Source organism: Podarcis liolepis (assembly GCF_965112155.1).
Source record: "Podarcis liolepis genome assembly, chromosome: 17".
Classification (NCBI taxonomy): domain Eukaryota; kingdom Metazoa; phylum Chordata; class Lepidosauria; order Squamata; family Lacertidae; genus Podarcis; species Podarcis liolepis.
The window spans coordinates 6,283,941-6,424,188 of NC_139571.1; the positions used below are offsets into that span (position 1 = coordinate 6,283,941).

The following is a 140,248-nucleotide window of genomic DNA, read 5'->3' on the forward strand; positions in this document are numbered from 1 at the left end:
CAGAGGAGATATTCTTTGGGATCAGTGAAGGGGAGTAAATCATTGCAGGGGAATAAATCACTGCAGGCCCGATGCTGACTAGGCCTCCCTATGCCAGATAGTTTGAGTGAAAAAGAGGAATCTGTGGAAGTTGCAGCAATGCGTTTGTTGTCATGTGCAGTGTGGTGATGTAGGAGGAACAATGTGGGGAGGCAGTGCGGAAAGGAAGAGACAGGAGGTGGAGGGGATGAATACCACAACAATGTCGTCTGAAGAACTGGGCTGAAATTTATCAGCATTTCAAGCCCTCGCAAACGGTTGGAGAGTCTGAAAGCGCGCGCGCGTGTGCACACACACACACAAAATATTGGATGAAATGCCCTGTCCCCAACTTCTCCCCAATTTAGCGTACAGATTTGGGGACTTGGGACACGCCGTACAATTTAAAGCACACCTCCCTGGAAAGAGTCCTGGGGACTGCGCTTTGTTAAGGGTGCTGAGAATTGTAGCTCTGTGAGAGGTGAACTACAATTCCAACCATTTTTTGGAGAGTGGGAAATGTGTGCTGAATGTGCTTTAAATGTACAATGTGTAGGCAGACTAAATCTGTGGATTACAGATGCCACTCAATATATTTTAATATCGTAGAACAGGAACTGGGGTCCACATATATCCCACCCCTCCCCTGGGCCTCTGTTTGACTCTTGGGACTTCCCCTAAGAGACACACCCTCCCGAGATAAACTCTTCACACCTGCCCTGCTTTGCACCTTCTCCCTTGAGAGGCTAGACAGGGATATGTATACAAAGGTAAAATTTACATTTGTTGCCCAGCTCACTTTTCCCTGTAGCCTCTCCCATCATCAGCATGCGGTCCCTGTGAGGTTCCCCAGAAAGGAAAGTGGCCTTGGGCCAAGAAGGGTTTCATCATAGAAGGAAGGTTTTGGCACTTACTCCTTCCTGTCTTCCTCTTCTTGCCCTTTGCTCTTTTTATCCACCTGTATTAACCCACAAGCTAGTTCTATCCAGTATTAACGGGGCTGAGGAAAAATCAGAAGAAGAGAATTTCCCCATAATTTTATTTTTGGGGGAACGACTCTTCTCTGAATTGTTGGAGAACCCACCCACACCAAAAACAATTCAGCAAAATGGCTCCTCCAATGTCAGCGCTCACAAATAAGGTGGATAATTTTGGGAGGCCATCTTTTGCTCAGCTCTTTCAGTTGGTGAAGGGCAGTCTTGGGTTAAGGGTCTTTCCAAAGGCAGAAGCTGAGGGGGGATTTCAAGTGGGCATTCCCAGACTGTGGTTGGCTGACCACTAGTGGACCATGAGCTTCATTCAGGTGGTCCTTGGTGTGTCTGTGGCTTTGTAGGTAAAGACAGGAGTCAGTACACCCATCACCCATTCATACTGATTTTTATTTGTATTTTTATAGCTTCTTTTCTTTCTTATATTGTATTTTATTGCATTACAGTTTGAATTCTGATGAACTCACAGAGCACGCTTGGCAGCATGAATTACAATTGCCACAACAAGCGGAAAAATCATTAAGTGGTATGTCAAGACCCTAAACAACAGTGGTTTATTGGGGGGAATTTGGGAACTGCATTTAAAGGACGAGGCTCCACAGATGTCCTGTGAAGGAGTCCAATAAATAATGGGCAGGAAGAATTATAGCAGATCTGAGGGTAGCTGTCAGCACAATCCTGTACATCAGGGTGTCTTCCTCCAGATGTTGATGGACTCCAACTCCCATCAGCCTCTGAGCCAGCATAGCCAATGGCCAGGGATGCTGGGAGTTGTAGTCCTGGAGGGCACCAGGTTCTGCACTTCTGCTGCTTTTGCTGCATGTTTACTTGGATGCGTGTGGCGCTGTGGGTTAACCCACAGAGCCTAGGACTTGCCGATCAGAAGGTCGGCGGTTCGAATCCCCGCAATAGGGTGAGCTCTCATTGCTTGGTCCCTGCTCCTGCCAACCTAGCAGTTCGAAAGCATGCCAGTGCAAGCAGATAAATAGGTACCACTCTGGCGGGAAGGTAAACGGCATTTCCGTGCGCTGCTCTGGCTTGACCAGAAGCGGCTTAGTCATGCTGGCCACATGACCCGGAAGTTGTATGCCGGCTCCCTTGGCCAATAAAGCGAGATGAGCGCCGCAACCCCAGAGTCGGCCATGACTGGACCTAATGGACCTACCTTTACCTTTTTAAGCCCCACTGTGGCACGGGATCGCAGGCCATGGGTGGAAAGGCCAGGGGTCATGCAGGGCAGGGATCTAATGGGGAGGAAAGGAAGGAAGGAAGGGCAGGGAGAGCCTGAAAGGGAAGCACAAGGAGGCTGTACTGGGGCACCAGCAGGCGGATTGTGGGAAGGATCAGGTTCAACCTTAATAAAACCACAGAGACATGATCTAGATGAGCGGCGGTGGCTCTTCTTTTTCAGAGCTTGGTACAGCATTTCTCCATGCTGCTGGATGAGGTTTTACTGCCCCAGCTCAGCTGCTCTCCTCTCGCAATTTATGAATTACTCGGCACAAATGCCAACTGTTCCTGATGCCATTCCACTCATAGAGGGAGGGATGAGGGAGAAGCAATTGCATTAATTCATCACTAAAAACAGGGTCTGAAAGAGATCTGTTCCAGAGCTGGAATCTGCCTGGCACACACACACACACACACACACACACACACACACACACACACTATTCATCCATTTATATCTCCTTCCTTGCCTATTATTTTTGTATGATGTACATGCAGACCACTCCTCTCAAAATTTACCCGGACGCAAGATCCTACTGCTTTCAATGGGTCTTGCTCTCAAGGGTGCAGGACTGCAGACAGGTGGGACCTGCAGCAAAATGTACTGCAGAGCAGGGCTCCAGCCAGCCTCTTCCGGGATACACCATTCCATCCTCAGCCAGCCTGCTCTAGGATGCTCCATTCCATTCCATTCCATCTCCCCCTCCTGCAACAACCAGTCAGCAATCTGGGTTCGCTGAGCGTGTTCAGTCCCCACTGAGCTGCTTGCATGGGGTGGGGGGTTGTCCCCTCTTAGGATTTTCCTTCCCTCTAATGCTTTTTGGACTTCTGCAAATCTCGGAGTTTCCCCTGAGCCTGCTGCTTTCTCCCTCTTGCAGGTGGATTGTACAGTTTCAGATGCATATTGAACGCACACGGTATGGATAGAAATGATTATAATCCAAAGTGTCACATTGCTCCATTGCCGTTATGGACCACTTCCATTAAATCCCCCTAGATACCCAACGGATCACTGTGCCCTTCAGGAGAGGGCCTCCTGCAGCCACCATCTTATCAGGAGATCTGCTCCTCACAATATGGGAATCGGGTCCCCTGGAATTCCTTCTCATTAGACAGGCACCAACTCTGTGCTCTTACCAGTGCCTGCTGAAGACCTTTCTCTTTCAAGCGGAGATCTTATGCAGTCTGCATCTGCAATGGAATTGTTTTTAAGATTTTTTAATTACAGCGGTACCTCAGGTTACATACGCTTCAGGTTACAGACTCCGCTAACCCAGAAATAGTACCTCAGGTTAAGAACTTTGCTTCAGGATGAGAACAGAAATCGTGCTCTGGTGGCGTGGCGGCAGCTGGAGAACCCATTAGCTAAAGTGGTGCTTCAGGTTAAGAACAGTTTCAGGTTAAGAACGGACCTCCGGAACGAATTAAGTACTTAACCCGAGGTACCACTGTATTATTATTTTGCTTGTTTGCTGCCTGGCCAGGATATAAAAACCACCTCCTCCTCCTCCTCCTCCTCCTCCTCCTCCTCCTCCTCTGCCAGGAGAAGACCTCAAAGGTGTCATTGTGCCAAGGATGCCAATCCCAACTGCTGCAAAGCTTTCTAGGCCAGTTCAGTCTTCTTTTCTTTTTATCAAGTAGGGCCCGTCTGACATCAGAGGGGGTATTTACCAATCAGGGAACCATCAGTGCTTGGGAGGCAGAGCACCAGCTGTGCAAGCAGAAATGCTCAAATTCAGTCCCTGGCATTTGTGGTTAAAAGAATCCTGGGTAGCAGGTGATATAAAAGGCCACATCAGGAGATCATGGACTGCTGCTGCCAGTCCGAGCAGACAGTACTGGACTAGATAGTCCAGGCTTTCCCTTTTTCAAGAAGTAAAAATCCGGACACAAACAAATTGTTGACCTTTTTCGGGGTGGGGGGGTTGTTTTTGGAAAAAGTGCAACACCCCCATGATTTTAGGAATGTCACTTCCACCATTTAGGACGTCACTTCTGCCATTGAAATCCCGGTACCCGGTAATGTCCGGGAAAATCTGCATGTATGGCAACCTGAACATAGACCATGAGACTGACTCTTCATGAGGCAGCTTTGAACATTCAGCACTTTCTCTGCTAAGCTAAATCTCCATGTCCGTAATTCTTTTGGATGAGCGCAGTACACAACACTGTGAATGCCAACAAGGAAGGAGTGGCTAGAATCCCCTGTGTGACAGAGATGCTACCCCCTCAGAAAAAAGGGTTTCTGAACATTTTCCTTCAGCTACTGTGTCTAAAGAAGCTCTTATAATATTAAAGGTAGACAGAGGTATGTTGAACTGCCTTGTGGTCGATTCCAGAATAAGAACATCAGGATAAATGGATGTGTGGAGGATTGAATGCATTCTTAAGCAAATGAATGAAGATAGATAAAAACAGGCAAATACTTCTAGACTGAGCAGAGAGTGAGGAAAGCAAACCAAATGAAGTGTGGAAAGTCGTGGCAACCCTCTGCTAACAGCCAATATTTTTTTCTTGGGTCAATGGACCTGCTTTTTTAAACTGTAAACCTGGACAGATTTCATAGGGCTGTATTGATTTTGATATCCCACCACCCACCTTTGTACTGATGGCAAGGCCCTCGGGAGACCTTGGGTCACCCTCGCCTGTCCGAACCTTCTTCTCTTCCCTCCTTTCACCTTTTTTCCCAATTAAATCATCCCGCTTAATTACAATAAAAGGCCAACTGTTTACCCAGCTCGACATAATTAATATTTGCTGCGACCAGGGTTGCGAGCTTGGCTTTGCCAGCAGCCGTGCAGTTTGGGAAGGGATTTGGCTGTATTAGCAGGGGAAGAGACAGCTGTCTCGCTTACTGATACAAGGGCTGGGGGGGCGGACGGGCTGGATTAAAAAGAGAGAGCCTGGAATTAGACTTGATGGGGTTGTGCTGGAGAGGAGGGGACATTATCCACACAGACACATCCCAATCACAGGCCTAATTGCAGCATCCATTATTCCTTATTAAAAACCAAAAAACCAAATATTCAGCTAAAAGCTGCAAAAATATCTGTTTTACCTTCCGTTCTCTGTGAACGGACTTCATCTCTTTGCTCTATTGGGACAGATGTATTAACTGAGGCACAAAGTGCTTGGAAGGGCCTGCCAGGCTGATGTGAGGAGACACAAGTGACAAAGGCCAGCTTAGGCAGCCATTTTGGCTTGAATCGATCGTGATGGTGAGGACAGCCTCTCTCAGTAGGCTGCTCTGTTAGTCTTGCTCAAGGAGATACAGGTTTATTTGTGGATTGCAATTTATCCCGCTTTTTCTCCAGTGAGCTGTGTGCCTGAGTAGGGAATTGAACCCTGGTCTCCTGGTCGGATACTCTAACCATTGTACCACACTGGCTCTCACTGGGCAAACAAGCCTATTGTTCAACAAGGCCTACTGCTTTAACAAGGTCTGTGGTTCAGTGCCACAAGGCTGTTAGGACTTGAATTAAGAAGAGTCCTACTGGATCAGGCCAGATCTCTTCCCTGATCTTGTTCTCCCAGCTGGCCTTCCAGAAACCTCCGTGGAGCCTGCTAGCAGGACCTGAGTGCAACATCACCCTCTCTTCTGCAGCTCCCAGCAACAGGTGATTTGCAGCAGGTCCTGAACCTAGAAAGGGTAGCACTGTGGTTTAAACCACTGAGCCTCTTGGGCTTGCCAATCAGAAGGTCAGTGGTTCAAATCCCAGTGATGGAGTGAGCTCCCATTGCTCTGTCACAGCTCCTGCCAACCTAGCATTTTGAAAGCACACCAGTGCAAGTAGATAAATAGGTACCACTGCAGCGGGAAGATAAATGGCATTTCCATGCACTTTGTTTTCCATCACGGTGTCTCGTTGCACCAGAAGCATTTTTGTCCTGCTGACCATATGACCCGGAAAGCTGTCTGTGGACAAAAGGTGACTCCTTCAGCCTGAAACCAAGATGAGCGCCGCAACCCCACAGTCACCTTTGACTGGACTTAACCGTCTGGGGTCCTTTACCTTTACCTTTTACCTGAACCTAGGACTGGGGATGCAGCTTGTGTGTTACCCTTCACCGAAGATGAAACTACATGGAGAGCAGGTCACCAGTCAAGCGAACGCAGCAGCTTGATGACACACCCTGGCCTTTAGAAAAGATTCTGGGTCAGGATTCCTCCTCTTTCTTTGAGCAACGGCAGTCCTCTGCTGCTACTCCTTTCCTTCCAACCTGATAAGAGCCAAAGGTGATGGAGGGTGTATAGCTAGGATTAGAGAATAATGAGCCAGACCAAACAGACTATCCAGCCATTCATCCCAGGATGAGCTACCTCCCCTTAGTGTAAGCTAGTGTGATGGCCTGGGACTTGGGCTCGGACTTGGAACCAGAGGAGTCTCAGTCCGCACCAGATCCTCTGCCTCAGGTGGCATCGGAACCAAGTCTGGGGCCTGATTCTGAAGAGCCCCAGTCTGCACAAGTTCCCCTGCAACAAGCTCCAGCTGGGCTGAGTCGGGGGCCTGAGCCTGCCCTGGCTCCAGATGTGGGGATGACCTCGTTGCCTCCAGCTGGGCCATCACTTACAGCTGCTCCACTACCAGTTGGGTCAGAAGAGGCTGGCGTGGCCTCTGGGTCTAGTAACCCACCGACATCTCCCGAGCTGCAGAGACTAAGGTCTGAGAGAAGGAGAGACATGAGTACTCGCAGGAGTGCTCGCCTTCGGGCAAGACAGGGAGGTAAGTCACCAGGGGATCAGGACCGGCCATTACCCGACAGAGATAAAAGGCTGTTGACTCCGTGCCAGGTTGCAGAAGCAACATTGCTGTTTGCTAGAACCTGCCTGTGACCCTGTGCCTGACCTTGCCTGGTTTCCTGCCTTGACCCTGTCAGACTGACTCTTCGCGGAACCCTTGGATTTGGGACTGGACCTGGACCGCATTGCTTGGGCTTACCCCCGGGCCCAGCACAGCTAGGTAGCCGCTATCATCCTGCTGTAGAGGATTTTACCAGTCCATACCTCAGTTGTGGTGAAATGTGCGATAAAGCCTGTCATCTGTGTGAGCTCAGTGTCATAAATGGAATGAGGGGATATGAGTCTGACTGGCTAGGAGGACCACCGTGGTGTGTGTGCTTCATACAGAGTGCTGCTTGGGGTGCGGGGACCACGTACTCGACAAGCCGCGCTGTATACAAATCAGCATAGATTCCATGTTTGTGGCAATCGCTTCCCACACTTCCCCTTCTCAGAGGTTTGTTTCTGTCACTAAGACGATTTCCCCTGACACGCCATCTCCTCCCAGTGCTGGCTTCCTTTGTGGGTTCACCAGACATAATCCTGCGTCCCATCACAGCCATTTCCCGCCATAACCCACCGGGATGTCACACAGGATTATGACTGTGCAGAGAGCCAGGAGGGAGAATTCCACTATAAGACTAATCCTCCAGCTTCTTCCATGGAACGATGTTAAGGTGATTCCCACCAGCATTAATGAGGCTGGGAAATATGATTATCTCCCCATTAAAGTGGAAGGAAACTGAGGCAGCGCGAGACTGATGGATGTATTATCCACATGCTCTCCGGATGTAAATGGTAAGTCTGGAAGTAGCATTGTGATATTTGTGTGACCCCAACATTACAATTAATATTTGATCCTAAGTTCCTGCCTTCCCTAGAGGAGTGATTCCCAAACATACAGATTTCAGCAAACACTGTAGGTTCAATTCTGTGCTTAGTGGGGCTATGTGTGCAAGGAACAAAGTCTGCTTGCACAATGAAACTCTTCCCCCCTGCTAACCCATATGCCTGCCAAACCTATTACAATCACCTCATCATCCAAACCCTCCAGAGCAAAATTTGGAGGGGGTGGAGGAAGAAGTCCTGCTGTGTGTTGGGACCTCGTTCTATGCACAAAACAACTTAGTTAAATATCACCCTTTGTTCACATTCTCTTGCCTGATGAGGAATGCCGAACAATACCTGCACATTGCAGAGGGTTCCGGACCATGTGCAGTGGTAGCCAACCTGGTGCTTTCCAGAGATTTTGGACTGCAACTCCCAGTAGCCCAAGCCAGCAACATGTTGACCAGCCCTGTTCTAGAATGCACACAGTTCATGTGAGCACTTGGCTAAGCTGGTTAGGCCACACAAACACTCAGGCTGGTGCCCGATTTGGCAAGATCCAGTTTGGCAAGAGTCTCTTAATCTCAAGGTTGTGGGTTCAATCCCCACATTGGGCAAAAGGTTCTTGCATTGTAAAGAGTTGGACTAGATTGCCCTCGTGATCCCTTCCGACTCCACGATTCCATGGGCTCCTCTTGGCTTGTGTCTTCCCAGACAGTGGCAATGACTCTGCTCTCCTTCCTGGACAGTGGAAGCAAGAAACCCCCTTTCCTGGCAAGCACTAGCTCTGCACACCATGAATCCCATTACCATGAAGCTAGTTTGCCCTGGCAGCAGCAGCAACAGAAGGTCTCCTTAGCCAGCAAGGAGCTGCCATTTGAATTCCCTGCATTGCCTCTGAGGCCTCAAATGCACTGTGTTCTGATGTGTCCACAGTGAGTCTTTTGGTGGCGGCTGGTGCACTCCTGCTTCCTGATAACAGAAAAGGAGACCCTGTGGAGAAGATGGGATTGTGGGCCCTCTCGTAGGCTTGGGCAACCAGCCCAGTGGTGCTGACCTCTGACACCAGGGCTGCCATCACTGCATATGTATTGGGGGTACACCTGAAACTGCAGGCACACATTGCCATGGAGATTGGTAGCAGTGGGCACACAGCTAGCCATTAGTGGTTCTCTCATCTAGGTACCCTGATAAGCTTCCGAGGAACTCCAGGGTTCTCTAGCAGGTTAGTGGAGATTTGAAGATGACTTACCTGCCAGCAAACTGACCGGTAGCACCTGCACTAGAAAGACCCAGGAATCACCATGAGTGCCATCGGATGTTGTGTTAGGTAAAGGTAAAGGTACCACTGACCGTTAGGTCCAGTCGCGAATGACTCTGGGGTTGCAGCACTCATCTCGCTTTATAGGCCGAGGGAGCTGGTGTTTGTCCGCAGGCAGCTTCTGGGTCATGTGGCCAGCAGGAATAAGCCGCTTCTGGCGAACCAGAGCAGCGCACGGAAACGCTGTTTACCTTCCCGCCAGAGTGGTACCTATTTATCTACTTGCACTTTGACATGCTTTTGAACTGCTAGATGGGCAGGAGCAGGGACCAAACAACGGGAGCTCACCCCATTGTGGGGATTTGAACCGCCAACTTTCCAATCGGCAAGCCCTAGGCTCTGTGGTTACATTGCTTTAAAATGCACCACTTTGAAGAGGTTCGGTTTTCTCTTCTAAACAAGAGACTGAGATGATCTGTCCTCCTTTTTCTGATCTTCTTGCCTTTGCCCCTTCTGGTCAGTACAAAACGTTATCATGTCCTCAAGTAAAGCTACTTTCTCCACTTAGTTAATGGATTTTGTTTTGATTTGTTTGTTGCCTGGTTCAGCAGCAGAGGATTTTGCAACACAGGGAGTGTCCCAGTGTGCTTTTTTTGAGCACTTTAAAGAATGATTTTATACGGTGGCTGGGAAGGAAACCTGTCACCCAAATGGGGAAGAAAATGGCAGGTTTTTATTTTAACCCACCGAATTCCATTCTCGGCCCTTAGAAAAGGCAAAAAGGTTGACATCTCAGGTGGTTATTTGGGATGCTGTTGTTTCATTATTACACTTTTCAGCCATGAGGTGTGCACCATTTGGATCATGGTTGGCCCCAGATATTTTCATAGAATCATAGAATTGGAAGAACCCCAAGAGTCATCTAGCTAAACCATCTGTAACACAGGAATCTTTTGCCCAGCATGGGGTTCGAACCCACAAACCTGAGAGTCAGAGTCTCATGCTCCACCAGCTGAATCTATCCCATGCCTGAGGTAAAGAACAAGATGATTCCCCTTCATTCCATCCAGAATTTGACTGGACTCTCAGGTCAATCTTACTTCAGCACTGGGGATGGGGCAGCATCCTGCCCTCTACCTGAGGGCAAGTAACCAAACAAATTAACCCCTGTGTTGCAAACAATAGTCAGTAATATCCAAGGCAACACGATGACCAAATACAATGATACAATATCAATATACACTCTTTATATAATATAATATATAATATAACATAAACAGAAAATTTATGAATCTCTGAAAGTCACAAAATATGCACTCTTAATGGATTATCTTGAAAACATAAAACCAAATGAACATAAGTCTTATAAGTCTCTGAAAGTCTTTGAAGACTATGCAAGTCTCTGAAAGAAGCAATGAATCAGATTCTTATCTGGTGAAAACAGGCTGTAAAGCTTTGTTTATGACGTCCAACGCTGCCGAAGTAGTTCGCAAATAGACGTTGTGAACAGTGATTCCGGATATACCCACTGTTTCGTGGAATTCTTCTTCAGCACAGCAGAAGGATACAGAAATACTTCATAAACCCATCCATATGGTGAATGGAAAAGTATAATAACAATTTCTATGGAGCAGTGATGTATGTAAGAGAGTGTTGGACCATAAAGAAGGCTGATCGCCGAAGAATTGATGCTTTTGAATTATGGTGCTGGAGGAGACTCTTGAGAGGCCCATGGACTGCAAGAAGATTAAACCTATCCATTCTGAAGGAAATCAGCCCTGAGTGCTCACTGGAAGGACAGATCGTGAAGCTGAGGCTCCAATACTTTGGCCACCTCATGAGAAGAGAAGACTCCCTGGAAAAGACCCTGATGTTGGGAAAGATGGAGGGCACAAGAAGAAGGGGACGACAGAAGGCGAGATGGTGGGACAGTGTTCTCGAAGCTACAAACATGAGTCTGACCAAACTGCGGGAGGCAGTGGAAGACAGGAGTGCCTGGCGTGCTCTGGTCCAGGGGGTCACGAAGAGTCGGACACGACTAAACGACTAAACAACAATGGAGCAGTGGTCACAAAGTTATGTAGTCACACTCTACTCATTTGGATGAGGCACGCCAGGCACCCAAATCTCTTGGACTGCTCCTGCCATATTATTTGAACTGCCTTCCAGAGAAAGAGAGAAAGCCCTGGCTTCCATGCCTCACTTTTAGCTGTGAAACCCCTTTCTAAGGTCTCTAGCCCATGCCTCCTTGAAAACACATTCCCAAAGCAGTGCCCTGGTATCATTACCCTGAACCTTTCTTTGATGTTTTGAAAGCTGGAGGATGGACTAGCATCCTTTAGCTTCTTTCTTCTCCCTTTGCTTAACCTCCTTGTGTTTCTGTCCGATTGATTTACGTTTATAGGCCAGTGTGGCCTGGCTGCATTTTAACTGCACACAAATGACAAATGTCCATTAGACACTGTCCCTATTTGGTACTCAGGATATCAGCGGCTACACTCATATATTCACAGGCTTGTGTAACCTATCAGAGGTAGCAGCTGTTAAGTTGCGCAGTCCTTGGTTCTTGGGGTGCTTGTTTTGCCTCCACCTGTTGCCATACCTTGCTGGCTCTTTCTGCCTGTTCACAGGAAATATCAGCAGGACTCTGGGACTTAACGGTTCTTGAGAGAGCATTTCACACAGGGAGGTATGCTCCTCTCTCTTGAGCGACAGGTTTGAGTTTCTTGCGCGCACACAAGCAAACATAGACACACACACACTTTCTCCAGAAAGTCTCTGGCTCACTCTGAATCAGCAGCTGACAGTTCAGAATGTTGTCTGCTCTTATAGAGCGAAAGACTTTGTCCCTGTATTTGAGAGGGGATGCCAGGTCAAGACTGTGGGGTGTGAAACACAGAGCAGTCAAATTACAACATTCCTAGAGTGGACATAAAAAGGGGGTGTCTGGACCAGACAGTCGGAACTTCCTGTTTCCTCCTGGGCTGGGACAGACTTCCTCTGCATGTAACCAGAGGTGGGCGTGGCCTCACCTGTGCAGGTAACAATATAGCACAGAGGAGGCAGTCATATCTCTCTTTGACTCCATTCCTCAAAGAAGCAACATCTGCTTAGTCTGAGATGCTCTCGCCAAGAGAGGACAAAGGAACTATCCCCTTATGGGATGGATTCCAGGTGTATATACTTTGTAACTTAAGTCTGCCTTCTGGGATCCATTTGTGAACTGAATGTGAGTAAACTATTTTACAGTATATACTTTTATACAACACTGTGTCATGTCTAACTTTTTATGAGGGACTAAAGGGGAAATTACCAGGAGACTTATTTTAGAAGTTTAAACAAGTCTGGCAAACCTATCTGCTGTACAAGTTTGAAAAGGGGAATGTTACTCTGCTAAATTGTAGAACTTGTTAACACAAGTTGGGAAGGATAGAATTAAACAATATATCCTCTCCTGCCTCCCTGAACATTCCCTCAAAGACCAGCCCACACCTACAGAAGGAAGAAGCCACCGCCAAAGAAGATAAAGAAAATTGGCAAAACAAATTAGCGAACTATGCAGGACAAATTAGATAATCGATTAACCCAAGAAAGAAAGAGGACTTTGATATTTTATTTTTTTAAAAAGGGAAATGTTTAATGCATTTTTTAAAAAGCTTTGTGTATAGATTTTGACATTAGTAGAACTTTTAAAAGTCACTTGTAGTAAGATGAAGAAGGTCTTAAAATTGAACTGTTAAGAATATACGGTTTTATGGACGTGCATGAACAAGCACAAATGGAACCAAGAGGGGGAGTGGAAGGAAGTCAAGCAAAAAATTATGGTTTGAAATTTTGTTTATGATGTTTTTTCTTTTCTTTTTTGTTGTTGTTATAAAATTAATAAATTGCTTACCAAAAAAACAAAACCCCAGAATGTTGCCTGCTCCGTTCTAAAACTGCTTCAGCAAACCTCGCAAGATCAGGATTTTTCGTATAAATGCAGCAAAAAAAGCTGGCACAAACATAATCAAACATCAGTTTCCCTCCGTCACAGACTTGTAGCCCTTGGACTTCCAGCCTTTCACTTGCTCTTGTTTGGGCCCTCTCTAAAGGAGCAGAAAACACTTACAACATGAGAGAGACCATCACTGCTAATGGATAGTGAAAGCATGCAGAGCGTTTTCATTCTTTTTGGTTCCCTGCTAATTGTCCTTGCCTAGGAGAGTCCCTGCCTGAGCTTGGAAGTAGTATGTGGTGCTTTTAATATGCAGCTCAGTGGGGACGTCTTGCCTATTTTAGCATCTAGAAATGTTTTGCAGACAATGGGGTTGGAAAGCTGATGGACCAGCTCCACCTAGTGAGGAGGAAATGAATAGGAGATCCTGACTGTGGGAATTATTCCATAATATATTATGGCTTAGTAAATTTTAACAATTCTGCACTTTATGGATACCACTAAGCACAATATTCCGTAGATGCAAGTAGGAGTGATTATACTTTGCATGAATTCTTCTTACTGTTGCCTCTGACATTCCTGTTCATTGCCATTTGCCATGGATTTTCCCACCCCGCCCAAACTTTCTCCTTTTTCCAGCTTCACTGTCTCCAGGACTGGACCAAGGGGATAATTTTTATAACCTCAGAAGCGAATGAACCGGTTGTGACTCTCCTCCGTGACTCATTTGTATGCAAGTTTAGTCACTTGTTACACTTTGCTTATCACCAGGAACCTGGGAGATCTCGACGGCATTATCGTTTTGACTGGTACGATTTCATTAAAATGCAAATTTAATTGCCCTGCACACAGAGAAATACCACAGAGATTATCCTAAGGCCAATTAATTGCCCAAAGCTGCTGCAAAATCTTTTTGTGTGTGCTGGTCCAATTTTTGCTTCAGATACCCGAGTAATTCCCACCCCCGAAACTGTTTCCACATTACCACTTGACTGGTGCTATTTATAGGCTTGCCTTTTCTAAGAGCATCACACCAGGGCTGCATTTAATGAGGACCTCTGTTAAGTTGCATGACACTGCTTCAAAGATGCTCTTTCATGCTCCATATACTCACTTTTTTTAATTAAAGAAGAAGAAAGTTGTCGTAGATCTCTAAGCACTTCGTAGATCTCTAAGCATCTATGAGCAAGGTTTTCTGATCTTGCATCTGGGTCTCCATTTATTTCTCAATCATTTGTATTGCTTACCCTTTTTTAACTCACTGGATCTTATGTGCCAGCCCATTCTATTTAATGATTACACAGAGGGATATGTTACTCAAAGCAGATTATTCTGGGGGTCCTGATGTTGAGCATTTTGTGGGCTCATAAAAGCCTGCAGTGGCAGATCAAAATTCCTGAAACGTAGGGCTTATCCACACTTGGTTTGCCCTGCCGCTTTCCCCTGGGGAAACCTAGAGTTTGGTGCTAAATTGGAACTAACACCAACTGGGTCTCTGTGAATTGCTGTTTGTTCCGATTAGCGCTAAAGAGCAGATTTTCTGGGGAAATGCAGCAGGGGAAGGGCAAAACTGTTCGGATCCGTAGCTACAAAACATGGGGCAAGCGAAAGTGTGGACAAACCCATTACAAAGCTGGAGGGTGCTGAATTAGTGTAGATGTGAGCTTTCTCTTACATTGAGGTGGGAATCTGCTTGCCCCCCCCCCCCCCGTTTGGGAGCTGTAGAGGTTTTCATATATTGCTGTAGGTCTGTGGATGCAAAATGCTTGGGTTCAATCAATATTAGGATTTAATTAGAACTGGTATGTTAGGAGCAGGGAAAGGCAGACCTAAGTGTGTATTGGGGGTCATAAGTGGTGTGGTGGTCCCAATGATAAGCCTCTGTAATTATCACATGTTTTTTTTTTAAATGATATTTATTAAGGGTTTTAGAATTACAGAAAAAAACAAAAAAGAAAAGAAAATAAAGAAAATAAAATAAAAACAAACCACAATCAAACAATACAAATTGATAAAAATCAAAATCAAAAAATAACACAACACAATCAAAAGACAAAACTAAGCCACAAACATTTAAAAACAAATCCAATATTCTCAAATCCTTAACTGTCATTACCTTCTTTCTTTGACTTCCTCACTCCTCCCTTTTTTTGTATCCTAGTTGTTAATTGTCACAGCAAATCCTTTCCATTTTTCATAATATTCTGTCATTACATTACCTTAGTCTATTTTAACCTTATCTTACTATAAAAGACGCTAAAACTTGAAACTTAGATCTTATTTGTACCAATTTCTCATAACCATAATATTCTTACATAATTCTTTTAACATTTTTGCTGAAGCCTAATAATTTCGTTCGAACATTTTTCTAACATTCATCAATTTTATAAAACAATCCTAATAAAAAAAAAAATTCTTCCAATCTTCTCCAGTGTCTCTTCCTCCTGGTCCCAGGTTTTGTCAGTCCTTTCTATCCCATCAATCTAGCGCATTAACCTGGTAATCTTATATCCGAGGCCCTTAAGTCTCTTCCATGTCCCTTCCGCGGCTCTTCTTCATATTTATACCTGTACTTTACTTTATCTCCTGCTCCTTTCATTCGTGGGAACTCCAACTTGACAATGTTTTTGACCCTTCTCGACAAGTCAGTCCCTTTTCCATATTCCACACTAAACTCCATGTGGTATTTAAAAACATGTTTCAGAGTCCCTCCAGAATTAAGTGTAATTATCACATGTAAAAGCTACTGAAGAAGGCACACTTCCTGGGTTGTGTATGAGGACAGTAATCTTCACCAAACGACAAGTGTTAATTGAAAAGACCACTTTCCTTGTGAGGTGACCACCTGGGGGGATTTGAGGTTCAAAGCATTGAAAGGGAAAAGTAGGAATGGGTGTGAAAAGCTAATCCCCTTTAAGATAATGAGCTTTAGCCCATTGAAGAAGGGACCTTCCCCTGGGTTATAAAAAAGACCAGAATTTATGCCAGGGGAGAAGCAACGGGCTTGGAGTTTAGCTGGGATGCACCGCGCAGTGTAAGATAAGCGATACTGATGCTCTTACTATGACATGAACTGGCGCTTTTGGGGCTGCTGCTGCTGTGACCGTGAGCCCCTCTGCAAGCAGCCTCAGGTTGTACAGTTGTGTAAATAAACTATATATCATAAACACCAGGGGTCAGCAAACTTTTTCAGCAGGGGGCCGGTCCACTGTCCCTCAGACCTTGTGGGGGGCTGGACTATATATATATATTTTAAAAAATTGAACAAATTCCTATGCCCCACAAATAACCCAGAGATGCATTTTAAATAAAAGGACACATTCTACTCCATCTGGTATGCAGGCTGAGACCCTATCTGCCTGCGGACTGTCTCGCCAGAGTGGTGCATGCTCTAGTTATCTCTCGCTTGCAATGCGCTCTACGTGGGGCTACTCCAGAATGCGGCAAATAGACTGGTGACTGGGACCGGCCACCAAGACCATATAACACCGGTCTTGAAAGATCTTCATTGGCTCCCAGTAAGTTTCCGAACACAATTCAAAGTGTTGGTGCTGACCTTTAAAGCCCTAAAAGGCCTCGGTCCAGTATATCTGAAGGAGCGTCTCCACCTCCATCGTTCTGCCCGGACACTGAGGTCCAGCACTGAGGGCCTTCTGGCGGTTCCCTCACTGTGAGAAGCCAAGTTACAGGGAACCAGGCAGAGGGCCTTCTCGGTAGTGGCGCCTTCCCTGTGGAACGCCCTCCCACCAGATGTCAAAGAGAACAACAACTACCAGACTTTTAGAAGACATCTGAAGGGCAGCCCTGTTTAGGGAAGCTTTTAATGTTTGACAGACTATTGTACAGTGGTACCTCGGGTTACAGACGCTTCAAGTTACAGATGCTTCAGGTTACAGACTCCGCTAACCAAGAGATAGTACCTCAGGTTAAGAACTTTGCTTCAGGATGAGAACAGAAATTATGCAGCAGCGGCAGCAGGAGACCCTATTAGATAAAGTGGTACCTCAGGTTAAGAACAATTTCAGGTTAAGAACGGACTTCCAGAATGAATTAAGTTCTTAACCCGAGGTACCACTGTATTTTAATATTTTGTTGGAAGCTGCCCAGAGTGGCTGGGGAAACCCAGCCAGATGGGTGGGGTATAAATAAATTATTATTATTATTATTATTATTGCATGACACCTACAGCCCTGGCCCCTCCACAGTCGCGGGGCCAAGCTGGCACTCCTGGCCCTCACCCGTACCTTGTGACCTCAAAGCTCGCTTTTAATTTATTTATTTTTTATAAAAAAGCCTATTAATTTTGCACATAGTTTAGGAAAAAAATAAAACGCAACAGGAGAGAAATGGTGAACCGCATTTTGGTGGGCAGCGGATGGGAACAATGTAGGTGACAGGGCTGTTGTAGGCAGTGGCGTAGCATGGGTTGTCAGCACCCGGGGCAAGGCAAGTAAGTTGTGCCCCCTAACCCGTGGATTTGCGCCCCCTAACCCTAACCCCCAGATGTTGCGCCCGGTGCGGCCGGCCCCCCCTGCACCCCCCACGCTACGCCACTGGTTGTAGGCTTCGCAGGATGCATTAAAAAAATATCAGAGCAATTCTGCAAAAATCATGCCTTTGCCCCGTTTGCCATATGTTCGCCGAGGATGCCGCCCAGGGCAGTTGCTCCCTGCTCCTGTCGATAGCGGGAAAAGGGGCTGCACTGGATTCCTCGACCCTGAAAATCAGAGAATCGGGCGCTCTGGCAGGGATTGCGGCAGCTTGCATCACCGCTCGGAGGTGTTTGTTTTTAAAGCAGTTTTTAAGCTGTTTTGTGCAAATAAAAGAAAAATAAATAAGTAAATACATCAATAAAGATTCAATAATTCCTTTTTCTTTTTCTTTAAAAAGTATAAAGGTAGAGGTAATCAACATTAGAAACAACAATTTAGAAAGAGTAAATTTTTTGATGTCTTAGAACAAAGGAAGAAAGGCAATATGTGTACATGTATGTAATGACTAGATTAGAATGAAGATATGGTTTTATTTGTAGATATGTGTGTGGTTTTTTTTTCCTTTTTCTTTTGTGTGTTTTGTTTTTCTTTCTTTGTTTGTATAGTTTTATTTTGGATTCAATGTTTGTAATTTTTGTTGTAATTTTGCATTGAAAAAAAAATATATGTACAATAATTATCTCTTCAGACGGGCCTAAAAATTCTTCTGGCTGACTCGTGCCATTCGAGAGGCGGCTTCTCCTTTTGAATGGAGTCTGAGTAGCTGCGCATGCGTGTCACTCTTCCCTTTTCCTATCTCTATGGGGTGGGAAGGCGGGGCTTGGACTTCCTTTTACCGCCTTCCTTTTGCGACAGCTGCCGGAAGTGAGCGCCGGAAGTTCTCCGCGCAGATTCCAGGTGGGCGCCGAGCGTGAGAGTTCCTCGTGGGTACGGAAGGGAGCGAGTGGCGAGGACGGGACACGGGCGAGGCAGGGGAGGGGAGCGGAGGGGCATGGAGGTTTAAGGCTTTGACCTGCTTGGCACGGACACGTGTGCGCGCACGTGTGAAGGCGTGCACGCAACATCATGCAGGGCAGCAGCACGGGTAATCGCCCTTGATTGTTCCTGCTACCCCCTTTGAGAACCACTGCTTTATGCTGTATTGTTAGCATTGTGTTCGGTCTACCAGGCCACAGTATAGTGCCCGAGAAGCAGACAGGACTGTGCAACACAGACTTCCATCATCCTGCCCAGGAGTGGCTGCTGCCAGCCAGTGTTCAGCAAACTTTTTCAGCAGGGGCCAGTCCACTGTCCCTCAGACCTTGTGGGGGGCCAGACTATATTTTGAAGGCGGGGGAAATGAATGAATTCCTATGCCCCACAAATAACCCAGAGATGCATTTTAAATAAAAGGGCACATTCTACCCACTTAAAAACATGCTGATTCCGGGACAGTCTGCGGGCCGGACTTAAAAGGCCATTGGGCCACAGCTGGCTCCTGGGCCTTAGTTTGCCTACCCATGGCTTATGGGATAAGGAGCAGTATAAATGTCAAGTGACAATAAATGTCATGGACTGAGACACTAAGGGATCGCCATGGGTGGCAGTGAGGGTCTGGGTGTTAACAGGAGGCATTCTCTCCCTTGCAGATTCCTGAGTGTTGTTGTTTTTTGAAATGTCTCTTCTCCTTGCAGGAAGAAAGCAACCTCCCAGCGCAACGTTCCCTTCTTTCCCCGACGCCATCCGGTATAAAAATAATAGTAATAATAATAATAGCAGTAAGATCAACGCTTGGATGGCTGATCAAGGTGTAGAGAAGTGTCAGGAGACACCAAGAGCTGAAGACCTGGTAATGGACATTGAAGAGGAAGAGGCAGCGACTGACCAGAAGGAAGAAGGAAGTGAGGTTCAGTTGGATCTCTCCACTGAAGATGGTGCCAAAAAAGTTGTGCCAGGCATAATTTACCTTGGTCACATCCCTCCTCGCTTCCGGCCACGACATGTCCGTAACTTGCTTAGTGTGCATGGTGAAGTAGGACGTATTTTCCTGCAGCCTGAAGGTGAGCCTTCTTGGTGTGTACTGGGGAGCAGTGGGCAGGGGTGGGTGGGTCTGCCAGTCAGCTGAACAGGGTCAGGCAGAATAAACGCCATGGTGAAAGGCTACGAAGCAAAATACCATGCTGGATACAGGTGCCTTAGAACCGGTGTCAGCATCTGGTATGGGGAGCGTATGAAAGACGTGGAGATTAGTGTAGAGAAGCTGATTTCAGAGTGTTATTTGATTTATGATCCGTATGCCACCTTAATTGAAGCGTTGTGCAATTCTTACATTTTCAAAGGATGTGAAAAAACTACAGTTGAGTGAGAAATCTAGAAGCCAGTGGATGTGTGGACCGAGGTTGCATTTAAAACTAGGCCGTTGTCACATTCTGCACAAACCTGTAACCCTCCTCTCTGTGTCCTGCAGAGCGATTTATACGAAAGAAAAAGAAGAAAGCGGGTAGCAATGCCAAGAACTTCACTGAAGGCTGGGTAGAATTCAGGGATAAACGTGTGGCAAAGGTGGTAGCTGCCAGTTTGCACAATACGCCCATGGGTGTCCGCAAGAGGAGCCGATTCCATTATGACCTCTGGAATATGAAGGTAAGTGGGTGCTGAGGGCTGCGCCAGTAAATAAGGATTACTCCCTTCGCATCTAGTTGATCTTGTGACTTAAACTCTCCGTTGAAGGAATGAGGTGTAAAGTGGCCAATAATAATAATAATAATTTTTATTTATACCCCACCCTCCCCAGCCAAGACTGGGCTCAGGGCGGCTAACAACCAATAATAAAAACAAGTTGATTAAAATACAACTTAAAAAACAAGATTAAGATACAACATTAAAACATTAAAATGCAGCGTCATCACAGGAGGAGAAAGGAAAAAAGAAGGAGGGGGAGGGAATCAAATTGATTCTAAGCCAAAGGCCAGGCGGAACAACTCTGTCTTACAGGCCCTGCAGAAAGAAATCAGATCCCGCAGGGCCCTGGTCTCATGAGGCAGAGCGTTCCACCAGGCCGGAGCCAGTGTTGAAAAGGCCCTGGCTCTGGTTGAGGCTAATCTGACTTCCTTAGGGCTTGGGACCTCTAGGGTGTTGCTATTTATGGGCCTTAAGGTCCTCCGTGGAGCATACCGAGAGAGGCGGTCCCATAGGTACAAGGGTTCTAGGCCGTGAAGGGCTTTAAAGGTCAAAACCAGCACCTTAAATCTGACACTGTACTCCACCTTTCTGAAGGTACCGGACTGAATGAAGGAAGTCATGAATTTGCAAAAGTCTCTCTCACATCCATCTATTCATTAATGTGGTGCAAAACAGCTTTACAAAACTATGCTTGGATGTTCTTGTTCCCAAAGCCCAGGGAGCTGGGGTGGGGGGAACAGGGATGGTCAAGTCCAGAGTTGACCCTCAAAGTAATATTTCACTTCCAAGGAGAAGAAACAATGAATCCATATGGGTATCTTTTCATATGTGAACGGCGTCGCATTGGCAAATCAGCTACATTCTGGAATAGCAGTGGGCTGCTGCGAAATGTGGGTCATGAGGGGATACTTTTTGGGGAGTACAGTCATTTCTCTGCTCCCATTCCAGCTCCTTTTGATGATGTCAGATCATCCAAATACGAGTTCTCCATATCACTAAAATGTTAAACACTGCATGATTATGGAGATTAACCCACTGAGCAGGGGTCCCCGGACTAATGTCTGGAGAACAGAGGTGCTTCTTGATCATTCAGACGTTGGCCATTCCTGGTTGCACGATTGTCAAATCTTTTAAGCCTACGTTTTTAATACAGTGGTATCTCGGGTTACATACGCTTCAGGTTACAGACTCTGCTACCAAGAAATATTACCTCGGGTTAAGAACTTTGCTTCAGGATGAGAACAGAAATTGTGCAGCGGCAGCAGGAGGCCCCATTAGCTAAAGTGGTGCTTCAGGTTAAGAACAGACCTCCAGAACAAATTATGTTCTTAACCCGAGGTACCACTGTAATGGGAAGGAAAAGAGACCCCAGGACTCTATGCACTGTATAAAGAATCACTCTTAGAAAGTGTTAAGAAGATGTTGTACCTCTGCTGTTGGAAGCCGCACGCCTTTAAATGCCCATTGCTTGGAGTGGCCTGTGGAGGACGTCCCTCTTGCAGGCTTCCCATAGGGGCATCTGGTTGGCCACAGTTAGAAGCAGAGTGCTGGACTCGGGCCTTTGGCCTAATCCTGCAGGGCTTAAGTTTCCTTGTCTTTTGTCCCCAGTATCTGCACCGCTTCAAGTGGACTCACCTGAGCGAGCGACTGGCCTACGAGCGTCAGGTGCGGCAGCAGCGCATGCGGGCCGAAGTTTCACTGGCCAAGCGCGAGACTAATTTCTACCTGCAGAATGTAGAGAAGAGCAAGCGCTTTTCAGAAAAGGGCAATCGGGGAGGACAGGAGGAGAAGAGCTGGGGCTTTGTCCAGCGCCAGACTGAGGAGGAAATCCAGACCAGCAAAGGGAACAAGCGCCTGAAGAAGCAGTTGGCCCGGGCTGCTGAGATCCAGCAGAAATCCCAGTCAAACAGCTCTCTCCTATCCAAGATCTTCAATATCCAACAGTAGCGCTTGTCCTCTGGAATGTCAGATTTGCTGCTGACCCTGGTTTAGCTGCTGCCTGCTGGGTTTTTATAAGCCAAGCAGACTCAGTCTATTCTTGAACCTGCCAAAGCAGGCAGGGGAAGTTCATTCTTTGTTGCACAGCACAATTTATACATGCGCTGTAGTTGTAAAACTTGTTGATCTTTCTGCTGTGCGGAGCCTCTTTTTAGAGAGCTGTCTAGCTTTGCCTGAGCAGCATTAAAGCTTTCCCCTGTGGGGATTTGGCAAAGGCATGCTCTTTTGGTTGTTCTCTTGGTGGCTGAGATTGGCGCTGGCCGTCCCACCTTGCCCAGTCCTGAATCAAATTCAGAAGTTGATCCAGCGGAAGAGTGCGCTGTTCTAGATCGGATGCTGCTGCGGGGGAGGGGAGCTGAAACTAGCTGGAATCCAGTTGCTAATAGGAACCTTGATCTTCATTTAGAAATTGGGGGGGGGGGAGGAACAGGAATGCCTTTGTGGACATTTCAGTTCTCTGCCGCTGATCATCCAAGGTACTTTGGAATGAGATGTGCCAAATGGGGATTCTAAGTGTTTTGGTGACATTAAGGTGATAATACTGTTAAGTCAACATGCAGCTGATATTTGAAACAAACATCAGGGGCTAGAACAGCAATAATCACACAGACCCCATGAAAATGTTATTTTTCCAAAAAGTGTTGAATGGGTTTGGGATTGATCATTTTCATATATTGTCCAAAAAATGTGGGCTGTTACTACTGGAATTATTTCAATTTTTTTATTGTTTTTATTTTGCATTTCACAATGTTTCAACAATAGAAATTAAGCCTAAGCAGACTCCACCTACATTAGGAATTATTTCCATTTTTAATGTGTGTGTGTGTGTGAGAGAGAGAGAAGGCAGGTAACAACTGGTAAATAAAAAAATCATTTTGAAGCACTGGTTATGTCTGTTCTTCAACCACAGTGTGTGGACATCAAATGGGAAGTGTTCTAAAGTAGTATCTGATTCCCAGTTTAGGTAAAAGAACAGTAGGATTATTGTAGCTCTGGTTTGAAATGCTCAGCATTTATTTGGTAAGCCATATGCTATATGTTACATACAGCTTCATTATGCAGGAAAGGCTTGAAACAGAATAGAGTTTTGTGGGTCCACAATCTCAGTTGTGGAGTTGGAATTGTGTCTGGTACTTGGAGCCCAGAAATCCTGATGAAAGCTTCTACGTTTCCATCCAAATGTCTTTTCTCTGCTGGGATATGATTGATGTGTTTTAGTTCTGCAATGTGGCTTCTGAATCTTACCTCCAGAGGAGGAAGACATGGAAAGGCATAGAAACAAGCTGGTATAACGATTAACATTGAGTTTACATATGAAGTGAGATTCATTCTCAGCCTCTTCTGCCTCTAAGTGAAAGATGGAAAGGTTCCTGCTGTATTGATGTGAGAAGGCAGACATAAAAATAAAAGCAATTTGATAAGCTCTGAAAGACTTTGAGAATTCCTCCTCCCCTCGCCCCACCCTTTTCCTTCAAATCTGACCTATTTGTATCCCCTTCACGTTGTCCTAAATTAATGATTTAACCTCTCTTTATCGCCGATCAGGATTCAGACCCCATCACGGGACTGAAACTGCCTTGGTTGCACTGGTTGATGATCTCCGGCAGGCTATGGAAAGAGGTGAAACCTGCCTCCTGGCCCTGCTGGATTTCTCAGTAGCCTTTGATACAGACCATGGTATGCTTCTGGACCATCTAGGAGTTGGGAGCTGGGGACATAGTTATCCAGTGGTTCTTATCCCTCCTAGGCTGTGTCTAGAAAGTGGTGTTGGAGGTGGGACAAGTGTTCAGACTTCTGGGAAGTCACTTGTGGGGTGCCTCAGGGCTCCGTCCTCTCCCCCCCACGCCGTTTTTTTTAACATCTATAGGAAGCCTGTGGGACATCAGGGGCTTTGGGTTAAGTGTTCACCAGTATGTGGATGATACCCAGCTCTACCTCTTCTTAAACTGGAACCAGTAAAGGTGGTGAACGTCCTGTGTGTCTGGAGGTGGTTGGAAGATGGGTGGTGGTTAATGGATTGAGGTTGAGTCCTGACAAGACAGAAGTATTGTTTTTTGGGGGGCAGATGTGAGGAATCCCTGGTCCTGAATGGGGTAACTGTGCCCCAGAAAGGCCAGGTGCGCAGCCTGGGCGTCATTTTGGACTCATAGTTGTCCATGGCGGAACAAGTCAATTCTGTGTCCAGTGTGGCTGTCTCCCAGCTCCATTTTTAGCATGCCAGCTGAGACCCTATTTGGTTTACAAAAAGATAGAAAGAACATAGAGAAGATTTGCTGCATTTCTATTTTGCCCAGACAAATAGAAAGGCTTGTGGTTGGTTTGCATCACAGAATTGTAGTTGGCACTGGGGGTCATCTATTCTAGCCCAACCCCCTACAACAAAGATTTCCAAACTCTGCGCTGCAACACATCAGTGTCGGCTGCAGTTTGTAGGTGTGCCGTGCAAACACTCCCCACTCTCCTCCAAGCGCTGGAAAAGGGTTAGTTTAACCTCTGGTTTGCTAGTAAAGCTAAATTACTGTGTTGCCAAATGATGCATGTCTAAAAAGTGTGTTACCAACATCAAAAGTTTGGAAAGCTGCCCTAAAATGTAGAAATCTCTACACACAGTCGCCCATCCAATTTGAAACTGTACTGGGCCTTGCTTAGCTTTGCAAATGTGTTAGCAGTTTTATAGCTGCACCACTAGGCATCATCATCTTCATATATATTTTTTAATTCTATTTCTTATCTGCCCTTGACCACAAAGCCCCAGGTTGGGTTACAGCAATTTAAAAATACTGTATTAAAACACAATAGTCAAAAGAACAGGGTGAATCCTAAAACATGTCTCGGGGGTCAAATACCATGTAGAGACGCATCTTCAGCAACTCCAAAGAAACTCTTAACAGCCTCTCACTGAGGCTGTTTTGTGGGCCAGAACCTCATTGCAGCACACAGAGGCCAACATGCTGTGGGATGTGTTTCATGAGCATTTCCTTTGCATCCAAAAGGCGGCTTTGGGGACAAAGGTGTGCTTTTGGCTGCATTGCAATGGCAAGGGATTACCACAAGGGGGGGCAGAGTATGCACAACCTCTATACAGTGGTGCATCGCAAGACAAAATTAATTCGTTCCGCAAGTTTTTTCTTGCGAGTTTTTCATCTTGCGAAGCACGGTTTCCCATAGGAATGCATTGAAAATCAATCAATGCGTTCCTATGGAGACCGTCCGGGGACAGAGGGGAAGCGCCGCGCGCCTTCCCCTCTGTCCCCGGACCTGTTTTAAAGCAAGGGGCAGCGGGGAGAATCGCTTCTCCCCGTTGCCGCCCCTTGGTTCAAAAGGGGTCCGGGGAGAGAGGGGAAGGCGCGCGCCTTCCTGTCCCTGGAGATTGCGGGGCTGGCAACGGGGAGAAGCGATCTTCTCCCCACCGCCCCTTGGTTCAAAAGAGGTCCGGGGACAGCGGGGAAGACGCGCTGTGCTTCCCCGCTATCCCCGGAGCTTGCGGGGCAAGCTTCGTTTTGCGAAGCAAGCCCATAGGGAAATGCGTCTTGCGAAGCGGCTAAGAAAACGAAAAACTCCTTCGTCTAGCGAGTTTTTCGTCTTCCGAGGCGTTCGTCTTGCAGGGCACCACTGTACCAGAGGCAGGGACTCTTTTCACTTCGGAGAGCCACATTCTCTCTTGGGCAACCTCCTTGGGGCCAAATGCTGGTGGTGGGCAGATTAACAAAACTGGCTTTTATTTTTGTGTATCAAGCTGCATTCCAGCCAGGTGAATGGGCTCAGGGGAGGCAGAAGCAGGGAACGTGCGCTGCAGACTCCCCAGAGGGCATTGGTAGAGCTTGCGATTTGTTGATCCCCTTGAATGCTCTGGAAGGGGCAGCCTGAGGACTTGCCCTGGCTCCTTAGGCCTTTCAGTTTTAGCAGCAGGTCTTCGAGGCCCCTCTAAATAAAGCTCCTGTTACTGAACTATCAGTTCCTAACCCAGAAACGTTGCTCTCACTCCTGCTGTGCAAAGCAGCAAACCCATTTTTCCGAGTGCAGGTCCTTTCCTTACCCAGACCAAACTGCCCCATCCCAATAGAAGAGGGAAATAGCAAGCCTTACAGGAACCCCAGGGTGTACAAAAAATTATTACGGGAGGGTGGAATCTTGTAAGGGAAAACCCAGAAGCAGCTCAACATGGATTGACTTGAGCAAAGGAAGGGGGGGAATGGAGCACTGCAGAAGCTGCTGGTGGCTGGAACCCTGAAGAGCAGCACTCTGCACAGCGCATTTCACAGGCTTCCTTTGTATAGTCTTACCTTGTAAGTCAAACACCTTGAGAGTCAAACATTTTGGCTTCCGAACAAAGCAAACCCAGGAGTGTTCCGGTTTGCAAATGTTCTTTGGAACCCAAACGTCCAACTCGGCTTCCAATTGGCTGCAGGAAGCTCCCTGCAGCCAATCGGGAGCTGTGCCTTGGTTTCCAAACGTTTTGGAAGTTGAACAGGCTCCATTCGACTTCCGAGGTACGACTGTGAATTTATAAAAGGGGGGAAAACCTTTAGGAATGAGGCAGAGGCTAACACCAGATGAGATGATAGCCACAGGGGTGGCCCCAAGGGGGGAGGGAGGCCATAGCTGTCAATGTTTCCCTTTCTTAAAGGGAAATTCCCTTATTCCAAATAGGATTCCTTGCAAGAAAAGGGAAAAGTTGACAGCTATGGGGGAGGCATGTGCCTGGGAGGGGGCGGGAAGGTAGAGATGAGAAGCCCCATTGTATCCACATCTGAATCTGTCTATGTTCATGCTTTTGTGCGCGGCTCCCAAGCCCTTGTACACAGCCTACATGCATGAAGCTTGTCCATATGTAAAGATTACACAGGTGGTCAGTTTAACCTCTGCAGTTTGGGGCTGGACTGACCACTGCCATCCTTCCCCATCTGTATTCAATCTACACCTTCAACATACAGTGGTGCCTCGCAAGACGAAATTAATTCGTTCCGCAAGTCTCCTCGTCTTGCGAGTTTTTCGTCTTGCGATGCACGGTTTCCCATAGGAATGCATTGAAAATCAATTAATGCGTTCCTAGGGAAACCGCCTTCAGACCAGGTCCGGGGACAGTCTGTCCCCGGACCTCTTCTGAAGGCTGGGGGGGGGGGCAAGGGCTTTTCTTCCCACCCCCAGCATTTAAAAAACCCCCAGGACAGCGGAGGACTTCTCCGCTGTCCGGGGCGATTTAAAAGCCCCTGGGAAGGCAGGCAGGGGGGACAAAGACTTTCGCCCCCCGCCCGCCTTCAGAGGGTGTTCCCGCCCCCGCTTCGGAGCAGCGTTCCGAAGCCGGGCGGTGGGGGCAGGTGTTCCCTCCCCCCTGCCCGGCTTCGGAGCACCGGGAGAAGCGATCTCCCCGCAGCCCCTTGCTTCAAAAGAGGTCCGGGGGCAGCGGGGAGCGCTTCCCGCTGTCCCCGGACCTGGGGCTGCGGGGAGAAGATCGCTTCTCCCCGCTGCCCCTTGCTTCAAAAGAGAAGACCCGCTGTCCCCGGGGCAAGCTTCGTTTTGCGAAGCAAGCCCATAGGGAAATTCGTCTTGCGAGGCAACTCGAAAACGAAAAAATATTTCGTTTTGCGAGTTTTTCGTCTCGCGAGGCGTTCGTCTTGCAGGGTACCACTGTACTATTAGCTCCTATGAACTGGGCCAGGTTCTGAGATCCTTGGGGGAGGGCCCTCTTTTGGTCCCACCACCCTCACAAGCACGGCTGGCAGCGACATGGGACAGGGCCTTCCTGGTGGCTGCTCCCAGACTTTGGAACTTTGTGTCTTTACAGCACAGTTGAATTCCAGAATTTCATTTTTCATTTAAAATGCCTCCCTCCCTTGCCTTTCCTTTTGCGGCTGCTGTAAGAGGGCAATTGTTCTCTTGGTAGAATAGTAGAAAAACAGCCTGTTCTCTTATTTTTTGAAGCAACTCTTCTAACAGTGTGAAATGGCAGGTTGTGCAGCACCTTGCAGTTTAACACCTGTGCTTTTAGTTGCTCATGCATTTAAAAAGTTGCAGCTGCCCCTCTTCTCAAGAGAATGTGTGTTCTTGAAAGAAGCTGAAACCTTAAGAATGTCACCAGCCAACAAAAATTTAATATGACATTCCCCAAAGGCAAAAAAGTGGGGAGCACAGTAATTACCAAGAACAGGTACAGAAAGTAGTACTTTTGACAAGTGAATCTCTGAGCACAAGTCAAATGCAAGTGTGTAGCCACGATACTGAAAAAATGTATTGCTATCAAAGGAACTGCACAATTTGCAAAAGCAGTTAAAATAATGCACAAATACATTTTATTTCTGAGCTCTGCAGATCTTCAGAATTTTTTTTTCTATGAGGAAATATAAGACTATTGACACTGGTTCTCAATAGGAAATGGAGTTGGCATCTTTCAGGCATGTCCTACTTCTAAAAAAAGAAAGAAGAGTTTTTCAAGCTTCTGGTTCCAGAGAATTCATTTTCTTCCTGGTCAAGTTGCCAACTCTAAGCTCCCTTGTGGCACAATCAAATATAGTGTTTTAGATTGCTGTTTGCTTTTCACCACTTTCTTCCTGACAGGAAACATTTAGGTGGCAAAAGTAAACAATACAACCCTTCCACAATTAGTTCTATAATAAATAAATAGATAGAAAAACTGTAAATTGGAGGTGGGCCCCCCAATCCAGATCAGGACCTTGCTAGTGAAGCAGGAGGTAAGTTATCTATTTCAGACCCAATACAGTGGTGCCCCGCAAGACGGAAAACCCGCAAGACGAAAGGGTTTTCCGTTTTGGAGGTGCTTCGCAAAACGAATTTCCTATGGGCTTGCTTCGCAAGACGACAATGCCTTGCGAGTTCCTGCGGTTTTTTTCCCTCCCCCCCTTTTTCTAAGCCGCTCATCAGCTGATCCAATCAGCAGATAAGCCGCTAAAAGCCGCTAATAGCGCTAATCCGTCAATGGGCTTACTTCGCAAGACGAAAAAACCGCTAGACAAAGAGAATTACAGAACGGATTCTTTTTGTCTTGCGAGGTACACCTCGTTTTCCGCCTGTTGGATTTCAATCTGACTCCACGCAGATCAAAGATACCCGAAATAATCAGGTAGAAATAAGGAGTCATTATTTGGTTCCGCAGATCTAATTGTCATTGAATGAGACAGAATGCTGAAACTAGTCTATAATGTATCCTATTTTAACCTGAATTATACTGTTTCTGTAATTTTTAAATTGATTTTCTTGTTTTTTTGTAAACTGCTTAGATGGCTTCCCCTTTTTAAAATGTTTGATATTTTACTATGTTTTTATATATGCTGTAAGCCACCCAAAGTGGCTGGGGAAACCTAGCCAGATGGGTGGGATATAAATAGTAAAATCATCTTCTTCACAATCAGTATGTATAAATTCTAGGAAATACCACTGCTTTTTTTTTTAAAAAAAGTCACAGGATATCCTGATTGCCAATATCCCATTTCACATCTGGATACATCCTCAGCTTCTCATTCTTGGCCTTTGTACATAAAATCAATCAACCCTGCTCTGGGCTACTTTGGGAGGGAGAGATATAAATTGAACCCCTGATTTAAATCAGAATGGAGAAACCTCTGCAGGATCAGACTCACCCTGTAGTAGAAAAGGCAAACTATTTTGCATGCAAATGTATGTATTCAAATGTATGTATAGTGGCAGCTGCTTCTTGTAGAAAAGAGAGCTTTCAGCTAAGCAGCAACAGGGGAAGACTGCTGCCACAAAGCAGTCCCCTCTCCCCAGTCAGGCATTGTGGAAGGATACTATGGTTGATGATATAAATAACCAGACTGAACAGGGATAGACTCGCCCCGCCCCACTAGTCCCCGGTGTAGATTATTATCTCTGAGGGTTGGAAGATGTCTCGGTCCTAGATTTGGGCTAGAAACCAGATTGGAATAGAATTACTCCAGATCGTTCAAAACCCTCTGGAGCTGAGATGTTGCCACAGGCTTCAGCACCTTTATATTGCTTGAGCAATATAAAATAAATTCTTCAAAACCTGATGATTTCTGGAAGATGTTTATTGTAAAAAAAAAAACCCAAAAAACATTTCTGGCAAAATGCTTGAAGGCTGCATCTTACGCTGCTAGTGGCAGGCCAGGATTTTAAGTGGTTTGGCTGAGAATCGTCATCTCCAAGAGGATTAAGAGTAAGTCCCCGCTACTTTGATGGGGCTTCACAACCCTGCTTGCCAAATTGCCCCTGGAAGGAGGGGGGAACAGGGGACAAAAAGGAAAGTTTGGGCATGAAGGTAAAGGACACCTTCCTTCAACGCTCCCCAGTATTTCATCTGATTCTAAGCACTAATACAGCCTGCCTTTTCTCTGAAAAGCAGCATTTGCTAAGGCTGCTTCTTCAGGACTTGTGTGGTAGCGGCAGTCCTTCTCAGGATCTCTCACTGGCTCACTCTGAAAGACAAAGAAAGGAAGCACAATACTTTTGGTCTTCAAACATCTACTCACCTCTGGAACAGATCGCCTCCTTGGGGGGGAAAACCACACAAGCAATTACACCCACCTTGCATTGCCCCGTCCCTTCATAGCAGAACTCAGTCAGGCTCTTTACCTTTCTGCCACCCTACTAATGATCTGAGGACTTTCTTCCAGGCTGCTTTGAGGTGGGGCACCATCAGTGCTTGTAGTAGCGGCATCAGTTTCTGAGTCAGCGGAGATGGGTTCTCAAGTGCCACTGTCCAGTGCAGAGGGATACCAAAGCTACAAAGAGACACCCAGCAGGATTCTGTTCCTCTGAAGAGTAAGGAGCCTTCCATATCTCCCCTTCCCTGAGCTGCAATTCCAATGGCCACTGCACTGTGTGCCCCACTTCAATTAAATGTGTGCACCACATACTGACTTTCAACAGGAAAACCTAAGCTGGTCTGCAACAGTGCATGTGCCTTTTTAAAAGAAAAGAAAGGAAAATAATTTATTTATTGACGCTTTACAACTTTTGGAAGCCTTCTAAGCATGAAGATATTAAAAATTCACAACCTAGTCTCAGGACAAATGCACCTTAGCATCTAACCAGCATGTTTTTATAAACCAGATATTGAATCAGCTGGTGGGATCAGAGAGGGAATGTAACCCTTTTTCTCCTTCGTTTCTACACATCCTGAGGAAAATCCCTTCTCCGAAGATGTTATTTGCTTTTGGGGTGGGGTGGGGGAAGGCTTTCCTCAGCACCAACAGATGGGACTTCCTCTTCAGAAAAGGAATTTTTTTCCCCCAGGACCACAGAAGGGGAGGAAAGGATTAAGTTCCTCTCCATGCCTGCCCTGATCCCATTGCTATCATATATTTATATACTGCTTTTCATCCTAGGGAAGCCTTGAAGTGGTGAACCCTTTAAACACAAAATATACGCTAAAGTACAAGGAAACACCATAAATCAACCAGCAAGCAAAACAGTGCTAGGCCACAAAATAACTTCATGAGGGCCAAAAGCAAGCTCCCACAGTAGAGAATTAAAGGGTGCTCTCAGCAACACTACACCCCACACACTCTTGGGGGAGGGCTAGAAACACCAACAAGAAATTCAAAACTAAACTCAATAAGAACTGAGGGTGTTCTCACGAAAACTTACTATTTCAGTACTCCCAGCCGATACCATCAATTTCCACTTCCTGAAACAGCAGTGTTTAAGGTCCTGTGGTCAGTGGGTTGAATTTTAAATGGAGCGATGGCCACTTATGACAATAGAGGAAACAAATCTCGTTACAGTGGTGCCCCGCAAGGCGAATGCCTCGCAAGACGGAAAACTCGCTAGACGAAAGTGTTTTCCGTTTTGGAGGTGCTTCGCAAAACGAATTTCCTATGGGCTCGCTTCGCAAGACGACAATGTCTTGTGAGTTCCTGCTGGTTTTTTTCCCTCCCCCCCCCCCTTTAAGCCGCTAATCCGATCAGCAGATAAGCCGCTAAAAGCCGCTAATCCTTCAATGGGCTGGCTTCGCAAGACGAAAAAACCGCTAGACGAAGAGAATCACAGAACGCATTCTTTTCGTCTTGCGAGGCACCACTGTACAGCCTACTCTCAGCCAGAGACCCAAAGCTCCAGAACAGGATGGGGATGAGCTAACTATGCCCCATTCATTTTCTGGAGTCACCCAGGTGTATGTGGATCAGGTTCTGCATCTTTCTAACAAACTACAGCTAAGAAATGTGTTCAGCTCTTGGGCTCGGGAAGAAAATGAGCTTCCCATCCTGGCTTTTGGTGAGAGGAATGGAAGAGTAGTGCCATCAAGCAGTAGCAGTGCCCCTGCTTCCAGCTTAGAGCCAAAATGAAGCAGGCTCTAAAAGGTTTGGCAGAAGTTGCACTATTTTGGCTGTAGAATGAAAAGCAGTAGGGAGAGGAAACTTTATACACAAGGAGCAGAGATGGGTAAACTCTGTCCTGCTCTTAAGTAGGCTGCACCCACAAGAAGCCAGCACCCAAGACTGGAGGGGCCACCGAAATAACCTCAACACACAAAAACTGCACGAGTCACAAGACTTTCTAGGCATTCTCAATGAACACACATGGAGCACTTCATGCAGCAATTTACAGAGAATGCTCTCTTTCTCTCATTAGATGGCATCTGTCGATGTGGGGACATGGGAAAACACTGGTTTTTATGAAGGCTACACCAGCTGGAGTAAAGTTTTAATAAAAACCAAGTTTCGATGCCTAGTTTCGATGGGGGGAGAAGCACTTTTCAGATGGTGCATCCATGCCATAGCAGATGCCACTGTTGATGTGTTTGTGTGCGAGTGTACTTGCATTACTTAATTAGTACTTATCCCACCCACCCCCAACCTAACTTCATTTTATTGGAAGGTTTGCCCCTCTATTTTAGAATGACCACATTAATATACGCACAAGACAGGAGCTCCAGAGAGGTACCCAAAGGGAAAGTCTTTTCTCAACTCCAGCCTTGAGGTAAACTCACTTCCGGATCCAGGGGTGCCCCTTCCACCTGCCAAATAAAGCCATGTTACAATTCTGGCTCAATACTCAATACCATGACTATCTTGTCAACGGAGCCTTGCTTGCTGAATTCAGATGCCTTGGGTTTAATCCACATTAAATATTTTACAGGCATTCCATCTTCCTTCCTGAAGACAAGGGTATTTTAATCCTCTGCTCACAAAACGGGATCGGAGCAAAAGGTTGGTATCACCATGGTTTTAAAAGCAACTACAAGAAACCACTGCCTAACTAAGCCAATGGGCCACTGAAACAACCTGGATACACAATGATTGCACAAGTTTGATAATCTACAAGCATTCTCAATCAAAAATCCTACACTTGATGCAGCAATTTATAGAATGTTCTTGACTCTTGTACAATTAGCTCCTCTCACTACAACTGAAATGAGATGTATTTAAATCTGATTTGGTTTCAACAGATGCAGGTAAAGTGGCAGACACCCATCAGCTTTCATCTATCATCAAACAAGTCCAGAGTGATTTCTTAAGATTTTAAAGTCACGACAATGTGTGCTTACCATTCCCATCAAAATACCTACAAGGTGTGTCACACACACACACCAGCCCAGCCCCCCCCCCCCCGGGAATGGTTTTACTGTAATTTCAAAAATACTTACATTGAAACACAACCACCCACCCCACTCAAGACTTTTCACTTTGTGGAGTTTTCTCCCTGCTCCATTTAAACAAAGCAAAGGAAGAAACCGGTTTATTGTGGTCAGAAAGCTCAGCCTCCCACTCATAAGATGCCAAAGTAGCATTGGTGGAGCTTGCCTACTAAAACAACCAGTTCCTATTTTGAAACAACTGGTAATTTTATTTTTCCACTCTGTCATTTAATTACTTGATTTTTAATGTCTTAATTGTGTATTTTTATTGTTGTTAGATGTTAAACTGTACTGAAAATCATACTGGCATATGTGTTTATGAAGGGTGTATATAAATGGCTTAAAAAGCCAACAGTTGAAACTCTCTTGTATCTGTCTCAAAACTGCACCCAACTAAGGAACCTGGCTTTTGGTAGCTCCAGTAAATTATAAAGAAATAAAGAACAGAAAAAGCAGTGAAGCAGGAGGCACTACCTCAGGTACCACCAAGATCAGTAAGTGCTCAGCCAGCAGCAGCAGCAGCAACAACAGCAGTAGCAGCAGCAAACTCTTCCAGCAGGAAAGGACAGGACACCAGAAGCCACAGCAAGAATCCCTTCCAATGAAGTATTGACTCTGTTCTGAAGCCCATGTATTTGTTGCCCCTACCCTTTTCAGGGTCTCATAATAGTTCCCTGAGATTTATCACAAAACAAGCCTTAACGTAAATGTGACAAAACGCAGGTTGGCTACGAAGTACGGCTTATGTAGAGGTCTGTGTGCCCTTGCACAGAGTCTGTGCAAAACACAGCTGCATTCTACATCTAGGACATACAATGCAAATACGCCAAATTTGCATATGCTCTTATTTCAATTGTGCAATGAATGTTTACACTGCATGACTAGTCTAGTTTTGCTAGCCACAAGGAAAGGCAAGAAGGCGTGCAAAGCACTTCAAGTCTTTGGGCCCACGATGGGATAGCAGCTTCTGAGATTTTAGTAGGTAAACTCTCCTCTCACCAAAATATATATTCAGGCATATTGTCGATACCAAAACATGTTTCCCCCTTATTTTTTAAAATCAAAGCCTGGTATTTTCTGTAAGTCAAGGTGTACACCTTACACCATTTGGGAGGTAAAGTGGTGGTGTCTTAATTCCCATGGAATCATGGCATAGAGCCCCACCTACACGTTAGCTCAGTGGTTTTCACACACCGCTTTGGGACCCTTTTCTTAGGTACCTGAGTGGAGACATTGGCAACAGCAGATAACCTGCCTTATTAAGACAGATTGCCCACTGTTACAGATATTCCTCTGTGATGTATATAGTCAAACAAGGAGTGGTATCGAACAAAGTTTACTCAGAGTAAACATACTGAAATTAATGGGCAAACATTGTTATCAATGGGTATGCTTTTTGGTAAGTCAAGCTGAATACCACCCAAGGGATGATAGCCCGTACCCATGGATGCATCTAGTTCAGGCTTCACAGGCCAGGCTGGTATCTTACATGCTTATCCCAGAATACCTCAACAGCAGAGGTTCTGTGGCACAGAAGCCAATATAGAAAGAATCCCAAACACAAGGCACAAAGTTTCAAACTGACAATATACAAAGCACCCAAATACAAATGCTTGTGGGATTTAGCCCACTGAACTAAGTACTGAAATTCCTCGGCATCTCCTCTCCAAGGTATCCGTTTAACAAATACACAGCAGTTTAAAATATGTGCCATGTATTATGGCTTTAGATTGGGCATAGTTGAAGTGTTAAAACGTCAAGAACAAATTTCATTTTCAGAAGGGCATTTAATAGGCTTCGTGAAGCCAAAGAACTGAATACAGGAATTCCTTAACCACTTTTAGTACAATATCGAGTTACATGTGTGTCTTCCAGTTTAAAAAAAAATATAAACAAACGGTTTTTCAAGAACAACTTGCAAGTTCTGCAAGCTTCAGTTCTAGGTACATCATACAGTATAAATTCTGATTTCTGAAGATCAAACACACGTCTCCCTTTATAATCAAGGGGGTTTTGCCTTCCACCATACCCCTTGCTTGCTACACCATAGGACTTTTACAAAACTACAAGGTATTAATGCATTTATAAAAACAAGGAGGATCCTTACACCTTGCTCAGACTCTGGGGAATTATAGGTGAAGAATAGGTCAGAACCCCCATCTTGGTGTGTTAAAAGAAATCCAGGGGGTGGAGGTGGGGGAAAGCAATAAAAGTATGTATTCAAAAATGCTTAAACACACCTGTAAAAAAAAGGCAAATTAAAATGTTTTCCTTCAGAAAGCTCTAACAGGCCATCCTGTAGCAGAAGCTGTTGGGCTGCTTGTGGTAAGACTACAAAAAGGGAAGATACAGGTAGAGAACTAAACAAGATTCAGCGAAGCTCCAAAAATCTTTATAAATACGGCCATTGGAAGGACGATCTTGATTCAGGAAGGATTTATGCTCGGTGCAAGCTGAGGACAAGAAGCAGGTACAAATCATAAAGTACACTGAAGAACATTGGTGCATGATGCTAACCTAGTCTCCCTCCTCCCAGCCCAGGGCAACTGTTTGCAGCCTTGGAGATGATGCAGGGTGGAAATTATCTGCCAGTAAATGAATATTTGCATACACCTTTTTTGCTTTTAAAAGACCCTATTAGGAACGTGGAGGTTTAATTCCCATAAACTTACGGTTCGGAGAAAGTTTCCGTGTATAAAAGGCTGTAGTCATGGTTTTTATAGACTGGTTCAACAGTGTCCCTTAAAAAAAAAAAGTGTGTGGATGGGTTTAACTGTCCCATTTTTATTTTTTGCTTCACTCCAGCAACAGGCCAAATCTCCATACGCAATTATGCTAGACTTGCTGATGAGGAAAGGAGTTCTGCTGACAAAGTTAGTCTGTGACGTGAGAGAACTAAGTCCTATGCTTTAATAGCTATCCTGTTATCAGAAGCAGATGGTGCTTAGACATACACTTACCTAGTTATCGTAGTTGTCTCTGTAGGAGCTCCCAGAGTAACGGTCTCCATAGCCTCCTTGATTCCTTGAGGGGAAAAGCACAAAAGACTGATATGTCACTGCTGAGCTGCTGTTAAATGCTATACATTGAGTGAGATTCAATGTAGTATGAGCAGGCATCCATCCACTCAGGCAGTGGGGATTCTTCTTTGCTTCCTCCCGCCCATGAAAAAAAAAATCTGATCTGGGGACCTGGAAGACCATCCAGAACTTATTTTGGGGCTGATGTCCCATTGTACAGGTGGGCGTATTAAAATATCACTATAATGCCAAAATCACAAAAAGAACCTTTACGTGCAATACAGAATTGCTCATTTATAAACCTCATTCTTATTTAAGTGCTGTATATAAATTGGTCATTAAGAGAAGGACCGATTTAGTAATAAGGTTATAAAAAACTAGGATCCATTTCTAGCTATACTAGTTTTTCAAGATGTCTTTCCAATACTGTACCCAGCAAGCACCTATATGAATGCAAAATGGCAACTACTTCTTTGCTTCTTGCAGTTTTTGTAAAGCACCATGTACACAGATGGCATAGGTGATGGGCATAGATCTGCATCACAAAATGACCAGAATCAAAACACAAACCCAGGACGCGGTGGGAGCTATGGCCCTCTGAATGTTGATGTACTACAACTCCCATCTTCCTTGAAAATTGGCTGTGCTGGCTGAGGCTGATGGGAGTCCAGCAGCATAAAAAAGGCACCACTTTGGCTAAGTTGCCTTAGGGGCAAAGAGAAACCAGTTGGAAAGTAGGATTCCACTGTTGTTCAGATCGTGATATCAGTTTCAGACATTTTAAGCTGACAATGCATTGCATCAGCTCAAATTGCCTGCAGGCGGCAAATGCGCAAGCAGACGGCGCCTGAAGAAGTTCTGGGTGACCACCTTCTCAGGCTCAGTCTGCCTGCACCTTTGAGTAAGTCCCCTGGCCTGCGCGAGCTGCAGCAGTATGTGGGCTCGCTCAGCTGAGGGGCTGGAGGATTCGCACCCCCAGCTGAGCAGTTTAAGGAAATTGTGGTGCCCCTCTGGCTCACATGAGCCAGAGATGTATAGGGGCCTGGACTGGGTGATGTATCTCAGCAATGTTGAAAACCAGGTATCATCCCAGACTAGATTCCAGCCACCACGTCCCACCAAAATGAAATATAAGCCAATCACAATACATGAAGGAACAAGGGCATACAGCAGCACTGTAATTTGATATTCATTTAAGGTTAACAATTTCAATTACAGTAAGTCAAGTCTTACTGGCAGACTCATACCCACCAACTGTGTTGTTATTTAGACGAGAAACACAGGCATGGCAGGACTAGTCTTCCTTTCTACATGATAGCCTGTTGTTACTAAAACAGCAATACCTGCAGCTTCCATGCCATAGCAGCACACAGCTGGCTAAGCCTATTTCCTAGTGCTAAAATAATCAGGAGCACTTCAACAGCTCTCTTTTGCTAACTAAGGAAAAGTTTAATGGTTCAGAAGGAACTCTCAAACTCTTATTCTAATACAGAACACAAAGGATCATGATCTCAACATCATATTTGTAGGTACCACAATCTGCTGCAACCAAGTATCTCTTAGGCGTGCGTGCTGGTCTTACCTGCTGCCATAATAGTCTCTAGATCCACCATAGCCACCGCTTCTGTTATCATAACGGCCACCTCCATATCCTCCACCTCCTGCAGCAAAGACACGAATGTTTATCAAGCCTACTTGCTCCCACACCACTAAGCAGTTAGCACGGAAGGGCACATGCCACAGGAAAGCTCACCTCTGGAGAATCCACGTCCACGCCCTCTGCCTCCAGAAGAGCCACGGGAGGATTTTCCAGCCTGGTCCACTCTGATCTGACGCCCATCCACAGACTTGGGGAGAAGCAAGAGAACAAATCAGAGCCAGAGCTTTTAACAAGATGATGCTACTCTTCCAACCTGCTACCAAGGACACAGGAGTCCAATATAATCAAAGCTTGGATTGAAATTTTGCTTTGAACAGTTTGCACCCTCTGCCACTGGGAAGCAGAACAAATCCCTGCTCTGCTGAATGCTATGCAATACCCACAGAATAGATATTTAATTTAATTAAATATTTAAATAAATATTTTTTTATTAAAAATAAATTTAAAAGCTGAATTCAGGAACACCAGTTTTGTGTATCTCACTGGTGCACCCCAACAGGACCAAACTTTCCACACAACTGACATCAGTTGAGCGTAACTTGGGAGTGAAATGGCCTCATGAGCCAAATGTGGATTCTGGGTTGACAAGCCAGAGGTTCCCCACCCCAGTTTAGAAGAGCACCATAAAGTCGCTTTAACAAAAGGTGAATTAAGCAACCCCGGAGCTGTAATTCAGGACTAAAAACTATTACTGCTCACTGTGCAGCACACCCACCAAGATAATAGTAGGTAGTTACAACATTTTGCAATACAAGCAAGACAGAAGATCACATCTAACAGCCCTCCATATTCTAGGAAGTTAGAAAGAAAGTGGATGCAATAAGAAACTGTGAACAATCTCTGCGGGCGACACTTACCTCTCCATTCATGGCCCTCATGGCATCCTTGGCATCTTCAGGACGGCAATAGGTAATAAAACCAAAACCCCTGGACCGCTGAGTCTCCCTGTCTTTCACCACAACCACTGGAGAGAGAAAAAATTGTAACAGATTATTTTCCTGGCTCTTTTTCTACATGTAGATGACAGCCAGTGTCCCTTGCCAGGTCCATTCTTTAGCCCCACTTCAGACTCAAAGACTGCTTTGAAGGACATTATAGTCACACAGGGGCATCCAGGAAATAAGTTCCAAGAATTGGATGCTGAAGAAGAAGAAAAACCCTGCTGTCTAGCTTACTGGGTAAACAAGATGCTGTTATTCATGAGCTCAGGTAATTTATTAACCAATCTCTCAATCACAAGAGCTTGCTTCCAGGAAACCTCAGACCTATACACCAAGGGTCTGTAGTATCAAAGCACAATCCCTCCTGATACCTTTGTATTTTTTGAATACAATTAATCACTCTGAAAACAAGGAAGATGCAGCCATGTATCATTGGCATTCTTCAAATCTAACCTATACATGCCCCTCATCCCATTTTGACAGCTATAAATAATCAGCAAGCCATAGTATTAATTACAACACAATTTGGAGAAAGCAAAATGCACATTGTTATTAACACTATATATTACCAGGAGTATCACTTCAGTATGCAGATATGTATCAAATGCTCTCCCATGTTAACAAAACTCCATTTGTTCAATATGAACATGGTTGGACAGTCTTCATCACACAAATCAGGGGTAGGCAACCTAAGGCCTGTGGGCCAGATGCGGCCCAATTGCCTTCTCATTCCGGCCCACGGACGGTCCAGGAATCAGCGTGTTTTTACATGAGTAGAATGTGTGCTTTTATTTAAAATGCATCTCTGGGTTATTTGTGGGGCATAAGAATTTGTTCATTCCCCCTCCCCCCCAAAAATATAGACTGGCCCACCACATGGTCTGAGGAATGGTGGGCCAGCACACAGCTGAAAAAGGTTGCTGATCCCCCCCCCATGCTAAATCATTCAAGGTTGCTGACATTAACACAGGGGTGAGGAACCTATGATCTGCAGGCCAAATGTGGTCATTGAGGGCTCTCTATCAGGCCCCAGGCACTTTTCCAGGCCACACCCCTCATCAGCCCCACTCAACAAACTCTTTGTTTTCTGGAATGCATCCTTGAATTACAATGGTGGCTCTTGCTTGCCTAGACAAAGAATGGCGATTTTCTGCCTCAGCCAAAGAGTTATCATGCCTTCAATGCAAAATGTGACAAGTCTTTAACTTATCATAGTATAGTTGCTAGCATTGTGTGAGTGCATGCACTTGCAAACCCCAAAGCCCTACCAATTGGTTTCCTGGTGTGGAAACATTAACAGATTCAGAACTTCTGTAATTACAGAATAAAATCAAGTGTGACACCCTTCCTCACCTTCTGCAATGTCTCCGTAGGGGGAGAACAACTGCTCCAGATTCTGCTCATTGGTGTCAAAACTGAGCCCTCCAATGAAGAGTTTTCCTTCATCCGATGCCATTGTTTAAGTTATCTGTAGGGAAGAAATGTGTTTAGATTTGGGAAACATAGGTGGGAAAAGGACAAAAGATAACAGGCCACACTAGCAATTTACAAGTAGCTGATCACTGAGAACTAACAGCCCATTTTCATTTTCCAGGAAATCAGATTATCATTATTCTTCAATGAATAATCTGGTACAGCCCGGCTTCTTGTTAATCTGCTGTGTAGTCGTCACTGATGTATAAATTGCCCATATTGACCAGGGTCACATCTTCCTTTTGTAGCTTATCTTCATTAGTTGCCTGACTTCCAGTAGCAGTCTCACTTCCACGCCTGGAGCCTCTTGACTTGGTTTTACTATCTGTTTCCCACTGAACTGAGACTCATAATTATCCAACTGAGCATAGTAAACTTAACATGTTTACTTTCCCCTGCATGCCCTGAGGCGGAGACACTGAGAACCTGAAAAATTACTTCTTCTGTTTTTATTTGCAGCTATTTATTTATCTGGAAGAAGCAAACTGAAAAACCAATGTTGCTTATTTCCAGGCAACTATGCATGTTTACTCAGAAGTATTATTTCCAGTAGGTCTTACTCCCAAGCAATTGTGCACAGAATTGCAGTCTTAACTGTAATCCTGTGCAAACTTATCTGGGAATAAGCGTCACTGAAAACAATGTGACTGACTCTCAAATAAGCATGCAATAAAACAGCATATACTGTGGCCAAAAAGTAGATATATGTGTGTGGCCATTTGCAGGAGTAAAGAATTTTCTAAAAGTTTACTCAAAGGTAGGATTGCTAATGTTGCCCACTCGTTCTTTTGATGCTTCCTATCTTAATACCAGACAAGGTGTTTTTGTGCCATTATTTTAATGTTGCGAGTTTTTATATCTTGAGCCTTCTACAGTAAAGGACAGTCTTAAGAGTGCATAAAAGTACATTTTACTGGACACAGAATGAGCTTAGCTGATACAGTTCTTCATTATTCTAGAGGCAATTAGATACAGGTGACTGGGGTTAGCTATAAGCAGGCAGGAGTGAATTAGCTACACATGAGCAGTTAACTTGTTTTCCCAGTGATATAACTGTGTTAATCGCCAAACAGAGATGGAAGATGCTTACTTCCCCTACTCAAAGTGCCTATCTGAATTGCTCTCTACAGAGCATCTGATAAGCTATCAGTCAGACTTTGAGGTTTGGACATACTAAGGTGAAATGCTAATAAGCACTTCTCAATTTTCACCAATGCCTGCTTCAGAAAAATGGAAGGTTAATTGAAGGAAGCATGCAGCCAATCTTTCTCAGATGTGAAAAAGAGGTGGCAGTGTTAAGCCACTTCCCTACTAGGGAGCCACCTTTCATACTATTTATGATTAAAGTGATTAGGGTGAACACACACTTTGAAACAAGGTTTTTTTTTTTGTATTTTTAATATTTTGTTGGAAGCCACCCAGAGTGGCTGGGGAAACCCAGCCAGATATAAATAAAATATTATAATTATTATTATTATGGCAAACTCATTGTAATTAGTATGAGGGCTAATAGTTCAGCACATTTTCTATTTTACAGGAAAATGAGTGTTTATCTGCTTGGATTAAGTCCTTAGCCGTACAGGTGGATCTTACTTTCAAGCTAAAAATATCTTAAGATCAGGCGTTCTCGAACCATCTTATGAAGCCTGGTACTGGCTCCACCCTGTGCAGCAACTACTAGAATGTTGTGGTCAATAATTTTGGTAGCATGAGGCTGACGACCTGAGGCAGATTTCATCCATCAGGTGCGTATGGCAAGATCCTGCAATCTACTCAGTGCATCAATAGCTGGAACAAGTCATCGAAGGAAGGAAGGCAAGCAAGCAGGAACTAGTGAGTGAGCGTTGCAGCGGCTCCCGACGGCTTATCAAGGCAGACGTGCAGAGAGAATGGGCTCCCATTCTTTGCCCCAACCAATCCACCCCTCCCCCCTGGTAAAATGGCCGCGAACACGTGGTCTGAGCAGAATGCGGGAAGGCGAGCTCAGCGCGTCTCACGTTCTACGGACTGGGACCCCAGCAGGCATGCGCAAAGACTACCCCGCTGCTGTCCCGCGCTCCGCGAACAGCCTTCGCGCAGGCGCAGTAAGGAAAGGGCTCCTCCTCTCCCGCCCCCGCGTTAAACCTGCTGCTATAGCGGACTTGACCACGTCTAATGCTCTCCATCCCCCTGGAACAATTTCGTCCCTTCCCGGTGGTCTTCAGCCGCGCACCGCTCCTCACGAAGGAGACTGAGAGAGCGGCGTTTCAAACACAAGAGTGTGCGCAGAGGGGCCCTCTCGTTCTTTATGGGCAGCCGCCGCCATTTTGTGGAGCGTCTCTCCCTTCAGCCTCCCCCGCCTCACACGGCGAAGAGGAGCCTTTCTTCCCCGCTACCCTCCCGGCTCCCCCTCCCAATGCTCGATGCAGCGCCCCTCCTACGGCTTTCCTGCAGCGGCCTGGGCGCTTCCCCGGCGTCAAAGCACTCACCGAAGCCGGTCTCCGAGCAGGATGCGAAGAGAGCCGTTAGCCACTGAGGCAAGAGGGTATCGCGATGGCGCCGAGAGAGAGAGAGAGAGACGCAAGCGAGGAGAATGAAAGCGAGGCTGCGGTTAGGCCACGCCCGACACGCGGCTCCCGAGCCGGGATTGGCTGGGCGCGCGGAGGGCGGGGCCAAATCACAATGGCGACCACGCCCCTCCCCCTCCTTCCCGCTACCCCCAATTCATCGCCGAGGCCTCGTCGCCTCACGTGCGCCTGCGCGCCTGCCCCTCCCCCTCCCCTCCCCCACCTCCTCCCCTCTTTCAAAAGATAACCGACAAAAGCCGCGGCCTACTCGAGCTCGCCTCGCTTTTTCCTCAGGAAGCGCGCCTAAGCAGGCCCGCCTCCGCCAGCAGCTCTTCATTCGGAAGGCGAGAAAAGGCTGCGGCCCAAACGGCGCGGGAAGGATGCCGAACTCTGGTCCTTGGCCCATGAGCTCCGCGCTGCCTGCCCTGGCTGGCAGCGGCTCTCCAGGGTTTCAGGCAGGGAGTGTCGGATGAAGGGGGCGATGCTAATGGAGCCAAGGTTTTACCCGCCGGACGCGTATGATGGCAGTGCCTCGTGAGGCTCCACGGCCCGGAGGTTGCCTGCCTCTGCTCTACACGGACTGGCAGCTGCTCTTTCTCGAGGGTTTCGGGCCGGGTTGCTGTCCCAAGCCCACGTGCAGCTGCTGCTGGGGATGGAGGCTGGAGCCTTCTAGCAAGGCAGACGCCGCGCAGCCGAGCCAGGCCCTTCCCATAATGTGAGAGCGCCAAGAAAACAAAGGAAAAATCCGTGTTCTTCTGGTTGCTAGTTGATGGTGGCCAAGGCTAAATTAAGCCATCGCCCAGATTCCTCTCAAGTTTCCTGCATTTTGACTTTACAATAAAGGGTAGTTTGCTTAAGTTACGATTTTATATGAATCTTGATCACTCAGAAGTAGAAAAATGTCTGTTCCCCTGAAAGGTGGCCCCTACTAAGACTTTCATTGCTCACATACAAGCTCTTTTAAGGAACAATACATGGTTTTGCTTTTTTAAAGCGTGTAAGCTTTGCGAAAACCAGTGTAAAAAAAAAAGGCTCTTAAAAATAACTCAAGTTTATGTACAGAAATGGAAACAGCCCAGATCCCTATTTTATAGGTACCCTTCTTTGTTATGGATACATGCTTGGAAACTAGGCATGTTACAGCACTCTTCGTGTGCAAATGGAATCCAAGACACTAAATCTTCCATGGAAGCATATTACTACACAATATGGAGAACAGGAGAAAAGGAGTGCATCTATCACAATAGGCAAGAACATGAGTGACATTTTGCTAGTTGTCCTAACTTTGCCTTGGGTGGTTTATCAGAGGATGAAGCAACATCCAGCACTCCCAGTGTTATAGATACTAAACTGGGTGCCAAATGGCTCCTTAAACCAAGGTTGCAGTTGCCAAAATGAAATGTCCAGTTGGCATTTTTGAACGAGATGTGAGCTAGGTTAAGAGCTCTGAGAACAGACACTTTATCCAGGGCAATCCACATACATATTGGCCTTAAATGTTGTCTGCTCCTGCTTAAAATGCACAGAAAAAGCATTGTGGTTCCTAAAATTCATTCCGATTGTGCAAAAAAAATATAACAGAATTCCACAAGAATAGCCTATTAGTGTGTGAAAACAGTCCACATCCAAGGATTCCCAGACATGCACCTCCAGATGGTGAAAACATCAGGTACCATCCTTGTGTCTGGACATCTCCACTTGGTCGCAAGTGGTCAAGACAGGTGCAAAACGTGCCTGGTGCCTAGCTAATTTTGCAGAGTACTCCCAGTGTGATTTAGACTTGTTTTTTCCATTCAACAATTACCTTCCCATGTCAGATTTCATCTGTTGCAATAAGACTCTATAGAGATAAAGCAAATCTGAAGGCAGAACTTGTGCAATGCAGCAAAACAATTTACATTCTGGTACAAGGTAAACTCAAGTTCCTAATGGAAGGCAAACATTGCTTCTACTTGCATTATGAAACCTCACACAGGACTTGCCCATTTCAGACCTTTTATTACCTTCAAAATGAACACAACCTATGCTTACCCCTTTACAAGCCCGCTGCAGCACTCCCTGCAGGTTACTTGGACCAGTAATAACAGAACCTAGCTACCACCCAAAGCATAAGTACATAGAAATTATAACTCACTAGAAAAGCGGAGGCAACTATCCTGTATTATCTGAAGCAAAAAACTTGGGAACAGCTATCCCTTTCTTGTATCCATTTTGATTTGAATTTCTAGTGGACAAGAAAGTCTGGGAATAGGATGTAAATAGTTCAGGGGGTTTGAGTTCTAGCCTTAGTAGCTATATGTAGTTTTATGAGGGGAGGTGCTTATTTGCCCAAGTGTACTTTGGTTGACCATTCCCTCAACAGTCCAGTTACCTGTGGATCTTAAATTAGGAGTGACTGATGTTATGTATTCTGATCACTAAATAAATTCAGAAATAGAAAATCATGCACATAGCTAGTTAATCCAAGTCATATGAAGGTTCCTGTCTTTTCCACTGAGGCATGTTCTGCATTTCTTATAAAACGTTTTTTTTAAGGTATGGTAAAATACCTATCAAATTTACTCATTAAGTCCACACTTGTAATCCTTTGCCTACTCTTGTCTGACGTGCAAGGAGTTGGAAGTCAATGCACCCTTCTTTAATGTTAACCAGCTGCTTACCCTAGAAGGTTGTATATGTGTCAAGATGATGACGTGCTGAAGAATACAAGCTGAACACTAAGTCAGTTACTGTTTCATTTTTATTAGAAGCCATGGTTTAACATATTTGGAATTCAAAGCACATGATGAACAGTTGTTTTAAGTAGTATTTAAATTTTACATCACTTGGTGTTAAGGTTTCAGACATTCTTCTAGGTATAGGTCTCATTAAAAGATTTTAGCTCAAGCGCTGCACAAGCCTACCCCAAAACACACTATATATATATAGATAGCATTTACATTTTACAAATCAAATTAAACATTTCAGAAAGTGCTGTATCACAGGATTGAGCACCCACAATTCTTTAAATTCAGTTCTCTTTTGAGCACTTTCCACTTCTTAGCCAGCCAGCCTCCTCATAAGCACCTATATTCCAACAGTATTGAATGCACAGCCCGTAGTAATCTACTTGCTCCACTGCTGCCAGCTGATAGGTTCATTCCAGTAATGACACTTAACCTAATACGGAATGCAAGAAGACAAATTAGCACACAGAACTCACCAATTTAATGTGCCAAGTCAGTTAATACTCTTACAGGAGTTTGTGCCAAGGCCTTTTAACATAAATCCAACCTAAACTCAAACCAATTGAGCTTACTGCTCCTGCTCCCTTCAGATACATCTAATTTAATGGGTTTTAAAAAACAAACAAACAAACAAACAAACAAACAAACAAACCTGTCTGAATAGCTGAACAAGTCTCTGCAAGAGGCATCTTCCTCTTGTCCACTTAATACCCAGTAGCTATAGGGACCCTGCAAGAAAAGAATTGGTCAGTCATTATAGAAGGGCACCCTAGATATGAAACAGTCATATATGAGCATTGAGGCATGACGTTCCTGGTTTTGAAGAAATAAACTGCTTATTAAAATTAGAAAATTTAAATGGTTACTTCTGTGGCATCCAAATCAGTAAGTTTGTCACAGGTTTATCATGCACAAGGTATGGGCCACGCTACTTTCATCAAGTGCTGCAAGAAACAAGTGACCATAGCTATTCGCTGCCATCACTTCTTGCACAAGCAGAACACTAAGCAATATAGTTGTACTGTGTGTGACTAATGAAGTACCAATTCACTAGTAACACGCTTCTGACCCTCTCCAATGGAAGTTTGACCTCCTATTTACTTTTGCATAGCCAAAAACAATTTGTACCATAGCCACAGTTTAATGTCACAGCAACACATAGCCATGCTTAAACTACTGAATATGAAAGCAAAGTTTTTTCTCTAAGAAAAATGTGTATTTACTTTGAAGTGGGAGAACCTGTTTACTTCGTAGCTCAAGTTCAGGATCCAAAGAGTAGTCCCCGTTCCATTCCATCATTTCTTTCAAGATAGTGTGGCCAACATTTTTTCAGGCTAGAATAGCCACCATCATCTCTTCTAACCTGTCAAAAACAAGGCAGTGTCACTTAACACAAGTACATTCAAATTCTCATTCAGATTATACATGTCTAACAGGATATTCCAAGCCTAGGTGATGCTGTTCACCTAGCCCTTGGGAGATTCCCCAAGTTATTAAGTTCAGATTTTTCTCCCACTTTTAGATTCTTGTCCAAAAGCCACCATATGCACTAAGAATTGGATAGTTTTACGTGGAAATTGAAGCCTCCCACACCCAAACAATGTTGCAATCGGAAGTCTTCCCAATTAACAAGTCCAAGGTCAGCACAAGGCACAATTACAAGATATTGGACAAAACAGCAAATGCAGCTGGATGAATCCAAGTACTGTTTGGCCAACTACCTTCCCTCTAAGTTTTTGAAAGCAAATCTCAAGTCGCAACAGCCAGATAGGCCCTCCCACCCCAGATAAAAAAAGGAGCAGATTTCAGTCCAAGTTCTCGTGGGGTCTGAGGAGACCCCAAACTTGCCCAGTACGTTTGTCAAAGAAATAAGAATCAGTGGTTTGCTGTAGCCACAAGAATGGAGCTCTGTGGGAGGGAAGATGCAGACATGAGCAAAAAAGTTACCTCGAAATACAGGACTATTTCCACAAATGAACTAGCCAAGAGCAGCTTTCGTCTCACATGGATCGCACTGAAGGAGGCACAACACACTTCGGGGTCTCCAAGGACACTGGCTTCCACACGCTAGCAGAGAATTCTCACAGTGTAAGAACAGGACAGAGCTAACTACAGGTAGGCCCATCTAGGCCTAATATCAGTTCAGCCTTAACCCTGAACAAAGCCTCAAGGCCCCCCAGTTTCAAAAACTTCCTTCTCCACCAGCTCATCTGACAGCTGAAATTTTCCAGTTGTAGTAGGACATATTATCCTACTTTAGCATTTGTGTAAGGAGGCAGGTCCTTCCCAAGTCTTCCTCTCTAGCAACAGCAATACCGTGTACTACTATTGTAGCAAGGAGAACCAACCCATTCTAGGTTATAACACTGAACTTAAATGTTTAAACATAGGGCACATGTTTCATCACACGTGTTTTGGCTTGGTACCCTGTATTTTGGTCCCTCTGTAGTAGTGACTCCCAAACCAAAAATAATTATTTGCCTTCACTAAAGGCTCAGCTAAATAATTCACTGTTTGAAGACTAAGAAAGAAAGCCCAAGATTTGCAGGTAACACTGTATTGAACTCCACTGGGAGCCTTGTTTGAAACACAAGACTCCACAGGTATTTCACCGCCACCAGCCACTACCCAGATTCATTTCCCCAGGATAGCACTGGCACAGCTATAAACATTCTAGGGAATCATGTGTTGGTTTATGCAATTAGGGTAATATATATCATTTAGATACAAAGTTATTCAGATACAACATGACTAACAAGATGCTACAATTATAGCTTAAAGTCATGCTAAAATATCCTATAGCCAGTTTAAGGAGCAGACAGATGTTTCCACTTCCCCATGTTGAAGATTTCCTGTTTCCACCATTTCACACCAACCGCTTAAGTATTAGTGTATATCAAATTTATTACTTGGGTACCAACCCCGGGATTTACCTAGGTGAGGCCCAACATGCTTTTGCTTCCTTGTCACTAAGCTATCAAAGTTGTGCGGTGCAATGTGATGTCAAACGTCAAGAGCAGAGAATTGTTTCAGATGGGATTTTAATGGGCTTCGTAAAGCCAAAAACTCAGTACAGGAACTTCCTTATCCACTTCAAATACAATGTCAATTGAATTATGCACGTTTCTTCCAGTAAAAAAAGGACAATATAAACAAACATTTTCAAGAACCTCTCAAAGCGTTCAGTTTTGATTTCTGGATTTACTTTTTACAGTAAAATAGCTTTTTACTAAACCAGCGTGAATCATTTAATTCTTTTACTAATACCAAGGTGGTTTGCATTTGTTGCCCTCCCTTACTATGCTAAGAGTTGAACTCAAGTGCATTGCACTATTTCAAAAAAAAAGGTTTGCTCAGTTTCCAGCTGTTTAAAGTTGTAGGGCCCCATGTGTCACGTTAAAAGAAACCTTGGATTGAGAAAGCAAGACAAATAAAACCGATTTCAAAATTGCTTAAAAACCACTCTTGAAAAAACCAACTCTTGAGCAAAGTCTAAACAGGCCATCTTGTAGAGGAAGCTTTCGGGCTGCATGTGACAAAAGCTATATGGGGGAAGATACAAGTAGGTAACTAAACAAGATTCAGCGAAGCTCCAAAAATCTTTATAAATACGGCCATTGGAAGGACGATCTTGATTCAGGAAGGATTTTTACTCGGTGTGAGCTGAGGACAAGAAGCAGGTACAATCATAAAGGCACAAGCATATGGACATGTTGCAGCAATTCACCACTCCTACTTTTTTAGATTAGTGATGCTAGGAATCTCAGGCCCTCCCCCAGTTAGCACTCTGACAACTTTGCAATTTGAATTTAAGAGTTCTTTAAGGTCCAACATGCACTTAAAAGTTATTTACCAGTAATGTGAACTGAGGGATGCAATGTTTCAGATCTGAGCAAATGGCAGATAAACAAAAAAGAAAAGAAACATCTTTGATACTGACAACTCAGTAGGGAGCTGTAGTTACTGTTGTTACTCAGTGTGAAGTCGGAATACTGATAGTTCACAAGCGTTTTGGCAAGACAGCATTTTCACTCCCTTCCCAAAATCCACTTACCTCAGTTGTCATAGTTGTCTCTGTAAGAGCCTCCTGAAGAGTAGCGATCGTTATAACCTCCCTGACTTCTGAAAACAAAGCATTTGTGTTTTATATCTGCTCACCTAAAACTGAACATTAATGATGCTCTTGCACATCAGCACAATTACCTGCCGTAATCCCGGGAACCGCTGTAGCCTCCACTTCTGTTGTCGTATCGCCCACCATAGCTTCTGTCTCCACCACCTCCAAGGAGGGAAAAAAAACACATTTCAGTGACAGCTAAGCCACCAGCAACCCCACCCACTTCATTATCCCAATGCATGCAAATGTTTGTTTCAATCTCCTTATACTCACCCCTGGAATAACCACGGCCTCGCCCCCTGCCTCCAAAGTAGCCACCTCTAGATCCACGGGAAGACTTCCCTGCGTGATCAACTCTTATCTGGCGCCCATCTACAGACTGATAATGAACAAGTACTTTAATTATAACCATTGCTTAACTAGCTGATCAAACGAAGCAACTATTTACATGAATTTTCATATGCACATAACCAATTGTTAATAAAACATGACTTTTCACCAATTACTATTGCTCTTATTAAGATACTGTAGAGCTCAGTGGATTTATTTCTAAATTGAATTCTGAAGTTCTCCACCTGTGGAGGTTTGGGTATCTGCCACTTGCATTACAAAAGATCTACAAGCAAAAGCAGCTATTCTGGAACTTGCACTCCACACAGCAAATTGAACCACTTAAAAAATAATTTCCCAAAGATAAGTCAATATTCTGAAAAACCTCTGGTAGCCTTAAGAAATGGAATCACAGACAGCAGTCCTGAGGCTGAGATTCCTGTTGGGTGCAAACCCTGTAAAGGTGGGTGGTAAATAATCTGAGAGTAGCTTGTCTCAAGAGTGGCTGGGCAACCTCAGCCAGATGGCCTGGGTATAAATAATAAACATTAGTATTATTATTATTTGAAAGTAAGAAGGGTAGTGGAAATGTGAACTAGCAATGCCACTCAATGAGCTTTCAATACATCTGGAAGCATGCAGGATCCAGCTTCCCAAGAAGAGCCGGATCCCAGGCAGCATGGCCAATAGTCAAATGTTGATAGAAGCAAAAGTCCAGCAGCATCTGGAGGGCCACAGGTTCCTCGTCTGTGCCTGTTACCAATGTAGCTGTCTCTCACCAGTTTATGACATAAAAAACTGCTCACTTTGACACTAAATCAGAAGCATCATCCCTGCATGTGCTTTTAGGTAACGTGCATACACTGCAACAGCTCCCTACTATTGGGTTGACACTTGCAAGCAAGAAAAGGCCTTTTTCTAATATAGTTTATTTAATTAAGGGCATTTCACAAAAACTAAAATCAAAGCAGTATGGTTCCTGGGAAACTGTCTCTTTGTATTTTAACCTGTATTCTAAATTGGTTTCCCCATTACATTTTTATTGTAATTTTACTGGTGTTAGTTGCCCTGAGCCTGGCTCTGGTTGGGGAATAAAAACTTATTATTATTTAATTAAAGCAGCCAGGACACAGTGGGACAACAGATCACACCACAACAAAGTACTCACCTCTCCATTCATGGCTCTCATGGCATCTGATGCATGTTCAGGATTGGCAAAGGTGATAAAGCCAAAGCCTCTTGATCTCTGGGTCTCCTTATCCTTGATCACAACAACTAAGAACAGAAAACAAAAGTAGCTAAAATTATCCAATTTTATGTTGATCCCAGGGGAAAACTCCATCCCCAACACCACACTTGCTTACCTTCAGAAATGGGTCCAAAAGAGCTGAAATGCTGCTCCAGGCCTTGCTCATCTGTGTCAAAATTCAGACCCCCAACAAACAGCTTTCCTTCTTCAGAAGACATAATGGTGGTAGGGAGGAGTCTGAAGAGAAACGCGCACAACTGAGGATCAGAGGTCTAATACTGGAATAATTCCATTACGAGAACTTGAAGAACCACCAATGCTTATTGCAGAGCAAGTTAGCAAAATCCAGCTGCAAACAACCTGTCGTAGTCCGTGAAACCCTCCAGGAACACCAGACACCGTTAATTATCAGTCGCAATATTTTCAGTACTCTTGCTCTGTTCACTCAATTCATCAAGTGTGGCTTAATCCCCCCCCCAAAAGTCACCCTGCATGTGGTGCCACAACACTAAGAAAACCTGTTGCAGGTTTTATAACGCATGCTGTCCCCATCTCTTCCACCCACCCTCGCCTAGCCAAGCTCCATGTGGTTGCGCATTACTTCCGATCAGAAAAGGAAAGCTTCTCAGGGCCGTGCTAATACGTCCCCGCCCTAAGCGTCACAGCAGCAGTTGCTAAATCTGACCCACTTCAAGCGCCTAGAAGCTTCGAGTTCAGGGCTGCTGCTAGGCTTTTTAAAATAAATAAATAAAATAAATAAATAAATGAGGAGCAAGCCTTAAGCCACACCCCCGCCTCAGTTTCTATTTCAACTGCATGTTCCCGAAGGGAAACTCCTCAGCGGAAGGCGAGAGGTGGGGGTGGCGCGAGGGCGAAGGAAACGGCGCTTCCCCCTCCCCGCCTCGAGGCCGCCCTCCATTTCCCCGCCTCGAGCGCCATCTTGTTCACCCCCAGCTTAAAGAGGGGCAATCCGGACGACCAAAGATGGCGGCAGGCGACGAAGGCCGCTGCATGGCCTCGCCAGTGCGCCCCGCGCGCCCGCCGGGACCCCCCCCCCGCCATTTCCTTGCTCCGCTTCTTCTCATGCCCGCCCCGCCCCCCCCGTTCCAAAACCAAAGCGCGCACGCGCGCCACCCCAGACCGCTGTTTTCTCTCTCTCGCGGCGCGAGGGGAACCGGACTCCTCCGCCGCATGCGCACATCATCAGCATTCGGAACGCCGCTCCGAACGCGCGTGCGCTTTGGTGCCGCGGCCCCCACTGCCACCCCCTCACGTCGTCGCTACCGAGGAACGGCCACCGTTACCTCGCTACTGACGTACTTGTTTGAACGGAAGCGTCGGAAACAACCCATCCCCACACCGTGCGTGCATTTCATCGACAACAAAGGAAGCCCGCAAGACCGCCCCCCCCCCGCCTTACCGAAGAGAAGCTTCCTGGGCTCAAGCAGCTGAAAATGCGGCCGAGGCACCGCCCGCGCTTCGCTTATATAGCGTCCCGCCCACCGCGACCAATCACGTGACGGACGCCGCGCCTTCCTAGGGTTAAGTGCGCAAACTACGCATGCGCTTACTACGCACGACCGTTACGCCTGTGGTACGAGAGAGGTCGCTCCGACATCCGGGGATCCGTTCAACTTTTTCCCTCCAAAAAGAGATGTGCTACAGCATCCGGGGCCTTTGTTCGCTCGCGCGAGGCTTCCGCCTCCCCCTTCCATTTCACATAATAGAGACCTGCACTTCCGGTTCTGACTGGATTGTGGGGCGGGGGAGCGACTGCTTAATTGAGGCCGTGCTTTGCGAAATGGTCATTCTTGTTCCCTCCATTTCTGAAGGAAGGCTTTTTTTACGGGCAGGGAGGGAGAAGGGCCAGAAGGAAGACGAAGAGCGCCGACCGTTAAGGGCGGGACGTTTGACTCGCGCGTTTTGTTTGAAGCAAGGCGGGTTTTGGGGTGCCTTGAAAGACAAACTGAGGAAATAATGTGGGACCCTAAACAGGTTTCTTGCGGCCGAGGCCTCCGTGGACGATACTATTATTATCGGGAAATGTAATGTTTGACGTTTCACGATGTTTTTGCGTCCTGGAAGCCTCCAGAGTGGCAGGGGAAACCCAGTCAGATGAGCGGGGAATAAATCATTAATAAAATAATAATAATAAATTAATAATAATAATTCCCAAGTTTGCGGGGGCTGCCTCGCAGGGCTGAGGGGAAGCGAAGGGCGAGGCGCACGTTCCGACGTTGGTGAAGCCGATTGACGCGCGTCACGCGCTGGTAGCCCGCCTGGCCCTGCTTCGGGCCTCGGTGCGCGCAGGCAACCCCTTTGCTCTCGCTTCGAGGAGGCTCTTCCCCCGCGGGCTTCTGGATACCTCCGTTCCCGAGGCCAGCAGCGCCCTTTTGCATATGTGGACGTAGGCCAGACGATACCGTCTGTACTCAAAATGAAAAAGCCACGGATAAAGAACGCGATTCCAGAAATTGCAATACTCGGTAGCACCGAAGCAGCCACCGTCAACAGCTTGCTCTCTATTCCGTGGACATGTTAGCTGTTCCTTATAAAGATAATTTCTTCACTATTGCTTTCGGGAGCAAATTCCTACATATTTCTAGCTTTTCCCCACGACATTAAATTGAATGGACCACTTACAAATGGGACCCAGATAGCTCATAACTACTGAAATTCATCACCTCGTGCATCGTAACCTCAAAAAAGCATTACCAACCTTTTCATTACTAACGCACGAAACCTGATACTATGAGATTTATGACATTGCCATTTAAAAGAGGCTGTTGCCATGGTAGTCTTGCAGGGTTCCCGCCACTGCTCCATTTTCTGTCAGTTTGCTTGGAGGACTTTGCATTAGACTGCAGTTTGCTCCCTTGTGCTCAGACTTCAGTCCAAACCTTTATGTATGTTTACCCCGAAACAAGTTCCACTGCATTCAATGTTGCTGTTCCTTTAAAAACTTGCACAAGGAAGAAATACCACTGAACATAGGACTTGCCCCTGAGTAAATTTGCATGAGAAGACTGTTGCAACAGGCACGGCTAGCTTTCTGGAATTTGTAATAAAATAACTGCCCTGCAACATGTCACAAAATGACAATAAGGATACTGTTGTGTGCTGTAAATGTATTCTGCTTGAGCATCTTGGCCCACACTGTTACACATTACTAGAGGGTCTTCTCAAGCTGTAGCATGTTGTATTTATGTGGCAGTAGCCTTTCTTGCCAACCTAGCAGTTCGAAAGCACGTCAAAGTGCAAGTAGATAAATAAGTACTGCTCCGGCCGGAAGGTAAATGGCGTTTCCATGCGCTGCTCTGGTTCACCAGAAGCGGCTTAGTCATGCTGGCCAAATGACCCGGAAGCTGTACGCCTGCTCCCTCGGCCAATAAAGCGAGATGAGCGCCGCAACCCCGAGTCGGTCACGACTGGACCTAATGGTCGGGTCCCTTTACCTAGCCTTTCTTGCATCAATTTGGAAAATGTTTCCCATTTAGAAAAAACTTTAGAAAAAACACAGTTGCCTTATTATAGCTTCTGATTATCAACAGTGGAAAATAAATCTCAACTAATGTATATGAAGTGGCAGTTTGTACACTCATGGATCCACTTGGTTTCCAGAGAGCTCTGGGGAGTTTTCTAGTTGGTGTCGCTGGCTCATATTTTGAAGTCCTAATAAAGCTGTGGAATACAGAGATGGTCTGGGCAATTGGCAGGATTTTTACAACACTACGAACGAGACCAATAGTGAATCCGATGGTGAAGAAGGCAGTTTCTGCACATGCTGTAGAGAGAAATGAGGGGCAGATGGGGTTCATCAACTTGGGAAGGTAGTTCATTGGGGGGGGGGGAGAAAACACTGATTCTAACCCTCCACTGCCTTGCAGGCTATCTTCAGGAAAAGAAGGCTAAAGAGTAAACCCTACACAAATCCGGAGTGGAGTCCCTAAGGTGGTTGGATGGCGTCTTGTATGCCTCTTTCCTGCAGCTCCTGCAGCCAAGCTGGTGCCAGACATATTGCTCTGCTTTCTTCTGGACCACATCAGCGAGGCTGAGGGAGGGGTCCTGTCGTCTGGGCAGCCCAGGACCTCCATGAACACTGCCCAGGCTTGTGCCCTGGGGAGGTCACTTTGGTGCTGTAAATGCAGCAGTTTGACTTCACCCCCACAGCACACTCCATTGTCTCTTGAGACAGACAAATACCAACAACATGGTAACCTTAAGATTGGATTATTGTAATGAGCTTTATGTGAGAATGCCTTTGAAATATAGTGCAGAAGCTTCAATTAGTGCAGCCTAACTTCTCATAGGTTTGAAGCAAGCATACCAGTCATAGGCGCCGACTCCATGGGGCCTGAGGGGGCTCGAGCCCCCTCAAAAAATTTTTTGGGGGGGCTCAACCCCCCAATAATCTCGGGCGCCCTTCCAGCAGAGCGCCGCCGCCGTCCCCCGCCTCCTCCCCACCTGCTCCCTCGCCAGCCAGCCAGCCAGCCGCGCGCCCTAGTCGGAGAGCCCCGGCCGTCCCCTGCGAGATTAGGGAATCCCCGGGGGTGGGGGCTCCTGCCTCGCTGCTTCGCAGCACCACCGCCACTGCCAAGGCACTGCCGGGGGGAATTTCCTTCCTCCTGGCGGTTTCAGCCCCCGCGAGAACAGGGGAATCCCGACCGGCCACACCTCCCAGCCAGCCAGCCAGCCTATTTAGGGCCGGAGCGGAGGGGGCTCGCCCTCTCTTCTCCGGCTAGCCCCACGTTTCCCGCATATCAGCTGTTCCGGAGCTGATTAATAGGCGCAGTACGCTCTCCCCTATTCGCTCACGAGGAGGCGGCGCCACTTTATTTGCATATTCATGAGCTTATTTATTATTCATGAGCTTTCCCGGGCCCCCCCAATATTTTTTATAAGTCCGCGTCCCTGATACCAGTACTCTTCCTATTACACTGGCTGCATATATATTTGCTTGCAAGCCCAATGCAAAGTGCTGTTTTGTACTTTTAAACCTCTTTACGGCTTTTTATGCCTCTCACAGTATAAACCTAGACTGTTATATCTTCACTTGAGGCCCATCTTCTGGTCTCCTCTGAGGGAAACTAGAAGGGTGATGACAAAGGAGAGGACCTTTTCAGCTTTGGCTTCCCAACAGTGGAATGCTTTCTCCAGAGGTCTGCCTGGCACTCTGAAATACTGTATACTCAGAGTCGCAAAGTGATTTCATGCTCTTTATTCAGCTCATAGTGGTGAGGAGGAATGAATGAAAGTCCCCTCAAAGTATCTGCTTTATATACATTATTTACACAATGGGCTGCACATGATTGGCTAATTCTGGAATTCTACTGTAAGCCAATCAGGCTGTGGATTCACTTTTATCTGGAGCATGATTGGGTGGTTCCTGCCAACCAATCATACTGCTGCATTGTTCTAGGACCAATCAGACTGCTGCCTTTTGGATCCTATTGTTCTAGGACCAATCAGACTGCTGCCTTTTGGATCCTATTGTTCTAGGACCAATCAGACTGCTGCAGTTTGGATCCTATTCAACTCAGTACATAACACATTCACTGACATATTTTCAGCACCAGGTAAAAATGTACCTGCCCCCCCCCCCCCATTTGATGGTCTGTGTTATGTTTTATTATTATTGTGATGCAAAAGTTTTCTATTGCAGCTGGGAAGGATTGTTTCGAATTACTGTAAAAAACATAAAAGTTTTATAATAATAATAATAAAATGACTATCTTTTATGGAATAATGTGCTCTTGTTTATGCTTTTAAATATAAGTCTCTTGGAGGCCTTCTTAGATAACAAGTGACTAATAAGTCAAAATAATAATAATAATAATAATAATTTCTTCATGTGTTCCATGTGCAGTTGTTTACATGCATATGCATTTGAGACCAGGTGAGCACATTCCAGCAGTCACTTTGTAAAAGTTACTGGTAGTCCTTATTGTTCTTGTATCATTCTCTTGAAAGGTACCATCCTTGTTATGTCTTTGGGGAACACCTTTGCAAGATTGTATTAATTTGCACACACATGCACTAAAATTCTTCACGGTTCAGCTCCTCTAGATTAATTAAAGCTCCCAATAGGTGGGTAAATGAATCTGGACATGCATCTATTTAAGGCACAGGCATGCAAATTATACAGACATAAAATCCCTTGGTGCCACTTTCCTCCCATCTTTCCCCTCCCCAAACAATGCTGATAATATAGATGTCACTGTGAATTTCCCCCCCTGTTTGAGTTGCAACTGTTCTGCAAAAAAAACCAGCAGATCCATTTTAGCATTTAGCATTTTATTAAACATTAAAGTCTTTTGTAAAAAAAACAACCCTGAACACTCTTAAGTTTACTAATATATCCTGCTTCACTCTTTTAGAAACCAGTGCTAGACTAGACAGGCTATTTCAGAGCAAATGAATGAAATCTGGAGTAGCAGGCCAAAAAGAGCTTTCAGCATTACATAATGTGTGGTGGCGGAGGAGGGACAAAATCATTCTGAGGCAATGATTTGTCGTGTGCCACTCGAGGCACGTCACACATACACAAGAGCACCCCAATTTTCATCTCTGAAATGTGGGAGGGTGTGAAGGTACCTTAAAATACATCCACCACCATCCATCTCAGATCCCTCAAGGTCTAAAATGTAAATACAGTGGTACCTCGGGTTAAGTACTTAATTCGTTCCGGAGGTCTGTTCTTAACCTGAAACTGTTCTTAACCTGAAGCACCACTTTAGCTAATGGGGCCTCCTGCTGCCGCCGCGCCACCGGAGCACGATTTCTGTTTTCATCCTAAAGCAAAGTTCTTACCCTGAGGTATTATTTCTGGGTTAGTGGAGTCTGTAACCGGAAGCATATGTACCACTGTACATAAACACTTTGCAAGGGTGTAATCTGGGTGGATTTGATTTAAATCACGATTTAAATCATGAGTCAGTAAGACTTGATTTAAATCATTTTTTTACAGAAAGACTCATTCTTGTTGGTATAATCTTAATATTTACAACCAGATGAACTGGTTCCATTTTTGGAATAATAAACTTTCAGAGTAGTTTTTACAGTTATATCAAAAATTACTGATTTGGTTATACTATTAGAAATACATTGACAGATAATTATGAAATTATTGTGAGGCTTAATAAGTTAACTGTTCATATTTGGAAAACTTTTCTGCTGTACTTTATTGGATGGAGAAAAATGATCATTTCCTTAACAATTTAAACAATTTATTTAACTAAAACAATATTACAGTATAGCATATGTATCCATGTTTGTTAGCTGATGTGGTTAAAAAAACACCTTGGACTGAGTTTTAGCACACATGAAAAACTGAAAACAAATCCTTATTTCCTGATGGAAATAAGTCTTTGGACTATAATGTAACTTAAGTAAAAAACTATCTTTAGAAAGATTTTCCCTCCAAAAGCATTTTATTTTAAAAATCTGATTTAAATTTTAAAAATCTGATTTAAATAAAAAAACCAGATTTTTAATTTTTTGAAAACTAATAATTGCTTTTTATTCACCCTGTGTGTAGTGAAAGAGAGGCTGAAGCGGAAAAATAGCAGGCCTATTAACTTAAACTGTTTTAAAAGGCATAACAAGTATATGAAAATATATAGGCATTTTGTGTGAGAGCCGAGGTGGACTATCCAAGCTTCATCCAGTAGCTGCTGTGTAAGATCTTCTGATGTGTGAGCTGAAATTTTCAGATGGGATTAATTGTGGCAGTGGTGTGTTAAAATTTCATGTATCTTTTAAAAATGTGTTTTTTTCTGGTTTGAATGGCATCCCTGAAATTACACAAAAACAATGGTGCAAATATTTGATGAACTTGTGAGGAATATAGTGGACCATATCTGTCCTCCAAGAGCATAAAGCCATGGTTTTCAGACTGCATTTTTGGGAACAGGGATTTGCAAAATCTCCAACACTCATCAATTTCCTATTGTCATTCATTTTGTTATTTAAGATCTTCATCTGTTGCAGTTACATTTGTTTAGGTATTCACATTTGTCTTCATAGTTCTGCTGTTTGTTTGTGCTATATCAATACAAGTTCATATCTATCCATTTATTTCAGAACAAATTAAAATAGAACAGTTCAATTTTTCTTTCTGCTCAAATATGCATGTCTCTTTCTAATGGAAACCTCCAGTGTTCTTCAGCAGTTTATCAGGGCTTTCTCAAAGGTAGTTTGCTCACCATTACTGATCTTCCCCTGTAGTTAGGGTAGCCACATGTCCTTTGAAAAGGACAGTCCTTTAATTGAAGCTGTTTGAGGGTTGTCCAATTCAAATCCAGTTTAAAAATAAGGAGCCACAAGGAGAGCTGGAAGGGCCTTGAAGCTGCCCGTCAACATTTAGTATCACCTGCTGCGTGGCGTCTTCTCCACTATGGTGAGTTGTTTTATAGTTTTATTTAAATTATAGTAATGATTTCTAGATTTGTGTCTATACATATAAATTACCATATGCAAATTTTATGCAAACTGGTGCCCTCTTTTTTTGGTGCTGCAAATGCTCTTTTTCGGCAATGTGTATCGGGTCACCCTACTTTCAAATTGCAGATACTGAGAAGTTTGGGGTTCTAGGTTGCTCTCTAAGTTGTTCATGCGAAGGTTTGGCCCAACTGGCCTTGGCAGCACCTTGCATGGACCAAGTCCTCTCTCTCCATTCGAGAAGACTTTGAGAAGCACAGGGGTTTTGCAGCAAAGGGGCAGGGGTTCTTCAGCAGATACGTTGACGTGGCTTAAACAGGGTGTTACACTGAGCTTGTTCTTCAGATACCATGCATATCACTGTTTGGCAGTGGTGTGTGTGTGTTGTTGTTTATCACTGGAACAGTCAAGCTCATGCAGCAAAATTGCTTAATGGAAGCCACTACCAGCAGAATAAACAAGACAACGATGCACATATTTGGGTATCTTTATGATAATTTCCCCTGCCCTGTGTTCCTGCACCTTGTCAATCTGCTGCAGAGAAAGAGCTCTTAGTTCCAGTGGGTGCTGGGGTCGAGACTCAGAGAGAGCACAGGAGGTGGCGGAGCAGCTGTGGAGCGCAGTGGGCTGTACCAGTCTTCGTGAGCATGGGAGGGTTGAGGGTGGTGGGGGGCAGGACAGGAAAACTGGGCAGAAGTAGCAGGGGGAGGTGGGGGTGGCAGAGTGTAGGTGGAGGGAAAGCGAGGCAGGTGAGGATGTGACCCAAGAGTGGGGGGATATTGGTACTGTCGAGATAGGGGTGTAGGCAGGGGACAGAGGACACCGGGGGTGCCTGGTTTGGGCAGCGCTCGTTCCTGCTTTCGCTGCTTGGCTCGCCGGTTCTGGAACCAAACCTGTCAGCACAAGGAGAGAGAAAATGCACATTATGAATTGAATTCCCTGGGCAAGGCATCTTGGCAATGATGTTTAGAATAGAATTATTCCTGAAAATCCATAACTTGTCAGTGCCAGCCTTTTGAGAAAACCAAGAATGTTTTGGGACATCGGCAGAAGGTAAACATCTGCTAGAAGCAGGAAATTATGAGATAAGCTTGTGCAGTGTGTTTGGGATAGACTAATTATACTTACAAAACAATAGGCAAAAGGGGAATGATGCACATTTATACATAGGTATGTGTAGGTAGACAGATTGGAATTGTGGGCCCAAGCAGAGATTCTTAGCAGCTTTCTGGACTTTGCACACCCAGCTGGTTCTCTGGTTAATATTTTTTTTTTTGTTAAAATAAAAAAGTCGTAGATATTGGGAGGGGGATGCCTCAGTTTCTCATATAGAATCTATGTTACAACAACATGTAACCAGTAACATAGGTCTGGCCCTGTGCCTTTTTGTTTAAACTTTTAAACACCAGCTGAAAACTTTTCCATTCTTTCAGGCAATTAAGAATGCATCTTTCCACAATAGATACCTGTTTTCTGATTTTAATTATTTTCTATGGGTTTTGTTGTATGTATTTTTATGTACAATTGTCGTGAAGCACTCTGATTTTTTTTATATGAATTAGTGATCTATAAATATTTTTATAAAGAAATACATGTAACACAACTGTTTAAGTTTACATAAATGGAGAGCTTCAAGTCCATACACCCATTAATGCAGTTAGTAAAATACTGCCTCACTATTAGGAAAACATAGAATGAAAAACACCAAAGGGGGAAAATAGTTCTAAATGTGACTTTAAAAAGCACACTTTCTTTGTCCCATGGCTGCAGAAAGGCACAGCACGTAAGTGCCTTGGAGACCCAGTTTCCAAAAGGCCCCTTGCAGGCTGCTTTTAACACATCCAATATGGCAGTGTCCATATGTTCTTGGGGCCATTAAGTACTGAGCAGGTACCTGGATGCGAGCCTCATTGAGTTTGATAGCCCTGGCCAGCTCCTCTCGGCAGTAAATATCAGGGTAATGGTTTTTTGCAAATGCTGCCTCCAGGTGATCTAGCTGGTCCTGGCTGAAGGTAGTCCGGTGACGTCTCCTGGTAGGGGCGGCAGCTGTGTGAAGGGAGGAAGGTGCAGCCGTAGAGACCCCAGCCGGGTCTGGTACATTGGGGAACTTCTTACAGAGGGGAACTTCCACATCTGGAAGGCAAGAAGAGGATCCACTGGCATTTCTCTGTCTTGACCTACAAGTCACCTTTATCCAGAACTTTGCCAGTGCTCCTCAGGACTGAGCACTTTCTAACCACTACTCCTTTAACCCATCCTCACCCCCACCTTCCCCTCCGCCTACATCTCGAAGCACTCCTCTTAATGTGACATTGCTACAACAAGAACTCTGCAGCTGTGAGGTATGTTTGGTCTTGCTTCTTTGCTCTAGATCATTCCCTCCCAAAGCTGCTTTTCCTTTTCGGAAGGCTCTTGGGAGTTCCATTTATGCATGTTTGCCAGCCCCGTGTAGTTTGGACCTTACATACTCATGCCCAGCTGGTTAGAGTGTGGTGCTGATAACATCAAGGTCACGGGTTTAATCCCCATACGGGCCACCTGCATATTCCTGCATTGCAGGGCGTTGGACTAGATTACCCTCAGGATCCCTTCCAACTCTATGATTCTATGAAAGGAGCTAGAAATGGAACGACCCTTGAAAGAGATCCGTCTTCCTCCTGCATATTGTGTGGGCTCCCCACACTTCCCACCCTGTAAGAATGATTTTTTTAAATTGTTATTTTTGGCTCAGGACAGCAGAATACTGTAGCTTGAGCCAACCCTGGTATGTGATCCTGGTGGGTGGCAGCAAGCAGACCTTATATTTCTTAGAACCACTTGGATATTGCTTTAGCTAGCTGCAAAAAGCTGTGTCGCAACTGTCTCTTCTTCATAAAGGGTCTCCTGCTTTGTAAGTTCTGTGAGCGTTTCAAATAATTTTTCAGAAGCCGCACCTGGCAGCATCAGGTGTTATGAACCTTTACCTCTTGTACTGATAATGAAGTGCCAGAATGGAGAATGGTAACAATATTTCCCCACACCCTTTCCCCAATTCCTTCCTGCAATCCCTAGGATTAACTGTGGGGAACATGATTCTCCAGCCCCCACTCCCTGGGAGAACCTGAGATCGTGAGAGTGAGGGGAGCACAATAGGCTCACCTGAAAAGCTAATTAATTTGGGACCCCAGCATAGAGGAACTTGAGCCCCCAGGGATCTGAGTCCAAACAGCTTTCTCATTAATGTCTTTGCATCCGAGTGTTTCGGGAGAGGCTGCCCCCAAGGGATTACAAGCCCCCCTCCAGCCTATTTCAGTCTCCTGCTACTCAGCAATCTCCTCCAGCTCCTTAGAGGCTGTCATGTGGAAAATGAGTTTGCTCTTTCCTTGGGACAAGTTTCCTGCTTTTGTAGAGACTGTGGCAACTCTTCCCCTCCAAAAGACCTCCTGGCTAAAATCACATTGAATAAGATCTGGAACTAGGACAGATGGTTCCTTGACTATGCATGGAAGGGTTGCCCCTTCCAGGAAACCAAGGGACCGAAACTGCACATGCACCATACATTTAAAGCACATGACTTTCCTCAAAACATCTTGAGAACTGTAGCTTACCTCTCACCGAACTATGATTCCCAGCACCCTTAACAAACTACAGTTCCCAGGATTCCTTTTAAAGGAGTCATGTGCTTTGAAATGTATAGTGTGCATGCACAGTTACATTGCTTTCTGCTTCCATCACAAATTTGGGGTTGCAAAAAGGCCAGGAGGCACCATCTGCTGGTGGTTTCATGGAATTTGGTCTCGGATCAGAATTAAGTTTGTGATTAGTGTTGTGATGAGCACAGAAGATGGTTCTGAAAGCCACAGACAGTATTCAAATATGCTCTCCTGATATTCTGTCCTACCAAACCCCAACCTCAAAGTGTCTCCAGGCTGTCAGTATTCTGTGGAAGGGGTTCAAGTGTATGCTGGGAAATTTAGGTTTACAATTAAAAGTGATTAAAGTGCTCCATTCTAGCACAACAACCACTTTAATAAAGCCAATGTAGTGTACCTGTTGGACTAGGACCCAGAATACCAGGGTTCACATCCGTACTCAGTCACAAGCTCACTGGCTGATTTTAGGCCAGTCACTGTCCCTCAGCCTAACCTACTTTGCAGGGTTGTTGTGAGGAGAAAACTGGGAGTAGGAGAACTCTGAAAACCACATTGAGCTCCTTGGAGGAATAGGGGGCATATAAATATAATAAAGAAAGAGATGGACTTTCTGTGATTAGGAAAGAGACAGGGAGATGCACTGATAAGGGTGGAATGTACAAATGATGAATGGGAAGATATATAAAAACTTTGCAAGCAAATCAGGATGAATGCTCATTGCTGTGTAACCTGCTTACAAATAATGAATTCTCAATAGAGACTGGATATAATCTAACACATAAGCTTTGTGCTAGCAAATAAGGATAGATGCTCAATAAATAGGTCATCAGGAGAAGAGCTAGAGACACACCGCCCTGGAATATTCCCATCTCATTGTCCGTCTCTCCTCCAAAGCTCAACAATGGTGTAAGAAGAAATACCACAAAAATATCATTTCCCATTTAATACAGAAACAACGTACAGAAACAAAGATCACCCCAGACCTGCTTGACCCTGGTTTTTGGTTCTAATAAAAAGCTCTAAAAAGGAAGCCTTGCAAATGTTTCCTGAAGGCTTTTGTAGACTTCTTCCCACACAGTTTTCAAGTCCTGCTCAGAGATGGAAGCACATCACTGATGTACTGGCTCCCAAGTCCCCCTCTGCACAACCCCTCACATGCAGCTTTTCCTCCGCCCAAATGTTCAGTAGCATCTGGACCCTCTTTGGTCTAGATGGCCTCCCTGTGCCCCTCCTCATGTCTGTAGACCAAAGCTTCCCCAAACTCACCAGCTGTGGAGCTGACAGTCTCAGGGTATACGTCAGTGAACCCTCCGCTTTTCCTTTTCCCTGTTCGTCCATCCTCCATCTCCTTTGATCCTTGCTGTGTCCCCCCCCAACCAAACTTTTAAGCCAGTTCTGACGTCACCCCCTCCTTGGTTGTCTGTCTTACGTGTGGAGGGTGCGGCTTTGCCATGTCGCCTCCCACCCCTTGGCCTGGAGCACCCCCTCCCAGGATGGAGATGGCCAGGAGCAGGAGGGGTGGCGTGGGGTAGGGAAGGGAAGGGATGTTCACATCAAGGGAACGGGGCCAGGCAAGGCATGTGGAGTGGAAGGATACTGGAACTCTGGGTATGTGTGCAGTCCGGAATGTGAATTTGTGCAGCAGAGTTACTTTAAAAGTTATTTATGCAGGTTATAGATGTGCCTAGATGCTCTGTGAAAATGCTGCTGAATGGATGCATATGTCTGCATGTGGAGAGTTGTTGCATTGCTTTGTCACAGTTCCCTGTGATGCACTTGTAAGTATGTGTGCGTTTTTGTTTATGAGAGTTTTGTAGCTCTCTTGGAGTGGCGTGCACACCTTGACTTCCCGAGGCATGCCAATTGCTCTGTGAGTGTGTTGAATTGATGCCTTCCTTGACAACACTCCGGAGGCCCTCTGTGGGTGGCAGCCCACCCTGAACCCATCTCCTGGGATAAGGTTCCAGCAATCATGACTTTCTATTGTCAAGGCAAATCCCTTGGAACAGCAGGAGCCAGCCGGTCCACAGAGAGGCCCTTGAAAAGCTCTCTGCTTGCCACATCCCCCTTGGAATTGACTTGCAGCGTCTGCAGCCCTTCCAGCCACTGCAAAAGCATCTCCACACTCAGATCCACTGCTGTCCTAACAGGGGTGAGGTGGGGGTCATATCAGGCCACTGCTTATCATTTTGGGTTTTCCTTGCTGAAGCTTTTGTCTTTGTGACACAATTGTGGAGCTTAAAAGCAAATCCAGAGGGACAAAGGTGCCGACTGGTCTGGCAGGTAAGGGGAACCTGCAGCTAGTCCAGCATTCCAGCTCATCAGTGCTTGCAGGGTAGTGGTAAAGGACCCAAGGTGTGAATAGTGTGGCTGGGCACTGCTTGAGGCCACGTCTCACCCCGACACTGGGGAGCCAATCTCTCCCTTTTAAAACCAGACACGGTGTAATGAAAGATAACAGCAATGGCACCGGTGGCCGCTTTGTGCCACGCAAGTGCCATGCCTGCCATTAAGTGTGGGTGGTGGCTGGACAGGAAGTCCAGCAGGTCATCAAAGAGTTCTAACCTTCACCGTCTCTAACCTAGGAATCCTGCAGTGATCCAAGAATCCTGCACCTGCTTGGTTGCTATTGCAAAGGAAGAGAGGGGCATTTTGCTGCTTTTCTCTGGGAATCGCCCAATGAAACTGATGGCTGAGAGGTTCTTCAAGACTGAGAATAATGAAATAAACCTCCACACAATGTGCAGTTCACTTAAGGGCTAGAATAGATAACATGTACAGAGGACAGACTGATCATTAGATATGATAGAACAGAATCTTTCCACGTTCGGAAGCCCTACCGCTGAGAACAGGGGAGTAACAGCAGGGTGTGGCCATTGCACATGCGCCTTGGAAAAATAGAATTAGAGCTGGAAGGGACCCTGAGGGTCATCCAGTCCAACCCCAGAAACATCTGGGTGGCCTTTTTGGAAATGTGATGGTGGCCTAGAAGATGGTCTCATCCAGCAATACGATGTTTTGTGCTCTTGTGTATTGTTTCTTTATACCACCTAGAATCATAGAATCATAGAGTTGGAAGAGACCACAAGGGCCATCGAGTCCAACCCCCTGCCAAGCAGGAAACACCATCAGAGCACTCCTGACATATGGTTGTCAAGCCTCTGCTTAAAGACCTCCAAAGAAGGAGACTCCACCACACTCCTTGGCAGCAAATTCCACCTGTGTGGCTCCCCACAACCCCCCAAAGCTGCTGGGAAGTTAGTAGAAGGATGAGCCCTGAAATTGTTCATCGACTGCTGCTGTTGTGCTGATTGCCCTTCGATTGCGGTTTAATGTGATTAGGCCCTTGTGATTGCTAAGCCTTCCTCTGGGTCCCAGTGGGCAGCCTTCCTCATTATTACTAATTGGCAATCGTATGTGGAGAGGAGAGGCTGTGCCCTCAGGACATGGCACAAGGTATGGGGGGGTGGCAGATGGCAGGAAATAATAATCTCTAGCCCTCCCATAGCGCTATATGTCAATAAGCTTTTACAAATCATAGTTAAGTCTTGACCACAGTGTTGATTCTTTGAATCCAATGAATGAGTCTAATTGATGGGCTCCAGCCCACTTTTGCAGCTAGGGGGAGTACTGATTGCACATTTTCTTCTCCTTCACTAGTCAAACTAGTAAGGGTGCAGCTGGGGTGACATTTCAGTTTTCAGTAGGGGGAGATTTTAGTCTGGGTAATCCTACAGAGGCATTCATTAGAGGTACAATGAACTAGAGGTATGGCAGAAGCTGCAGTAGCATTGTGGTGGCAGTTTCTGCCCCAGAAGGGTGCATGTTCAAGGGAATGCCTCCAGGGAACCTGCACAGGGATGAAGACAATTTTGCCCCATCCTCAAGTGTGTTCACTGTTCCCTAAACATGGCTACATTGTGGTGGGAGGATTCCCAAAATGGAAACCCTAAACTCCCACTCTGGGATATATTCACACACAAGGTGGGGCAAAGGAGAAGATTGTTATCTCTGGTGTGTGAATCTGACTTCAAGCCAACATTAGTGATGTAACAACATCGTCCACCACATCAGACGGCCGCAAACCAGCACAGGGGCTGCAGCAGCTCTCCACCACTCAATGCCTTGCTGCCTAGTGGTAGGCTGGCCTTGCACATAAGAAGAACCCTGCTAGATCAGACCAGGGGACCATGTTGTCCAGCATTCTGTTCTCAGCAGTAGCCAACCAGATGCATCTGGGAAGCCTGCAAGCAGGAACTGAACGCAACGGTAATGTCTCCACCAGTGGTTCCGCCTTCAACAGCAAAGACAGAACCTAGCTATCATGAACTCAGCATGAAGAACCAGTGAGTTGGCTAGAAATGTAGGTGTTCCTAAGGAACACTCACACAGAGGTCTTCCTTGTAGCTCCCTAAAATGTCCATGTTTGCTGCCTCTGTAAGGTAGGAAAGCATCAAATTGCTATTTTCTCCACATGTTTCCCTTGAGCATGCAAAAAATGGGTCAAGAATGCAGAACTCTGCATTCTTGACCCAGTTTGATGCCTTCTCCTAACCAAACTTTTTATTGTTGCTATTATCTCCTTAGGAATTTTATCTCATTTATAGTTCTACCACAGGGATGGGAGTCCATTCATGCTGTGTGTGCCTTTAAGTGTCTGATGTTCCAGAAAGGACTTAGCAAGCCAACAGCCCCTGCTACTTCAAAGTGACTTTTGAATTGTGTGGTTGGGAGTGCAGAAAGTGTGTATTCTCCTCCTTAGATTTACATGCAGACTGAAAACATGAAGGGTGAATAGGATTGTGCCTCGTGGCTGCGTTCTTGACCTCTGCACTTCCACTGGCCTGACTTAGTACATTCACCAGAAGATGAGAACAAGCTCTACATGTGTACATGTGCCCATGCATACAGCCCATTCCTCACTGCTACTGCAGGTCTGGAGGTTGGGAGTGAGGCCAGCAGATGCACAGAGGTTAGGGAAAGAACAAGTGGGTCACAATTCCCCTCCATGCTTTTGCTCTACATCAGGTTTCCACCTTTAGCCTTCCAGAAATTGCTGAACTATAACTCCCATCATCACTGGCCATTGGCCATGTTTTCTGGTACTGGTAGGTAATTGTACTTCAGGACCTATAGCCTGCAGCACCAGTCCTATCATGCAACAAGGTGAAGCAGGTGGTGGCATTTAGAAGAATGCAGATGAAAGCAGAAAATAGTCTCTGAATGATGCAGCAAGATCCCAGGGTGGGGTGGAGGCCTCCTTTGGTGCTCTGCTTTAGGCAGCAAAAACCATCTTAGGCCAGAATTGAGAGACTGGGCCTGACTCTTCAAGGGGAGTGGTAACAGGCTGTGACATCACAGGGCGACCTCAGAGCTGAGGTTCTAGAAGCCAGATGAACTGCCAACACTGGGTGGGGTGCATTGCCTGCTGCAACTTGCTGGGCTGTTTAAGAACTTTGTGGTGGCCCTGGAGAGGTTCAGGCAGGCATTTGGGCAAAGGTAGGCTCCTCATTCTGCTAGTTAGCACTGTATGGCTTCTGGAGCTATAGACTCGGCATCTTGAAGACGAAAAACTGAGGCCTAATTCTTGCCTACGTTAGAAGTCCCACTACGCTAATTTGAAATGGATTTGAACTCCACCCTCATCAGGCAGACCATGCTAGGTTAGTAGGGTCAGTCGCTCCCAATCTTTGTGTTGAGAAAGACCATGTGTATCTTTGTGTTGTGATACACAATTTACCATGAATATTATGCCGTTAAAATAATGATAGTTTCCCAGGAAATCTCATTCAACTCACCATCCTTTGAGATGGCAATAAATGCTACACACACACACACACACACACACACACAGTCTCTCTACATCTGGAGCAATGGAATGGTCCAAATATACCTGAAGTAGAGACCATTAAGTGCCAGAATCATAAGACGTCCAGCCTGCCCATCTCCTTCTGGTCCTTTTGGGTTTGAGAGGGACACATGCTTCCAGTTTTCATTTGGAAAAATTGTGTGCCTCAGGTGTCAGAAATATGGGGGACACTGGGTTAGGCAGACACTGCTCTAAGGCAATATTCAAGAGGACATGCCGCACAGTTCACACTCTTATGTATGTTTCCTGCTTTCCTTCCCCTGGGAGAATAATTGGCATGAGGATAATAAGTTAGGTGAGGATGTTGCCAAGAGGAAAGCTTTTAATTCCTCTGTTAGCCACGCCCTTTACCAAAAGCCTGGACCATTTGCCAGGAGGTCTCAAGGCACCTAAATCAACCAAGGCTGGATTCTGAATGGAGCTTCCCAACGATAAGAGTGAATCACCAGCCTCTCAGAACCAGAAGAGACCGCTCATATCTTTTTGAATTGAAATTATAGCAACCAGTCCCCCAAGGCAGTTTGTTCTCTCCCAGGGGAAAAGCAGGGGCTGTGCTTTGAGGCAATGTAGTAGCCGAAACACAGTGTGAGGCATCAAGACAGAGCAATGCTCTTAATTTGAGAGGCAGGGCTTCTGCCTCCATGAAGCCCTGTGGGTAATAAAACACTTAGTCAACCAGGTGTTATGTTGTGTGCATATGGATGCAATCTGTGCACATGTACAGGTAGTTTATACCCAAGATGCACATGCAAATAAATCAAGATCGTGGTACTTTATTTATTTGTATCTGGTCATTTTCAAATTGTGGTGCCTGCACTGAGCCATCCCAACCTTTCCCATGCATTTACTTTTGCCAAGCAACAGCCTTCAGGGACTGCCAGTGCTGGGTCATGGGACAAGCACTGAGGAGAAAAGGGGCAACAGAGTCAAGGAGAAATCTGCAAGTCAGGAGGAAAGACTAACCACAGATGCAGGAACACACCAGAGCTCAGGAATCCCTTGATGCTCAAGCAAGATGTCCGATCCCAGCTAGTGGTCCCAACCAGGGGGAAATAGGGGCATGTACTAAGCACAGATTCAAGGGACTCAGGGTTGCAAAGTCCAAGCTCAGGATCCAGTAAGCAGATTCAGCTCATGCAGAGATCAAGCACCAGTAGGGCAGAAGTAAGCAGAGCAGAGGATGGGTCCAGATAAGTGAAATTAGGCAAAGTAGAGGCCAAGGTAGGTAGCACCCTGGACAGCTCCAGTTGGAAACTAGGCTAGAAGCCAGAGGGGACAGACTTTGGTGTTGCTGCAACAGCCAGCAAGCCCAAACGGAGCCTTAAGTGGGGCTACAGGTTCTGCTAAACAGCCTCAGTCCTCATGAAGAAGAAGAAGAAGAAGAGTTTGGATTTGATATCCCGCCTTTCACTCCCTTTAAGGAGTCTCAAAGCGGCTAACATTCTCCTTTCCCTTCCTCCCCCACATCAAACGCTCTGTGAGGTGAGTGGGGCTGAGAGACTTCAAAGAAGTGTGACTGGCCCAAGGTCACCCAGCAGCTGCATGTGGAGGAGCGGAGACGCGAACCTGGTTCCCCAGATAACGAGACTACCGCTCTTAACCACTACACCATACTGGCTCTCCTGCCATGAGGCTCTCCTGCCATGAGTGGCACTTCTACTCTTAAAAGAGGCCCGTCTTGTTTTATAACCTCCTAACTCTAGTAGCACAAGGGTGGCTGGGTCCCACTATGGTTCCACTATGGCAGGGCTGGGAAAACTGGGGTGTTGCAGATGCTGCTGGAATACAACTTCCATCATCCCTAACCATTAGCCACACTGGCTGGGACTGATGGGAACTGAAGTCCAATAGCAACTGGAGGTCCACAGGTTTCCAAGTTCTGCACTTCAGCCTCTACGCTCGAGTCTCCTTGGACTGTAATGTAGCTTTTTCAGGTGCCTGGTGCTGGAATTTCTAAGCAGGTGGGAACATTGGAGGCAAGTTCCAAGGGCAAAATTACCTCCTGGTCCATTATGCTCCCATGTGTCCATGGTCTCTTCTCCTAAGAGGAGACCAGGCCCTAGGCCATGAACCATGATGCAAGGCTCAGCTGGGACAGGAAGACCTCTATATTCCTTCCTGCCCAGAAAGATCCAATGGATGGGTGAGGTCACTCTAGTTTTAGAAGGTGGCTCCCATGGGGCAGCTGCACGTCAGTTCCAGCTACTCATGGTAGAGATGCCCACACAGCACATCTTGTCTCCTTGCTACATCATGATAACTCTCCCCAATAGTAATGTATCCTTCTCCTCCCGGGATGATCTCCAAGTCACTCTCTCTTCCCTACATTTCATTTTTGTAGATCTGGTCAGCCTGAAAAAGTCCCCTCTTCCTCCTGCTTAGCAACAGGGACAGCAGGACCAGGCCGCTGGGAAGAGATGAAGGCTCTTTTGCTGCTGCCCCTTATGGCCTGCCTTGCGGTGAAAGTCCGTAGCAAGATCTACAGTCGCTGTGAGCTGGCACAGATACTGAAACGCTGGGGAATGGATGGGCATGAGGGCTACAGCTTAGCTAACTGTGAGTAGCCAATGAGCGGTTGTCAGTTTGCTTACTGTGTTTTGTGGGAGGGTATGAAGACATGGTGCATCACCAAAACTGGCAGGATCAGCTTGTATGTGGGCAAGGAGAAGTTTGCAGAAAGCCATTGAGTGTGTGGGCAGAAATTAAAGTGGCCCCAAGAAACCAGTTTCCCAACTTGCTCTGGCTGCCATATGCTCAGATTTTCCTGGACAATACAGTGGTACCTCGGGTTACATACGCTTCAGGTTACAGACTCCACTAACCCAGAAATATTACCTCGGGTTAAGAACTTTGCTTCAGGATGAGAACAGAAATTGTGCTCCGGTGGTGCGGCGGCAGCAGGAGGTCCCATTAGCTAAAGTGGTGCTTCAGGTTAAGAACAGTTTCAGGTTAAGAACGGACCTCCGGAACGAATTAAGTACTTAGCCCGAGGTACCACTGTACTGGGATTTCAAAGGTGGAATTGACGTCCGGGGTGAATTTTAGGGTTTCCCTTTAAAAAGCTCAACAATTTTGGTGGTTTCCTGGTTTTTACTTTTTGAAGTATGGCAGCTCTAGCCTCCAGTCTCAATATTTTGCAGTCGGGTTTCAAGTGCATGCTGAAATTACAGGTTTCTGCATTAAAAGTAGATTAAAGCACTCTGTTGCTCTAGTACGACAAATCCACTTTGAAGAAAACAACAATGGACGTTATGCTTTGGAAAGCTTCTCAGACTTTCTACCCCAAGGGCCCACTTGAAATGACTGAAAATTACTGAGGCCCACCAGTCACAAAATGGTGGCACTGGGGTGGAGCCAGACACAAAGTGGTAGAAGATGGAGGCAGAGTTTGCATAATCAACTGGCAACTGAATATTCTATCTTTGGAAATTGCTGAATTGTTTGCCACAGAATTTTTATTGTGGCAAGAAGTTCCACAGCTGTGTTGTTTTTGCTAACCTGAATACAGACATTTGCTCTGTGCATCTTATGAACCAGCCTCCTCATTTTCTGCAGAATTTGCTGATTCATGGCTTCTGTAGAGGAGCTCTTTTCTTTTATATTTTTCCTCCCCCACCCACCATGCCTCAGATTGTATTTTTATCCATCTCCTGTAATTTCTTCTCCTTTTCTCCTTTTGCATCCAACCTGTACCTTATCTCTCACACCTTTCATCCCTCCTCTCCTCTTTTTACATTCACTTTCTCCTCCTCTAACAGCGTCCTCCTTCCTTTCTAGTCCCAGTTTATTTATATGTTAACAAAATAATAAATATTAACCTTTTCTTTCCCTTTCTAATTTTCTTTAACACATCCTTGCATCTCCCCACCCCCACCCCACCCGAGGAGCAAGGGGAATTCCCTTCTCTCTTCCCCAACATAATTTTCTGTCTCCTGGGCACTTTTACAGAGTATGCAATAAGTTGCTGGTGCTGGTTATAGTCCAACCAAAAGGCTATGCCACAAGTGATGGGCACAGCTTTAGGGATTTCACAGCATTACATAAATAGTGATGGTTATTTTTGTTGCCCTACCATACAGTTGCTGGTAGTATAATGATGCTATGTTGCTATTGTCCATTGAAGAAATGATTCAAATTAGAAGGGATTCCTTCAGTGTCTCCCATGCCACTGGTATGCCCCATTAGATGTTTCACTACAGTGAAATGTACTAAGCTACTGCAAAATGCAGAACGAAGTTTACTTTAAGCTGTGAGAATGCCAGTGCACTCTGGTAGGACACACTGCAGAATTTGGCTACAGGTTGTGGGGTGGGTGGCAGCTGGCAGAAATTAAAAGTGCCTTGCATCTTCTGGTAACAGCTAGAAGGCAATGGGGAGCTGGGAAGAGCTTTTGGTGGGTACAGGGTAGGAATCTAATGTCCCTGCTATAGGAAAGGCTACCATTTTCTATCCACCCACTTAACCGTACTATCTATCCCAATCGTCCACAAAGAGGAAATTGGGGGATAACTATTATTATTATTATATTTTTCTAGTACTGTATCAGACTGAAGATCAGTATCAAAGAAAGTCAAATCCTTCTGAGCTTGCATGTTGACACTGTGGGTGTGCAGAACGCATCCTGCTAATCCCAAGATCCTTTTCAAAATATATCTCTTCTGCTAGCATGTTTGCCTGCAGAACAGCTAGGGATGAGTGATTCTGTCTATTTCAGTTTCACTCAGCTTTCCACTCCTAAATTCAGCTTTCCACATTTCTGCACCAAAATCTTCATAAAGATTCATCCCTATTTTAGCTTGAATTTCCCCTAATATACACATTTTTGTATGCAGCTTTTACTAATATGCACCTTTTAAAAGCAATTCTCCTCAACATAATGTATTTTATATATCATTTCCACCAATGTATACATTTTTATATACCCTTTCCCTTAATAAATGCATTTTTTAAGACTGGTTGGTTGGGAAACTGCATCTCAAAATTTTGAGGTGTGACTTTTGAAGGATAATTGTCATATAATTATATCCAGCGCTATTTTCCTAGGAAAAGAGGTCCCTCGTTCACTTATAATTAGATCCTTTAGATCTATCCAATTACCACCCGGTTTCGAATCTTCCGTTCCTGGGTAAGGTGATTGAGAGAGCGGTTGCTGAACAGCTTGGTGGGTTTCTGGATGAAACATCGGCTCTGGATCCATTCCAGTCCGGCTTCCGCGCTGGTCATGAGACCGAGACGGCTCTGGTTGCCCTAACAGATGATCTTCGTAGACAGCTGGATCGAGTCGGGTCGGGGCTGCTGATTCTTCTAGATCTGTCAGCAGCTTTCGACATGGTTGATCACAAACTTCTGGACCACCGCCTTGCCGACGTGGGGATCCAGGGCACAGTCCTTCAATGGCTGCGCTCGTTTCTCTCTGGTCGGGGACAGAGGGTGGCGCTTGGGGGGGAATTGTCATCACGCCACTCCTTGGTGTGTGGAGTACCTCAGGGTGCGATACTCTCCCTGATGCTTTTCAACATCTTTATGCGCCCCCTCGCCCAGCTTGTCCGGAGTTTTGGGTTGGGTTGCCATCAGTATGCTGATGACACCCAACTCTATCTGTTGATGGATGGCCATCCTGACTCGGCCCCAGACACACCGACCAGATGTTTGGAAGCTGTGGCTGGATGGTTACGTGGGAGCCGGTTGAAGCTAAATCCTTCGAAGACAGAGGTCCTGTGGCTGGGACGGGACGATATGGGATTGGGGGGGCAACTCCCATCTCTTGCGGGGGCCCAATTAGTGCCAGCACCGTCCGTTAAGAGTTTGGGTGTAATCTTCGACACCTCCCTTTCCATGGAGCCGCAGATCACAGCTATAACAAAGGCGGCATTTTTCCATCTCCGCCAAGCTAAGCAGTTGGCTCCTTACTTCTCTTGCCCTGACCTAGCCACTGTGATCCACGCGACGGTCGCCTCCAGACTGGATTATTGTAACTCACTCTATGTGGGGCTGCCCTTGAGACTGACCCAGAAACTCCAGCGGGTGCAGAATGCTGCAGTGAGACTCCTTATGGGGTCTTCGCTGCGAGATCACATTCACCCAGTGCTATACCAGCTGCACTGGCTCCCGGTGGAGTACAGGATCAGGTTTAAGGTGCTGGTTTTAACCTCTAAAGCCCTATACGGCCTAGGACCCTCGTACCTACGGGACCGCCTCTCCTGGTATGCCCCACAGAGAAACTTATGGTCTTCAAATAAAAACATCTTGAAGGTCCCAGGCCACAGAGAAGTTAGGCTGGCCTCAACTAGAGCCAGGGCTTTTTCGGCTGTGGCTCCGATCTGGTGGAACACTCTGTCACAAGAGACTAGGGCCCTGCGGGACTTGACATCTTTCCGCAGGGCCTGCAAGACAGAGCTGTTCCACCAGGCCTTTGGCCAGGGCACAGCCTGACTCCCTCCCTCAGCAATCTTCGCGGAGCTCTGGCCCAATGGTTGCCAGTGGCTTGAATTAATTAATTTTATAATGAATGATTTTAGAGTGTTGTTTGTGCTGTACTTTTGTACTGTTTTATTGTTGTTAGCCGCCCTGAGCCCGGCTTCGGCTGGGGAGGGCGAGATATAAATAAATTTATTATTATTATTATTATTATTATTATTATTATTATTATTATGACAGTGGCACCCACCTGAGAGGAGCCAGAACTGAGTTCCAGTGAGGGAAAGCCCACTCACATTTTCCTTGAGACAAATTTCATCTCTGATAAAATCTGCTTTCCTAACAACTTCTTTCTGGGGGGAAAAGTGGTTAACCTGTCCACCTGTCCATCTTAGGGATCTGTTTGGCGTACTTTGCAAGTGGCTTCAACACGGAAACTGTGATGCATAACTCAGATGGCAGCTCCGAATATGGCATCTTCCAGATCAACAGTCGATCCTGGTGTGCTGATCGACACACTCTATCAAAGAACCTGTGCAGTTTATCTTGCTTTGGTGAGTGTCATTGCAAGAAGGCAGGGTGAGTGCCTGGGTTATGGTGCAACCTCCATGCTGGGCACAGCAAGCCCACAGTCTGGCCTGGCAAATCTATTTAACAGAATTTGTATGCCTCTTAATTGTAAATGGAACCTCCAAATTATTTAAAACTAGTGATCCTGCTCAGGGATTCCTTTGCAGAGAACGCTCATAACTAGCTCTGCTGCAGTCTTCCAATCTCCAGCAGATGTTCTGAGAATTTGCTAGAATCCACATAGCCACAGCTGCAACACCAGCCATTGAAAATCAGGGTGATGTAGTGGCTGTCACTCAATTAAGAGACTGTATGGATTTTTAGGGTGGGGTAATAGTCCAGTGCTGGAGAGACATAGACATTACATGTTGAAGGGCCTGTGTAAAGATCCCTGGCATATTAAGTAAGGCTCAGGCTGTAACAGCAGGGTCAAATTTCTCGAAAAAGGGGCAAATCCACATTTGTTGCACATGGCTTCCCCCAAAGGATTCTGGGAATAATAATAATAATAATAATAATAATAATAATACCTCACCCTTCTGACTGGGTTGCCCCAGCCACTATGGGCAGCTTCCAGCATATATAAAAACATAGTCAAACATTAATCGTTCTAAAGTTTCCCTTTACAGGGCTGCCTTCAGATGTTTCCTAAATGTTATATAATTACTCATCTCCTTAACATCTGACCAAAGGGCATTACACAGGGTGGGTGCCACTACTGAGAAGGCCCTCTGCCTGGTTCCCTGTAGCTTCACTTTTCGCAGTGTGGGAACTGCCAGAAGGCCCTCGGAATTGCAATTCCCCCTTCACAGAACTACAGTTCTTGGCAACCATAACAAACTACAGTTCCCAGAATTCTTTGGGGGGAAGCCATGTACTTTAGATTGGTGTTGAATATGCTTTGAATGTATCGTGTGGAACTGCCTGCTTGGGGGTTGCTCAAAACCAGAAGCTGGGCTATAATGTATATTGCAGATCACTAGGCCCAAGGAGATGCAACGTGGTTAAGGAGAAGAGTCAAGGAGAGTATTAGAGTCAAGAAGGAAGAAAAGGGAAGTATTGTCCAATTGAAAAGAACAAAAGGAGTACAAACCTTGGCAAGATAAGTGCAAGCAGATACCAAAGGATACCCAAACAGAATGGGATGAGCCCATTGCTAGAAGTTCAAGCAGTTGAACTTTTGGACAACAAGGAAATCAGAGGTGTGTTAAAGGAGGATAAAGAGATTTCAGGGAAGCAGAATGTATTCTTTGCATCTGTCTTCACAGCAGAAGATGTAGGACAGATCCCTGTCCATCGCGGAGTTGGAAGGGACCTCCAAAGGTCATCTAGTCCAACCCCCTGCAATGCAGGAATCTAAGCTAGATCATACATGACAGATGGTCCTCCAGCCTCTGCTTAAACACCTCCAAGGAAGGAGAGTCCATCAGCTCTTGTGAGAATCTGTTCCACTGTTGAATAATACATGGAGTGTAAGGCTGTCAAAGATTACTAGCTGTGATGACCACGTTCTACATCCATTGTTGTAGACAGTATGTTTCTAAACACCAGTTGGTGACCCAAAATGCTGGAGAGGGTGCACCTCCACAGGCACATACCTGCACATGTGGTGGGAGTGTCCCAAAATCCAACTATTCTGGACAACAGCCATACAAGAAATATGTAAAATAACTAAGCAAGTAATAGACAATTGGCCCTACTAAACATCTTCCAAGACAACAATGCCCATTTACACCACAAAGAACTCATAACCCACCTACTTTCAGCAGCCAGAAACACCATAGCCAGACACTGGAGAGACCTGTCAGGAGTAAGCATGGACCAATGGTACCAAATAGTATGGGAAACAGCCCTACTAGAAAAATTAACTAATAAACTGAAACTGACACGGGGACAAACAGAAGAAGACGCCTTCACCCCGGTATGGCTCCCCTTTATCACATACACAGCCCAACAGGACAATGACAATAATCCACCAACAGCATACAAATCAATATGGCTAACCTGATCCAAAACACCCACCCACCTCACTCACACACGAAAACAAAGATCACCACAGCCAATCACAAGCAAACAATCACACCCTAGGCCAACCCCAACCTCTCTCACCACCAAAGGAACACAAGTGAACAACAAAAGCACGCTGACACCAAACTCTACATACATTAAGCATAATAGAAACACCGCTACCCGACCCCACCCCATCCATCTTCCCTCTCTCCTCTCCACCCCCCTTTCTTTTTTCCTTTTTTTCTTCTCCCCCTAATGCCTCAACAAATGAAACGGATTTGTAAAAATGTTACATGGGGGGGAAAAATACGAGGCATTACACTTACTTCTGTAAAACAAGAAAATCCTTAATAAAATATTTATTTAAAAAAAACAAAACACCAGTTGGTGATAACCACAAGTGGGGAGAATGCTGTTGCGGTCAAATCCAGCTTGGAGGCTTCCCAAATGCATCTGGTTGGCCACTGTAAGAACAGGATGCTGGACAAGATAGGCCTCTGGCCTGATCCAGCAATGCTCTTCTCATGCTTCTGTGATGGGAAAGAGTCTCTGTCAAAGTTCCTGGGAAACCTCTGCCAATCAGAGTAGACAATATTGCACTTGTCAGAAAATAAAATAAAATGGGATAAAATTATAGTCTGACCCAGGCTGGATCTATATACACTGCAGAAAAAAACATGTTATGAACACTCTTAATGGAAAAATCCCATTGGTGACGAATCTATAGCTCTACAGCACCATCCGGTGTCACATGTTTATAAAGCAGTTATAACAATATAGTCGATGAGTGTAGCTGAGTCCCATGTATAAGGGCACCTGTGTTTAACTGAGTAAATGAAATCTGTTTTAAATAATTGTTGTAATGATTACTGAGCTAATGTATTTAAAGTGCTTTGTACGCTTTGGAAACCTGCCACAGAAACACTGTTATATTATTAATAGGGGCCTGTGACTAGAGAGCTGGGCTTTGCTTTCAGATCCATATGAGAATTTCCCCCTTCCTCCTCTCTTTAACATCTCTTCCCCTGCAACCCTTTGCTTCCCTCCCTGAGACTCCTTCCTCTGGCCATCACTTCCTCTGAACCACAGGCAGTTCCAGCTCTCTTGTTTTAGCCACCCAACCACCCACCACTCAGTGAGCCAGTGTGGTGTAGTGGTTAAGAGCGGTAGTCTCGTAATCTGGTGAACCGGGTTCGTGTCTCCACTCCTCCACATGCAGCTGCTGGGTGACCTTGGGCCAGTCACACTTCTTTGAAGTCTCTCAGCCCCACTCACCTCACAGAGTGTTTGTTGTGGGGGAGGAAGGGAAAGGAGAATGTTAGCCGCTTTGAGACTCCTTAAAGGGAGTGAAAGGCGGGATATCAAATCCAAACTCTTCTTCTTCTTCATTGCCCTTCATTAGGCCAGGGTCACCGACCTTTGGGGACACAGGGGCATGTTTGGAAATCAAAAGAAATTGTCACTGGCATCGAAGTACACCCCCACAAGCCCTAAACACTCCTTAATCTTCCTTTGAGAAGATCTCGATCTCAACGTAGTCCCTCCCTTGCTGGGCATTTGCCTCTTGAAGCAGCTGCATCACTCTGCCTAACGATAGGACCAACCTGCAAACAATCTGTTTCAGTCTGGCCTTTTGCACTCTGCTGAAACTGCTGCACACAGATAGCTCAGTATAAATAATTATTTAACAATATTTATCTCAGTATGTATTAATGAGACCATTAGAGGGTCCAACGGTCAAGAAGGAAGTTTTTGCATGTGCTGTAGAGGGAATTGAGGGGTAGATAAGGCTCGTCAACCTGGGAAGAAGGAAAATCTGATCCTAGGAGAAGGAAAATCTGATCCTAAATCTCTGCTGCCTTGTGGGATATCTTCAGGAGAGGAATAGGCAAGGGAGTAAACCCTACATGAATCCGGAGTGGAGTCCCTAAGGCAGTTGGATGGCTCCTTGGATGGAGCCAGTGTGGTGTAGTGGTTAAGAGCGGTAGTCTTGCAATCTGGGGAACCAGGTTCGCGTCTCCGCTCCTCCACATGCAGCTGCTGGGTGACCTTGGGCCAGTCACACTTCTGTGAAGTCTCTCAGCCCCACTCACCTCACAGAGTGTTTGTTGTGGGGGAGGAAGGGAAAGGAGAATGTTAGCCGCTTTGAGACTCCTTAGGGTAGTGATAAAGCGGGATATCAAATCCAAACTACTACTACTACTACTACTACTACTCTTCTTCTTCTTCTTCTTCTTCTTCTTCTTCTTCTTCTTCTTCTTCTTCTTCTTCTTCTTCTTCTTCTTCCTTGTGCACCTCCTTCTGGCAACTCCTGTAGCCAAGCTGGTGCCAAACATATTTCTCTGCTTTCCTTTGGACCACATCAGCAAGGACTTGTCATCTGAGCAACTCAGGACCGCCATACAATCTGCCTGTCCTGCATCCTGGGGGGGGGGGGTGTCACTTTGATACTGCTAATATAGTGATTTGACTTCACCCCCAGAGGCACACTCCATTGTCTCTCAAGACAGACAGATGCCAACAGTATATTATTGTACAGTACATAATATTGCCATTTCCTCCTCACACCCTAGATCTACTTACTGAAGAAATTATTGATGACATAATCTGTCTCAAGCGAGCTACAGCTGAACCAGAAGGCTTGGCAGACTGGTAAGGGGATGAGTTTGTCTTTCAGCAGCCTTGTCTACCTGCTCCACCCATCTTTCCATTCTGTATTATCTCCTCTTTCTGGTAGCTGTCCATCTAGCCTTAAAATCCCATTGGCAGTAAGCACCTGTGCCAATTCCATTTTCCAGTTCTTATTGGAGGGTGGGCAAGGAAGGAATGATTGCTTAAGATTTCTGGTTTGAAACCTTGAATTAATAGTAGTAAAAATAATAATAAAAAAATGCCATCCTGATCAGTGTTTGAGTGGGAGAAATATTTCAAATAACGGAACTGCAGACGCAGTCACACACACAGTTGTATTCCCCAATAGCCTGGGTCCTGAAATCTGACATTGGGACTAAACCTCGGGTTTGGATACTCATGAACACATAGTCATATAGACATATGAAACTAACTTATTGCAAGTCAATGCCGTCTAGTACTGAGATTAATCTGTTTGGCAGTAGTTCTCCAGGTTCTCAGGCAGAAATGAGTCTTTCCCATCACCTGATCCTTTTAAACTGAAGATGCTGGTGAGTTCTGGTCCATTCCCTGCACTCACTTTGCCCAAAGCCAGGAGGACTATCACTCCAGCACAGATCACCTCTGCATTCTGGACCAGACTGACCCACAAAGAGAGGGCACTGCAGTAAATTATCTACAAAGCAAAGAGATTCAGATTTTTTAGGCACACGAGACAAGGCAAGGATACCCCAAAAAGATAATTTAAGTGCAGATTAAGGCCTAGTTCTTTCTGAGGTTGTAAACCGGAGTCTGTGCTGCATCGCTCAGATTGCACTCAAAGACTTGGATGCTTCTTCATACGAAACAAAACAAAACAAAACAAAACAAAACAAAACAAAACAAAACAACACCCTACATAGACATGCTATCTGACAATGAGTTTTGTTATGTTCAGGGATGTTTTTGTATGAAGGAGCATGCAATCCTGTGAATCCCCATTGGCAATCTAAATTGGTATGACCCAGTTCCAAGTTTCAGACCCCAAAGACAAGTGGGCCAAAGAGAGACCCCAAAAGTAGTGGAGATGTCCAGATACTCACATAGGCAAGTGAGTCATAGACACACGAGAAGAATAACCACCCTGTCAAGAACACAGAATCTGATTTCTCCTCTCAGCAATTTCAGGGAGATACCGTACTATAAATAAGCATTCTCCGTGTCCTTTGTCTGTGTCAGCTGTGGGAAACCTGTGCTCCCCTGCCCAGGATATTGTTGGACTCCCAACTTGCATTAGCCTCAACCATCATGGCCAATGGGGTGGGATGATTGGAGTTGTGCTGCAGCAACATCTGGAGGGCCACAGGTTCCCCAACATCTGTGGGGGGGTCTAACGAATGGTGTGCTCAGATTGCTGTTCTCAACAAGGGCATGCATTCAGGACACACCGTTGTACAACTAGGACCTCCAAACTTTGCTGAACCCTCAGCTAAGAAGAACCCTGCTGGGTCCAGCATTTGGTTTCCACCAACGTCCCCATCCTAGCAGGGACCACAGAGACTGACAGCTACCCTGGGCCCCCATACCAGATGGATGGTTCTGTGAGCCACTATTCAAATTCCCCACAGTCCTCCAGCAACACGAGGCAGATGTGGAGAAATGCACAGCCTGATACTATCATGTCACACTTTTGCATTTCATTACAATGGAAGTACATAAGAAGCTGCCATATACAGAGTAAGGCCATGGATCCATCTGGCTCATGACTGGCTTCGCATGCTGTCTGCATTTCTTTCTCTCCCTGCTCCCCCTTTCTCCTTAGGTATGGCTGGAGAGATCATTGCCGCGGCAGAGATCTGAGTTACTGGGTCGCTGCCTGCAATCTGTGAATTAATCCATGGAACTCATGTCCTGCAAGTCACCCTGCCTACCTACGTCTTGTCTTCAGATGTAATTCCATAATGTAATCTGATTGAAGCCATAACGCTATTTTGATAAATAAACTCCATTCCCAGACAAGGCCTTGCCATGTACTTTGTCATGTCCCTGGTGTGGATACTGGGGGTGGGCATCATGGCAGGGCAGGGTTGTGGGGAGAACGGCAAGAGGAGCTGCTTGTCCAGAAAGAACGAACCAGAGTTGGCTGCATATGCTGAGCTCTGGAGTGGGATGTGTCACGCTTGTTCAGGTACATGTGCAAACATTTCTTGAGGGGTTTTTTTGTGCCTTGTTGCCCCGCAGAGGACCTTAAGGTCCACAAATGACAACACTTTGGAGGTCCCAAGTCGCAAGGTGGTTAGATTGGTCTCAACTAGGGCTAGGGCCTTTTCAGTACTGGCCCCAACTTGGTGGAACGCTCTGTCACAAGAGACTAGGGCCCTGTGGGACTTGACATCTTTCCGCAGGGCCTGCAAGAGAGAGCTGTTCCACCTGGCCTTTGGTTTGGACTCAGTCTGGCCCTTCTGTTTCCTTCCCCTTACAGTTTTGATTTACAGGCTACTTATAAAATGAGGCTGCATTTTAACCTGTATTTTAAATTGGTTTGTGTCCCCCCCCCCCTATTATGCCTTTATTGTAATTTTACTGGTGTTAGCTGCCCTGAGCCTGGCTCTGGCTGGGGAGGGTGGGGTATAAATAAAATAATAATAATAATAATAATAATAATAATAATAATAATAACAATAATAACAATAATAATAATAATAATATAATAATAATAATAATAATAATAATAATAATAATAAAAACATATATGACTGGCAGCTAGCTGTGTGATCTAATTGCCAAAACACCTTCAGACTCTTTTTAACAGCATTCTTAATTTTAAAGACAAAGCAGCTATATCTGGATTGGGGCCCACAATATTTTCCTGTGGAGCACCTCCATCCCTCGCCACTCCTGTCCTGCCTGCTGCTTGCACCTGAAGGTGCTCTTTGTGGTAAACAGTGCCTTTGGGTTGGCCTCCTGTGTCCTCAGATGAAATGATCTCATAGTCAGTTTTCAGGAAGTTCTGGAATTCCTTGAAAGTTCTAAATGGAAGAGGAAGAGGGGTCAGAACCATGCAAAAGCCACAGTGGCTTCCCTGGCCTTTCCCACTCTGCTTTCCCTCTTGTGAAGAAGGACATCCTTCCTTCCCTGGCCAGCTTGGCGGGATCTCATCCTCTTCTTGCAAACCGTGAGCTGAACAGGGTGATGAGGATACCTAGGTGGGACTTGGGAACAGTAACTAGCTTTTGCTTTCTGGAAGCTGCCCTGCAGCTCCATCTGCTGGGAAGTTTGAGGGGAAGCGTGTCATTTAGAGAGGGCAACCGCATCTGTGATATTTGTCTTCATTTTACAATGCATAAGAAAAGAGAGCAATTCCAACAAACGCTCTTAAAATTCACTGTATTCTCTTCAATTGTTTTTATATTTGGTGTTAGCCACCCTGAGCCCGGTCTTGGCTGGGGAGGGCAGGGTATAAATAATAATAATTATTATTATTTTAAATCTTGTTGGGAATATTGCTGCCACTTATATCTATTCCTCTCCCAGGATTTAAGGGGTGTGTGTCTTCCAGAAAGGTACCTTCAGTGGACCCCCCTAAGCTGCCCAGAACAGGAATTCCCACACACTACCACCAGTATTTTGGGTGCTCATAATGTAAATGGGGGCAATGGGTCCCTTGCTGGTCTTGGGTTCCCAGCAGATGCCCACCCTTGCTACCCTCTGGAGCTAGCCATCCCTGTCCTCTGGTAGAATACGAAGGGGTCACTTGAGCAAGGTCTGGACACTGAAACTGGGAACTGGATGGGGCATAAGGATTCCAGACTGGTTCAGAATCACAGACCTTTGGGGCATTCCATCCCAGAGTTCGTATATGTTTTCATTTATTATGTATGTAGCTGTTTAAAGTATCCCCCGTCTTCTTCCATAAAATAAATGTTCAAACCAAAAATAAAAAAATAGAGATCAATAGAGTTACCTGCTAGGCTTAGCCATTTTGTTAGCTTCTTTTCCCCGTGGAAGATCTAAGAAAGAAAAGTTCAGGCAGTATTCTGCCTGATTAATCTGGGCCTTGCAACATGTGGCTGGCAGTAGGGCTGGGTGTGGGAACCTGGCTTGTCGTCTACAAGCTGAAAAGCAGCAGGGGACGTTGTGACTCACCTCACAGATGTGGTGGGCAGGTGCTGCCTAACCCTGCCTCTACACTCTGATTTCCTCTGGTTACTTCCTCCGCCAGATGCTTTTACCCTGGGTGGGATTCCAAAGGTATATTTGTTTCATGGCACAGGGAGGGTTGCAAGGGAAAAGCAGGGGCAGAAGGTTTAGCATCCTCTTTCTACCTGCTACGTCCACTGATCTGGCACCATTTGGGCTCCTAGGCCAAATGTACATATTACACTGCTTATCTTTTAGTTTTTGGCAGCTTTGTATTGACTCCTAGCAGCCACTCATTAGAAAGGCTGTGATCATAGGCCTGGTCCCCTGCCTTTTTCATGGTGTCACATGAGCTGTTGGTGTTTGAGACAGTAATGGGTGCCTTGAAGACAGTTGTCACAGCCAGTTCTCCTCCTGTGGTTCAGCCTAGTCTCAGATCTTGCCTTATTGTCAGATGACTCCTCACTGTTGACTTTCACTGCTGCCTGGTTCCTGAAGCCATCCCACTATCACCAAGTACCACATTATCTCATTCTAGAAATACATATTATATTAGCAAAGCCGGGCTCTATCCTACAGAGGAAGCATCTGAAAGGGGAGAAGCAGTAGGTGGGAGGGGTGATATCTAATCCTACCTACCACTTTCTCCCTCAGACTTTTCTGGAAAGCTGTGCTTTTTTTCTGGCCTTTGATGAAGCTGGGAAAAGACAGGAGTAGGAGTAAGGAGTAGGAGTAAAGTAGTGCCTAGGGGAAGAGTGAATCAGGCCTCCTCCCACCTGCTGCTTTTCCTCTGCAAAAAGCAACCTCATCTCCACATTCATACTATACAAGTAACATGAGATTGGGAGTCTGTGTTCCTAAGATCATAGCCAGGCCATTTGTGAATGCAGCTTCTCAACGGAGGGCATTGTTTGTGTTCAAATAATGTGGATGAGTGGAAGTTGGACAGTTATATACTGATGTATTTCCAACTCAGAATCACAAGGTGGCTAAGCACATTGCACACCCGGTAAAGCTGACAGCTTCTCTGCGCCTTGCCTTAGCTTACCTTTGACATAACATGCAGCTCTCTCCCTTCTACCTCCAAGGAAGAGACTGAGAGCTAGACTCATTTGAAGGGTCAGGGAAAGATAGATGAAAAGCCTTGTACTTCAGCCCAACCATCTGCTTTTGTTTAAAGTAGGGATGGGGAATGTGTGCCCTTGTATTTTTAATCTTTCTTGGAAGCCGCCCAGAGTGGCTGGGGAGGCCCAGCCAGATGGGCGGGGTAAAGGTAAAGGGACCCCTGAATGTTAGGTCCAGTCGTGGCCGACTCTGGGGTTGCAGCGCTCATCTTGCTTTATTGGCCGAGGGAGCTGGCGTACAGCTTCCGGGTCATGTGGCCAGCATGACTAAGCCGCTTCTGGTGAATCAGAGCAGTGCACGGAAACGCCGTTCACCTCCTTCCTGGAAAGGTACCTATTTATCTACTTGCACTTTGACGTGCTTTTGAATTGCTAGGTTAGCAGGAGCAGGGACCGAGCAACAGGAGCTCACCCCGTCGCGGGGATTCGAACCGCCGACCTTCTGATCGGCAAGTCCTAGGCTCTGTGGTTTAACCCACAGGATGGGCGGGGTACAAATAAGAAATTATTATTATTATTGTTATTATTATTATTATTGCAGATGTTGTTGGACTCCAGCTCCCATCAGCCTCAGCCAGCATGACCAATGCTAAGGGATTATTGGAGCTGGAGTCCAAGCACACTTTCCCCATCCCTGTTGATTTAGAGCTTCAAATGGGCATTTATACATACAGTATATAAGTTCATCCCTCATAAATATGCCAAGGAATGGGTTGGGGGGTGATTGGTGACAACACTGGTATTAGCCACAAAGTGTTCATTCCAGTTGGCATTTTCCTGGTACAAACTGAACAATGCTGAAAAACCTACCCAGAGATTTCCCAGGACAGAAAACATGTATTATTTTGAGAGGGCAGGGGTGTTTCCAACCTCTGTCACTCTTAAAGCATTATGTCTCTTGTCCCCTGTTTGAGCCAACCTTCCTGTTTTTCTGCTTCTCCCTAAAGGAGTTAACTTCAGAGGTTTTGTCAACTCCCTCCCATCACATTTAAGCAGCTAAGACGATGATCCACTTATTACAGACCCTCCTCCTCACTTGCTTTGCCGTCACTGTGCAAGCCAAGATCTTTGGTCGCTGCGAGTTGTACCACGTGCTGAAAGTTAGCGGACTGGATGGATATGAGGGGTACAGCCTGGCCAACTGTGAGTGTAGCTTCTCAATGCAGAGCATACTTCAAATGTTGTGGGAGGGAAGGAGTGAGATAACAACCATGGTCTTTCCAGGCATCATTTCCTTGTCTCTACGTCCACAAGAGGGTAGCAATTTATTTGCTTTGGCCTAAAACCTGTCCCAGTTTACTTCTTATGAATGCTCCCCCAAAGCACGCCATTATCTGAAGACCTAATGAATGAATGAATGAATGAATGAATGAATGAATGCCTCTCTACTTCCCATTCTCGCTCTGAGCCAGCATTGCCATAAGGCAACGAGATGATCCTCTCTGGAAGCAGATTTCTGTTACACAAATGGAAGGTACACAGATCTGACACAGGGCTCATCCACACTCGCCTTTTGCCCTGCTCTTTCTAGGCACACTTGCAAGCTTTCCCAGTCTGTGTCTGATCACTTTTTTTTTTTGCATTGCCACATTCAAAGTATTGGTGCTGACCTTTAACACCCTAAACGGCCAGCCAAAGACCCATGAGCAGGGATGATAGCAGTTGATGTGCAGCAATGTCTGGGGGATTGCAAGTTTTCCACCTGTACATTACAGGACCTCTTGCAGGGAAAATTCCTGGCAGGTGGTGCCTCAGGTTACTTGCTGCCCCAGTCACCAAATTTATCTTGGGACATGCCAGTCAGTAGGGTCTTCACACACACACACACACACACACACACACACACACCACACATCTCCAGCTCGCCTAGCCACAGCTGACCTGCTTTTCACCTGAGGATGGGGGAAGCTCCCACTGGGCCCTGACCTGACAGGACAACCATCATGAGGGAAATGTGGATATTATGTACTGAAGTTCTCACCCTGGGCCAGCAGGGGGATACTGTAGATAGTTATGCAAATGAAGGATCAAAAGTGACGTTCAGTGATTGGATAGTTTTAGAAAATGGCAACAGTTACATTGTTCTGGAGCTCTATATAAGCAGGCTGTGTGGTGTTGAGAGCCAGTGTGGTGTAGTGGTTAAGAGCGGTAGTCTCATAATCTGGGGAACCGGGTTCGCGTCTCCGCTCCTCCACGTGCAGCTGCTGGGTGACCTTGGGCCAGTCACACTTCTTGAAGTCTCTCAGCCCCACTCACCTCACAGAGTGTTTGTTGTGGGGGAGGAAGGGAAAGGAGAATGTTAGCCGCTTTGAGACTCCTTAAAGGGAGTGAAAGGCGGGATATCAAATCCAAACTCTTCTTCTTCTTCAGGCTGACTGAACTCCTCAGTTCAGTCCTGCTCTGCCTCTGAATAAAGAAGAGCTGTTTGAAGAATCACTGTGTCGTCTGATATGTTCACCCACAACTTAACAGTGGAGGCTTGGTAAAGCCTTGTCTTACCCCAGATTTGGAGGATTCTTGTATGATTTGTAGGGAAAGAAAAAATGTCTCCTTCCCTACATGTATTTGAGGAATGAAGACTTCATACCCACCAAGTGCCTCAGAAAAAATGGGACATCCTGTTTTTTCACACGAGATCATGGCGGCCATTTTGGGAGCTGCGCTCTTGCACCCTAAACAAAGTGTTTTTTGGGGGGTGAGAGTACAGCACGCATCAATTGATTCACCCGGCAGCACATCCTGGAAGATGTGCAACTCGGTTTTTGAGCTGAGAGGGCAGACTTTGGCTGAGGGCTTGTGCACACTTCTGTTTGGGCGGTTTTCCGCTTGTCTCATGCATTCTAGGCTGTTTTGCTTTGCCTCACCACTTTCCCCGAAAAACTCTCTCCAAATTTAGTGCTAAATCAGAGCAAACTTCAATCCAATGAAAATCCGATTAAAGTTTGTGGCGATTTGGTGGTCTTTTGAAACGTGATTGATATTTTAGTAATCTGTAATAAATTGGCCGCTAACTTCTATTCTTCTCCCTGAAGGGATCTGCATGTCGTTTTTTGAGACTGGCTTTGACACAGAGGCTGTTGACAGGCGCAAGGATGGCACTAAAGACTACGGCATCTTCCATATCAACAATGGCTGGTGGTGTAAAGATGAAGGCACCCTTTCAGAGAACCTTTGCTCCATGTCTTGTGCAGGTGAGTTCCTTCCTGCCTCCCCCCGCCACAGGTAGCACTGTGCCAGAGGGGACAGGCAAAATGGTGGGGTGCTGCAGAAAATGGAACAGCTTGCTAAATGCTATGTTAGAGGTGCGGAACCTGGTGCTATCCAGATGTTGTTCAAGCTACCACCAGCCCCAACCCAACATGGCCAACAGTGAGGGATGATTGAAGCAAAAACTTGGAGGGTCACAGCCTTCCAGGCCTTGGGATACATACTTACTACTGGCCTTTCCTGACATTTTTGTTTCATATTTTCAAATTAAAACAGAGCTTGATTTAATAGCATAATACCTCTTCGGTTAGTAAGCACATTTTTAGTCTTGTCAGTAAGAACACATTGCTGGATTCATATTTTTATGTTAAAATGTTGATCCCTCCAAACACAAAAATGCAGCTCAAAAATATAAATTATGTAATTTTGTTATATTTAAAATGCTAATACATTGAAACATAATCATCCAGCTCTAAAATGCAGGCAGAATATGATCTCTTTTTTTTAAAGGATATCTTATTCTTGTTCAGAATGTTAGTAAGTCATTTCAGAAGAGTTCATAAGCTGCAAAAGACTGGCAGCTGGTTCAAGGATAATGCAGGAGTAAATGCTGAGCTTTTCCTATTCCACCTCCAAAAACCCCGACTATTTGGTTTGTATTCAAGTGTTTTTACATTGGAACTAGTCAAACTGTCCTGTCCCTAATTTTTACATGCAAACTGTAAGGTTTGCCATTTCAGCAATTACATCCATCAACAATTTTCTTGTTCAGGTAAGGAAGGTATGTTACAATAGCACCACCTGCTGGCTGCTAATACCTTAGCAGCTGATCAAGTGCCTAATATTTTGTAATGTGCTTTCAAGCGCTCATTACAAGTGATTCATAATCTAATTGCAATACCTAACAACAATCCTTAAAGTACTAAAATGCTGGCAGATTTTCACAAGGATGATGGTGGTGATTGCATAATGTTGTGGAAATGTGGGGAACTGAATTTAAGCTTGGAAAAATGAGACACTTGGAAAACTGACAGATTTGTCCATCTTTAGTAGCAAAGCATTTTAGCCATCGTGATGGAACTGGGCAAAGTGTCCTGTCCCTGATTTTTACATCCACACAGTCAGCTTTGCTGTTTCAGCAATTTTATCTAAAAGCAGCTCCCCCATTCAGATAGAGTAAAGGTAAAGGGACCCCTGACGATTAAGTCCAGTCGTGGACGACTCTGGGGTTGTGGCACTCATCCATCATGCTTTACAGGTCAAGGGAGCCAACATTTGTCTGCAGACAGTTTTTCTGAGTCATGTGCTCAGCATGACTAAGCCGCTTCTGGTGAACCAAAGCAGCGCACGGAAACACCGTTTACCTTCCTGCTGGAGCGATACTTATTTATCTACTTGCACTGGGTATTGCCATTCAAATGGTGTGCATGTGTTGCATCATGTGATCGGTTATGCAGGGCGGAGTTTACCAAGGGCCCCCAATATTTTATTCAAGTTGGCACCCCTGACCCCCACCCTTGTTGATGAGAGGAATGGGGAGAGAGTAAGTGGGCTGCTTCCATTCCTGCTACATGGGGATTGCTAAAGGATGTCGTTAGAGGTGGCAACCCTAGGGAGATTTGATTCTGCAATTAGCCTTAAGCTTGTCTTTTAGTTTATTCTAACCCTGTGATAATAATTGCCGACTTTCCCTTCCATTCATACATTTTCATTCTCTTTTCTAGATTTATTGAATACTGATATTCACGATGATATCTTATGTGTCAAGAGGATTGTGAAAGATCCCCAAGGCATGGGGACCTGGTATGAGAGCATCTTCTGTCCCCCCCCCCAGCTGAATGCCCTCTAGGGGCTAACTCTGCAAACACCTCCCTCACCTGGTTGTTCCAGCGTTACCAAAACCAATCTGCTCTCTCTGTAGCTGTATTTCTCTTTCCTGCTGAAATAGTCTTGACAGACACCCCCCACTGCTTTTTATAACAACCTTACATGCTGGTCTCAAGCAGGTGGCATTTCTGCTATCAGTTTATGACAGGAACATCTTCTCCCTGGCCTTAATTTATGTGTGCCAGGCTGCTGTTAAAGGCACAGAAGCCAGGCCTGCTTTGGTTTATTTTTAACTAAAAAATCCAAGTCAGACATGGGGGTCCTGTGTGCCTCTAAAAGCTGCTGGGACACTAACTCCCATAATCCTGGCCATTGGTCTTTCTGGCTGGGATTGATGGGATCCAGAGTCCAACAGCATTGGTTCCCCTGCTTGATCTAATTGTCATATTTCAGTGCTGGATCAGTCATTTGGCTTCAAACAAGCTGGATCTCTAAGTCTAATGGAGTAAAGAAGCTCACTTTCTGTTTTCCTGCTTGCTGCCTAAGTCAGAGGCATCCAAGGAAAACAGTAGAGTTGCCAAGTCTTATCACCCCCGCGAGTGCCTTTCACAACCTGGAAACAGGCAGGAATCCATAGCTGAAGCTTTCTCTATCACTGAATTGCCGTTCCAGAAAAACTCACAGCTGCTGATTTCTAACTTACTACACAGAAGCTAAAGGCACAGGGTCCCTGGCAGAAAAAAGTTGGTAACCATGCCCTAGAGATGCAGGTGGTTAACCAAAGATGGGACTCCTTAACACATGCAGGAATTCTTGTGTACTTGAGTGGTTTGGTTGCATTTATTTGTGCAATATTTTTAACACATAGAGAACAAAACGTAAGACAAATAGCGCAGATCGCTGTCCTGAGGAATTACAAGCTAAAACGCCACTGGTGTGAGGATGTCATGTTAGCACAAACCCAACTTAATAGGGGAAGCCTTCTTACTTGGATGTTAAGGAGAACAGGGCAAACCACAGACAATTTCTGAATAGCTGTGTAGGTGAAATTTGGCAGGTATTGTTATGCAGTGACAAAAGAAGCTTCACTTGCCAAAGTTATCACCTGTTCATAACTGTTAAATGCCCAGGACTCGTCCTCTAATTTGCACCTGATAATTCCAGTGTGTCCTGGGAACACCCCTTGTGCACTGAGCAGTAGGTGGAAGCCAGGAGCTTTCAGTGTATATGGCACATTATGAATTAATGGTGCAGTCCAAGATCTATTATAAAAATCACCAAATGGCCTTGCTGGGGTGTGTGTGTGTGTGTGTGTGTGTGTGTGTGTGTGTGTGCGTGTGCGCGCGCGCACCTGCCACCAGTTCCTATGAATGTTTACTCAGAAAGTAATGTTTACCCAGTCAGCCCAACACTACTTACCCCTTAGTAAGTGTGCTTTGCTGGAATTGCATCTAGAATTCTCTTGAATTTAGTGGCTTCAACCATGCTTAATTCCATGATGGATTATGGTTTAATCCTTTTGTTCTGCAACTGCATTGTAGTTTGAGAAAATGCTATGATCCCTATGCATGAAAAATTGTCCTTAGGAATAGCCATTGTGGTAACAGACTTCCTCTTTCTCCGATTTGCCTTCTGCAGGAAGGAGTGGAAAAAGCACTGTGAAAAGCAAGACCTGCGTGAGTGGGTGAGGGGGTGTCAGCCCTGAAAACCTGTCTACCTTCTGTTTGCCATCTCTCATGTCATCAATACAGAGTTGTTTGGGTTTTTTTTTCTTGTAAAATGCTTCTTATATCTGTTATTTCCCTGGATGGTAAAAAAAATATATCCAAATATGAAATGAACTGTAATTAAAGGAACTGGGAGTCATAGCTCTCAAAGGCCTAAACCACAGTCCCCAGGATTCTTGGTGGGAAGTTATGTGCCTTAAATGTATGAAATACACACATCTTTAATTGCTTTGCATCCCTGGCATCTACACTGGTCCCCTACCCATCTCTGATGCAGATTAGGACAATTGGAATCTCCCCATTTGTGGAATGCCCTCCCCAGGAAGGTTTGGCTGTCACCTTCATTATACACCTTTAGTGCCAGGCAAAAAAAGGTCCTCTTTAACCAGGCCTTCAGCTGATTGGCATCTGATGCCCTTTTAAAATGTGTCAGGGAGGGTGGGGATTATTGAGTTGTTCTTGTTTTTATTTGTATTACGTATTTTGTGTTTTTATATTATGGTTTTTTGTTGTGAGCTGCCCTGAGACCTGTGACTATAGGGCAATATACTAATACTAATAATAGGGGAGGCACAAACTATACACATATGGGTGCAGGATTCTTCCTAGTGCTGCCAGCTGAAGGTGGAGGGTGGTGAGGGTAGCCCTCAAGACAGCTTGGCTTACACGTGTTCTCGAAACAGTTCCCTGCAGGTTTGACCCAAGGTATTTTTCTCCCTCAGGTGGACACGATGGTGAGGTTCTGTACACAGCAGCGGAAATGATTGTGTGGGTGGGTGGGTTGTGCCCGTTCAAGGTTCAACCAATAATGGAGGCTAGATATACACAGTAGGGATGTGAAGGTGGCTTTATTGTGAAACAAAGAAGGAGGAGCAGAGCTGCCCCTCTGGTCTGCCTTTGAGGGATGAAGGAGGAGATGGGAGAGGTGCTGCTGATCTCGGCAGGCCTTTACTTTCCCTGGCACTGCTCCAGGCTCCGCTCCGCTCTGGTTCCGGAGGCGATGTGGTATGTGGAGCACTTGATGGAGATGTCAGAGGTCAGGCGGCTGCGAGGGATGCTCAGGATGCTGCTGGCGCTATAGGAGCCATCCTCATTCAAGACCACCGGCCCAGCAGTCACCCCCTCTGATATGTTGACTCCAGCCTCACTCCACTTGATCTCTAGGAAGCCTGGGTAGAATTTCTCGGCGATGCACAAGGCATGGATGGTGGGCGAGTCAGTTGTCTGGTAAGCATCAGACAGGAGGGTGACTGAAGCCGGTTCCTTTGCTGATTTGCCTGGGAAAGAGACACCATGAGTGGGTCACAGAATCCAAGTGACCTGATTATTTTTGGGTGGTGCTGCTGAACGGGGATTTCCAAGCAAAGTTAATTGAGAATCCCCAGCAGTACTTAACAGAGCCCACACACAGAAATGCCACCCTGGATAACTTAATGTGTCATTTGGGCCCCAGAGGCCTGGGTTGGAGTTGATGATTTTCTTGTGGAGATTGCGCAAGCATTTCTGTGGTTGAGCTCCTCTTCCACTCTGAGGGCTTATCCACATTTGCCTTTCCTCCATACTTTTCAGGTGCAATCCCAGCACTTTTTTTTGGGTCTGGAGTTTTCCACAACAAAACCCGCTCTTTAAAGCAGAATCTGAGCAAATGGCAATTGCCGTTGGCTGTGCTTCAGCTTTAAAGAGCAGGTTTTCATGGGGAATGCTCCAGAGCATAAAAAAAGCCAAACAAACAAACAAACGCTCAGATGTAGAGCTTTAAAGCACAGACCTGTGCTTAGAAAGAGTGGGACAAAAGGTAAATTTGCTTAAGCCCTCGTTCTATTTTCTGACACCTTCCCCCCACCCAGCGCCCCAAATCTGTTTTTCAGGTGAACACGCAAGGCATTGTTGCGGACTATTGTGCACATGGAGTCTGCTGCTGTAGAGAAAGGGCATTAGAGGACAAAAAGAATAGGGCAGAGTTGTGGAACTTGCAGCCCTCCAAATGTTGTTGGACTTGCTTCTCCTGTCATCCCAGCCAGTGTGACCATTGACCAGGGATGATGGGAGTTGGAGTCTGCCTATATGCAGCAAAGTGCTAAGTAAGTTTCCTGTTGACGCAAAGATTTCAGCTTGTGCAACAGGACTCCCCCTCATACCCCTGCTTAAATCTGCTCTGGGTTCCCCCACAACTCTCCAGAGCAGATTCGGGGAGCGCAGGCGGGCGAGAAGAGGCAGGGGGGAAGTTCTGCTGCACAAGTGGAAATCCTTGCAATATTGGAATGCATAAGTTGGATCCTTCTTTTCTGATCCCACTTTTCTGAGTGTTCATATTAAGCAGTTCACCTTACAATAACCCTATAAGGTCGCTAGTGCTATTATTCCTACACTGCAAGCATGAATCTGAGGCGTAGCAGCTTGGCTAAGGCTACTTTGTGAATTCATGCCCAAAGCGAGACCTGAGCTGGGAATTTCCTAGGGCACACTTCATAACTTCTATGCTACACAAGCCCCCCCTGCATCCTTCCTGTAGTACATTGGGCTCCCTGTGCCCAAGTGCTCCACTCGTAAGCCATGGTATTCTCACTCACCTCCTGTGACACTGAGCTGTGTTCCACTCCCTGAGACAGCGGTGTTGAAATAATTTGCCTCTGCCAGGCAGTAATAGATGGCGCTGTCCTCCGTGCGCGCCTCCCGAATCTGCAACGCGTAGGTATTGGCATCCCGGATGGCCACAAAACGTTCATCAAATGCAGGAGCACGCTCTACCCTGCCATCAATGTGATCCTTCAGTATAAAGACCGGGCCTTTTCCTGGCTTTTGCTGGAACCAGAAGGCATGGTACTCCTGGATATTGCCCCTCTCCAGAGGGCACAGCAGGGTAGCAGTGGTCCCCTCTGCAACGGAGGCCTGTGGTGGCTGGGCGGGCAGAGGCTGCAGCGCTCCACCTGCGAGGAGGGAAGTAGGTGGCTGTTGTGAAGCTAAAATTTCAGCCTGATAATGGGAGTGAACTGTGAATTTTATACAGCTTGAAAGTCTGCACCCCCTTGTATTTAGTGTATTTTGCTTACGGAGCCAGCATTTCAAAAATGATTTCAGTCTGCTCAGTAGCGGTGGGCCAGTTTGTCCATTTCAGTTCTGCTGAGTTTTTAACTTTTCTAGTCTTAAGTTCAGTTTTCCACATTTCCACATCATTTTGTGATTTTTTTTAAAAAAACCCCTCATCTGCATTTTATTGTGAATTTCTCCTAGTATACACATATTTTTATACAAGTTTTGCCAACGCACACATTTTGCAGAGCAAATTCCTATACATTATAGAATATAATATATTTGTGCATGTCATTGTCACTGATATATGCATTTCTTATGCACACTCCGCCCTAGAGTGTTCATTTCTATACACTTCACTTGGCTGCACAACTACACTGCGCGAATCAGAGAAGTGTACATTCTGATGGGTGGCTATACTTCAGCATGGATATTGTTTAGAAAGTGGGGACTAGATAGGATTGCCTTTAAATCTGAACTGAGTCGAATTTTCCCACCATCGCTATTCGTAAGTACCTAGCGGGTAGATGGAGGGATGATTGAATGAGTAGGTCTGGGTTTTCTCCTCCAGCCTTCTAGGTGTACACCAACCTTTGAAGTCCTTTACATCTACCTGCCATTCCTAGACCATAGCCGTGGCCCTTGACTGACCTTCACTGAAAGACACAAGAGGTGTGCAGATTTCTCTAGCCCATCATGCTCATTCTCTCTATTCTAGCACAAGGCCCAAATTCCTCATTTCCCCGTCATTCCGACTGGCCTACTGCAAGTTCTTGGCCTCTCTAACTTGGCAACCAGCTATGTGTGTACTCACCGTGGATGGAGAGAACCAAAGAGAGACACAGCAGGATATGAGAGCCCATCCTTCTCCTCTTGGAGGTGGTTTGATGATGAAACTGCTTGTCTTTCTAGCGCATATGCACCATGCACATTGCTTTATGGCGACCATGCTCATTTGCAAGCATTTGCCTAGAGGCTGATTGTTTCCCTGAGGTTCGCGCAACACAGCTCTGTCATTGGCTGGAGGCAGACATCGGAAAGAGTCTGGCAAATTCATACTATTGCGTTGAGGGGTCTGGTGGTGGCCACACAGAAACGAGCTGTGGATTTCAACCCAGTGTTTCATTGTGAATTTGTGCCTGTTTTCTGTTCCTTCACAAGCAGAGCTAGACTCTGTGTGATTAGAAAATGTGGCCGTTATATTCACCTGTAAATTCAAAGTGGGGTTTCTTTTGATCATTGGAATTGTTCAGGTCGAGCATAAATGAGAAAGGGGAAAACATCTAAAGCAGTGGAGAATATGTTGTTTCTCTGTAGCATGCGCACTATTGCATGCATTCTCTAGGAATTAAAACGAACTGAGCTAACTAGCAAGGCTAGCTGATTAACAGAGTTGTACAAGTGAAACCTGCAACAAAACTTACATGCCATCTGCATGGTACATTTAAAGGTGCTTTAAATGGTCATGTATTCCCCCTAAGAATTATAGAAACTCTAATTTGTGTTGCGATCCCTTACTCCCCTCCAAAAGCTACCATTCGCTTATGAGGGGAATAGGGGGTCTGCTTACAATGCTCAGCACCCTTAACAAACAACAGTTCCCCGGGGACTTCCGGTGGATTGCGGGAGTGAAAGCAAGCGGGATCTCTCGCTAAGAGAGAGTCCAGCTTTTGAGGGGGAAAAGGGGGTGCTGCAAGAGCTCCGCAGCCCCCCAAATACTCGTGGAAGGAGATTCAAGAGGCAGGGGTCCCGGCTTTGTTGATTAGCATTTTCCTCAGCCACCAGGTAACCTCCTTTTAGGAGACGACGAGTGCGGCGGGGTAAAGAAGCCAGCAGCAGGAAGCCATTTCTAACCCTCAAAAGCGAAGCTCCGAGCTTAAATTGTGCTTAAATGTATATTGGAAAACTAATTAAAAAATATTCAGGAAAAAACAAAAAACAAACGACAGTTCCCCAGGGTTCATTGGTGGAAGCCGTGCTTTGTAACATGGTATAAAAGTACTCTAAAATTAAGTTGTAGATATGACCCAGTTTTTCTCATCAGTCAGGCAGCATCCTATGGTTACTATCCTCAGCCCTTATTGGATGGTTTTTGAGGGTTCCCATTTCCTCCACAGGCTGTTTCACCTTTTAGAAACTTACATAAATCTTTGGTTTTGAGCCCCCCCAAATCTGCTGCTACCTCCCTCTTTGTGTATATGTGTTGTGCCATTTGGACTTCTGATCAGACTGGAGCCCCGCAACAAAATGGTGTATGGCCATAGACAGCCTTCAGAGACCTCCTTTTTCAGTCATGTGGCAGCCTAGAATAAATGAGCAAATGAGTCTCTTAAGCTTAAGCCAAGAAATAGTATTCTTTATGAAACTGAATATCAATATGCATATCAAGGCTTTGAGATTAGACCACTGAAGAAGTCCGGAAAACTACCTTGGGAGTCTGCTACCTGCAAGCCCCATTGAAGGGCCCTATCAGGGGCAAACAGCGGCCTTACTTGGCCTGCCAGGGTGAAACAGGTGCAAAACGCCGGCACCCTGTCTACAGCTTCATTAACATCCATCTACAACTTCAGTAGCATCTCTCAGTATTGTGAACAACACCGAACTTACCCTTTGTTGGTCTCTTCATGAACTTAATTAAAAAGATAAAGAAAACAAAAGACTGAGTTAAGCATTTGAAAAATCCATTGAAACCAGACATTGTAAGTTCATCTTAGGTTGGGTAGTTCGTAAGTCTTTGTGGCTTTGCACAAGGTTTTGTATATTTCTCTCAGAAGATTGATAAAGAATGTATAGTTATTTTGGTAATTATTGTGTGTATATTAGTCGCCAACGTGTTGCATGAGTCGTACTAGAATAAATGACAGGCAGCTGCCATCTGGTAAGAGAGCAAGTGAACAGGCAGGATGGGGTCTGGGCAGTGGCTGGCAAAAGAGAGAGGGAATGGGTGCGTGTCTCCTTCTCGATAGTCGTTTCACAGTCACTTTATTCCATTTCCCCTCCAACCTGGATTTCTGTAACCCCTTCTGCTTTTCTCTCTCTCTGGTTTAATTATATATTTTATCGAGCATTTAGAAAAATACAACATAAACAAATCCAGTCAAACAATAAATAAGAACAACGAAGTACACAGTAGAAGTAGAATCATGGCAAAATAAAGTCACATCTCACAGAGCAAGTGTATTACAGTTTTTCCTCTCAACTATCAGTCCACATTCCACGAGTCCTTAATGGGCTTTTGGGCAGATCCCCTCCCTTTCTTTAGTTGTTTTTTTTTTTAAGCAACAACGACAATAATAATAATAATAATAATAATAATAATAATAATAATAATAATGAAGTTTTGGTTTTACAAACAAGTTTGCCAATACTCCCTTCTAGTGTGTGGCTGTTTTCGATATCTAGGCTACGGCACTTAGAGAATAGAATGGGAATTAGGATACACAGTGATTTCACATCCCATCCTGCAACAATAGTTTTCAAGCTCATTTACAAATTTACAATTAAAAGAATAAAACAAAACATACATGCATATTCAAGGGATTAATGCAGATTTTATAATGGCAACAACAATGGCCTGCTTCACACATAATGATGTATCATGACTTAGTGTGGTGTATGAACCCTGCCCAGTAGCTTAACTGCTGTTTGTTTTTACCGCCAACAAACCATGATTTGAAGCAATGCTTTGTTGCTGCCTTAACTCACAGTTTGTTAAACAAGCCATGGCTTAGCGTTATATGTGAACCAGGCTGTTGGAAACACAGAAGAGACAGAGGAAGCTTCCACTCCACTTTTTCTGTCACATCCCCATTCTCAAGGAATGTGCTACACTGGCCTCCCAGTGTCCTCTTGCTCAGACTGTTCTATGTGTGGACTGTAGATTTCAATTCATATCCATTTCCCATTTAGCCATATTACATTTTTTATTGAAAGGTTTGGTGGACCTGTGAAAAAATCAAAAGCTTCTGGAACACAGTATATGACGAGCTTAAAAAAATGTTTAAGTATAACTTTATAAAAAATACAGAAGCTTTTCTACTAGGGATAATGGACACAGGTATAGCAAGAGATCAGAAACTATTCCTCTATGCCACAGGAGCAGCAAGGATCCTAATTGCTAAAAACTGGAAAAAATGAAACTGTGCCAACAAAAAAGGAATGGCAGGGCAAACTGTTAGAGTATATTGAGCTGGCTAGATTAACAGAGGCAGCTAGAGATCACACTAGACAAGAGTTTCAAAAAGAATGGGGGAAATGCAGAGAATATTTCACAAAAGTGCCCTGAAATTACATACCTGGACTTGTTTCGATTAATGTCTGCAGGAGACTTTGTGGATATTTAAGTTATAATTAGAAAAATCTTAAAAATTCTTCATAAAGGAAACAGTTTATAAGAAGTAAATAAGGAGGCCAGATACAGGATAAAGGAAGTCTTTTATTTGGTTGTTTGTATTGTCGTATGTTATGCTCACTGTATGTTATGTTCACATTTAATGAGGGTGAGTTGTGTATTGGGGGGTGGGGGGTTTATGTTATGTTGTAAATAAAATTCCAATAAAAATATTTTTAAGAAAAAGAAAAGAAAGGCGTGTGTGTCTTCAGTATGATGCCCTATGCCAGCCTTTTCAAGTCTTGCTTATTGGAAGGCATCCAGGATGCTGAGAGTTTCTGTTGAGCATGTGAAGTCCATTATTTGTTATAATCCAAGTTTGCTTTAAGTTGGAGACATGATTTATTTGTATTTCATTTCATTTCTATACTACCCTATACCCGAAGGTCTCAGGTTGAAAGGCTTCCAGGAACACTGTTGTCCTGCTGAGAGGTGTTGATAGCATTGGTGGTTTCTTGGAAACTAAGGAGTTTCAAAGCTGCTCCTGACAGGATTAATTCAGACTGCTAGGAATAATGCTTCTCAGCTTCTGTTCTAATGTACTGAGTCAACACAGATTGGTCAAAGGTTGCTTGGTGTCTACATTTATTGCTCAAGACTCTCCACTAATCACTGCTCTCTTGAGTCAATTGTTTGCTGCAGGCCCACTTTGGTAATTTTAATATGTAACCTGAAAGATGTAATTTTGCTATATCATGGGACCTTATATCTCAGTAAGAAATGGCTGGTTGTTGTTGTCATCACTTCTTTGAGGAAAAGCCTCTGAACGAAGTAACCAAGTTCATTATCTGAAGTTTCAGTGTAAATCCGGATTTAGGAGCAGACAAGTCAAGTGACCACTTGAGATATCAGGCTCAGGGCTTTACCCAATTAACTAGATAGGTGAGCCAACCCCAAGTCTGGTGACGATGGCTTGAAGATTGAGCGATGTTTCCTGAAAATGAGGACTTTGTTGAGCTCATAGCAAAATGGAGCTGAGGTGGGGCCTCTGAAGACCTAAGTATCAATTGACACGTCACCTTCTGTCTTGAAACCCCCCAAGTGGTGAGGCTACAGACAACCCGAGCGGCCAAACAGATGGACAAGAGGCCTTCTTTGGAACCTCAGCTGCTTTTCGGTTCCTCTAACCAAATGAATCGAGATTAGCCTGGAACACATCTGAGCTAATTATAGGCTGGGGTGGCTGATTCTTACGCACCTGGTCCACTGTTTATCTTAACTTGTTTTGTTAAAGGGCTTAAAAATACCTAACCGCAAACCACTTGTGACCATGTCTCTGTCTTCCGGGAACAGCGGAGTGCAGCTACCAAAGGACCTAAATACATGGTTTCTGATCCTTAAACATGATGGTGGGCGATCTTCACCCAGTATGAATGGTCTTTATTCCATAGAGCTGATGAATCTGGTTTCTCGGTTAGGGTAGGGTTACCAGGCGTCCCTGTTTCCTGGGGACAGTCCCCGGATTTGTGAATAAGACCCCAGAAAAATTCCATCCCTGGAACGTCCCTGGATTTCATCTAATGTCCCTGGGAAATGCAGCAGCAGCAGTCTCAGCAGCCCGGAGCAGTTGGCTCTGGCTGGCTACAGGAGCTGCTCGGAAGTCCCCATATGATGGTGGTGCAGGGGCTCTAAGATGCTGCTTCCGGGCTGCCTCCCCTTCCCTGACCCCAGCAACTAAGCTGTGAAGGGAGGCTTTGTATTGCCTATCAGAGCAGCCTCCTAACTCCTACTTGCGTGCAAGTAGGAGCGGAGCAGGGATCTCTCAGCTGTGAAGGGAGGCTTCACGCTTCCTATCAGAGCTTGTGTGCAAGCAGGAGGGGGCTGGGATCTCTCAGTTAGGCAACGGGAAGCCTCCCTTCCCAGCTGAGGGATCCCTGCCCCCTCCTGCTTGCACGCAAGTAGGAATGGGATTGGGGTTGCTCTGATGGGAAGGGAGGTATCGCGCTGCCTGAACCTCGCTGCCGATGCTCTCACCCTTCCTTCTCCGCCTTCCATGCCTGATCCACAGTGCACTGCTTCCCCACCACCACCGAAGAACCAACAACTCGGGCTGCCCGGGCTCATGGAGAAAAGAGATAGAAGTCTCAGAGGAAGGGGAAACATGGCGGCTGAGGTCAAGGTGGCAGCCGCCCTTCTGCCACCACCATCGCTGCAGCATCAACGTCCCAAACGTGTAGTATGTATGTATGTATGTATGTATGTATGTAAGTATTTAAAGCGTCCCCAAATTCATTGAAAAAAATCTGGTAACCTTAGGTTAGAGTTGCATGTAATAACTCGCTTCTGTATCTTTAATTCAGATGTGGCCCTCCAGGTGTAGCTGACCTGCAGCTCGTGTCAATCCTGGCCATTGGCCATGCTTGTTGGGGCTGATGAGGCTCATATTTCAACATCAGCTGGAGGACCAAAGGCTCCCTGCAGAGTAGTTTAACTCTGAATCCCTCTTCCCAAGGACGTCTGGGAACTGTAGCTCTGTGAGGGAGAAAGAGTCTCCTAACAATTCTTGACACCTTTAACAAACCACAGTTCCGTGGACTCTTCAACGGAAGCCATGACTGTTTAAAGTGCCATGGTACTGCTTTAAATGTGTAATGCCAATAGAGCCTATATTTCCTTCTCTCATACTTCAATAGACTAGAACATTTTTCAGTTACAGCCCTAATTCTATCTAGGTGAACTTAGAGAAGAAGTCCCATCTTGCTCCTCATCTGCTAGTCTTGTGGGAAGCAATGGAACTATGTGTACCATTTGTTCCCTTCAGGATCACTCAGATGTTAAACAAGGGAACAGCACAGCCGTAAAGGCATCTTCTTGCTAAGCAGTGACAAAACAGGACAGGTATCAGAATGGAGGTACTGCCTGGTCAACAGAGAGAGGAGGAGGAGGAGGAGGAGCATATGGCAGAGCTGGCAGAGAAAAGATAAATTACTCCAGTTGTTGACAAAGCTTTTCAAAGCAATAAAAACAAAAGTTCACATATTAGTCATATTATTCCCCCACAACAAGTGGACTGCCTCACCTTAAAATTTAAATGTCAACTGAAGGCATCATGGTTCGCTAGTCAGGGGGGCCATCACTTCCCCGAAGCACAATTTCCCTCAACCAGTGGAGAGTGGAGATAAACAAGATTCTGGCACAGCCTCCTTGGCCCACCCAAGGGTGTCCATGTTAGCATTCTGTAAACTACCTTGAATTCCCGAAAGAGCAAGTTCTGTTTACTGACTCATATGCCTACTTGTTTCCGCAGCCAAGCTGAGGGAAACATAAGTGACTGTAGCATGACCAAGAAAGCCAGCCACTTCTTGTGTTCTTATCTGGTAAACCATCCTGTGATCTTCTGATGAAGGACAGTATAGAACAGGCATCCCCAAACTCGGCCCTCCAGATGTTTTGGGACTACAACTCCCATCATCCCTAGCTAACAGGACCAATGATCAGGGATGATGGGAATTGTAGTCTCATAACATCTGGAGGGCCGAGTTGGGGGTGCCTGGTATAGGACTTTAATAAATGAATTAATGAATTAATGAATGAATAGCCATTTACTGGTCACTCTCTGCAGTTCTTGCCCCTCCAACTTAAATCTCAATATTTTAAACATTCCCCCCTCCCCAAATGAAGCACACATAGGGTATTGGAAGGGAGAGCAGGTTTTGTCCAATTGTATGTGTCCTTCAGGGGCACAGTTACCCCATTCAAGACCAGGGAGTCCCCCAGACCTGCTCACCCCCTGTCTCCCCAAAACAGTACTTCTGTCTTGTCAGGATTCAACCTCAATCTGTTAGCTGCCATCCATCCTCCAAAAGCCTCCAGGCACTCACACAGGACCTTCACTGCCTTCACTGGTTCTGATTTGAAAGAGAGGTAGAGCTGGGTGTCATCCGCATACTGATGAACACCCAGCCCAAACCCCCTGATGATCTCTCCCAGCAGCTTTGTGTAGATGTTAAAAAGCATAGGAGAGAAGACGGAACCCTGAGGCCCCCCACAAGTGAGAGCCCAGGGGTCTGAACACTCATCCTCCAACACCACTTTCTAGACACGGCCCAGGAAGAAGGAGCGGAACCACTGTATAACAGTGCTTCCAGTTCCTAGCTCCTCTAGACGGTCCAGAAGGATGTCATGGTTGATGGTATCAAAGGCGGCTGAGAGATCCAGCAGAACTAGGAAACAGCTTTCACCTTTGTCCCTAGCCTGCCAAAAATCATCAACCAGCACGACCAAGGCAGTTTCAGTCCCATGATGAGGCCTGAATCCCAATTGGAAGGGATCCAAATGGTCCATGTCTTCCAGGCGTGCCTGGAGTTGTTCAGCAACCACCTGTTCAATCACCTTGCCCAAGAATGGAAGAATTGAGACTGGGTGATAGTTGCCCATATTGGTTGGGTCCAAATATGGTTTTTTTAAAAGCGGTTTTTAAGAAGCAGGTCTGGGAAGGCTCCCTCACAAATGCCAACAGAAAGCACTGTCCTTCATTAGTTCTGCCACTTCCCTGGAGAGCAATTTACTGCAGCCATTGTGTGCTCTACTAGAGTTTGCTAACACAGTCAAGATTCAGAGGTACTTACGTATCTCAGGATCTTTTATGCAGAGTCCGACTGAGTTATCAGCCTCCACTGACACAAGCTTCTAAGACAGGTATGGGGAACCTTTGAGCCTACAGATGTTGTTGGACTACAACTCCCATCAGCCCCAGCAAGCATGGTCAATGGCCAGGGACGATGGGAGCTGAGCATGAGGGCTAATAGTTCCCCACACCACTTCTAGAGTCTTGCTGCTCATTTTTTACTCCACATAAATCATTCAATCCCATTTCACTGTCCCTTCCTAATGACCATCAGAAAGGCAAAATAGTGTTTTCTGTCATGGCCATTTATAGCATGCTTATGAGTGATGGGTGGAACCCAACCCATCTTTTGCCATGAACATGCCACTAGTGATGGTAGTTATTTCAGATTAAGTTGGAAGTGAGCCCCGTTGAACTCACTGGGACTTCCTTATGAGTTGATGTGTATAAGGGTTGTTCTATAAGTAATCAGAGTACAAGGGTGAGATCTTAAATAGGTGGCGTCAGTTGGTTAATGGAATTTGGGGCTTTCCCACACTGTTGTGTGGCCAGTATTTTGACCATATTATGTTCTGATTAATTCTCAAGGGCCGGAGAGCTTCCCTCCTTGTTCTGTGGCTGTGCCTTGAGAAAATCCAATCTTACCTACTGAATCAGATCTTATCAGTTGCATGGAAAATCGAAAGAGAGATTTTGCTTAACTGAGCTTCAGTTTTGTTGTATGACACATCCTTCAATATGATGCCCCCTGTTCCTGTGGAGCTACACAAACCATAGAATCATAGAGTTGGAAGAGGCCACAAGGGCCATCGAGTCCAACCCCCTGCCAAGCAGGAAACACCATCAGAGCACTCCTGACATATGGTTGTCAAGCCTCTGCTTAAAGACCTCCAAAGTAGGAGACTCCACCACACTCCTTGGCAGCAAATTCCACTGTCGAACAGCTCTTACTGTCAGGAAGTTCTTCCTAATGTTTAGGTGGAATCTTCTTTCTTGTAGTTTGGATCCATTGCTCCGTGTCCGCTTCTCTGGAGCAGCAGAAAACAACCTTTCTCCCTCCTCTATGTGACATCCTTTTATATATTTGAACATGGCTATCATATCACCCCTTAACCTCCTCTTCTCCAGGCTAAACATGCCCAGCTCCCTTAGCCGTTCCTCATAAGGCATCGTTTCCAGGCCTTTGACCATTTTGGTTGCCCTCCTCTGGACACGTTCCAGTTTGTCAGTGTCCTTCTTGAATTGTGGTGCCCAGAACTGGACACAGTACTCCAGGTGTGGTCTGACCAGAGCAGAATACAGTGGCACTATTACTTCCCTTGATCTAGATGCTATACTCCTATTGATGCAGCCCAGAATTGCATTGGCTTTTTTAGCTGCCGCGTCACACTGTTGGCTCATGTCAAGTTTGTGGTCAACCAAGACTCCTAGATCCTTTTCACATGTACTGCTCTCAAGCCAGGTGTCACCCATCTTGTATTTGTGCCTCTCATTTTTTTTGCCCAAGTGCAATACTTTACATTTCTCCCTGTTAAAATTCATCTTGTTTGTTTTGGCCCAGTTCTCTAATCTGTCAAGGTCGTTTTGAAGTGTGATCCTGTCCTCTGGGGTGTTAGCCACCCCTCCCAGTTTGGTGTCATCTGCAAATTTGATCAGGATGCCCTTGAGTCCATCATCCAAGTCGTTGATAAAGATGTTGAATAAGACCGGGCCCAAGACAGAACCCTGTGGCACCCCACTAGTCACTCTTCTCCAGGATGAAGAGGAACCATTGATGAGCACCCTTTGGGTTCGGTCAGTCAGCCAGTTACAAATCCACTGAGTGGTAGCATAGTCAAGACCACATTTTACCAGCTTCTTTACAAGAATATCATGGGGCACCTTGTCAAATGCCTTGCTGAAATCAAGGTAGGCTACATCCACTGCATTCCCTTCATCTACCAGGCTTGTAATTCTGTCAAAAAACGAGATCAGGTTAGTCTGACATGACTTATTTTTCAGAAATCCATGCTGACTATTGGTGATCACAGCATTCCTTTCTAGGTGCTCACAGACTGTTTGCTTAATGATCTGCTCCAGAATCTTCCCTGCTATTGATGTCAGACTGACTGGGCGGTAATTATTTGGGTCCTCTCTTTTCCCCTTTTTGAAAATAGGGACAACATTTGCCCTCCTCCAGTCTGCCGGGACTTCGCCTGTTCTCCAGGAATTCTCAAAGATGACTGCCAGTGGTTCTGAGATCACATCTGCCAGTTCTTTTAATACTCTTGGATGCAGTTCATCTGGCCCTGGAGACTTGAATACATCTAAACTAGCCAAATATTCTTGTACTATCTCCTTAGTTATTCTGGGCTGTGTTTCCTTTGCTGAATCATTTGCTCCAAATTCTTCAGGTCGGGCATTGTTTTCTTTATCGGAGAAGACTGAGGCAAAGAAGGAATTGAGGAGTTCAGCCCTTTCTGTGTCCCCTGTTTGCATTTTACCATCTTCTCCTCTGAGTGACCCAACTGTTTCTTTGTTCTTCCTTTTGCTACGAACATACCCATAAAAGCCTTTTTTGTTGCTTTTAACCTCTCTAGCAAGCCTGAGTTCATTCTGTGCTTTAGCTTTTCTGACTTTGTGTCTACACGTGCTGGCTATTTGTTTGAATTCCTCTTTGGTGGTTTCCCCCCTTTTCCATTTTTTGTACACATCCTTTTTTAATCTTAATTCAGTTAAAAGTTCTTTAGATAGCCACCCTGGCTTCTTTAGGCACCTTCCATGTTTCCGTCTCATTGGAATTGCCTGACGTTGTGCTTTTACTATCTCCCTCTTAACAAACTCCCAGCCATCATGAACTCCCTTTCCTTTTAGTATTGCTGTCCATGGGATCTCACCCAGCACTTCCCTAAGTTTTATGAAGTCGGCTTTCTTAAAGTCAAGAAATTGAGTCCTAGTATGCTTGGCTGCTCCTTTCCGCTGTATGGTAAACTTCAGAAGAGCATGATCACTCGAGCCTAATGATCCTTCCACATCTACCCCACTAACCAGGTCATCAACATTGGTTAGGACCAGATCTAAAATGGCTGTTCCTCTTGTTGCTTCTCCCACTTTCTGGACAATGAAGTTGTCTGCAAGGCCAGTGAGGAATCTGTTTGACCTTATGCTCTTGGCTGAGTTTGACGTCCAACAAATATCCGGGTAATTGAAGTCCCCCATTACTACTATCTCCCTTCCTTTTGCATGCTTGGCCATCTGTTCCAGGAAGGCATCATCTATGTCCTCCGTTTGGCTTGGGGATCTATAGTAAACTCCCACAATGAGGTCTCTGTTATTCTTCTCTCCCTTAATTTTGACCCAAATGCTCTCACTTTGGCTTTGAGGTTCTAAATCTTGGATCTCTTCACAGGTATACACATCCCTGACATATAACGCCACTCCTCCTCCTTTCTTGTCTGGTCTGTTTCTCTGAAATAGATTGTATCCCCCCATTATTACATTCCAATCGTGGGACTTATCCCACCAGGTTTCAGTGATGCCTATTATGTCATATTTAGTTTGCTGTACCAAGAGCTCAAGCTCATCTTGTTTATTTCCCATGCTTTGCGCATTAGTGTACAGACATTGAAGTCCATTAATCATTTCCCCGTGTCTCTTATTTAAGGATTTTTTCCTCCCACCACTAGGTCCGCATGCTGTTTGCTCCATTTGGTCTATGACATTTGGATGATCATCTTCATTAATTGATAGACTCCTACCTTCAGGAGCACTGTCTCCCTCCCCCGCATTAGAAGAAGAAGAAGAAGAGTTTGGATTTGATATCCCGCCTTTCACTCCCCTTCAGGAGTCTCAAAGCGGCTAACATTCTCCTTTCCCTTCCTCCCCCACAACAAACACTCTGTGAGGTGAGTGGGGCTGAGAGACTTCACAGAAGTGTGACTGGCCCAAGGTCACCCAGCAGCTGCATGTGGAGGAGCGGAGACACGAACCCGGTTTCCCAGATTACGTGACTACCGCTCTTAACCACTACACCACACTGGCTGTTTAGTCAGTTTAAAGCCCTCCTGATGAGGTTTCTGAGATTTTTGGCAAAAACATTTCTCCCAACCGTTGTGAGGTACAGCCCATCACTTGCCAGAAGTCCATCTTCAAGAAACTGCAGTCCGTGATCTAAGAATCCAAACCGTTCCTGTTTACACCATTTGCGAAGCCAGCTGTTCACTTCCACTATTTTCCCCTCTCTCCCTGGGCCACGTCGTTCAACTGGGAGGACAGACGAGATGACAATTTGTGCATTTAGTTGCTTCAATTTCCTGCCGAGAGCCTCGTAGTCTCTTTTGATCTTCTGGAGGCTATTGCTTGCAGTGTCATTGGTTCCCACATGAACCAAGAGGAAGGGGTATTTGTCAGTGGGTTTTATGATTCCTTGCAGTCGTTCAGTTACATCTTGGATCTTAGCCCCGGGGAGACAGCACACTTCCCGAGACATCTTGTCAGGCCCACAGATCACTGCTTCTGTTCCCCTCAGTAGGGAATCCCCTATCACCACTACACGCCTCCTCTTGGGTTTGGTCGGGGTTCTTCCGTGAGCTGTCCGTTCCAAGGTCGCCTGCACATTCCCTGAGGACTGACTTTGCTGTTCGTCTTCATATACCTGATCGACTGTAATGAGGGAGAGATCCTCAAATGGAGTCTGCTCTTCGTCTTCCATGCTAGGGGAGAGGACCTCAAAGCGATTGTGTATTTCTAAACAATCAGAGTGAACCCTGGGCCTCCTACTTCTTTGAGTCACGTTTCTCCATATATCTGGCTCCTGTGTTGGTGAACTATCCTCCTTCTCAGGGGAGTCCCCTGTCTCCTCCTTGGTGGGGACGGTGTGCTCTGTTGCTTCCAAGAAGAGCTCCAGATCTCTAATTCTTTGGAGCGTAGCTACACGTTCCTCCAGTTGCTGGACTTTGTCTTTTAAAAGGGCAATCAACATGCAATTGCTGCAGGTAAAGCTGCCTGCAACCTTTGGCAAGATGGCAAACATTGCGCAGGAATCGCAGGCGACTGCAGCTGTTCCCTCCCCTTCCATCTTGAGATCATGTCGTTGGGGGTGGCTACAGAGGTCCTCCATCATAAAAAGCTTGAAGACAGGACAAATAACTTCCCCCACAAAAAAAAACCTAGGTCTCCCCCAACAAACGTTTGAGACTAGCTCCCCTAAATCTAAAAGATGGGTATAACTGCGCGCGCCGCTAGGCGCGCGCCGCTGCCCTGCAAACTCTGATAAGCTCCTCCCACAGCTAATCCCCTGCCTCAACAGAAACCCTGCCCCCTCTGACCTTTACACAGGGAAAACAGCTAATCAGCCACAAAGAAACACTCACACACAAGAAAACCCTTTTTGCTCCTTCTTCAACTGCTGCCCTGCAAACCACTCCATCTAATTGGCTTTTGTGATGGGCTATCAGCTTCTGAACTCACTTCAGCCTTGACTCATTCAAGGGTTAATTCTGAGACCGAACTGAATTGAAATGGGGCACCTGGTGGGTCACTATGAAAACAGGGTGCTGGACTAGATGGGTCTTTGGCCTGATCCAGCCGAGCTCTTCTTATGTCCTTACAAAGGAAAGTGAGCAACATACCAAGAAGAGGAGCTCTTGAGACTCTTGTCTCTTAGGGTGGTTCTATAGGTTTGGCTGTTGCTCAAGATCTTGCCACCCAACTTGGCAGGAGGGTTCTTGAGATGGGGGCAGCAATCTTTGTCAACGTTTGGATGCTAGCCACCATTTTGAATCAAGATGGTTGACGGAAAAGAGACTTTGACACGACTTTGTCCAATTTTTGGCGTAGGCTCTGTCACCTCTTGATATATCTTTGCCACACTGGGTTCCTGAGGTGGGAGTAGCAGACTTCATTGCCATTTCAATGCCAGGTGCCATTCTGAATCAATATGTCAGGCCAAATCACTTTGGTGTTACTTTGCCTTTTTTTTTTTTACACAGGTTAGCCCACCTCTTGAGATATCCTTGTCATGAAGGTTCCTGAGGTCAGGGTCTACATCAACGTGTGGGTACCCAGTGCAATTTTGAATCTGGATGGTGGACCAAAATGTGACTTTTGTATTGCTGCATCCAGAGCATCCATAGAAGGGACGCGGGTGGCGCTGTGGGTAAAACCTCAGCGCCTAGGACTTGCCGATCGCATGGTTGGCGGTTCGAATCCCCGCGGCAGGGTGCGCTCCCGTCCTTCGGTCCCAGCGCCTGCCAACCTAGCAGTTTGAAAGCACCCCCGGGTGCAAGTAGATAAATAGGGACCACTTACCAGTGGGAAGGTAAACGGTGTTCCGTGTGCTGCGCTGGCTCGCCAGATGCAGCTTGTCACGCTGGCCACGTGACCCGGAAGTGTCTGCGGACAGCGCTGGTTCCCGGCCTATAGAGTGAGATGAGTGCACAACCCTAGAGTCTGGCAAGACTGACCCGTACGGGCAGGGGTACCTTTACCTTTTTATCCATAGAATCATAGAATTGTAGAGTTGGAAGTTATCCTGAGGGTAACTTTTTGGCATAGGTTTGGCAACCTCTTGAGATATTGTCGACAAACTTGGCATGAGGTTCCCACCACGGGGGCAATGGTCTTTGTCGATATTTGGATGCTGGGCACCATTGTGATTCAAGATGGTAGACTGAAATACGATTTTGGCATGACTTAGCCCTTTTTTTTGCATAGGTTTAGCTACCACTAAATATATCATTGCAAAACTCACCATGAGGCTTACCAAGGTCAGGGCAGTGGACTCGGTCACTGTTTGGATGCTGGGCACTGTTTTAAATCAAGATGGAGGACTGAAACATCAATGTGGCATGACTTCACCCATGTTTTGGCATAGATTCGGCCTCTTGAGAGTGTTCCCAAACTCAGCTGCTGGCCCTGGGGAAGGAAGGCCTTCTCTGTGGCAGCTCCTAAGTTGTGGCATTATAGGTTTGAGCAAGGGCTGAAGACACAAACTTCTTTATCCTGGCATTTGGCCTACCCTATTCCTGTGACTGTAATGTGTGTGTGTGCTTTTAATTCTGAGTTTTAAGTTGTTGTAACCTGCCATGGGGCCTGCTGGTCGAAGGCAGACAATAAATGCAAACAATAACAGCAACAATAATAACCGCTCAATAAACAAGTCATCTTCCAGGTAGTTCCTACAATCTTTCTGCGACATGCCTGAATAACCCAGGACTTCACCTGCCTAGGGCATCCTTGTAGTGACTCCTTCCAAGGTTCTCCCACCTACAATGTAAGGATAGGTGCTGAACTGACATTATAAAACAGGTCTCCAGTGTTTTTTAATGCATTTATTTTTGCGACTGAGTTAGAACAATTTCTTGACAGGCTGAGACATAACTGAGGCCGGAGTCAGTTTTCTAGCATCCCTGCCGACACCAGGATATTGTGTTTTTTTCTACAAGTTGCACCCTGCAACGTATTGAGACAGGTCCTGACCTTGGCAATGTAATCGCCATGCCACCCTGGAGGAGGAAATGAACAGATATGAAAAATGAACTGTGCGTGCATTTTATCAGCTTCAAACACAGCTAGGTTGTCCGTTTTCTCCATTTGGATTGAAGCTGGCTGGGGGTGAGGGGAGAATGCATCAAAACACAGTTATATCACAACTGGATCCACATAGTTTGTGGCTACGGTTGTGTGCACACTGTTTCACAAACCAGTGGTGGGAATACTCTGGATACAGAGAAAACATGAGTGTGCACAATGCTTTTGTTTTATCACTTGACTTGTTTCCCTATGCAAAACTTTCTTAACTAAAATAGATGTGTTAAAGAACATATATTAATTGATATCATCTAACACGGGTGTCAGGGAACTGACATCGGAGCTCGAGGCGGAGGGAAGGCTCTCAAATGATGCTGGAGAAGGGCCCAGCAGGGAGAGAGGCAGCTCCGCAGATGGGGAAGCAAATCAGCGCAACACCAGGGAGAAAGGGGGGCAGATGGGGGAATCGGAGAGAGGGCTCCAGGACTCTTCACCGGACACCAGCGGGGAGAGTACGGGTCCTCCGCTACCCACGCCCACCCTGCGCAGAAGACTTCCGCGCAGAGAGAGTAGGAGGAGACTGGGTGTCAAACAACTTTTATGTTGGAAAAGATTTAAGAAACGCCCACTGACGGATTCTGCTAGCGACTGAGGCAGCCACGAAGTGAAGGGCTGCCCAGACTGAAAGGTTTAGCAAGGCAACAAAGCCTGGAGAGGCGGCAACTTACGCACGAGCAACCCATACACATTACAGCAGGGGTTGTCAACCTGGTCCCTACTGCCCACTAGTGGGCTTTTCAGGATTCTAGGTGGGCGGTAGTGGGTTCTACGGCACAAGCTGAATCCTCCTTCCATCGAGCACTGGTGGGTGGTAAGGAAATTTTACCATCAAGAAAGATGCATTAGTGGGTGGTAGGTATAAAAAGGTTGACTACCCCTGATCTAACAGATCGCCATTGGCCCCCCTTGAAAAACTGAAATGCAGAACATTTCATAGGCATGGCAACTTAGACTGTGTACACATTAGTGGCTTGAAACAGAGTGATGTCGATCCCCTGCTGTCTCCCAACTCACATTTTTACATTGCTGTACAGACCTGGGGGTGGAGGGTGGGGCAGGTTGGGGATGTCTTCATCGAAGGCTTGTTACCTGATTTGTTTCCCTGTACATTCAACCCCCCCCCCCAGACTTCTGTTCAACTTCTATTCTGTTCATCTGCACATTTGCAATGACTGTCTCAAGTGGACACACCTCAACTCAACCGTCGCTTCCATTTTCAAATCAAACAGGAGCATTTCTAACATAATTGTGGCACCCTCATATTCCCCAGCTCAGAGGAAACTGGTGCTTCTGCAGTGATTGTGGTGTTTAGGGTGTCCCTCCACCTCTCACAAGGGAAGACCCTTCTCCCAACAGTTCACGGGCTTCTTACCAGGCACCCAGTCCATTGGGTGAATTGTCAACGACAACCTTAGCACAAGCCACGTCTACGGCGATGTTGTCCGTCAGCAGTTCTGCAAGGAAAGCAGATGCAATAGGAGCATGAAGCAGGGGTGTAGGGGGGGCAGCCTACCCCAGATGTCATCCCAGAGTGGGGGTGACAAAATCCCCCCTGGGCGGACTGTGCGATTGCCCCCAGGTGGATTGCCCCACCCCCTTGGCGGATCGCTCTGCCCCCGGGTGCACGACATGTGCACCATTCCAGGCGCCCGAGCGGCCACCTCCACCGCTGGCATGAAGGGGCCCTGTTGGGATGTTATAGGCCTGGTGCAGTTTTGAAGGGACAAAAGAGATGTAAAAAGGGTCGGACAATATCACCTGACTCTCCCATAGTTGCAACCTTTTCTCCCCTCCCACCTGGCATGGCTCTTATGAGGCGGTAAGAAATACAACAGGTGTAGCTTCCTCCAGGATGGGAAAGCTGTGGTGGTGGGATGAAGCTCTACGTCAGGCATGGCCAAACTTGGCCCTCCAGATGTTTTGGGACTACAGTTCCCACCATCCCTGACCACTGGTCCTATCAGCTAGGGATGATGGGAGTTGTAGTCCCAAAACTTCTGGAGGGCCAAGTTTGGCCATGGCTGCTTTATGTGGAATTTCTGTTTATTTTGCAAATGCTAAAGAAACAGGAGCTGCCTGGGAAAAACAACAACTAGTTGTCCTAGACTGACCCTCTGTCCATTAGCATTGTGCTGGTCCAGGGGGGAGGTTACCGTGGGGCGAGGTCCAGGACCTGAGTTGAGGGTCGCCAGACAGTCCTCCTCGGGCAAAGCAGGGTCCACAGCGAGAAGCTGGGCAAGGACAGGAACTCTGGGGGAACAGGACTGGATGCTGGCCGAAACAGCTCATCAATGACGTTGCTCCCGCAACCTGGGACCGGTGGCTGACTAGCCTTTATCTTCTCTGAGGCCGGGCGCGGTCCCGGCCCCCCAGGAGACCTGCCTCTCCTGGCCTTAAGGCGAACACTCCTCCTGGGAGAAACCAGTTCCCTTCGCCTCTCTGCCCTGAGCCTCTGCAGTTCAGGAGAGGCTGAAGGGTTACTGGACCCAGGGGGAGACTCACCTGTAGGCACTGAGTCCTCAACCACCTCTGGAGCCAGAGTGGATTCACCTGGTGCCTGCTCCTGAGGATCCGGCACAGGTGCAAGCACTTCAGAATCAAGGCCCTGCCCCAGTTCAGCTGGCCCTGGAGGCGGGGACTCCTGTGCAGGCTGGGATTCCTCCGGTTCAGCCTCTGAATCGGATTCCCAGGCCATCACAAGCATGCAGCTTGAAATAGTCTTTTGTATACAGAGGGTAAAAAATGGGGAACAGTCCCTATACACTTACTAATTCCAAGTCAAATAAATGTACCTTCTATGATCTGACTACACAATTTAATGTCCAAACAGACTACATGTGGAACTTGAAATCTCCTGGCTAGGAGGGCTGCATTTCAGGTAGGAAGCTAGGGCTTTCCCAGCCAGCAGATACATCAACATATGTGTATCTGAAGAAGTGTGCATGCACACGAAAGCTCATACCAAGAACTAACTTAGTTGGTCTTTAAGGTGCTACTGGAAGGAATTTTTTTATATCAACATATGAATAAGCTGCTCAACCTAGACCGCTGAACCACAGCTATCTGACCTTTTCTCTTTGGGAGTGCAAATGCCACACCTGCAAAGAGCTGAAGCAGAATGCTCCAGGGTGAGGAAGGACAACTGATCCTTTCTGTCTCCCAGAAGCAATTGATGTGCTGTGCATCACAATTTAGATTGGGGTGGGGAACCTGTGGCCCTCCAGATGTCATTTGGTTCTAACTTCCATCAGCCCCGGCCAGCAAGACCAATGGTCTGGGATGGTGGAAATTGTAGACTATCAACATCTGGTGGGCCAAAGGTTCTCCATCTCTGAAAGAGGCAAATCTCCCTCCAGGAGAAGCCGATTCTCACCAGAGCATTGAATTCCGCATATGTTGGAACTTGGCTCGCTGGGACTCTGGCACCAGTAACGGCTGTTGATCTGGAAGATGCCATAGTCAGCACTGCCGTCAGAGTCGTAGTGTATGGCCTGGGTATTGTAGCTGCTCTCATGACATGCTGTGCAGACCCCTGAGACAGAAGGCATGATACGGTCAGAACTGAGTGTGCAGATTCTGAGGAGGATGCCCCATTCTTCACACCCACACGTGTTTCGAAATCCTGCCTTATCCAACTGTCCCGTGAGTCCGAGCTGTGGACTTTGGTGGCAAAGGGGTGGAAGGAACAAGAACACTCGACAATAACAGACTGGCATTATAAGCTACAAGAATTTGCTGAAATGGCGCAGTTAACAAATACCCTGAGAGGCAATTCAAAACAAAAATTTACAGAAAAGTGAGATAGATATAAAACATGTTCAAAAATACAGTAAAGGTTCGCTATCTATGCTAGCATTTGATTGACATTGGAGTGAGATTGAGTTGAGAAATACATTGAGAGCACATATTGATATAGGAATGTATTAGATAATATGTAAAGAAACATACAATAATAAGAGTACATTCATTTGTAAAAAAAGGAATATACAACAGGAAAGACAGGAAGTCTTGTGTGTTGGTATGTATATGATTTTGGGGGGGAAATGTTTTCCCCCTCCCTCTTTGTTCTTTCTTTCTTTTTTTGTTTCATTTTCTTTCTAGGTATATAAAATTTTTTATATTATATAATTTTTGTATACATATTATATATTATATATACATATACATATACACATACATATACATATACATATACATATACATATACATATACATATACATATACATATACATATACATATACATATACATATACATATACATATACACATACATATACACATACATATACATATATATATACATATACATATGTATACATATTATATAATTTTTGTATACATGTTGGAAATTATATTATAGTATGTCCTGTAATGTAATATGACAACATTTACCGATGTAATGTAAGAATGTTAACAAATAAATAAAATGCAAATTCAAAAATAAAAAATCCAGCTGTCCAGTGAGTTCCTGGCTTCATCACATCCACCTCTACGCTGCACCCTTCCACTTCTCTGTATGTGGATGCACAAACCACATTCTTCACCCTGATTCATTCATTCACACACATCATGTACACCCTATTCCTGCAGCCCTATAAGGTAAAAAGGTAAAGGACCCCAGTCAAAGGTGACTATAGGGTGTGGCGCTCATCTTGCTTTCAGGCTGAGGGAGCCAGCGTTTGTCTGTAGACAGCTTCCTGGGTCATGTGGCCAGGACGACTAAACCGCTTCTGCCCAATGGGACACCATGACAGAAACCAGAGCGCACGGAAACAACATTTACCTTCCCGCTGGAGCAGTACCTATTTATCTACTTGCACTGGTGTGCTTTCAAACTGCTAGATTGGCAGAAGCTGGGACAGAGCAATGGGAGCTCACCCCATCGTGGCGATTTGAACCCCCAACCTTCCGATTGGCAAGCCCAAAGGGCTCTGTGGTTTAGACCACAGAGCCACCTAAGTCCTATAGCAGCCCTATAGCAGGATGCAGCATGGCATGTTCCAAATTAGCTATAGAAATGCGAAGGGAGGACACCTTCCTCTCATAATTACAGCTACACACCTAGTCAGTCAGACCCAGAAGATTAAGCACTCTCCCCAGATGTAGTGCACAGCCACCTGCCGCCGCTGCCCCCTGCTGCCCCCCACTCAGATAAATTCTGTCTTTTCATAATGCTTGCCTAGCCAATACCCAGATGTCCCCCAATGGACTTACAGTTGGCCAGGCTATAGCCAGCATAACCATCTAAGCCCAACTGCTGGAGCCTCTGAGCCAGCTCACAGCGGCCATAGATCATGCCTTCTCCTGTGGTGAGGAGACCAGCAAGGAAAGGTAGCAGCCAAAGAGCCTTCATCGTTGTAGTGCAGGAGGTCAAGGTAGATGGTGAGGGTGTCACGCCTGCTTTTATATGGGCTCTTGGGCACTCCTCTGGAAAGAAGCCAAGGTCTGCATGATGTTGCCAGACCCTTGAGGACGTTCACCCTGACCTTGCTTAGCTAATCTGCATGTGTGTGTCAACAAGAAGAAGGGGACATGACTCTTTGTGTCCCACTCCCTGTGGCGGAGGGCTGAGAGCTGTAGCTCCAGGATCCAAGTTGTATTACTAGATTTTAATCAATTCATTTAAAAAAAAGTATTGCCATACTATATTTGAGAAATTCACAATCTAATCAGTTTAATTCCTGTATTAGAATTGTTACTTTAATGTAGAAATAGGGTAATTTATGAGAACTTTCTATGATTGGTATTCAGCTAAGTTTTACTCAGCGTAGACCGGCTGAAATTAATAGACCTAACGGGCCATATTCAAGGAATTTTTTGCACTAGTGCAGAAGTGTAGAAACTTTTTGGCTCCTGATCAGGATCAGCCTCGCAAGGAAAAGGCAAGTGGGGGGGGGGGAGTCTGACCTGCTGGCAGCCTGAGGGCCCCATTCCTGTCTCTCTCCACCTGGCTCAGGGCGGGGCCTGACGGGCTTTGTAAGAACTGCTGCTGCTGCTTCCACCCAGCAAGGACTGGGGTATTTGGGGGATAATTTTGTTTGGAGTTTTTGTTGTTATTGGTATTAATTTTTTGTATCTTTATTTTTATGTGGAAATTGTTCAGTTTGGTTATGCAGTTTTTGATGTGTTTTGTTTATTTTTATGACTACTTTGCTATGTTTGTAATTATGTAAATCTTTTCATATCGTAAGCTGCCTTGAGTATTAACTGTGGAAAAAAGGTAAAGGGGCCCCTGACCATTAGGTCCAGTCATGGCCAACTCTGGGGTTGCGGCGCTCATCTCGCTTTATTGGCTGAGGGAGCCGGCGTACAGGTTCCGGGTCATGTGGCCGGCATGACTAAGCCGCTTCTGGCGAACCAGAGCAGCGCACAGAAACGCCGTTTACCTTCCCACCGGAGTGGTACCTATTTATCTACTTGCACTTTGACGTGCTTTCGAACTGCTAGGTTGGCAGGAGCAGGGACCAAGCAACGGGAGCTCACCCCATCATGGGGATTCGAACTGCTGACCTTCTGATCGGCAAGCCCTAGGCTCTGTGGTTTAACCCACAGCACCACCCGCGTCCCCTAACTGTGGAAAGGTGGCATAAAATGATGATGATGATGATGGGGCACCCCTTCAACCACATGACGCCTTCTTTCACTATAGCAATTGGCTTTGCCTCTGCTCTTGGCAATTTCCATGGTCTAGTCAAAAGGACTTTCCTATGGCTGTCGCTTGACTTTCACCACCTTATCTTATCTTACCACCTCTTGAACCCAGAACAAACAGTGGGAGTGATGCCCTCTGATTTGTTCCCTGCTTATTGTTTTTGTCCAGTGGAAAAACTGGCACCTAGTTATTTGCAAAGGCAGTCAACTGGCACAGCCTGTTCCTTCACCCCTGGGAAGGGTGCCGAGTATTTTCATGTCTGTGTATTCTTGCATATTAGTTCTTCAAAAACAGGTCTTGGTGGCCCAATATTTTGTGGCACAACCCTGCTAAGGGTTCCCAGCCCATGAGGTAAAGGGAGCCCTGGCTGACAAAGCATCCAGGTGAGTTGAGCAGATGTGGGAGTTGGGCAGCAGGGCCAGGAGGTCAGGACAACCCGCCCTGTTTCTCCTTTCCTTGACCCAAGCTTTCAATAAAGTAACGTGAAGCACAAAAACAAGTATGTGGGAAGAAAGCCAGAAGGGGAGTTTGGGCTTTCCAGTGTTTTGAACTGTCCGTCACAAGTATACCTATCTCTGTTGGACAGGAGTCTTGGGTGTGTCTGAGGTGCAATAAGCTCCTGGGTCTCTAGGGACAAATCTTTTCTCTTGAGGCCAAGGTGGCAGATTTGGAAAAGTGAAGAGAGGCAGAGCAGTTGATGGATGAGGCTTTCAGGGATGTTATAGCTGTGTCCCACTCCCAGAATGGTAGGGAGAATGATGCTCTTAGGGAAGGAGAGTATCACTCTGAGGAAGAGGGAAGCAGTTCCTCCGAAGGGACCTGTTGCTTAGGGGATGAACAGCTACCCTCTTGATCCTCTTGTACTGTCATGGTCCAGTTCATGGGCGATCAAAGTCCCGGCAGGGGACGTCAGGACCAAGGGAAAGATAGCAGGGTGGGAGCAGGAATGGGGGTCCAGAAGCCAGGAGTCAGGAAGCCAAGGGTCGGGAAGCAAGGAGTCACAAAGTCAAGGGTCTGAGGATCAAGAAGCAAGGAGTCATGATGAAGATGAAGATGAAGATGAAGATGAAGATGAAGATGAAGATGAAGATGAAGATGAAGATGAAGATGAAGATGAAGATGAAGATGAAGATGAAGATGAAGATGAAGATGAAGATGAAGATGAAGATGAAGATGAAGATGAAGATGAAGATGAAGAAGAGTTTGGATTTGATATCCCGCTTTATCACTACCCGAAGGAGTCTCAAAGCGGCTAACATTCTCCTTTCCCTTCCTCCCCCACAACCAACACTCTGTGAGGTGAGTGGGGCTGAGAGACTTCAAAGAAGTGTGACCAGCCCAAGGTCACCCAGCAGCTGCATGTGGAGGAGCGGTGTGCTGGTCCCGGGGGTAAGGTACCTTGGGTGTAGCAGAGTCCACACGAAGAGGGGCAAGGTCCGAGGTAGAGAGCCGGGCGGGGAACAGGTACGCTGGAACAGGAGGCTGTGCAGGGAACAGGAACACCGGATGGTCGGGAACAGGAGGCCGAGCAGGGAACAGGAGTACCGGATAGTCAGGAACAGGAGGCCGAGCAGGGATCAGGAACACAGGAAGGTCCGAAGCCAACAACGACGTTGCTCCCGCAACCTGGGGCCAGGCTGACTGGGCTTTTATCCTCTTCTAAGGCCAGGGGCGGTCCCGGCCCCCAGGAGCCCCGCCTCCTCTGGCCTTAAGGCGAGCACTCCTCCTGGGGGCAACCAGTTCCCTTCGCCTCTCTGCCCTAAGCCTCTGCAGATCAGGAGAGGCCGAAGGGTTACTGGGCCCTGGAGGAGGCTCACCTGTGGCCACTGAGTCGTCAAGCCTCTCTGGGGCCAGAAGGGTTTCACCTGGGGCCAGCTCCTGATGCACTGCCACAGGTGCAGGTTCTTCAGCATCTAGGCCTTGCCCCAGTTCAGCCGGCCCTGGAGGCGGGGACTCTTGTGCAGGCTGGGATTCCTCTGTTTCATCCTCCGAATCGGAATCCCAGGCCATCACACCATCCCCCCTCCCAGGCCCCCCCCTCAACCGAGGGTCCGGACCCGGCTTGCCGGGGTACGTCGCATGGAACTCTCGGAGGCAGGCAGGTGCGTGGACGTTGGCCGCTGGTTCCCAGGAACGGTCCTCCGGTCCGTACCCCTTCCAGTCAATGAGATACTGCAGCTTTCCCCTGCGGTATCGTGAGTCCAGGATGCGTTCCACCTCGTACTCAGGCTCTCCCCGAACCAACACTGGCTGCGGTCGGGGACGGTTCGGGTGGAACTCGTCGGGTGGGGCCACCGGACTCAAAAGGGACCTGTGGAAGACCGGGTGAACCTTCAGGGTTGCGGGTAACCGGAGACGAAATGCCACAGGAGAGACTTGGTCTACGATAGGGAACGGGCCGGTGAAGCGGGCGTCCAACTTCCGCGAAGGTCGAGAGGGGTGGAGGTGGCGAGTGGAGAGCCAAACCAGGTCACCGACGCGAAGTTCCGGCCCCACCTGGCGGTGGCGGTCGGCCTGGGCTTTGTACACTTCCTTGGCCTGGTGCAGTTGCTCCACCAAAAGCTGTTGCTGGGACTGGAGCTCTTGAAGCCACTCTGTCACCGCCGGGACCGCGGACACCGGCAGCACCTCTGGAAACAGCCGTGGATGATAACCATAACTGGCCTGGAACGGGGTCTGCTGGGTGGACGCATTCACCGCGTTGTTATAGGCGAACTCTGCCAATGCCAGGTGGTCGACCCAGTCATCCTGCTGGTAGCTGCAGTAACACCGGAGGTACTGCTCCAGCACCGCGTTCGCCCGTTCTGTCTGGCCATCGGTCTGTGGGTGGTAGGCTGACGAGAGGCAGACCTCTGTCCCGAGGGTCTGGTGTAATGCTCGCCAGAACCGGGATGTGAACTGAACGCCCCGGTCAGACACCACACGCTCAGGTAGGCCATGCAAGCGGAAGACATGCTGAAGGTACAGCTGAGCAGTTTCCTTGGCTGTGGGTACAGATGGACAGGGAGCGCAGTGCACCATCTTGGTGAAATGGTCGGAGAAAACCAGAAGGCAGGTACAGCCACGAGACGAGGGTAAGTCCACTATAAAGTCCAATGAAACCGTGTGCCAAGGACGCGGTGGAACTGGCAATGGCTGAAGTAGGCCGGGGGGTCGCCCGGTAGGTCCCTTGGCACGCCGGCAGACATCACAACCAGCAACGTAGCGAGCCACGTCAGCCTTCAGGCGGGGCCACCAAAACTCTCGACTGACCAGATGGGTGGTCCGATACCGTCCAAAGTGCCCCGCTGCTGGGGCATCATGGGCCATCCGGAGAACCTCCAGCCGTAGTGGCCCTGGCGGGATGTACAGACGACCGTGATGCAGCAGAAGGCCCTGATGCAGGACCAGTCCCGGATACTGTGGGCTGGACCCTTCAGCCAGCTCCCGGAGCCGATCCTGGGCCCAAGCGTCGACCCGCTGCTGTTCCCGCACCCGAACCTGCAGTGGCTGCGCCTCCTGGGTGGCCAGGAATGCAGCCGGAGGTAGGATCGTGGTGGGTTCTGCTTGCTGTACCGTGTCTGCGTTGTCTTCAGGTTTCCGGGACAGGGCATCCGCCTTCTGATTCTGAGAGCTAGGGATGTAGCGGATCCGGAACTGGAACCGGGAAAAGAACAACGCCCACCGGATCTGTCTTTGGTTCAGCTTGCAGGTGGTCTGGAGGTACTCCAGGTTCCGGTGGTCGGTTCTCACCTCCACCGGATGTCGTGCCCCCTCAAGATGGTGGCGCCAGACCTCAAAGGCTACCTTGATGGCCAGTAGTTCCCGCTCCCACACAGTATAGTTACGCTCCGCTGGTAGGAGCTGGCGGGAATAGAAGGCACAGGGTAAGAGTGGTGCTTCAGGCCCAATCTGTTGAGACAAGACGGCACCGAGAGCTGTACTGGAGGCGTCGGTCTCCACCACAAAAGGTCGAGAGGGGTCAGGATGTTGTAAGATTGGTGCCCTCTGGAAACAGGCCTTCAACCCCTGAAACGCCTCCTCTGCCTCCTTGTCCCAGGAAAACGGTGTCTTTGGGCGCAGTAGCCGGGTCAACGGGGTGGTGCGATGAGCATAATCAGCGATGAAGGTCCGGTAGTAATTGGCGAACCCCAGGAAACGCTGTAGGTCCTTGCGGTTCCGGGGTGCCGCCCATTCTCGAACCGCTGTCACCTTCCCCGGGTCCATTTGCACCCCATCTGGAGAGAGCCGGTGACCAAGGAAGTCCACAGTCCGCTGATGGAACTCGCACTTGCTGAGCTTTGCGTACAAACGGTGCTCACGCAAGCGCTGCAGCACGGTCCGGACATGTCCCTCATGGTGAGCCGGGTCACGGGAGTAGATCAGTATGTCATCCAAATACACCACCACGTACTTGTCTAACAAGTCCTGAAACACGTGGTTGATGTAGCGTTGGAACACAGCAGGCGCGTTGCACAAACCGAAAGGCATAACCAAATATTCGAACTGCCCGTACCGGGTCCCAAACGCTGTCTTCCACTCATCCCCGGCTCGGATCCGAATCAAGTTGTAGGCCCCTCGGAGGTCCAGCTTGGTGAACACCTGTGCCCCTTGCACCCGCTCCAGCAGCTCCGAGATAAGGGGTAAGGGGTACCGGTCTGGGACGGTAATTTTGTTCAGGGCTCGGTAATCATGGCAAGGGCGGAGTTCCCCACATTTCTTCTTAACGAAAAGCACTGGTGCCGCGGTAGGCGAGGTGGAAGGCCTAATGAACCCACGCTCCAGGTTCTTGCGCAAGAAGTCCTGCAAAGCCTCGCGCTCTGGCTCTGTTAGGGAATATAAGCGACTCACTGGTAAAGGCGCTCCGGGTTGGAGGTCTATGCCGCAGTCAAAAGGCCGATGCGGCGGCAGCTGGTCTGCCCCCCGTTCCTCGAACACGTCCTGGTAGTCCTGGTACACGGCTGGGAGCGTGGGTGCTGCCTCCTCTGAGGGCGCGGCCGCCAGCGTTCCGGATTGAGCATGGGAACATGGGTCTGGGAAGTGCACGATCCGTTTGACCCAGTCAATCTGAACGTTGTGGGCTTCCAGCCAGTCCATCCCGAGCACCAGGGGGAAGCGGGGCATAGAAGCAATGTCCAAAGTTCGCAACTCCCGGTGCTGCTGGAGACACAGGACCAGGGGCTGGGTCTCCTGAGTAACAGCACCTGAACGCAGAAGTCGTCCGTCAATCGCTTCCACCTGGACCGGTACTGGCTTGTTCCGAAGTGGCACCTGATGATGGGCGGCAAAAGCAGCGTCCATATAGGAGCGGGTTGCCCCTGAATCTACCAAAGCATGGGTGAGGATCCAGGGCCCCCCTGGAGGGTATAAACGTACCGAAACCATAAGATGTTGCAAGTCCATTGGTGCGGGCCCATTCTGCACGGTTTGGGACCCCCGGTAGCTAGGGCCATCAGCTACTGGGGTTGGCGGTTTCCCTGCGGCTGGCGTTTCTCAGGGCAGGACCGAGCGAAGTGTCCACTTCCGCCACAGTAAAGACAGAGATTTCCCTCCCGACGCCGCGCCTTCTCTGCGGGGGAAAGGCGTGGCCGCACTGCCCCGAGCTGCATAGGTTCCTCCGTTAAATCAGTTGTGACCATGGGGCTGCCGGAAAAAGCTGGTGCCGTGAACTGGGAGTGTCGGCGACCCCGGGCCTGACGACGATCCTCCAACCGGTCGTCTATTTGTAGACTCCGTTGAATGAGAGTGTCCAGCGTGGTGGGGCGTTCCATTGTGGCCAACTGGTCCAGTACCTCGTCCGAAAGCCCTTCGAGATACTGGTCCCGCAGTGCCGAGTCATTCCAGGTCAAGTCCTGTGCCAACAGCCGAAACTCCGTGGTATATGTGGCCACCGTGGACTTGCCCTGTTTCAAACGCCGAATCGCCCGGTTGGCTTGACTCTCTTTCTGGGGGTTGCCGAACGCGGCCTCCAAACGATTGCAAAACCCCGTATAGTCTGCCAGCAAGGGGGAGTCTTGCCTGAGTAGCGGCAACGCCCACTTGGCCGCCTGGTCCTTTAACAAACTAATCAAAAAGTGCACCTTGGTGTGGTCGTCAGGAAAGTTCCGGGCTCGCCCCTGAATATACAGCTTGGCCTGGGCCAGGAACATGGGAAAGCTGGCCGGGGCTCCATCAAATTTCTCAGGCAAAGCCACTGGGTACTTGCCCGGAGCCGGGGCGTCGGCCCCAGGAGCCAGTAGGGCTTCCAAGCGTTGCTGAAGTGCCACAACCGCGTCGCTGAGCTGCTGCACGGTGTGAGTCAAGGCCTGGTTCTCCTGGGCCAAAGCCACCAGTGCAGCCGCCTGTTCAGCCATGGCCTCTGGTTCTTCCCGAACGCACCCCTACGAAGGGGGAGTGCGGGTGTGGCGGGAGCAAACTGTGCTGGTCCCGGGGGTAAGGTACCTTGGGTGTAGCAGAGTCCACACGAAGAGGGGCAAGGTCCGAGGTAGAGAGCCGGGCGGGGAACAGGTACGCTGGAACAGGAGGCTGTGCAGGGAACAGGAACACCGGATGGTCGGGAACAGGAGGCCGAGCAGGGAACAGGAGTACCGGATAGTCAGGAACAGGAGGCCGAGCAGGGATCAGGAACACAGGAAGGTCCGAAGCCAACAACGACGTTGCTCCCGCAACCTGGGGCCAGGCTGACTGGGCTTTTATCCTCTTCTAAGGCCAGGGGCGGTCCCGGCCCCCAGGAGCCCCGCCTCCTCTGGCCTTAAGGCGAGCACTCCTCCTGGGGGCAACCAGTTCCCTTCGCCTCTCTGCCCTAAGCCTCTGCAGATCAGGAGAGGCCGAAGGGTTACTGGGCCCTGGAGGAGGCTCACCTGTGGCCACTGAGTCGTCAAGCCTCTCTGGGGCCAGAAGGGTTTCACCTGGGGCCAGCTCCTGATGCACTGCCACAGGTGCAGGTTCTTCAGCATCTAGGCCTTGCCCCAGTTCAGCCGGCCCTGGAGGCGGGGACTCTTGTGCAGGCTGGGATTCCTCTGTTTCATCCTCCGAATCGGAATCCCAGGCCATCACAAGCGGAGATGCAAACCCGGTTCCCCAGATTACGAGACTACCGCTCTTAACCACTACACCATACTGAAGTTAGGGTTCCAAGGATCAAGAAGCAAGAAGGCACAAAGTCAGGGGTCTAAGGATCAGGAAGCAAGAAGCCAAACGCAGCAAGACAGGATGTGTGTTGCTGTGGCAAAGAGCCGAAGGGAAATGCTGACCTTATATCCCTTCCCAGCTCTTGCCACCAGGTGCTGTGAGTTACCAATCGGCCTCACCTGTGAGGCCTCGCCTTGCCTCTTCAGATCAAACTTAGGAAGGCCCCAGTCCTGCAAAGTCCTATTGGTCACAGGGCCTGGCTCCTGCACACACACCTGACATGTGCCAAGGATATTTCTCCACTGGTTGAGTCAAGTGATTTAAGTGCTTGAGGGCACTTGAACCCTTCTGGCCAGAAACAAGGAAGCTAGATTAAATGCTCCCTATCCAGGCTCCCTCAGTCTGTGAGAAGAAATGGACCCCTCTGGCTTCCTCTGGAGCTACAAAAGCATCCTTTAGCTCCAGTTTCTATCTGAATTTCCAACCAGTGACTTATTTGCTCATTTGTTAGACTCTGCATTTTTTTATCTGAACGATGTGCGCTCAGCAATTGTGTTTAATGCTTATTGTGTCTTGCTTAGTGACATCGCTGGGGCCTCTCCCATGACATCAGCAGGGCCTGCCCTTAGCTCTCAGGTTGGGGCACTGGAATCTCAGAGTCTGGGGTGCCCCTGACCTGGCAACTCCAAGCACAGATGTTCATCCATGTGCAATAAATAGGACGTCTGGAGGGACCCATAGGGTTCTTCAGCAGCCAGCATGACCAGTCTGAGAGCAGTCATGCCTGGTAAATATACTTTGTTCCCAGACTGAACCAGTAACAGTTCTTTTCACATGAAAAGGGAAACATTCATCCCAGAAAATTGACATGACAACATCACAAGGACACTTTTATGGCAGATTCTTTTAGAATGGAGAGTGAGGAACCTTGGGACCAAATGCGGCCCTCTAGGCCACTCTAACTGGCCCCTAGGACTTTCCCAGGCCATACCCCTCCCTGGCCTGCTCAGCACCCTTATTTGCTGCTTTTCCCTGGCAGGAACATGTCTTGCATAATGCTTCTTGTTTGCTTTTTCCTGGCAGGAACATGCCTTGCATAATGCTTCTTGTTTGCTTGGATGGGACATGGAGATGGATGTGTGCAAACTGCTGGAGTTTGCCTGGCTGGGATGGAGCCTAATGTGGAAAGGTCAGACCCATTGCTCCACTGACTTTCACTCTGGTCACGCTCAATACTGGCAGGTGACCCCTAGACGATTGTCTGGGACAGGTTCTCCACCTCTGTTTTAGAAGTATCAACAACACTGTTTTCATGATGTGTGCCTTGACTGCTTTGCTCAGATTTGTTTCAAGTTCATCTTCTTTTCTGTGTATTTGGCTTTGTTGATCTGCACATTTCATGCCTATACGGTCGAGACACTGGGTGGGATTCAGCTAAGTTGTTGTGTGTGCAGAATGAGGCCCACTCGCACAACGGGACTTCCCTCCACGCTCTCCCCTTCTTGCACCTCCCTAAATCTAGAGGGTATGGGAAACTCCTAGAACTGTGAGGGACTGAGCAGAGGAGGAATGGTGGAGACTGCCTCCCCAGGAGAAGGAAAAGGAAGGCAGTATAGATACAAAAATACAATCTCAATAATAAAGTTACAAGATAATAACAAGGAAGTCACGCACGGGTGGAGGGAAGACACAGGGCAAGAAATAAGAAATGGATAAATGTTGGTAAATAATGAAATGTGAAAATGTGAATTTACGAATATTATATATATGTATCATTATGTAAAGATTTCATATATGTGTTGCAACATTAATAATAAATTACAACAGGGGTTTGAGGGAGGTCGCAGCTCAGAGGCAGATGAGGTGGGAACCTGGGAAATCATGGGAGAGTCGGAACAACACCCAGCTGACACGTTGTCATTAAAAAGAATTCCAGACCCTCCATCTCCCAGAACCCGGCGAGCCTTAAAAGTAGGAGAGCAAAGAGATCAAAGACAGAGGGCACATAGCAGCACCCGCAGAGGAGACAATGAGAATGATGAATGAGGAAGTGGGAGAGATGGGGGTGGAGATTCACTCGGGACAACACCATTATCCAATAGACTGGGTTCTGTAGCCTCTCTCTGTAAAGACTGAAATAAAAAAGGACGGTAAGGAGCTTTCCCTTGTCTTTATACTTTCCTGGGCAACCAGCTGGGAGCTGCTGACAGCATCCTGACAAGAACAGGTGTAGAGGGTGTTCTGTAAGAGGAAAGACCCATTGTGTGAGCAGATCTCATTCCTTGCATGTGTACCACTAAATGGAAATAGCGACACTGTGCTGCTAAAAAGCACCGTGAGAGAAGCTTAAAATTGTCATGTTGCCTGACTTATGGACTTTAAAGCAATCAAGGCAAGCATCAGAGTGGCAAAATTTCAAGTGCCTTGGATGCATTATGTTTTTTCTTTCCATGAGACAAGGTTGACTGTATCCAAATCCTAACTGCTGATGGATTGCCCCCCACCTCCCACATGGTGCTGGGACTGTTTCGCTGTACAATCAGCAGCAGGAGAATGTTGTTGTGCTCCTATTCTCTTAGGGAGTTTGCACGGGTATTTGGTTGGCCACTGCAGGGAAGCAAGATGGTAGGCAAGAGAGGCCAAGGGTGGGGAAATTCAGCCCTCCAAGTATCTCTACCCAGCCCCCAGGATTCTCCCCCAAGCCACACACCTCTTCTCCCATGGCCCCCCTCTCACCAGCCCTGCTTCACACCCTCCTTGAGTATATCTGCCTGGTTGGAATATGCCCTGGCACTCTGACGATGCCTTTTGCTTGTCTGGATGGAAGCTGGAAATGGGGTGTGGAGCACAGGTAGAAAACAGCGTACAGTGGTACCTCGGGTTAAGTACTTAATTTGTTCCGGAGGTCCGTTCTTAACCTGAAACTGTTCTTAACCTGAAGCACCACTTTAGCTAATAGGGCCTCCTGCTGCTGCCGCGCCGCCGGAGCACAATTTCTGTTCTCATCCTGAAGCAAAGTTCTTAACCTGAAGCACTATTTCTGGGTGAGCAGAGTCTGTAACCTGAAGCGTATGTAACCCGAGGTACCACTGTATTGCACAAAAGCAAAATGTACATTTGTTGTTCCATCTACAGTGGTGCCTCGCAAGACGAAATTAATTCGTTCTGCGAGTTTTTCCGTCTTGCAAACTTTTCGTCTTGCGAAGCAATGCACCTTGGGTAGTAACGGTTTTAAGAAAAAGGAAACAAACTTGCAAGATGTTTTTGTCTTGCGAAGCAAGCCCATTGGGAAATCCGTCTTGCAAAGCAACTCAAAAAACCAAAAACTCTTTCGTCTTGTGAGTTTTTCGTCTTGCGAGGCATTTGTCTTGCGAGGTACCACTGTACTTCTGACTCTGGCCCCACCCACCACTGGCATGTAGCCCATAAATGAAACGTGGCCCTTGGACTGAAAAAGATTCCCCAACCCTGAGAGAGACCTTTTGTTTGATCCAGCTGTGCTCTTCTCACATTCCTAACCAAAGCAGGGAGCTGGACCCAAGGGTCCTGCTGAAATACAGCAGACCGAAGGAGCTGTTCTTTTGAACAGGCAAGGGAAAGAAGACCCTGGTCTATTTATAGACCAAGTCTGACCAATCCAGAGGCTCCATCCTGTGCCAAAAAATGTCTCTGAGACCTGTGCACATGCAGCCCTCAGTAGCTAATGGGGCTAAGTTGCAGCTATAGGTGCATGTAGTTCTTGGACTCACCTTTTTTTGGATTACGATAAACTCCCCTTTTTTGGGTTGTGATAAGATCAGCTCCGTATTTAAGGATTTGCCAAAGGGAGGAGGGGAGAGGGACTCTTTAATCCATCAAATAGACGCAAGAGATCAACCAAATAAAGGAAAATGGTGGGTTCTTTGTCAGTCCTTCACACAAAACCCAAGCCAAGAAAGAAAACCCTTCAGAGCTGATGTACGGAATGGACTCTCTTATCTACATATAGCTTAGCTTATCCTGACTCAGCTGTGGAGCCTATTGGACAATCACCCAGAAGATCCCATGACTCCTATTCCCACCGCTCACAACGGGTGCAATATTGAAGAATGGTGGGGATGGGTGCACCCATTTCTCAGCAGCGTAGATCTGCTGGCAGTGGGAAGCAGAAGCAGGTCATGTTCTAGAAGCCCAGTTGCTGTGACGTCACAGGAAACCCATCAGATTCCAGAAGCACCTGCCCCTTGGGAAGTCTGCCTCCAATTGCAGAGGGACCCAAGTGATTCTCTCACTCACGCAGGGCTTGTTCAGTAAGTGGCTTTCTGGAAGGGTGGGAGAAGAGCCAGGCTGGGTGTGGAGTCATGATGTGTAGGCCTCAGCCACAGCTTTGAGATGGACATGTGTTCTCATGGGATAAACAGAGTGGAACAGGTGCATGAGGCTCGATTCTTGAGTTCTAGCTGGTCTACAAGGGAAGTGGGGACTCGTGTCTTCATTTGCATGTCTCTGATAGGGTGGAATGTGTATTTGTGGAGGGCTTCTCTTTCAAATCCTACAAGGAAAGTTGATTCTGCTACAAACTCTTAGTCTAAGGTTACCAGACATCCCTGTTTCCTGGGGACAGTCCCCAGATTTACAGATCAGTCCCCATACAAAATCCATTGAAGTTGAAATGTGTCCCCGGATTCATTGAAAAAAATCTGGCAACCTTGTCTTAGTCAGCTGAGGCACACTTACTGTGTGTAGAGGGGGAGCAGTCAATCTTCACTTTAGGAATACTCTTGAAAGATAGCCATCTGGGCATAGTCGAAGGACTGGAGAATTTTGGACTGCTGTGCCAGAGAGTTTTCTTCATTGATCTTACATATGTATCCAGCTTTTCTTTCAACATGGAACCCAAGGTTCCCCGATGGTTCCCCATCCAGACAGTGACCAAACACAGACCTACTTAGCTTAGCCAGGTGCCGAGTCTTATTGTGTGTGTTAAGACCACATACCCTGGGACCAACATTTTGTTGCCTTTCACAAAGTTAGTCAACACTACGGCCAAGACAGGGAGTGTGGCTAAGACAAAGCCTACAAGCTCACTCTTCTGGGATGATCCTACAGTGATGCTGGACTACAGCTCCCATTGTTCTCGATGCTGGCTGGAGCTGATGGGAGTTGGAGTCCAGTTGTATCTGGAGGACCACAGTTCCCCATGTAAAGAGGAAGTATCAGATATCAACATAATCATACATGTAGTCTTCAACATCCAAAAAGCTTTAAATATTCATTTCTAGAAGTGTGAGCTGATGAATTGTTTTGTCTGAGGGCTCAAGTATTGCACGGTCTGAATGAGGTCAGGTGATGTGCATGGAAGTGTTCACACACCAGGAATAAGTGGTGAGCTTTCTCCCCATTCCTCAAATGTAAGGACAAATCACAGTGGCCTAGTCGCTTGCTAACTGAACCCTTTCACCACAAGGGGCCTCATGGTGGTTTTCTCTTTCTCCATAGGCTGCCTTGGAGTCCCATGCCCCACCTGTCGTTCCTCGGGGATCATGTCCTTCCCAACACTTTTTTTAGGGAAGAAGCTTCTTTTGCTGCTGCCTCTCCTCATGTGCTTTACATCCAGAGTTGGGGGAAAGATCTTCGGACGCTGTGAGCTGGCCCACTTATTGAAGGTGTCTGGCTTGGAAGGTTACCGTGGATACAGTCTAGCTGACTGTGAGTGCTTTTCTCCATCTCTTCCCTCCGTCCCTCTCACCTGAACTGAGGTCAACCCTCGTGTATGGGGAGCAAGATCTCCTGGCCCTCCTGTTCAGGACCTGGGTATTGGGGTGGTTGCAATAATCAGGGCTGCATATTCTACAGCAGAGCTTTCCAAACTTTTCCTGTTGCTGGCACACTTTTTAGACATGCATCATTTTGCGACACAGTAATTGAGTTTTACTAGCAAACCAGAAGTTAAACTAACCCCTTTCCAGTCCCACGAGGAGCACAGGGAGCGTTCATGCAACAGACCTACACACTGCAGATGACACACTAATGTGTCACAACGCACAGTTTGGAAAGCTCTGTTCTACAAGCATGTGCAAGGGCAGTAAAAAAAAGTGCCACATGAAATTTAGTGGTGAGAATGTGTGAGCTTTAATCCCCAAAAGAAAAAGGCATACTTCTAGCTCTCATGACTGTGAAGAGAAAGACTTGGAAATGTACGTTTAGTTATTTATTATTTATATATTATGACAATTTATCTACTGCTTAATTGCAGTCATCCGTCCCTAAGCGGTGTATGGGAAACTGAAGACACTGAAAATGAACATTGGTTCAAATTATAAAATCAGAATTCAGTTAAAATGACTGCTGGCATAGCAATTTTCAACAGGCTCTGGGAGTTCAAAAGGGAGGGAGCCTGTCTGACCTCATCTGGAAAGGGGTTACATAAAATTGGGCCCGAAATGCTGAATGGACTCTGCCTCAGAAATTTAAGCTGTGCATCTTAGCCGGGGGGTGGGGTGGGGAGACCGCTACCAGTGTCTCCCCTGGAAACCTCAGGGCTTGGGCAGGATATAAAGATTCAAGCGGTTTGTGAGGTATCCTGGGCCCATGTTGTTAAGAGCCTTGTAAATTGAGACAAACACCTGGAGCCTGGCCCAGGTGTGGCCAGCCAGTGCAAGCTTTCGAGCACTCAAGTTATGTGCTGGTGTTGCTCTGTTCCCGTCAACAGTCTAGCTGCAGCCTTTTGCACCAGCGGCAGCCTGCAGGCCAGGCCCAAGCATAGCCTTGCAGAGTGCATTGCAACAACTGAGCCACCTTGCTGCGTGAATCACTATGAAGCATGTGTGCCCCTCCTAGCTCCTTGTCCCTCCTGCATGACTGACAGAAGCAAATAAATTATGCAAAACAAGGACCTATATGTAAATATGCTTAATTTGCATAATTTATACAGGTGACCCAAACCCCAGCATTTCCTGGAGCAGAATTTGTGTTAATCTTGGCGCAGAATTCCTGGATCCTTCTCCCTCTCCACCTTATAGGGGTCTGCTTGGCCTTCTATGAGAGCCACTTTGACTCGGCAATTGTGGACCACGAAGCTGACGGCAGCACCAGCAATGGCATCTTCCAGATCAACAGCCACCTTTGGTGTGAAGATTACAAACACTTCCAGCCGAACTTCTGCAAAATGCATTGCAGCGGTGAGCTCTGAAGTGGGTTGGCTTCAGTTCTACATCCTGGCATTAGAGGGCGCTGCTCAGCAGCCATATGGGACCAGGTTGCAGCAGAGTTCCCTGCAGGGACTGCAGCATCTGCTGCCGCCTTTCTGTGTGAGCCACTGATCTTGGACACACACCTTCTGATTGGAAGAGGGCAAGCACAGGGACCTAGGGAGAGAGACACTGGCTGCCTCCTCTAAGGTGCTGCAATTGAAAGATCCATGCCCAGACAATGTGGCAACAAGGCTGAATTACCTGTGCCCCAATGCCCTCTTCATCAGAAGCTGGCCAAGCCAGACCCAGGTATCACACAAAGAAGCAACAGGCAAACATCCACGCAGGTGGGAGATTTGATTCCCTGCCGTCCTCTTATAGAAGGAATGGGGGACCCATGGACCTTTGGAGTACAGCTCCCATCCGCCCCAGCCAGCCTGACCAATGGCCAGGGCTGTTGGGAGTTGTAGCCCAGCAAATTATGGAGGGCTGTCCATCTCATGGCATGTTTATGTCCCCTGGCAGACATTTTGGGGGTTTCTGTACTAGGGGGATGTGCTGGTCTGCAGAGATATTCTCTTTCCAATAGGAAGGCACAAGGTGCAGGCTGGTTGGAGAGAGGCTCCAGAGGGATGTTATAACTCATGGGTCACCTCTGCAGGCTTCTTCTCTGCAGAAGCAGGAGTTGAGGGTGTTGCCTCAGCCCCTCATGCCTTCTTTTCCTCTGTCCCCACAGATCTGCTGACCAGTGACATCAAGGATGACATTGTCTGTGCCATGAGGATAGCACAAGGGCCAAGAGGCCTAGGAGCATGGTAAGGGGAGCTCTCAGGGGTAGCGGGGGAGAATCTGGTGACCACCACTAGGTCCTGCGCTTCTGCTGCATGCTAAGCAAAACAGGAGAATTTGTTAGCAAGACACCGTGGTGATATCCAGCCTTACTGTTAGTCCCCATCCTCTGGACAACCAGCCATCAGAAGGATCTTGTCTCTTAAGATGGATGGTAAATCAATGTTGAAAAAATCCAAAGAAATCAAGCAACAGAAATTATTATTAAAGTACAGTCATACCTCAGGTTGAATGTGCTTCAGGTTGAGCGCTTTCGGGTTGCGCTCCGTGGCAACCCGGAAGTAACAGAGCACATTACTTCCAGGTTTCGCCACTCACACATGCACAGATGCTCAAAATGATGTCACGCGTATGCGAGGAAGCGGCAAAACACGACCCGCACACGCGCAGACACGCCGTTGCGTCTTACGTTCTATTCAGGATGCAAACGGGGCTCCGGAACAGATCCCGTTCGCATCCCGAGGTGCCACTGTATAGTGCAGAATTGCAACGATCTTTTTAAAATATAATACATAGCACTTAGAAACCACAAACACATACAAGGTTCTGATGCACATGATAATTTTAAAAGCAATAATGAACAATTGCCTTGCAAAGCCACAAAATGCCCAAATAAAAATCCCTTATTAAGTCTGATACACTTTTAAATAACAGAGAGATTTCAAAGTCCAAAAAATTCAGATCTGTGTTAGCTGATCAGGAGTCATTGGGCCTGTTCTTACAAAATCCTATTTAGGGTAACCTCAGCAGACTGGGACGTGGGTGGCGCTGTGGGTGAAACCACAGAGTCTAGGACTTGCCGATCAGAAGGTTGGCGGTTTGAATCCCTGCGACGGGGTGAGCTCCCATTGCTCGGTCCCTGCTCCTGCCAACCTAGCAGTTCAAAAGCACCTCAAAGTGCAAGAAGATAAATAGGTACCGCTCCAGCGGGAAGGTAAACGGCGTTTCCGTGCGCTGCTCTGATTCGCCAGAAGCGGCTTAGTCATGCTGGCCACATGACCCGACCCGGAAGCTGTAGGCCGGCTCCCTCGGCCAATAAAGCAAGATGAGCACTGCAACCCCAGAGTCGGTCACGACTGGACCTAATGGTCAGGGGTCCCTTTACCTTTACAGCAGACCAGATTTGTTCATTGATTGAACAAATGCAATAACAGCCCCACAGTTCAGGAGTAAGGAAGCTGTGGTCCTACAGATGTTGTAGGGCTGATGCTCATCACCAGGTGAATTTCATGGCTGAGTAGAGATTTGGACCCTGGTCTCCCACATCCTAGTCAGGCACCCTGACTATTACACCACTGGCTGCCCATGGTGGTGGACTCCAACCTCTATCAGACCCCTGCCAGCTACCCCAGCCTAAAGAGTTTATCACAGGCTCATAGAAGATAGAAGCTGCCATACTGAGTCAGATCATTGGCATGTCCCTCTCAACTGTGCCTAGACTGACTGGCAATGGCTCTCCAAGGTTTCAGGTGGTCTCTCCCAGCCCTACCTGAAGATGCTCCTGGGGACTGAACCCGGGACCTTCTGCAAAGCAAACCAGATGCTCTACCATGGAGCTACGGCCCTTAGAAGAATCATATTGTAAGCCTGACATTATAGATTCCTTGACCATTCATATTCCAGTGGACCATTATGTCTCTGCAGCTGTGCAGAAGCTAGTTGTCTGGTTATGGTGACCCTTGCCAGTCTGCTGCCATCCAGATGTATTGGATTAAAGTTCCCATGAGCCCCATCTGGGACAGGCATACGACGCAGGGGCTGATGGAAGTTGTAGTCCAAATCATCCAGTTGGTGAAGATGGAGTTATGCTCAGGGCTTGGAAAGTTCATTTTAAAGGACTTTGTTCCAGTACACCCCTCCAGAAAGCAACTAACTCTGTTCCAGTTCACTTCACAGCTCAGTTCACAATTCATTCACGTGGTTCTCAGGATTTCCCCCTAGTCTTCAGAATTTTAAATTGCTAAAGTATAAAATCTGCTTAAGAAGACTATGAAACATTTTTTTAAAATCCCCACCATCCCCAGTGTAATGTAAACACTTGTTTCATTTCTTCTTTCCAACAATCATGAGCTTTAATCTTCAGCTGCAGCATACCCTCCAACATTTATCCGATGAAAATAGGGACGTCTCATTCCATAAGGATAATTTTACTATTTATATCCCACACATCTTACTTGGGTTGCCCCAGCCACTCTGAGCAGATTCCAACATATATAAAAACATAATAAAACATTAAACATTTTTTTTAAAAAAACCTTCCCTATACAGGATTACCCTTAGATGGCTTGGGGGTTGGATAACTCCATACCCTCCAACATTTCTCCAATGAAAATAGGGACAGCCTAAGGAAAAGTAGGGTATTTCGGGATCATATCAGAAATGGGGCAGCTTCTCTAAATCAGGGGTGTCCCTGGAAAATAGGGACACTTGTAGGGTCTGCTGCAGCATCACTTTTCAGATAGCTAAAAATGGTGAATGCAATGGCCACAATCAAACACAGATTGAATTGAATTGAAAATTGTCCTCATTTCCACCATTTAGCTCACCTGGAAATTATAGGAACTACTCTCAGGTGTGATCCAGAGGTTTTTGAATTTATTCAGTGCATCAGTTAATTTGAATGAGTTTATTCCAAGCACAGGTTATACTCTTCCTGTCTGTTTCTTTGGGACTTGTACAGCAGAAGCTATCCTGTAAATTTACATTCCATACTTTATCCATGAATTTCTCTTTAATGAGATTCCCTTTCTTTCTCTCACTCAGGATGGGTTGGAGGGAAAATTGCGAAGGCCTTGATTTGTCTGCCTGGTTGAAAGGATGTATTCTGTGAGAGAATAACGAGGAGGACAGAAAGGCAGCTGTGGAAGGGCTGGGCGCCGGATGTGTGGCTTGTGCCCTGGGACTACTGCCTTCCTGGAGCTAAATAGTGCTGCATGAATAAACTCTTTTAAAGCTCTCAGCTGGGCCCTGCAGTGGGGAGACTGATTGTAACTTGGACAATGAGAACCAAATCTTGTGCTATAAAAATATTTCTTCAGACTCGTTGTGATTTGAGGTACCGTGTATTGCAGCTCATGTGAGGGGACGCGTTGGGATCTATGATGACTCAGTTTTCAAACTGTATTCCAAGAGGTCCCTCAGGGCGTTATCCGGGCTTCCTCAGTTTAAAGGTCAGTAGTGGCAAACAAGATTCCTGCAAGGACAAGTTGGTTGTTCATTTTGTTAATTGAATTTGTACGCCACTCTATACCCATAGAACTCAGGGTGGTTCTCAACATAAAATTACAATATAAAAAACACAAAATATACAATAAAAATAAAAACGGAACAAATAAGCCACCTTCCACAGAGCATTTGAAAGCCTAAAAACGTTTTATGAAGGCGCCAAACAAACCACCCGGGCAGAGCATGGGAAGCCACTGCAGAAAAGGCCCCTAGTATACCCCCAGTTTAAAAAAGGAACATAGGAGAATTCTTACATTTCATTCTTACATTTATTTTTATTTATTCCTACATTTATTTTTATTATTACATACATGTTCTTCTCCCTCTCCACTTTTTCCTTGCAACAACCCTGTGAGGTAGGGTCTGCTAAGAGATAGGCTGTGTACACACCATACATTTTAAGCACATCCTCCACTCCTCACACACACAAAAAAAGAATCATGGGAACTGTAATTTCTGTTTCACACAGCTAGAATTCTCAGAGCCCTTAAACTACACCTCCCAGGATTCTTGTGTTTATGCTGCCAGAGTGACTGGAACAAGGGCTTCATATCTGAGTGGAGATTTGAATCCTGGCCTCTTGGCGTCCTAGACTGAGACTCTGCCCACTACACCAAAACCCAGCCTTCTTCAGTGCTTTGCATCGCAAAAAAGTGGTGGGCAGTTGTCCCTGGGGAAGCATCTGTCCAACACAACCACTTAACCCAGTGAGGAATCCCTGATAAGCTTCCAAGGAAGGCCCCAGGCTTCTCCATAATGCAGAACTACTGGGCAAGATGCATGCATCAGTTTCACAGGCATATGGCCACTGTTAATGGGGGGGTTGGGGTTGGATAATTCCCATGATTTGGGTTGTCCCCTCCCTTTTAAAGGGGCAAATAAGAAAACATTAGAAGCATAAACAATCATACACTGTGTTGAGAAAATAAGAATCTGGGGTCATTTAACAAAGTTAAATGGTGATGTGATTGTAGCTGGAGTTGGAAAGGACACAAGAGCCATCTAGTCCAACCCCCTGCTGTGAAAGGGACCAGCTGCTAGGCAATAACCATTACGCAACTTTTACATAATGCAATGGTTACATTATGTAAAGGTCTAGCTGCTAAATCTGGCCAAAGGCCCAGCATCATGTTCTCAAGGTGGCCCCAGGAAACCCACAAGTAGAACATGAGCAGCTCATTGTTGGGACTAGGATCTGGGAGAGCAGGGTTCAAATCCCAACTAATCTTCCAGAAAAATAGCTGACTGCATACCCCTTGGGGGTAAAGCACTGACTGGGTGACCTTGGGCCAGCAACCATCACCTAACCTACCTTTCAGGGTTGTTGAGGAAATAATGGAGAGAACCATGTACAGTGCCTCCTATAGGTTCTCAGAAGATAAATCTAGTGCTATTCAATAACAAAGGCAGAGTGGGGAAAATGTCATTACTGCAGAAATAAGTATTACTTCCCATTTTCAGGAGCCACTGGAGGGATGCACACAAACTATCATTAGATAAATACAGTATTAAATCCCACAATTGCCTCAATAATTAAATCCTCAATAAGCAAATAGTGAAAATCCATATTTGCCCTGGAAGATGTAAAATGTGCTGAACCTGAGTAACACTTTATATAGCCTTACTGTTTTTAATTAGAAGATTGAGAAAATGTCACAGGCTGGTGGTGGTTCATGCATGTATGTTTGTAAACAGCTATTGGAAATATCTATGTTTTGTATAAGATAACTGGATTTGCAGGTTGAGGTACCCCCCCCCCTTTCCTCAAAGGACCTCAAGGTGACCAACATGGGCAATTTTACACTTAATCTTGAAATAAATTGGGAAAGTTAAGAGTGAATGGATGAAGGTCACCTATTTAATTTCATTGTTGGAGGGATTTGAACTCTCCCAAAGGTATAATGGGCAGCAGATCCCTTGAAAGTGATAAAAGGCCCAGCAATACAATTGCAAGAATTATGCATGGGGTTTGAAGACACTGGAACTCCGGATGCAAGGGAGAAATGTGCTAAGAGGAAGGCACGCTTGGTAAATTCACAGTGATGAACCCGAAAAACCAATGTGCCCACTGTGGAAGGACAGTGTTTATGGAAGAATTAAGGCTAGCATATTAGTTATGGTGCAAGGTGGAGTGCATAGAGCACCTGAGGAAAAGCTGTATGGGGGTGTGGAAAAGAATTAAACCAAATAATTATGCAAACATCTAGTTTATGTGCAGAATGCAACTGAGGTTTTACAGTTAATGGTTTGACCCAGAGTAGGCGCCCCAAGTATTGAG

The 140,248-nt window shown here is 46.4% G+C and overlaps 7 protein-coding genes, 1 pseudogene and 1 gene segment (V, D, J or C); 4 read left to right on the forward strand and 5 right to left on the reverse strand.

Moving 5' to 3' along the window:
- The first annotated feature begins 17,606 nt into the window (after positions 1-17,606).
- On the forward strand, positions 17,607-23,625 carry ABT1 (activator of basal transcription 1). 4 transcript variants are annotated; one of them, XM_083483182.1, is made up of 4 exons: positions 17,607-18,433; positions 19,210-19,575; positions 19,983-20,158; positions 21,806-23,625. In XM_083483182.1, exons 1-4 carry the CDS (start codon positions 18,337-18,339, stop codon positions 22,142-22,144), a joined length of 978 nt encoding a protein of 325 aa, XP_083339308.1. In that variant the 5' UTR covers positions 17,607-18,336; the 3' UTR covers positions 22,145-23,625. The 4 variants fall into 4 exon arrangements, with proteins under 4 accessions (XP_083339308.1, XP_083339310.1, XP_083339311.1 ...); XM_083483184.1 differs by having other exon boundaries at positions 18,374-18,463; XM_083483185.1 differs by having other exon boundaries at positions 18,400-18,446.
- A 6,575-nt stretch (positions 23,626-30,200) lies between these two features.
- On the reverse strand, positions 30,201-43,615 carry LOC310696999 (cold-inducible RNA-binding protein-like). 8 transcript variants are annotated; one of them, XR_014520832.1, is made up of 9 exons: positions 43,333-43,489; positions 40,745-40,859; positions 39,308-39,414; positions 38,544-38,637; positions 38,373-38,451; positions 36,731-36,794; positions 32,211-33,149; positions 30,764-31,907; positions 30,201-30,606 (listed from the first exon to the last, which is right to left on the reverse strand). XR_014520832.1 is itself a non-coding variant. In XM_083483255.1 (7 exons), the coding sequence occupies exons 2-6, from the start codon at positions 40,845-40,847 to the stop codon at positions 36,731-36,733; spliced, it is 447 nt and encodes a 148-aa protein (XP_083339381.1). In that variant the 5' UTR covers positions 40,848-40,859; positions 43,333-43,489; the 3' UTR covers positions 30,201-30,606. The 8 variants fall into 8 exon arrangements, 2 of the variants coding, with proteins under 2 accessions (XP_083339381.1, XP_083339380.1); XR_014520833.1 differs by having other exon boundaries at positions 30,716-31,907; XR_014520835.1 differs by lacking the exon at positions 30,201-30,606 and adding an exon at positions 36,443-36,511 and having other exon boundaries at positions 31,096-31,907.
- Positions 43,616-46,132: 2,517 nt separating this feature from the next.
- Positions 46,133-53,497, reverse strand: LOC310696964 (RNA-binding protein 3-like). 7 transcript variants are annotated; one of them, XR_014520809.1, is made up of 9 exons: positions 53,253-53,488; positions 51,948-52,069; positions 51,752-51,858; positions 50,527-50,632; positions 50,340-50,415; positions 50,191-50,255; positions 47,360-47,499; positions 46,789-46,865; positions 46,133-46,569 (listed from the first exon to the last, which is right to left on the reverse strand). XR_014520809.1 is itself a non-coding variant. In XM_083483199.1 (7 exons), exons 2-6 carry the CDS (start codon positions 52,048-52,050, stop codon positions 50,192-50,194), a joined length of 459 nt encoding a protein of 152 aa, XP_083339325.1. In that variant the 5' UTR covers positions 52,051-52,069; positions 53,253-53,497; the 3' UTR covers positions 49,161-49,799; position 50,191. The 7 variants fall into 7 exon arrangements, 4 of the variants coding, with proteins under 4 accessions (XP_083339325.1, XP_083339326.1, XP_083339323.1 ...); XR_014520810.1 differs by having other exon boundaries at positions 50,191-50,258; XR_014520811.1 differs by lacking the exon at positions 53,253-53,488 and having other exon boundaries at positions 50,191-50,258; positions 50,340-50,632.
- Positions 53,498-60,252: 6,755 nt separating this feature from the next.
- LOC310697014 (homeobox protein prophet of Pit-1-like) lies at positions 60,253-65,248 on the reverse strand (the record flags this gene model as incomplete). Its single annotated transcript, XM_083483271.1, has 3 exons — positions 60,253-61,164; positions 62,166-62,404; positions 65,170-65,248. 3 exons carry the CDS (start codon positions 65,246-65,248, stop codon positions 60,823-60,825), a joined length of 660 nt encoding a protein of 219 aa, XP_083339397.1. The 3' UTR covers positions 60,253-60,822.
- A 52-nt stretch (positions 65,249-65,300) lies between these two features.
- On the forward strand, positions 65,301-83,398 carry LOC310697012 (lysozyme C, milk isozyme-like; annotated as a pseudogene). The gene is made up of 5 exons (XR_014530128.1): positions 65,301-65,511; positions 72,114-72,328; positions 76,585-76,743; positions 81,343-81,421; positions 83,202-83,398. The product of XR_014530128.1 is annotated as a lysozyme C, milk isozyme-like (transcript).
- A 1,038-nt stretch (positions 83,399-84,436) lies between these two features.
- LOC310697001 (lysozyme C, milk isozyme-like) lies at positions 84,437-93,457 on the forward strand. 2 transcript variants are annotated; one of them, XM_083483257.1, is made up of 5 exons: positions 84,437-84,554; positions 87,591-87,786; positions 89,676-89,834; positions 91,575-91,653; positions 93,316-93,457. In XM_083483257.1, the coding sequence occupies exons 2-5, from the start codon at positions 87,648-87,650 to the stop codon at positions 93,380-93,382; spliced, it is 444 nt and encodes a 147-aa protein (XP_083339383.1). In that variant the 5' UTR covers positions 84,437-84,554; positions 87,591-87,647; the 3' UTR covers positions 93,383-93,457. The 2 variants fall into 2 exon arrangements, with proteins under 2 accessions (XP_083339383.1, XP_083339384.1); XM_083483258.1 differs by having other exon boundaries at positions 84,443-84,585.
- A 779-nt stretch (positions 93,458-94,236) lies between these two features.
- On the reverse strand, positions 94,237-97,623 carry LOC310696976 (Ig lambda-1 chain V regions MOPC 104E/RPC20/J558/S104-like). The segment is given in 3 exons: positions 97,249-97,623; positions 95,975-96,331; positions 94,237-94,681 (listed from the first exon to the last, which is right to left on the reverse strand).
- A 15,063-nt stretch (positions 97,624-112,686) lies between these two features.
- LOC310697000 (lysozyme C, milk isozyme-like) lies at positions 112,687-118,347 on the reverse strand. 2 transcript variants are annotated; one of them, XR_014520837.1, is made up of 4 exons: positions 118,177-118,347; positions 116,334-116,492; positions 113,648-114,414; positions 112,687-113,211 (listed from the first exon to the last, which is right to left on the reverse strand). XR_014520837.1 is itself a non-coding variant. In XM_083483256.1 (4 exons), the coding sequence occupies exons 1-4, from the start codon at positions 118,313-118,315 to the stop codon at positions 112,809-112,811; spliced, it is 447 nt and encodes a 148-aa protein (XP_083339382.1). In that variant the 5' UTR covers positions 118,316-118,346; the 3' UTR covers positions 112,687-112,808. The 2 variants fall into 2 exon arrangements, 1 of the variants encoding a protein (XP_083339382.1); XM_083483256.1 differs by having other exon boundaries at positions 112,687-112,875; positions 114,333-114,414; positions 118,177-118,346.
- A 12,549-nt stretch (positions 118,348-130,896) lies between these two features.
- On the forward strand, positions 130,897-137,784 carry SPACA3 (sperm acrosome associated 3). Of its 2 annotated transcripts, none has more exons than XM_083483251.1 (5): positions 130,897-131,013; positions 132,203-132,412; positions 133,726-133,884; positions 134,633-134,711; positions 137,509-137,784. In XM_083483251.1, exons 2-5 carry the CDS (start codon positions 132,247-132,249, stop codon positions 137,573-137,575), a joined length of 471 nt encoding a protein of 156 aa, XP_083339377.1. In that variant the 5' UTR covers positions 130,897-131,013; positions 132,203-132,246; the 3' UTR covers positions 137,576-137,784. The 2 variants fall into 2 exon arrangements, with proteins under 2 accessions (XP_083339377.1, XP_083339378.1); XM_083483252.1 differs by having other exon boundaries at positions 131,000-131,134.
- The last annotated feature ends 2,464 nt before the right edge of the window (positions 137,785-140,248 follow it).

Bases quoted from the DNA above. Each gene is read 5' to 3' on its own strand.
- LOC310696999 (XM_083483255.1), bottom strand. From the start codon at position 40,847: ATGGCATCGGATGAAGGAAAACTCTTCATTGGAGGGCTCAGTTTTGAC. The intron at 38,638-39,307 runs GTAAGTGTCGCC...CTTCTCCCCAAG, and splicing joins TGAGGGCCATGAATGGAGAG to TCTGTGGATGGGCGTCAGAT. The intron at 38,452-38,543 runs GTGAGCTTTCCT...TCTTTGCTGCAG, and splicing joins TGGACGTGGATTCTCCAGAG to GAGGTGGAGGATATGGAGGT.
- LOC310697001 (XM_083483257.1), top strand. From the start codon at position 87,648: ATGATCCACTTATTACAGACCCTCCTCCTCACTTGCTTTGCCGTCACT. The intron at 87,787-89,675 runs GTGAGTGTAGCT...TTCTCCCTGAAG, and splicing joins GGGGTACAGCCTGGCCAACT to GGATCTGCATGTCGTTTTTT. The intron at 91,654-93,315 runs GTATGAGAGCAT...TGCCTTCTGCAG, and splicing joins CCCCAAGGCATGGGGACCTG to GAAGGAGTGGAAAAAGCACT.
- SPACA3 (XM_083483251.1), top strand. From the start codon at position 132,247: ATGTCCTTCCCAACACTTTTTTTAGGGAAGAAGCTTCTTTTGCTGCTG. The intron at 133,885-134,632 runs GTGAGCTCTGAA...CTGTCCCCACAG, and splicing joins CTGCAAAATGCATTGCAGCG to ATCTGCTGACCAGTGACATC. The intron at 134,712-137,508 runs GTAAGGGGAGCT...TCTCTCACTCAG, and splicing joins CCAAGAGGCCTAGGAGCATG to GATGGGTTGGAGGGAAAATT.
- LOC310696964 (XM_083483197.1), bottom strand. From the start codon at position 52,917: ATGAGAAGAAGCGGAGCAAGGAAATGGCGGGGGGGGGGTCCCGGCGGG. The intron at 52,070-52,780 runs GTGAACAAGATG...GTTTCTCTTCAG, and splicing joins TGCCCCTCTTTAAGCTGGGG to ACTCCTCCCTACCACCATTA. The intron at 50,416-50,526 runs GTGAGTATAAGG...CCCTCCTTGGAG, and splicing joins AGGCCGTGGTTATTCCAGGG to GTGGTGGAGACAGAAGCTAT.
- ABT1 (XM_083483182.1), top strand. From the start codon at position 18,337: ATGGGGTGGGAAGGCGGGGCTTGGACTTCCTTTTACCGCCTTCCTTTT. The intron at 18,434-19,209 runs GTGGGCGCCGAG...TTCTCCTTGCAG, and splicing joins GTTCTCCGCGCAGATTCCAG to GAAGAAAGCAACCTCCCAGC. The intron at 20,159-21,805 runs GTAAGTGGGTGC...TTTTGTCCCCAG, and splicing joins ATGACCTCTGGAATATGAAG to TATCTGCACCGCTTCAAGTG.
- LOC310697000 (XM_083483256.1), bottom strand. From the start codon at position 118,315: ATGAAGGCTCTTTGGCTGCTACCTTTCCTTGCTGGTCTCCTCACCACA. The intron at 116,493-118,176 runs GTAAGTCCATTG...CTTCTGTCTCAG, and splicing joins TGGCTATAGCCTGGCCAACT to GGGTCTGCACAGCATGTCAT. The intron at 114,415-116,333 runs GTGAGAATCGGC...CTTTCCTTGCAG, and splicing joins ATGCGGAATTCAATGCTCTG to AACTGCTGACGGACAACATC.